The sequence below is a fragment of the Leucopleurus acutus genome (assembly GCF_964270905.1).
Source record: "Leucopleurus acutus genome assembly, chromosome: 4".
NCBI lineage: Eukaryota > Metazoa > Chordata > Mammalia > Artiodactyla > Delphinidae > Leucopleurus > Leucopleurus acutus.
In genome coordinates, this window is record NC_139146.1 from 35,412,115 (window position 1) to 35,556,293 (window position 144,179).

The 144,179-nt window shown below is 36.1% G+C and overlaps 1 protein-coding gene across 1 annotated transcript; it reads left to right on the forward strand.

The window, feature by feature from the left end:
• Positions 1-43,700: 43,700 nt before the first annotated feature.
• Positions 43,701-103,713, forward strand: TACR3 (tachykinin receptor 3; the record flags this gene model as incomplete). Its single annotated transcript, XM_082838609.1, has 5 exons — positions 43,701-44,245; positions 67,236-67,424; positions 69,175-69,325; positions 101,775-101,971; positions 103,401-103,713. The coding sequence occupies 5 exons, from the start codon at positions 43,701-43,703 to the stop codon at positions 103,711-103,713; spliced, it is 1,395 nt and encodes a 464-aa protein (XP_082694735.1).
• Between the last annotated feature and the right edge of the window lie 40,466 nt (positions 103,714-144,179).

Below are 144,179 nucleotides of genomic sequence, written 5' to 3' on the forward strand. Positions count from 1 at the left end.
TATCAGAAAATTAAATTTATTAATTCATAAATTCATACTTACAGTCAATTTCCTTAAAAAAAAAACCAAAACCTAAGTTTGGGGGAAAAAAACAATGATTCCTTGGAACACAGAGTCCTAAAATCCATTTTATAAATGTTACTTGAAAATATGTTAGCATGAATTTTAGCCTTTTTAAGAAATGAGATGCCAGCCTTGATTTTACTTCTCTAAAATATGTCCATTTACAGCAATAAATTACAATATATTCTCTCCATTAACCTCATAAGCATTAGGAATGTTGAAAAGAAACAAGCCCAAAATGGAGTAATTTGTGTTAAGCCCCACCACGACTTAATAACTAACCTAACTGCAGTTTCAGCCTCTCCCAGGAGGGGAATTTTAAACCAATTGGTCTGGAATTTCCTGATCAACACTAGTGAGGTAATCTACCTGATAAAACCCTCTGCCTTCCCCGAAGGGAAGGTAGCCTTGCCTGAAATAATCCACACATTTAATTTCTTTGTCCCAACCTCCTGCCTATAAAGTCTTTTTTTAAAATAAATTTATTTATTTATTTATTTATTTTTGGTTGCGTTGGGTCTTTGTTGCTGCGAGGCTTCCTCTAGTTGCTTTCTCTAGTTGCAGCGAGCAGGGGCTACTGTTTGTTGTGGTGCGCGGTCTTCTCATTGTGGTGGCTTCTCTTGTTGCGGAGCATGGGCTCTAGGCGTGCAGGCTTCAGTAGTTGTGGCACGTGGGCTCAGCAGTTGTGGCTCCTGGGCTCTAGAGTGCAGGCTCAGTAGCTGTGGTGCACAGGCTTAGTTGCTCTGTGGCACGTGGTATCCTCCCGGACCAGGGCTCAAGCCCGTGGCCCCTGCATTGGCAGGCAGATTCTTAACCACTGCACCACCAGGGAAGCCCTAAAGCCTTTCATTTTGCACAGCTCCTGGGAGCTCCCTTCTACTTGTAGATGGGATGTTGCCTGATTCATGAATTGTTGAATAAAGCCAACTAGATCTTCAAATTTACTCAGTTGAATTTTGTTTTTTACCAGGAAAGACAATTGCTTTGCTCCATTTTTAAATTTCTCATTCAGTAAGATAAACAATAATAGTACAAACCAGAGGAAAGAAGTTTGAGAAAATGAGACTACTGCCTTCTGGGATGGCATATCAATTAATCAACTCTAGCTTCTTCCTTCTGCTCCTGGCATTGGTTCAACCACAGTTACTTACTTTTGTCTATTCTAACTTGCAGTGTCAGGTATAGGGTTGGCAGATGTGTGGTTCTCAGCTCTTTTCTTCTTGAACAGCACAAATGATATTACAAAGCATACAAGCCTGCTTGTATGCCTTTAGGGACAATCTGTCCTACTCCTCTACCCAATAATTCACTTCAAGTTGAAGTCTAGTGTTTGTTTATAGGTTCTTTTCTTCCACCTGACTTAGATGTGGCACACATTAATGTATTGGATAGATCTTTTTCTGCTGGACTGTGCTTTCTGATCTTTACATGAATTTAAGTTGTAATAATCATGTATGACTTAAATGCTAATTGAAGGTCAGAATACCACTTCAGAAAAAAAAAAAAGAACACATTATGCAAATGACCAGGCTCTGAAAAAAATTGGTCAAAAATATGATCTATTTCCAGCTCTGAAGATTAAATAAGCTACTAGCAATTTCCCTGAGTCTGTAGGTATAACATAGCTTGCTACATAAACTAAGAAGATTTGAGACAGCAATTTTTTTTCAATCCCTTCTTAGTCTGTGTCCTTTCTAGCGTTGACCTGAAATAGACTGCCAAATATTTCTCCAGCAAAGATGAGTTTATTTGGAATCAGCAGAAAATTGCAATTTAAGGTCTGCAATCATGGCAAGCCACCTGAAAATCCCTCCCAGTGGCAGGGGAAGGGGAATACTTTTATAGAGAGGAAAAGGAAGTTGGAAGGGCTATAGCAAACAGAGTCCATGGCTTTTCATTGGCTGAGCCCTTGCCAGGAAAGAAGAGTCATTCTTCTTCCTGTTGGGCTCTGCTATCATAGCAGGGAATGACAGCTCCCCTTTCTGGTCTCCCAACTCTATTTAATTAGAGTTTCTGTTTATTAATTTTTTACACTAGGAAGGGAAAACTATGCTAGGAAGGGAAAACTTCTAATAAAGAAAAACTACCTATCTGCTAGTAAGACACTGTGTCATTAGTAAGACTAGTGAAAATGGAGGTGAGGTGGATTTTTTAAAATCTCCTGTGCCTTTATTGGTGCAGGAAGAAAAACAATCCTTGAGTAGAGGCTATAGGCACTGAAGTGGAACAGACTTTGCCACCCCAAAATACACCTCTTTGCATAAGGATTATCTTAAGCTGGTTATTTCTAAGAAACGTCAGACATAGGAGAATCTCTGAAAACTGAGTAGAAGTTAACCTTTGGTAAGGGACATTTACCTTTATAAGGGAAATCTCCATTTGTAAGGGTGTCTTCCTCTCTGTACCAGGAAGAGGAGGATAACTAAATCTTTAGAAATTCATATCAGTGGAGACAGCAACTGACTTAAACCTGCAAAACAACCTTACCCTCGTTTACTGTGCTTTGCCTGATAACTTCACATAACTGGTTTCCCTCCCTTACCAAGATCTTTTTTTTTCCTTAGCTAGAGATGATATTTAAGGTGGTGGCTTGGGCCATTTTGGGGAGTTACTCAGTTTTCTTGGGTCTCTCTCATTGATACAGGAGGTATACATGTTATTAAATCTCTGTTTTTCTCCTGTTAATCTGTCTTTTTATTATTGGGGGGCATGTTTCAGCTAAGAACCTAGTAGGATAAAGGGAAAATTAGTGTTACTCCCCATAACATGAAATGAAAAATGTTAGTATGTCCCAGTGCACTCCTGGTTTAACAACGTGCTTTTTCAGTACAAAATAATTTGTTAAAATTGATGCTGCCAGGTAGTTGGCTGGCCATAGAATGTGCTAAAGTCATATATACATTTGCTTGCCCATAGAAGATCACTGAGTAAGCCACAAGTCTCAATATTTTAGGATTTTCTTCCCAGCCGTACTTGTCATTCAAATTACTCCAAAGTAGAGGAAAACTGCAAGTACTGTAAGAGAGTATGCTGAAGTTGTAAAGCCCTTTGTACTGAGTTCAAAATTTCACTTGGAGAATACATAGAACTTTTACTCAAATTTGCTGATAAAGAAGAATGTGTTTACTTTTGTCACGCTAATCTAATTTTGGTCTTAATAGTGGCCCTAGGAGGAGCAAAAGTCTCTGGCTGATAGCTAATTAAATCTCTGTGGTCTTTGGTGTTTAGTTGATTCTCATTTCTACTGCATATAAATCATCCGGATTTGACAGAAAGAGAAAAGATTTACTGGGAGTCCTATATCCCAAATGATTGCCCTGAAGAAAGAAGAAACCTTCATTCCATCAGAGTAGGCAATTAACTGATCTAAATAAAATACCATTGACCTGGGAGCTCAGCTGTTTTTAATTACTGCTTCAAAGCATATTGAAGTATAATTTGTTAATGAGTTTAAGTAGTTAGAATGAATGGTCAAAGTCTTTATCTTTGGTCTTGCATATGAATTTTTCTGCAGTTATAATATATGAGCGATAAAATGGCAAACAACCCTATTTTGGGGTTGCTGGAAAGTAAGAAATTTTCCTCTATCCTAGGTTCTTCTGGATGGTCTAATTATATTGACATAGATTAACAGGAGAAACTCAGATAAAACTTTAATAACATGTATACCTGAGAGAGACTCAGGAAAACTAAGTAGCTCTCCAAAGTGAATAAAATCCTTACCTTAAATGTCAGCTTCAGACAAAAGAGGATGCTGGGGGTAGTGGTTTGGGATTTCAAAGGGGAGGAAGGCAATTTACATAGAGAAGGAAAAGCAAATGTTTGGTACACAGTCGTTTGCTGGGCCCTGCAGAGACGATTCAACACAGAGTGGACTCTGATCTCTCGGCCCTGCTGAGTTGCCTCCACCACAGCCGGCCCATATTCTTTTCAGATTTCTCTGGTGGTAGCTCTATTCTGGGATCATCCCCTTTATCTAAATTCTTTTAGGCAGTTAAGGGAGAGGCAACAAGAAAATCTTCCTGAGTCTTCTGTTTCTTAAAATTCATCAGTCTAAATTAATCCTTATGTCAAAGAGACACATTTTGGGGTCACAAATTTTGCTTCCCTACAGTGTATTCTTTGATCAGTCACATTGCAAAATGGGTTGTAGTAGGAATCTGGACAATTATTGTCCCTGTTTTTAGCAAACTTCCAAATCTAATGGGATAAACACTCTTGGTAGTTAAATAATTTTCCTTCAGAAGTTTAATATTTGCTCTGATTCTATTCAGTTCAAATATATTTGAAACAAATGTTGAACACCTACTATGTGCTTTCATTTTTTTATTAATTTGTAATTTCCCATTTCCTAAAAAGGATTTAAGGCAGTAAGTCAATTGAGTTAATCCATCACTAACTTAATCAAAGGGATATTGCTAACTGTGTTTTCCCCACAAATATTCCTTAAGTAATTAACAAATCATGCCATAAAACTGGTGGTTTTAGAGGTAAAAATATTCCTGCAGCACCATGTTTAATAAGTGCTTTTCTTTTGCATCATTCATATTTTTTACAAAGCTACATAATTAAATGATATCTATGCTGACATTTTTTCATTAAAGTAATATAAATGGGTTATACCTGATTGTTGAGAATAGCTATAGGATAATTAATAATTGTATCCTTTTGCCTTGAAAGTATACATCTGCTACACACATTTTTTTAACCTGAAATTTCAAAGCTTTTGCTTAAAGAGGTTAGTAATTGAAGCCAAAAATAAACAAACAGAAATTATGCACTGAGAAATCAAACAAGAACAGTTCCAAAGAGGTCTATAAAACTGCACAAGTAGAGAATCATTTTAGCAATGAAATTGCTGTATAGAACAATACTGTAAATATTGAGAATGGTTTATTATTTTCATTACTTCTTAGTCTTTGTCTTCTCTCTTCGCATTAAATCACAAGTCCCTTAAGACTGTCTTTTACTTTTATTTTAGCTCTTAGTCTGGAGCGCTAGAACTCTATTTCACAGCGATAGTGTTCAAATTGCTGATCATCAAAAACCCCTGGGAATTTATAAAATACAAGTGAGACTCAGGATCCCAGAGACATCCTCAGAGATTTTGAATAAACCAGTCTGCAGGAGATCACAGGAAGATGTCACAGAAGTTCCATAAAGGAATTTGATGGTCAGCCATAGGACTACAAAGCCACAAACTATGCTGCTGTTGGGGCCCAGGGCAGACCACCCCAAAATATGTCTCAATGGCATATTGATTATTTTGGATTAAAGTTACTTAAGAAACAGCCAATGCAAGAGGGACACTCTGACCCACCTCCGTGTCTCCCTGAAAGCAGGAAATAAACCTCTCAGGTGAAAGGTGTACTGCCTGCCTCTGGAGACAGAAGGACACTCTTATTGCCAGAGACAGAGAATTTGGGGCCAAGAAGCCTGTATAAGCAAACCTTGTTACTTCTTTAATTTACTATCCCAAGCCCAAACTCTTATTAGATTCTTCACTAATTGAGCACCCCAAACCTAAGTTTCTTAGTCCTGTCAATTCCTCAAAAATTGTTTTTTTGTCTGAAAAGTATAAAAGCTGCCTGCTTTGGCCACTTCTTGGGTCCTATTTCTATGAGACTTCTGTGCACACAAATTTTTTTCTCTTTTTTTTCTGTTATTCTGTATTGTGTCAATTTTGTTATTAGTCCAGCCAAAAGACTGCAAAAGGGATAGAGGAGGAAATTCCTCTTCCCCAACACTGCCTTGTCATTTTCATATTAAGTATAATACATTAATGTTTGCTATGTATAAAGTGACATAATTTGACTTGATTTAAAACCTAAGCATTTTCACTAAGAATGACCTTAATTTCCTGACTATTAATAATAACTTCTATTATGCTACTTTAAGTAGATATAACCTAAGAAATGTGGTAACATCTGTCTTGGATATCTGGGACATGTTAACATATTTTCACTTAAGGTTAAAAGAAAAGTTTTCCCCATATTTTATACTTCTGTTCTGATCCCTTTCTGTATTGAAACTATTTTCTTTTTTTAAATACATAAAAGTTAAAATGCACTACTCATTTAATCTTAAATTTCTGTATTAGGATTCTGGCATATTTATCTAAAGCTACCTCTACTCTTCAAAACAACATACAGCAACTATATAAGATTAAAAATAAGGTTATTAACGAGTCATTTTATTTATGATAGAGGTTCGGCTGCTACAACAGACAACCACAACAACAGAAAATTCTTCCAAGTAGGAGTTAATTTTGCTTTCACCTAGCAGTCTGGGCATAAGAAGTCAAAGCTGGTTTGCTAACTGCCTGAGATCAGACACGCAGCGTCTTTCTATCTTGCTCCCATTAACCCTTGGTATTGCTCCTATCGAAAAAAAGGAATCACTAGTCAATCTAAGAAAGAAATGGAAAATTTTATTAGAGCCAACCTGAGGATGATCACCTGGAAAACAGTCTTTCAGAAAGCTCTGAGGACTGTTCTGAAGAGGCAAGGAGGGGAGGCAAGCATGTATGTGACTTTGGCAAAGGGGTACGTGCAATCAAACACATGCCTTGGTAGAAGGTTTCTGCTATTCCCAAGGGACAAATATCTTAGTTAATGGTTTTAGTGCTTTTATAAGTATGGGAAGATACAAGAAACTGGGTTCATGAAATTTTCTCCTGAAAATATCTAACAGGCCAGTTCTGCCAGTTTTCCCAGAGCACAGCGCCGCATCCCGATCTTTGCCCTGAATTCCTTTCAGAGTGTATTATAGGTCAGTGACTGCAGCGACTAATGACTTAATTCTTACAGAATCAGATGGTGGGCAACATTCTTTATTTTATAATCCCCTCCCTTCCGGTCTTATTTTCCACCAAGGGTTGGGAGGAATTTTGTGACCAATTTATCTTATGGTACTAGGGATTCTCATTCCCGGATCAGGCAAGGATTTCATTGATAGACCACTAGAGTGCTGTTACTGGACCAGGCCCTGTTAACAGTAGCCAAAATCCTCTGGACTGCCTGTTTTACTAGTCTGTTATGATCCAGAAACTGGTTCCCTCTTCCCATATCTAGAGTTACACTATTACAATCGTCGATATTATAGAACTATATATTTGGTCAATTGTTTCAAGTCACCTAGTCATCATTATTTTTATAGGATGCTCAGTCACACATTTGGTAATTCAAAAAACAATAATCTTATAAAATAGGCAGAATACAAGTAATATAGCTAGTAACATTAATAAGGTTATAAGTAAGTATTTAAGCTAAGAACTTCCATTAGGTGTGGCCCAGTATATCCTCAGGTCATCTGGCCCAGTCTGTTCTGTACCAATCACTATCTTTAAGGGAAATGATATATCGGAATTGTGCTTTATTTGGTGAATAAAATTCACTTTATTTGATGAATAAAGTTCACCAAAGATATCTGCACATACAAGGCAAGTGGTGGGTCACTGTGACCCCTTACAGGATTGAGAAAGGAATGTTACCTTCTAAGGAGTTACATGGCTGGCGTCAGAAGAAAAATTGATCTTTATGGTTGCGCAGGTATCCTGCAATTGGGAAGGTCTGGTTAATGCATAATGCAGATGTATAATGCACACTACTGGGGAGAGGAGACCCAAATGGGCAGAGGAAAATTTTATGTTTAAATTTTTCTTGTCTTGACTTAAAATATGCATTTTATTTCATCACTCCCATCTACATGCTCCCAGGAGGCTTCAGCACAACCACATTTCAACCAGTGAAAAAGGAGCAGGGACAAGGGACAGTGCCCACTTTCTCTTGCACTGGAAGTCATACACATCACTTTTGTTCACACCTCTTTAGCCTGAATGCAGTTATAGCAGCACACCTAGCAACAAGGGAGACTGAGAAATCTAGCCTTTAGTTGGACAGTCATGTACTCAGCTAGAAATTATGTTATTGAGGAAGAAAAGAAGAATGGATATTAGTTGGCAAGTAGTGGTCTTTACCATCCATCAAGAATAGGATACTTTACGTGGGGCAAGTGAAATGAACTAGCACCAACCACACCAAAGGCTGGTCTTCATCCAAAGAAGGTGATGTTGTGTATATGGTGGTGGGACTGGAAGGGAGTCCTCTATTATGAGCTCCTTCCAGAAAAGCAAATGATTAATTCCAACAAGTACTGCTCCCAACTAGACCAACTGAAAGCAGCACTCAACGAAAAGCATCCAGAATTAGTCAACAGAAAATGCATAATCTTCCATCAGGTTAATGCAAGACCCCATGTTTCTTTGATGACCAGGCAAAAACTGTTACAGCTTGGCTGGGAAGTTCTGATTCATCCGCTGTATTCAACAGACATTGAACCTTCGGATTTCCATTTATTTTGGTCTTTACAAAATTCTCTTAATGGAAAAAATTTCAATTCCCTGGAAGACTGTAAAAGTCACCTGGGAAAGTTCTTTGCTCAAAAAGATAAAAAGTTTTGGGAAGATGTAATTATGAAGTTGCCTGAAAAATGGCAGAAGGTAGTGAAACAAAAGGGTTAATAAGTTGTTCAATAAACTTCTTGGTGAAAATGAAAATAAAAAAAAGAATAGGATACTTTATGTAGGAAGAAAATTACCCCTTTTTTTCCATAGGCGCATATCAAAAGAGAGAAATATTTGCTTTTAATATGATGTTAATGCAGTAACTGAATGTATTTGTTTTTATGCAAATGATGAAGTACTATCCTATTATATGTACATTTGTACAATCATTTTGTTAGGTGCTGAAACGCAAAATATAAAAGGTACAGTTATAGCTCTCGAGTTTATAATAATGGCTGATGTGAGTTGGAAGGCAGAAAACAAATACTAGTATTTACATAATTAAGTCAGAAGACTAAGTAAGGCAAGTGCCATCAGAAATGTGCAGTGATGCTGTGGGGGGTATGGTTTCAGAGAAATGAAAGTTTGTATTTAGTTACAGGGTTCAATAAAGGATAAAATAGTACTTGAAGAATGGTTGTAGATCTTAAGGCAGAGATGAAAGAGCACATGAAAAGCAGATACTTTAAAGATGGGAAAGCTTTAAGGTCATTTGAGGTATAAGTAACTCAATTTTATTGTCCAGAGGAGCAGTGGTAAAAGATGAGGTCAAATTGTCAGTTAATAGGCATATAGTGGATAGCCTTAAATACGAGACCTTTAGAATCGGTTTCGAAGGCAATTAGGGGTTAGTGAAAGTTTCTTAAAATGAGGGATATATTGTAATCCACTCAACAGAAGAATTCTATCTTATTCATTTCTGTGTTCCCAGCATCTAGAGCAATGACTCATGAAGTGCCTGTGAGATAAAACATTTGTGAATCACTGAATGGGTGACAGAACATGTACCAAAGGAAAATTAATCTACGAGTGGTGTGTTGAATAAATTGGAAGGAGATTATCATACTACTTGCATCATTATGATTACTGTTAACATAACATGCTATTAACATTTAGTGCCCAGTTTTTGTCAAGCACTTTACAAGCCTATCTCACTATTGACATCAATCGTATAAGGTAAAATACAATTTTAATCTCATTTTATAGAAAAGGAAACTGAAATTCAGAGGGTTAGTAATCTATCTAAAGTGTCCAAACCCAGGACACTGATCTCCTGTCCCCAAACACTTAACACTACAACTGTGCTTCATCTTTCTGAAAAGACTTTGCTGTCTTCTCAAATAAAAAGAGTTCAAGTAAGGCAAAGCCAGTCTTCTCAGGTAAAGCAAGGGATTAAGTCACAGGCTAGGAATGGGGGAAGTACATGTGGAATTAAATTTCTGGAGAGGAGGTTTTAAAAAGACTTGATTTGATTCTATGAGCAAATTAAAGTACTGTTGTATCTTTGGTCCAAATGATGTAAAAAAGTGTGGAATCTAACTAACCCAACTAATCTAGGAGAGGAAAAATACCCAACTCTTGCCACCTCCAGCCTTCTACATGGGAGAAAGAAAACTCTCAACTCCAGCTTATTTTAGCCCTCCTGTTCCTCTTAAGGGGGAGAAAAATAAGAGGAGGAAAAACTTGTGAAGTTCACAGTCAAGAGGTATAGGCTCAATAAAGGACTAAGACCTAATCATAGCAATAGAGAAAGCTTCCCCTCCCCAACACTTCACCACCACATCACTAACAGCCTAACTACAGCAGTTTGGTTTACCCAGTACATCATGTCTGGCTATCAAGAAAAATTACAAGGCATACCAAAAGGCAAAAAAAAAAAAATCAATTTGAAGGTATAGAAGAGGCATAAGAAGCAGACATGGCAGGGATGTTGAAAATATCAGTTTGGGAATTCAAAACAACTATGATTAATATGCTAAGGGCTCTAATGGATAAATAGACAGCATGCAAGAACATATGGGCAACGTAAGCAGAGAGGTGGAAAACCTTAAAAAAGAACCAAAAATAAATGCTAGAAATTCAAAATACTATATCAGAAATGAAGAATGACTTTGATGGACTTATTAATAAACTACACACAGCTAAGGAAAGAACCTCTGAGCTGGAGGATATATCAATAGAATCCTCAAAAGCTGAGAAGCAAAGAGAACAAATATTTTAAAAACACAGCAGACTATCCAAGGACTGCAAGACAACTTCCAAACAGGTTATATACACATATGGGAATACCAGAGGAGAGGAAGTAGCAGAAGAATCGTTTGAAATAATAATGACTGAGAATTTCCCCAAATTAATGTCAGACACCAAACCATAGGTCCAGGAAGCTCAGAGAACACCAAGCAGATAAATGTCACAATTAAACCTAGGCTTGGGAATTCCATGGCAGACCAGTGGTTAGGACTCCATGCTTCCACTGCAGGGGATATGGGTTGGGGAACAAAGATCCTGCAAGTCGCATGGCCTAATATATAAATAAATAAATAAATAATAAGTATAAAGTGAGGTCACTTAGATGAGTATTCTCTTTTGGCATCAAGTGCTTCATACGAATGTTGTTTAAGGCTTAAATAGATTTAGAAGTATGAACAGGGCTTCACACTTCCCTTAAAAAAAAAAACAACTATGTAGTCTTATCATTTTCAAACTACAGAAAATCAGACACAAAGAAACAATCTTGAAAGAAGCTAGAGGGGAAAAGCTCCTTGCCTATAAAGGAACAAAGATAAGAATTACATCCCACTTCTCAGAAATGATGCAAGCAGCAAGAGAATGGAATGAAAAAATATCAGTGTTGAGGGCGGAAAAAAATGTACCAATTTAGAATTTTGTACCCTGGAAAGTTATCCTTCAAGATTGAAGAAGAAATAGACTTTCTCAAACAAGTAAAAATTGAGGAAATTTGTTACCAGTAGACCTGCCTTGCAAGAAATGTTAAAAGAAGTTCTTTAGAGAGTAGGAAAATAATATAGGTGAGAAACTTGGATTTATATAAAGAAAGGAAGAGGTTGAAGAAGAATTAAGTAAAAGTAAAATAAAAACTTTTTTCTTATTCTTAATTAATCTAAAAGACAACAATTTGGGGCTTCCCTGGTGGCGCAGTGGTTGAGAGTCCGCCTGCTGATGCAGGGGACACGGGTTTGTGCCCCAGTCCGGGAGGATCCTGCATGCCGTGGAGCAGCTAGGCCGGTGAGCCATGGCCACTGAGCCTGCGCGTCCAGAGCCTGTGCTCCGCAACGGGAGAGGCCACAACAGTGAGAGGTCCGCGTACCGCAAAAAAAAAAAAAAGACAACAATTTGTTCAAAATAATGATACCACTAATGTATTCAATTTGTATGCATATATGCATACATATACATAGTGTGTGTGTGTGTGTGTGTGTGTGTGTGTATAAATGAAATGGATGACATTAAGGATACAAGGTATAAGAGGGAGGAATTGGGACTATTTTGTTATTATAAGGTACTCAAACTACCTGTGAAGTGTTTAGTGTTATTCAAAATTGGGCATGGATTAGCTGTAAATATATATTGCAAATTCAAGGCCAACCACAAAAAAAAAGGTAAAAAAGGAAGTACAACTGATATGCTAAGCAAGGAGAGAAAATGGAATCATATAAAATGCTCAACTAAAACTAAGAAAAGCAGAAAAGACATGAAAGACAAAAATAGAACCAAAGAACAAGGGCAACAAATAGAAAACAGAAATAAATACAGATTATTAACATAGCTGTCAATGATCTAAGTACACCAATTAAAGACAGAGATTGTCAGAATTGAATTAAAAAACAAGAACCAACTATAAGAAACTCACTTTAAATATATAGACACATACAGATCTCAAGTAAATGGATGGAGGAAAATACACCTAATGCTAATCAAAACAAAGTAGGTAGAGCAATATTAATTTCAAATAGAGCAGACTTCAATGCAGGGAAAGGTATCAGGGATAAAAATGGGCGTTACATAATAAAAAATGATAAATGGGGCTTCCCTGGTGGCGCAGTGGTTGAGAGTCTGCCTGCCGATGCAGGGGACACGGGTTCGTGCCCCAGTCCGGGAAGATCCCACATGCCTCAGAGCGGCTGGGCCCATGAGCCATGGCCACTGAGCCTGCACATCCGGAGCCTGTGCTCCACAACGGGAGAGGCCACAAGAGTGAGAGGCCCGCATACCGCAAAAAAAAAAAAAGATAAATGGATCAGTCCTCCAAAGGACATAACAATCTTAGCATGTATGCACCTAACAAAAGAGTATCAAACTATGTGAGGCCAAAACTAATAAAAATACAAAGAGAAATAGATATAGCTACTATCATAGCTGGAGACTTCAACACCTCTCTCTCTCTCTCTGAAATGCACAGCTCCAGCAGGCACAAAATAGTAAAGATGTAGTTGAATTCAATAACATCATCAATCAACTAGATAAAATTGACATCTATAAACTACTTCATCCAACAATAGCAGAATACATAGAGACAATATCAAGAGAAGTAGAAGACAAACCACAGACTGTGAAAAAATATTTGCAAAAGTCACATCTGATAAAGAACTGTTATCCAAAATATACAAAAAAAAAATTAAAACTCAAAAATAAGAAACAACCCAGTAAAAAAATGGGCCAAGACATTAACAGACACCTTACCAAAGAAGATATATGAATGGCAAATAAGCATATTAAAAGATGCTCCACATCATATGTCATCAGGGAAATGCAAATTAAAACAGCAATGAGATACCACACAACTATAAGGATGGTCAAAATCTGGAACACTGACAGCACCAAATGCTGGTGAGGATGTAGAGCAACAGAAAGTCTCACACGTTGCTGGTGGAAATGCAAAACAGTACAGCCACCTTGGAAGACAGTTTGACTATTTCAAACAAAACTAAACATAGTCTTACAGTATGCTCCAGCAATTGTACTCCTTAGTACTTCCCCCAAAAGAGTTGAAAACTTATGTCTACACTGCACTCAGATGTTTATAGCAGTTTTATTCATAATTGCCAAAAAACCTGGAAGCCACTAAGATGCCTTTCAGTGGGCGAATGGATAAATAAACTGTGGTCCATCCAGCCAATGGAATATTATTCAGTGCTAAAAAGAAATGAGCTAATAAGTCATGAAAAGACATGGACTAACCTTAAATGCATATTACTAAGTGAAAGAAGCCAATGTGAAAAGGCTACATACTGTCTGATTCCAACTATATGATATTTTGGAAAAGGCAAAACAGTAAAACAAACAAACAAAAATCTGTGGTTGTCTGGGGGTAGGGTGTGGGAAAGGGATGAATAGGTAGAGCACAGAGGATTTTTAGGGCAGTGAAATTACTCAGTATGATACCATAATAATGGATACATGTCATTATACATATATGCAAACCCATAGAATGTATAACACCAAGAGTGAACCCTAATGTAAACTACTGACTTCGGGTAATTAGGATGTGTCACTGTAGGTTCATCAATTCTAACAAATGTACCACTCTGGTGGAGGGTAATGATAATGGGGGAGGCTATACAAGTGTAGGGGTAAGGGATATAGGTAAATCTCTATACCTTCCCCTCAATTTTGTTGCTTACCTAAAACTGCTTGTAAAAAATAAATTAATTCAAAAAAATATATATTTTCAGGAAGGATATAGGCTTTCCAAACTTTCAGCGGTCCATAGCACAAGAAAAGTTTAAAAATCTGATATAGACTATGTAAATGTAACAAAAGATTATTTTCTTGATAAGACATAAAAAATTTTCCTTTCATGAGCAACAGCGTGAAGAGTAGTGAAAACATAAAGTGTTATCAAGGAGGTAGAAACCTAAAGAGGAGAGGTAAATCTGATTTGCAGGGAGTCAGTGCAGAGATTTTTGTATGGCAGTGACAAGGATAAGAGATTATTTTAATAGGTGGCATGTTAGATGAAATTGGAAGGTAAAGTAATCGAAGAGAGTTTTATGAAAAACAAGATTGGCGCACATCACAGGAAAGAGAAAATATCTATTTTGGTTTAATTTTCAGTTTAGACATCAATTATATTTCTTCATAAAGTTTGGTTTATGTGATGATGTCATTTATTTTTGAAGAAGAGTCATCATAAAAATTTTGGACTGCTTTCACAGAAAATTGAAATTAAAGTACTGTAATGCTCGGAAGGGCAGTAACTTGTTCAAAGATCTGAGATGAAGAAAACAGTTCCTATCCATACATTCTCTAGGCCTTTCCAATCCTTCCTTTTATTAGTCCAAATTCTTGCCATGGAAATAACTATATAACTAATCAAGTTATTGATAGAGCACATGGAACCAAGTGGGTAATTATTTCACTAAGGACGCTTGAATACTTCCTAAGGCTTAGTAGGCACTAAAATCGAGTTCTTATGGTGTCACTAATTTAATTTAATTAAGTTCATTAGAATTTGCTATATTTCTAGAGTAAAAGTAATCTCAAAGGAAGTTATTTTTTCAGAAATATAAGTTTAATGATAAAGAGCATTTAATAAACAACAGGAGTGAGAATGGAGTTCATATTCTTAAAAGCTTTGATATCTTTGGCTACAGAATATGAATGAATCAGTCAACTTCTGTGGGCAAATGGCCTTCCAAAGTAATTGAGTCCTAAATGCCAAACTAAAATAGTTTGCCATAGACTCAATGAAAATGTTCTGTTCTAAGAATGTTCCAACTGATAGTAAATTTAATAAAGTTTAGAAATGTCAAGTTGAGTTTTAATTCCAAGTTCATAGCTCCTAGAATGTAATGTGTTACAAATTCAATATACTGAGACCATCCTTCTCCAGCTTTTTAGATTGTAGCAATAAGAACTTCAGAGAGCAAACATAATCAAGACTCTATTTTGCTTATGTCATTCAGAAGTTCAAATAGCTGATCTGAAATACAAACCTATAGGGAGCTATTTTAAAATAAAAATAATAATAATTGTTAGGTTCAGAGTCTCCAAATCAGGCTGCTTTTTTTTTTCTTTTTGATAACTAACATTTATTTGGCATTTACTATGTTCTGTATACTTTTTTAAAAATTGTAGTTGATTTACTACATCGTGTTAGTTTCAGGTGTATAGCAAAGTGATTCTGTTTTATATATATATACACACATATATATGTTCTTTTCAGATTCTTTTCCCTTATAGGTTATTATAAATTATTGAATATAGTTCCCTGTGCTATACAGTAAATCGTTGTTTATCTCTTTTATATATAGTAGTGTGTATCTGTTAATCCCAAACTCCTAATTTATCCTTCCCCCCTCCTTTCCCCTTTGGTAACCGTAAGTTTGTTTTCTACATCCCTGAGTCTATTTCTGCTTTGCAGATAAGTTCATTTGCAGCATTTTCTTAGATTCCACATATAAGTGATATCATATGATATTTGTCTTTCTCTGTCTGACTTCACTTAGTATGGTAATCTCTAGGTCCATCCATGTTGCTGCAAATAGCATTATTCAAATTAGGCTGCTTTTTATGATATCAAATAATTTGGCTTAATTTTCAGTGTCTAGCTAGACTAACCATGGAATAAAAAAAGTTTTAAATGGTAAAACTGCAATATATCAGTTAAACATCTACCTGTTTTATAAAAGATATTATTTTTCAGTAAATATTTAACTATCTTGCTTGAGGACAAAATAGGTATCTATGTGGCTAATACAAGTGAAATAATAACTTGATGTTTAAGTATCTTAGCTACCTAAAACAATTATTATATCAACAAATATGAGTCACAGCTTATATAAACAAAACAACTGATTTGGTTAATAATTTTTAAATTTTAAACAATTATTTTGTCATTTATGTAAATATAATTTAGCCTTACTAATAATATCTTACATTCAAGCTTGTGTAGTCATACCCTATAAAAGATAAGGATAAAATCTGAAATTATCTTTTAGGAAGGCATCCTATTACACGTAAGTTAATATCTTATTGAAAGGCACTGTTTCACTCATTTATGAATGCTCCCGTTATGTATTCTGTAATCCCAGAGTCTTCAGCAACATAACAAAATGTCTTGACATTCCCTTCCCCCTCCCTGCCATTCCCAAAGAAGATAGAAAGGTTCTTTATGAAATTCAGTCATTTTTCTTGAATAAATGGTCCTTGCATTTTGTAAGCCTTTAATTAATTTCCAGAGCTCTAAAAAAGTTGATTTTAACAAATTTGCCAGTTATCATTGCTTTTTTTTGAAGAGAGGATTTTCAGAAGTCCTTACTTTGATATTCTGGAAGCGTTTCTATACTTGATTCTATTTCAACATTTTTAATCTTGAGTTCTGATTTTTGATTACTAGTATATAGATATGTCATTGTTTTATATATTTATTTTGTATATAGTTTCCTTGCAAAACTTGTTTAATTCTAGTAGCTTTTAAAAAATATATTTCACTAAATTTCCTGTATAGGCCATCATGTCTTTTCGCTTTCCAATTTCAATGCCTTTTATTTCTTTTCCTTGTGTTGGAACCTCCAGCATAACATCAAATAGAAGCAATAAAAGTGGATCTGTGTGCTTTGATTCTGATTTTAAAAGAAGAGTGTTCAGGTTTTTACCATTAAGTATGAGGTAATCTGTATATTTTTTGTAGATTCCCTTTGTCAAATTGGGGAAGTGGCTAAGATATTTATATGAGGAGTGGATATAGGGTGTTGTCAAATGTTTTTTATGTATCTATTAAGATGATCATCTGGTTTTTCTTCTTCAGTTGGTTAATATGGTTAACTACATTTATTGATTTATGAATGTCGAACCAATCTTGAACTTCTGTGATAACTACCATTTGGCAATTAATGTTTTAGCCTTTTGATGTACTGTTGGATTCCATTTGCTCAAATTTTGCTACAAAATACCTCACTTACTTTCTTGAGGGTTATTGGTCTATAGTTTATTTTCTTGTAATGTTATTGTATGGCTTTGGTAACAGCGTAACACAGGCCTCATAAAATAAATTGGAGTGTATTTGTTTCCCTTCAATATTCTAGAATAATTTGCATAAAATTGGTAATATTTATTCCTTAACTGTTAAGTAGAATTCACCAGTAAAGTCATTTGGACCTGGAGTTTTCTTTGTGGGAATCCAATTCATTTAATATAGTGCTATTCTGATAATCTGTTTCATATTGAGTGAGATTTAGTAGCTTGTGTTTTTCAAGGATTTGCCCACCTCAGTTGAGTAGTAGAATATTTTGGCATAAGGTTGTCTATAATATTCACTTATTTTCCTTTTTAATATCTGCACATATTGTAGTGTTGATACCTCCTTAATTCCTAACATGGATAACTTTTGTCATGTCACTTTTTCCCAAGTCATTTAGGCTGGAGGTTTACCAATTTTACTGATATTCTCAAAGAGCCAGCTTTTGGTTATTTGGGCTTTCTCTACTAGATTTTTCTTTTTATTTCACTGGTTTTTCAGTCTAACATTTCTCATGCTTAGTTTGGGGTTTTTGTTCTTGTTCTTCTAAAAATGTTTTATGGTGGAAGCTGAGTTCATGTATTTGGGAACTTACTTTCTAGTAACGACATTCTGTGATACCAATTTCTAAGTGTTCTTTTAGCTGCATCCCAAATAATTTTATATGCTGTATCTTCGTTTCTATTTAGTTGAAAATATTTTCTAATTTCTTGTTTGATTCATTTATGGAATCATGAATTATTTAATGGTCTTATTTAATTATAAATATATTAGGATTTTTCAGATATCTTTCAGTTACTGACTTCTATTTTAATCCCATTTGAGCAGAGAACAACTCTATATGACTTGAATTCTTTTAAATTTATTGAAACTTGTGTTATGGTTTCAAATATAGTCTATCATCTTAAAAAAGATTCTGTACACACTTTAAAAGAATATGTATTCTATTGTTATTGGTGGAGTGAACACTAAAAACACTTTACTGGGGTAAAATATAAATAACTAAATTTTAGTGTAATATAAACTCAGTACTGGTTGCTAATGTAGAGGAAGGTAATGAATTTGTGTTCAGGTTTATCTGACTAATATTTGATCCTTTCCAAATTCTATGTTATCATCTAAGTCACTTTTAATCCTAAGCCTCATTTTTTTTTCCTTAAAAAAAGAGGGGAGGCTTCCCTGGTGGCGCAGTGGTTGAGAGTCCGCCTGCCGATGCAGGGGTCACGGGTTTGTGCCCCAGTCTGGGAAGATCCCACATGCCGCGGAGCAGCTAGGCCTGTGAGCCATGGCCGCTGAGCCTGCGCGTCCGGAGCCTGTGCTCTGCAACAGGAGAGGCCACAACAGTGAGAGGCCCGCGTACCGCAAAAAAAAAAAAAAAAAAAAAAAAAAAAAAAGAGGGGGATTAATAATGCTTACATTACAATTTGGTCTTGATTATTTATCATGGGTGTACATTTCTAAAACCGAGCTACTCACCTATTTGTTCTATTGAATAATAAGCTATAGAGGAGCAGGGAGCATGTCTCTACTGCTAAAGAGTTTATCCACTGTGCCTAGGATACTGCCTGTCAAATAAAATCTATTTATGTTAAATAAATTTATGTCAAATAAATTTATGTCAAATAAAATCTATTTATGTGTGTGCTTTTTATTTCATCCTTCATATAATTCAGTTTACTCTTAATAGATAAAAAATATTTCCCAGCTTCAATGATGAGTCATACCTGAGAGAAGAACAAATTATGGAAATTGTGTACTAATATGTGATTCGTGATGGCCCATGTTGCCTCTACCTTTTAAAAAAGTTTTATTTATCTGTGATTCTTTGAAAAATGTCATAAAGCTCTCTGTGAGTAGTCACTTGACCTACTAAGAATAAGGGTACATTTAAAATAATGAAAATAAATATCATTTGTAATAATAAATCATAAGTCAATGAACATCTTATTTTTATAGCTCATTTCCTCTCAGATTTACTTGGCTGGAAACGTAGAGTCGTTGATCAAAACCACATTATGAGACCCTTTAAACCTCTTTATCATTGCCTGTCTCTACCATGAGGCTGGCAAAGCTCAATCTCATTTTTTAGTCTCCTTTCAAACTAAGGGTTGTCTATGTGACATAGCCTTGCACAAGGAAGGATTCCAGTGAGAAGGCTGTTACTTTCCTGAGAAACGCATATAGATGCTACTTGACTTTTTGCTTGATTTATTTGGGGAGGTTGCACTTTTTTTTTTTGCCTTTAATGAGAACACAAAGTCTATAGATCTAATGGTCATGAATAGAGATCATCATATAAGAATGGTAGAGCATAAAGATGGAGATGATCTAGGACTTCTTATGGAATTATCTGGTAGAGAGTTCAACATTAGCAAGTACTCAGCCTAAATTTCTTCCATGTGAGAAAAATATAACAGGAATTATTGTTTGTGTCTTTCTGTTAGTTCAGGCCATATTTCTAACCGATAAAGTTGACTTTCCTGACAAGCAAATAGTATAAATTCACACTTACTATTTATTTTAGGGTTAACATAATATTTAGAACTTTTGGACTCCTAGTTATTATCTTTAATACAGGAAATGAAGACAGAAATAATTAAAAGTCAGATAGAATCTGTCCTTCAGAGAAGTTTGGACAATCAAAATTAAAGTGATACATATCATATAAATTAATTTACATTGCATGTATTAATATATATACTACCAAGTGCTTAACATTTCCATACATCCAAAGTCTAGTCCTGGTCCTTCAAACCCTCATAGTTAAATCACCTTATACTTACTTAATCTTTCAGGTAGGTAAAAGTGTTTTCATATATCATCTCAATCATTTAAAAGTCCTGTGAAGGTGAATATTTTTACCCCATTTTTTTAACAGATAAATATATATAATAGTCTTTCTGATTCAAGCTAGTTAACTAAAACAGAAAGTTTTCCTTTTGTCTTTCTGAATCCATAAAAATAAAATTATAGAAATATAAGTAATAAACTTACTAAATGTGTTAAGATCAAATAACATTCCCCCCAAAATAAAACCATGAAGTTTTATTTAAAGATATAAAAGAAGTCACAAATAAATGTAGAGATTTCTCATGTTTCTCTATGGACAAATTTGATATTGTAAATATATTATTTCCTCCAAACATATTCTATGAATTCAAAAGAATTCCAAACAAACCTCAAAGGACTCCTCATGGAACTTGAAAATGAATTCTAAAGTTAGTTTGAAAAAGAGAGAATTGTTCAAGAACAGCTAATTTAGAAAGTTAAAAATAATAGGGCAGTAAAGTAATTACCAGGTTATTAAAAACATATACATATGGTTTTGGTATAGGAATACTTATGGGATCAATGGACCAGAATGGTGAATACAGATACTGATTTCTGTTAATGTGAGAATTTAACATAAGAGAAATAGGGCATTTATTTTTTTGTAGATGAAATTTGACACTATTTTACAAATGGTTGTGGAAAAAATGGCTGTCCGTTTGGAAAAAAAAAATATTAGATTCCTATCTCAAAGCATTTATCACATTCTAGACAAACTACAAATGCACGTTAAATACACACACACACACACACACACACACACACACACAATCTATAAAAACATTCAAGGAAAATACCTTAAGGCAGAAAACTTCTTCCCAGGACAAAATTCAATATCATCAGAGGAAAGATTGTCAAATTTGACTACCAAAACACTAAAACCTTCTTTACAACAAAGATAGCAAAAAATTAATGGACAAATGAACACGTGGGAAAATATTTGCCACATAAATTAATATTCATATCTACAAAAAGCTCCTACAAATATAAACTAAAAGATAAATGCCTCAATAGATAAATGCATAAAGATCAATAGATAAATACATAAGGGTTATGAGCCAGGTAATTAATAGTAGAAGTACAACTGGTTAATAAAAATAAGAATTTCAACTTTAGTATTTATCAGGAAGACACAAATTAAAAACAAGGATATAATATTATTCACCTATCAGACTTTTTAAATTTCTATTTCTTGTCTGATTACTGTGGCTGGACTTCCAATATTATGTTAACTAGAAGTGGTGAGAGTGGGTATCCTTGTCTTGTTCCTGATTTTAGAGCAAAGTCTTTCAGCTTTTCACCATTGAGTATGATGTTCTTTGTGAGTTTGTCATAAATGGACTTGATTTTATTGAGATATGTTCCCTTTATGCCAAATTTGTTGACAGTTATCATTAATGAGTGTTGAATTTTGCTAAATGCTTTTTCTGCATCTATTGAGATGATCATGCGATTTTTATTCATTGCGTTAATGTAGTAAATAAACAAACAAACAAATATCCTTACTCAGGGAGTATTAATTCCTGTACTCCTGATTGTCTTCACATATATCAATTAAAAGTTGTTCAAAATATTAGAAGTGTTGGAAATTAAATCATTTTTAAATTATTAAAATTTCAGAAAAATATAGTAAAATAATAGTGGTGATCATAAATACCTTTGTCTTTCAGTACATAGTATAACCTTGATAACTTTTGTTAAATAAATGAGTGAATTTATTATAAACAACATATCTAATAGGAATTCTGAAGATGAAGAGACCTCTGTTAGCTGAGGTGACCTGTGAAGATTTCAAGAGCCCAGAAAACACAGTGCAGCAATTTTCAATGTATCTAAGGTCTTTGTCTTTTACTAACATATTCTTAGTTGGAAGCAGTTGGGAACATTGCTTTAACAATGATAATACTACTCTCTCCAGTAGCCAGCACTTGGCTACAATGCAATACATATTATCTTGCAAAAACCAGAAAAACTGAAAATATGTCCCTTATTTTTCTTATATTGAAGAATATTGACTACATATGCTTCTCCTTGATTTCAATCTTCCAAGTAGTTTATTCCAAAAGCACCTATACCTAGCGGCATTATCTTCATCAAAATAGATGTCATTTTCCTATTGCAGGAAGCATTGGTATAACTCTGTATAAATAAGGTTGAATATTCTGTATAATCATTTTCTCTGCTGTGTTCTATTTTACTTACAAAAATCAATATTATAGTTGGCCTCTGCATTGATAATCCACTCATAGGAAACATAGGCCTATTATTTAATGTTTAATTTAAATCAATACAACTTATTTTTCTTAGTTTTTAAACTAATATTTTCAGATGTAAATGAGGCCCCTGAGAACATAGAATTTACTATGCCCCTTTGCTCATTTAATAACTTCTCATTTAATAACTGCTCTTACAAGTAAAATATTGAAATAATGGCACAGAGGTAGTACTCATATTAACCTAGTTGAAACCATTTGGAATTTGGTGAAAAAAAATCAAATGAATAATCTGAATTCAGCCACCATTTACCATATCACAGACTTCAAAGACACCACAAGCATATCATGGATTATAGACACATCATAAACTGAAGGTGAATATTTTAATACCCTCTCTTCATTTCAAGGATACTTAAGGAAGGAAAACTCAAAAAATCTTCAGTGGATGAAACCACAAATGTGACAGACCATTTTTCTTCACCAGTTTTAAAGAATTCATGGTTTCCTTTAAGTGTTCCATTCCATAATATTTTTTTAAATTTTTATTGGAGGATAGTTGATTTACAATGTTGTGTTAGTTTCAGGTGTACAGCAAAGTGAATCAGTTATATATATACACATAGCCATTTTTTTTAGATTCTTTTCCATATAGGCCATTACAGAGTATTGAGTAGAGTTCCCTGTGCTATATATAACATTTTATATGGATTATAAAAATATTATTTTTCTTATTTTTCTTCTTGACACACCCCTGTGATCTCACTGTTTGTTCATTAGGATTTGTAGAATCCAAATTAACTGATAATATTATTTGTATGTGTTAAATAGATGATTTGAAGAAAATTTCCCAACTACTTTTTCTCCCTCCAACTTCCTTCTAGCACTCCCTACAGCTCAGCCACCTCTACTTCAACTATTACCTACCTAAAATTATGAAAAACATACATTTAATAGCATCACTCCACCTCTTAAGTTCCTCCTCAATGGTTTCCCAATGCTTTTAGTATAAAGGGCAAAGTTCTTAGTATGAGATACAAAGCCCTTCGTGGATCTAACCCTAGTTTACATAATCTCAGATCAAACTATCCAGCTCATACTTCATGCTCCAATAATATTCTCTTGTGTCTGTGGTTTTGCACTCATTGTGTTTATTATGCTGGGAATAACATTTTTTTTTTCATTATTTATCCAGCTAAATTCTAGTCACTTTCAAACTTCAGCTCCAGTTTTACCTTTCTAAGAAGACCTTCGCCAAGAGTTAGTAATTTCCCATCTTCTTTGCTCCTTAACTACCTAGTGCACACTCCCATTACAGTATTTCTCCTGGTGACTTGCAATTTTTATTGGGTCTATGTGTCCCAATAAAGTCTGAGTGCAGTATTTTACTATCCATATTATAGGTACAACACACAGAGTTGTATATATACAAGAGTTTTATATATACAAAATTTATACATATATATATATATATACAATCAGTTAATGTACATTGAATTAATTACTCAACCACCACTTCTTATTGGTAAAAAAAAAAAAATTCCCTTTTGTCTGATTCTTCCTTGAGGTTAATAGCAGTAAAGTTCTTTCTTGAGAACTATACTAAAACTGTTCACTCTCAGTAGCTAATATTTCTAACCCATCATATTTGAATTTAATTTTTTACTTAGTTAACCTTAATATTTTAAGCACAGCATAACACAATAGTAATAAAAGTTCTGTGTATTATTATACAATGATTTTCCTAGAGATGATACAGTATGGTAGAAAGAAAATGGAAATTTAAATTTAAAAAAAATCACGATAATGTCATAATATTACAAATTGGTTTCACTGTTATCTACTGAAACACTAATAATTATTCTGTGAATTAAAGAATTCTTTGGCCAATAAACTTTCTGAGAACTACCAGAACTTAACATAGACTTTATACTAATAAAACTCTTTGCTTATTTGGTCCTTGCATGAGTTCAGCTGCATTTAAAAGAGACTCAACTACAGCGGCTTTAGGCAATATGTTTCACAAACAAGAAATCCCATGTATAGTGGCTTTAGTGGGTTTACAAAGCATCACTGTCTTAGATTTGTTCTAACTTCTGCTCCACCATTCTCATAATTACCTCATATTACCAAGATGGCAGTCAGCACTCACCCTCTCATCTGAATTTCAGGCAGGAAGAAGAAGGAAATGCCAAAGGGCTTTCAGAAGTCACCAGAAAGATTCCCACTGAAATTGCATTGACCAGAACTGACAACTTATCCTAGCTGAAGGGAGGCTGAAATATGATTTCTGGCTCTTCTTGTTGCAATCAAAACTGGGCTTCTGTGAGTAAAGAATATAGGCATATTGGATATTGGATAAGCAGCTATCAGTGACTTCCATTATCATAAAACCATTTTTTGTTCACAAATGTCAAGGGACATTAATACACCATGAGGCAATTCTTAGAATAATGGTGCTTTAAAAACAAATTAGAAACTAAATCTATGTACCTATCTTCTCCCACACAACACTTCCCCCCAAAATTATCATATGTAAAATATAAAGCATAATTTATGAATTTCATCATATTAAATCAAAGTAAAATTCTTGGAATGAAACACAAATTGAAACTTTTCTTGTAGAAAACAGCCTTTGCAATAGGAACAATTATAAAATCAACTGAAAACGGTTTATAAAACTTATGAAATATCTTTTAGAAACAATTTCTTCCTTTGTGCATTATAACGTTATGCTAAGTATATGGTAATGTCAATTCATGTTTTATTTGTAATTCTATCACTGCTTTGTAGCATTTACATAACTTAAAGTTTAAAATATCCTGCTTTTTGTTTAAAAGTTTTAGAAAAAAATTTTCCTAGAATCTTTGCCAAGAGTTGTGACATCATGAAATTTGTTTTAGGCCCTCTGTAGAAGTCATAGACTATTCCCCAACTCAACCTTACATGTAACCCTGTGATAATCCTCCCAATTGTGACTGCCTGCTGGATGTTCATCATTCTTGTTTCAAGAGGGTAGGCATTGCTATGTTATGCACTGCATCTCTACCACACCACATGAGACATCTAATGAATACTAGCTGAATGGATGCAATGCTTCAATAAACTAATACATTGTGAGACTCACACCAGATTAAACAAACCTGATTTCCTCATCATTACCTTTAGAATATTCTGGCTATTCTGGGAACAATAAAAACTTGCTGCCTGTTTCGACAATCAGAAAGACAGATCAGAAAGACTTGGAGAACTACTGCTGTCAGAACACTGTGGTTATTTAAATTGTATTCAACATCTGTAAGAAAAGAGTAATTATGCCAATAACGTCATATTAATTGGAGATAAGGAAAAAAAATCCTAAATTAGCAGCATCAAATAAAGCATTAACTGGAATTCATTAAAATTTTAAGTTCTTCAAATTTTGATTTACTATAATCAGTATACTAACTTATTATTTTGCTTATTCACTATTATCAATAGACCAATATTGTGTTACTCCAGAGAGCCAAATACAATCTACAATTCAATATCCTTTCACTTCCCTGAGCTTCTTTTTTATCCCCACCAGCTATCTCTAACAATTAATAGCAATGCTTTGTGTTCATGCTATTATTCCATATTCAATACTAAAGAATAATTATTTTCTCTTTTTATAGTAGTACGTATAAAATAATGCTTGAATTGTTTTATTATAATGAATTATTTTCAAAGATAAAGATGTATATAATGAGGACAAGTGGAGTGAATAAACAGAGAAGAGAAAAAGAATAATGCAAGTGGAGAGAAAATGAGAGTTCAGAGAGCAGTAAAGAAGTACAGTAAATCTGCGTCATTGGAGGAGGAAAGACTGGGGAAGACTGACACGAAACGCTTTTCTAGTCTAACTTTCCAAATGGAGCTGGAATAAAGCTTCCCACTTTAAAAGTAAGACAGTTCTCACACGCAACAAGGGGTGCAATCATTTCTGTCTCATCTCTTACTTTAAACTTAAAGTGCAAATAATAGCCCTATTATGAGTTCTAGAGAAAATGGGAGCAGAGAAGCCAATTTAAAATTGGTTATTCAGGCAAATGTTCTTGTTGAAACTTCACAACTGTTGATCACCAGTCTCTTCACTTATTACATCTCTGGTAGGTACTTAACTTAACAATATCTTTCAGTTTATGAATTGTACAAAATCTCTTACATATGTAGAGCCTTTAAAATGAAGTAAATGTAAGACAATTTATCACTCTATCAAAAATATACAATTGTACACCCTGGTTTTTATTACGAAAAAGTAGTATATCAATATCATTATTTTGAAATTTTGCCTTTGAACATTTTTACATGTAATTTCAAATTTTTATTTCTTTAGGTATCTATTAAGTCCTTGAATTAATGTTATTTATAATCAAAGCATTCTACTAATAACAGTTCTCCTTTTAATTGTATATGCAGTAATCATTTCTCAAATTTTCCTCAAAACCATGTTATGCATTAACAAATAAGTCTACTAGGACTACAAATAGTCAAAAAAATACAGAGAAAACCTGCAAGTATTTCCATGTAGTACAGAAAAAACAGTCTCTCAAAGTCTCTGACATGACATTACTTAATGCTCAGTGACAATTTTAAATTAGTTTGTGGGACAAATGACAAAAAGCAGCCTCTATGATCAGTGGTCAATATATTGTGGCATGCAGCAATATTTACAGTTGAAAAAAGAACCGGAATATATAATCTTTTTTTTTTTTTTTTTCCGGTACATGGGCCTCTCACTGTTGTGGCCTCTCCCGTTGCGGAGCACAGGCTCCGGGAGGCCATGGCTCACGGGCCTAGCCGCTCTGCGGCATGTGGGATCTTCCCGGACCAGGGCACGAACCCATGTCCCCTGCATTGGCAGGCGGACTCTCAACCACTGTGCCACCAGGGAAGCCCCAGAATATATAATCTTGTGATATCTTTTTATTTGGCATCTCAGCTTAATCGATAAGATAGTTAATCAGGGCTAACTAGTTTATTGCGGTGGATGAGTATGTATTTTATATAGTTATCTCTTGCCTCCAAGTAACTCCATTCTATGTTCTGTGTCTAAATTTGCTCAACTCTATAGTTGGAATATATGAATAAATATTATCTTCATGCTGAGCTTGACAAAAATCCTTTTGCTAGGTCAATCAAAGGTACTAACACCTGTGAAGTGAAACGTCACAGACCAAAAGATATAAACTAAAGGATCAAAAAATTGGACTTACACTAAACAAAATGGTTTTATGTTTATGTCTGGGTAAACTCCTTTATTCAGTAAAGTCCTTTATACTAAAGGACTTTATATGCTTTATATTAAAAATTTTTAAATCTGAGTTTTCAATAATGAAAACACTTCATAAATGAAAGTATTTTCTTACTCTCAAATTGAGTCTTCCAATAGGATAAGACTCTAGTAACCATGAATGTCTTAAATATATGAATAATCCTTGACAACAACAAAAATCCAACCTTCCCAAGCAATTTACTTCCAGTTTCAGCAAAATGTAGGTTGAGGAAGTAATTTCTTCCAGTCAGATACCTGGGTTTATTCTGGAGCCATTGCTTACTAGCTGTGTGACCTAGAACAAATTATTGCTCCTTAGCTTTCTCATGTCCGAGATAGAAATATGCCCTCTGAAATATTATCTAATATCTACCTCACAAGTGTGACAGAACTATTAAAAGATAGAACACAGGCAGAGGGTTTAGAAAGGGGCCAGCACATATAAAATTCTGAATAAATTCCAGATGCTATTATTTTTGTCATTCCTATTATTATTACCAATTGTTTTCCAAGTAATACACTTTGGTAGCTGATGTTCAACTAATTAACCAGTAGTTTGTGAGTTCTCTTAGAAGTTAATGGACCATCTCTGCCTACTCTAGAAAATTAGAATTAGTAAGTAATATTGGACGAATGGACCCACAAAGGCCAGTTAAATTCTGGCACTCATACTCCTTCCCTCAAGAGAGGGAAGGATTCAGGAGAGTTGAAAGCACAGGAAAATGAATGACAAAAGAAAACAAAACACAGTCTAGTCCACTTGGATTTGAGTATCAAACTCTGATTTTAGGAATAATGTAGAGATGAGCTAGCATAATGGCTTAAGTAAGGGATTTAAGGAACTTCTCTCCCTTCTGAATCTTTAAAATTTACCAGAATCTCCTTAGTAACTTTGAAGAAGAGAGTAAAAGGTAAGTAAGATGGCTGGGTGTTATCCTGTGTGGGAACAGTCTGGGCTCTTCACCACAAAAGGAAGGCGCGCTCCACACCTTTGTGCATAACCTTCTAATTCAGCAGCTCCAACAACTTGCAATCATGGCTCAATCACACTTCAAATCTGACAATCTGTAGCAACAGCCTGAGGCTGGAATCAACTAAAAGTTTATTTACTCATATGTCTGGCAGTGGATTCTGGCTGTCTTGTGGGACCTCAGCTGAGACTTCCCCATGACCTCTTCATAAGGCCTCATAATATGGCTGCTTCAGAGTAATCCAACTTCTTAAATAGCATTTCAGGGCTCCAAAAGCGAATGTCCCAGTGACAAGTTCATCACCTCTTCTGACATAGCCTTTGTAGTCGTGCAGTATTACTTCCACTGCATTCTACTCATTATAATTGACTCAAAAGCCCACTTAGAATTCAAGGGAAGAGGATGAGAAGGGTGTCAAGATCAAATTGTCAAAGAACACACAGGATGGGAAATATTAGTGTAGCCATCTTTGTAAAATGTCATCTGTCACAAAGATATAGCATTACAATATATAAATAATATAGATCATATTAAAGAGCAAATAAATTAATTGCCAAATTTTGGAAATACATTATGAGTCTGAATGAATTTTAGTAAGTGTAGGTATCAGTGAAAACTACTCTAGGAGCAAATAACCTTATGGAAGAGACTGGCCCTGAATGGGACCTTGAAATATATGTGGTATCCTTTAACAACTCCTATAAACTTCAGAAAAAAAGTACATATTAATGCCCAGCTGGTCTCCATTTTCCATTTAGAACCAGTTATAGTTCGTGATTTCTTATTAGAGCTAGTATTTAAAAGAGGAAGGAAACTTTAGTATTACTGACAATGACAAATATGAGAGTAAGAACTTCTAAAATAGGCTAAAACATAGCTATTAATATAATAACAATTTTCCTAATATAGCTAATAAAAATTTTGTTTAATTATGGAAAAGAACAAAATCCTCAGGTTGTCACAAAATCCCAGGTTAAAGAAATAAAGATAGCAACTATAAAGACTCCTCACTGAAAGAATCTCAATGAATGGATTGTTCCATTTCATGTTAAATACCTTTTGAACAATACTTTTTGAGTATGTTTAAATAACTTGGAAGGTAAGAGAAAAAAAAATCCTGCCAGCCAGTCTGATTCAAAACAAAGGATTCACTTTACATAAGATATTTTCTGAACATCAGTTGCTAGAAATAGCATTCTTTCTCTGAAAAACTAGAAAAGATGAATTTACTTTCAAAAAATCAATTTATAATACAGAAAATTGTTGCCTGAAATATTCTGAATATACTAAATCTAGTGGCTAAGGATATTATTAATTACTAGATAGTAGTAAAGTTTCAAATATAAAAATGAAACTGAAATTATATCAAATTTAAAAAATCAAAATGCCTTACATTACAAAATGATATTTCTTTATTGAACAGATATGTCTGCTTGTGAAACACATCTAAGAATTATAAAGCGCACTGAGCCACAGATAAGATGGCTTAGCCAATAGGCCATTTTTTTTTTGTTTTTAAATTTTTATTGGAGTATAGTTACTTTACAGTGTTGTGTTAGTTTCTACTGTACAGCAAAGTGAATCACCTATATGTATACATATATCCCCTCTTTTTAGGATTTCCTTCCCATTTAGGTCACCACAGAGCATTGAGTAGGGTTCCCTGTGCTATACAGCAGGTTCTCATTAGTTATCTATTTTATGCATAATATCAATAGTGTATAGATGTCAATCCCCATCTCCCAAACCACCTTGGTATCCATACATTTTTTCTCTGCAACTGTGTCTCTATTTTTGATTTGTAAATAAGATCATCTATCTACACCATTTTTCTAGATTCCACATATATGCATTATTATATATTTGTTTTTCTCTTTCTGACTTACTTCACTCTGCATGACAGTCTCTAGGTCCATCCACATCTCTACAAATGACCCAATTTCTTTCTTTTTATGGCTGAGTAATAGTTCATTTTATATATGTACCACATCTTCTTTATCCATTCCTCTGTTGATGAACATTTAGGTTGCTTCCATGTCCTGGCTAGTGTAAATAGTGCTTCAATGAACATTGCAGTGCAGGTGTCTATTTGAATTATGGTTTTCTCTGAGTATACGTGCAGTAGTGGGATTGATGGGTCATATGGTAGTTCTATTTTTAGTTTTTTAAGGAATCTCCATACTGTTCTCCATAGTGGCTGTATCAATTTACATTCCCACCAACAGTGCAAGAGGGTTCCCTTTTCTCCAGCATTTAGTATTTGTAGATTTTTTGATAATGGCCATTCTGACCGGTGTGAGGTGATACCTCATTGTAGTTTTTATTTGCATTTCTCTAATGATTAGTGATGTTGAGCATCCTTACATGTGTTTGTTGGCAATCTGAATATCTTCTTTGGAGAAATGTCTATTTAGGTCTTCTGCCCAGTTTTGTATTGGAATCTTTGTTTTTTGATTTTGAGCTGCATGAGCTGCTTGTATACTTTGGAGATTAGTCCTTTGTCAGTTGCTTCGTTTGCATATATTTTCTCCCATTTTGAGGGTTGTCTTTTCATCTTGTTTACAGTTTCCTTTGCTGTGCCAGAGCTTTTAAGTTTCATTAGGTCCCATTTGTTTATTTTTGTTTTTATTTCCATTTCTCTAGGAGGTGGGTCAAAAAGGATCTTGCTGTGATTTACGTCATAGAGTGTTCTGCCTGTTTTCCTCTAAGAGTTTTATAGTGTCTGGCCTTACATTTCGGTCTTAAATCCATTTTGAGTTTATTTTTGTGTACAGTTTTAGGGAGTGCTCTAATTTCATTCTTTTCCATGTAGCTGTCCAGTTTTCCCAGCACCACTTATTGAAGAGGCTGTCTTTTCTCCATTGTATATTCTTGCCTCCTTTATCAAAGATAAGGTGACCATATATGTGTAGGTTTACCTCTGGACTTTCTATCCTGTTCCATTGATCTATATTTCTGTTTTTGAGCCAGTACCATACTGTCTTTTTTGGCTGCGTTGGGTCTTTGTTGCTGCACACAGGCTTTCTCTAGTTGTGGTGAGTGGGGGCTACTCTTCGTTGAAGTGCATGGGCTTCTTATTGCAGTGTCTTCTCTTGTTGTGGAGCATGGGCTCTAGGCGTGCAGGCTTCAGTAGTTGTGGTACATGGGCTTAGTTGCTCTGCGGCATGTGGGATCTTCCCAGACCAGGGATCGAACCTGTGTCCCCTGCATTGGCAGGTGGATTCTTAACCACTGCACCACCAGGGAAGTTCTACCATACTGTCTTGATTACTGTAGCTTTGTAGTATAGTCTGAGGTCAGGGAGCCTGATTCCTTCAGCTCTTTTTCTTTCTCAAAATTGCTTTGGCTAATCATGGTCTTTTGTGTTTCCATACAAATTACAAATTTTTTTGTTCTAGTTCTGCGAAAAGTGCCATTGGTAATTTGATAGGGATTGCATTGAATCTGTAGATTTCTTTGGGTAGTATAGTCATTTTCATAATATTGATTCTTCCAATCCAAGAACATGGTATATCTCTCCATCTATTTGTGTCATCTTTGATTTCTTTCATCAGTGTCTTATAGTTTTTCGTATACAGGTCTTTTGCCTCCTTAGGTAGGTTTATTCTTAGGTATTTTATTCTTTTTGTTGCAGTGGTGAATGGGATTGTTTTCTAATTTCTCTTTCTGATATTCTGTTGTTAGTGTATAGGAATGCAAGAGATTTCTGTTTATAAATTTTGTATCCTGCAACTTTACTAAATTTATTGATTAGTTCTAGTAGTTTTCTGGTGCCATCTTTAGGATTTTCAATGTGTAGTATCATGTCATCTGCCAACAATGACACTTTTACTTCTTTTCCAATTTGATTCCTTTTATTTCTTTTTTTCTCTGATTGCTGTGGCTAGGACTTCCAAAACTATGTTGAATAATAGTGGCAAGAGTGGGCACCCTCAATAGACCATTTTTGGAGCAGTGGATCTTCAGCAGGCTGGGCTTTATCCACCAAGATTTGGTATCATTTTCCCTTGACCATTACAATTTTTGTTTATATGGTGAGTCCTGCATTGCTCTTAACCTTCTTGCTACTGTGTGCAATTACATCTTGCAGTCTTCCATCTGGCATAGTATTGTCAAAATGCTATCCAAATAAAAAAACTGCATTTGCTCCCTTTGGACTACCCACATTTGAAAACTCTAGTTATATTTCTCACCAAGCAACCCTGTCCATTCCTTTTCCTGCCTTGCAAGTATAACAAAGTACTAAAACACACAGTGCCTTTTTTGTTTCTATTTCAAGTTTACACAATTCAACATAAACTTTCTAGAAGACACTTCTAGATTTTTAATAATCCTGTATAAAATATGATCTATTTTAATTTCACTTAGTCATTTTAAAGCATGACAATGTTTATTGAATACACTATGAAATACTTTAATATTGCTAGATATGCATTCCTTTAAAAATAATACATAGCAAGAATCATTAGTTTGACAGTACACAAAAGCATGGCAGAAATATATGAAATAGATGTTCTAAAAATTTATTAGTAGACTTCAAGTTTCAGCTCTGACATGCAAAGGTCTTGGAAGTCTTCACTCCCATCCTTATAATGAGAAATAGTTGGACAAGCAGAAATTTGATAACTTTGTTTAGACCTATCAGAGAATTGAGGTCATAAGGCAAATGCCACCCTGAAATGTGGAAAGAGATGTGTATACAGAGAGATACAACAACCAAGATTTGCTTATCTGGAGCAGAAGCATACAGAGCTATAACGCTGAAGATACGTATGGTAAGAATTGTTGGAGACTGAGGATGGACTAGCATAAGAGTAGGGCTATAGTTTTAGAGGAACTCGCACTTTCATGGGCTTCCCCTCCAAGAATCCTACCAGGTATTCATTGCGCGGCTACAAGAAAGATCCTGTTGTGGTTCTGTCAGAGTGAGGAGAAGAGTGACCACTGTGAAACACTCCCCAAACCTTCTCCAGACAGAAGCTGTCTCTCCCGGTGAAAGAACTTTGAAGCACAATTCTGAAATCCTATTTCAGCTCAATAAAGGGAATCCTGCCTGCTCCAGCCCTTCCTACCTTCCTGTCTCAACTACAGGGAAAAACTATCATTGACAGGGGACAGGGCTTTAAGGATATAAATTAGGAATTCTTTAGACAGGAAGTGAATAGGTGACAAAGTTTAAAAAAAAAGAAACTATAAACTGGAAGAGGATCAAGAACACTGTGAAGACCACAGCTGGAGGCAAAGTCCCACTAAAAGACTGAGAAATAATCAAAGGATTATAGAAAGTTTTCCCTCCCCGACACCTTACCATCCCTGTAAAAGGGCTCCACTATAATAATAGTAATTACAACTGAAAGAGCTGCAAAGCTGACTCTCTCTGAGGAGCAATACATAGAGAAGCCTCTAGGACAGGAGAGAAGACAAAAATGAGGACATTAGAGGAATTTGAAGACTGTGGTACCTATAGCTACAACAAACATTAAACACAGTCTGACTACAAGACAGATGAGCATAAATCCTCACACTAAAGGCCTATTTATTTTATTTCCTATTACTCAATACAACATGTACAGCTCTGAAAAAAAAATCATAAGGCATGCAAAAAGGTGAAAACACACAATCAGAAAAGACAACACAATCATCTGAACTAGACTCAAATATTACACATATGTTGAAGTTATCAGAAAAGAAATCAAAATATTACGATTAATGCTAAGGGCTTGTGAAAGAGTCCTCATGACGACCCTCAAGCTCCATGATTCCCTACAAGGACTCTCAGGACTCAGGAAAAGCTGTTATACTCACAGTAAGTTTATTACAGTGAAAGAATACAGATAAAAATCAGCAAATGAAAAGATACATGGAGCAAAGCCCTGAAGAAAAGAGGCACATGCTTCCAGGTGTCCTCCCCCAGGGATTCATGCAGGGCTGCACTTAATTCTCCCAGAAATATGTGAGAACACATGAGGAGTGATGCCAACAAGGGAATCTCATTCAAGCCTTGATGTCTTGAGTTCTTTTTGGAGATCGGTCACACAGGCATGCACCAACCACGTGACTTAGCTACTCAGATTCCAGATCCCCCCCGCCAAAAATAAAGCATTACATAAATGTTAGAATAACTACAATACGAAAAGTTAAAAATAGTTGGCAAGGATGCAGAGCAATAAGAACTTTCATTCCTTGCTGGTGGGAATGTGAAATGGTACAGCCATTTTGAGAGACAGTTTGGGAATTTTTTACAATGCTAAACATACTCTTACCATGATCCAGCAATGGCAATCCTAGGTACTTCCACAGCTGATCTGAAAACTCATATCCACATGAAAGCCAGAACATAAATGTTTATAGCAGCTTTACTCATAATCACCAAATACTGGAAGAAATCAAGATGTCCTTCCACAGGAAAATGGATAAACAAACTGTGAGACATCCACACAATGGAATATTATTCAATGATAAAAAGGAATAGGTGATATATCATGCCTCACAAAAACATGGATGAATTTAAATATATGTTGCTAAGTGAAGGAATTCAGTCTGTAAGTGCCATGGGATTTCATTTTTATGATATTCTGGAAAAGGTAAACTACAAATTTGATAAACAGATCAGTGGTTGCAGTGGTTTTCAGGGTTTTGTGGAAGAAGGATATTTAGAGTGGTTAAGCTATTATACGTAATACTGTAATACTGGATAACGTTACTCTTTGCATTTGTCTAAACCCATGATTATGTACAACCACAGAATAAATCTTAATGTATGCAAATTAAATTTTAAAATCATTTACAAGTTTGGGAGAATCCCACAATGGAATGCAGACTGTGACAAAATAATCTAACTGTATTAAAAAATGTATTAAATAACCTCATTTATGAGGGTGGAAGAGAAAGCTCTGCGCTAAGCAACTTTGGAAATGACCGGAAATTGTTTAAAGGTAAAAGAAAGTACACATAGCACCTGTACTCTAATTGTTTTCTCACAGACAAGTTAAAAATTCTGAAATCACTATACAAATATAATGGAATTGAACAAGTAAGTAAATTAATGTCTGATGGTGAATTCCAGGTTTATCACAGTTGGAATGGAACATTATAGACAAGCAAAGAGAAGGCTAGAAAGATCCATGCAGTACTAGATTAGAGTTAGAGACATTAACACTAATACATATTTAGACTAATAGGGAGAAAGATGGATACACATAGAAATATTTGTCGAAGTGGGTATATACAAAGGCTAGTATTTACACATATACTTGCTTCCTCTGTCCTCTAAGAGGGTCTAGAAGCAAGAATAGCCCAGTAGCAATAAACACATTCAGAGCCCAGATTTCAGTTTCTAATACCATTCCCCAATCAAAAGAAACAGGGCTCCTCAGATAAATGTCTGATTCTTAAGGTGGGGCAGGAAATATACCTGATGACGCTAGACCATCTTATAGTGCCAGAAAGTAAGAAAACGCTGAAAAATAATAATAATAACACAACAATGGTAATTCAAAGGGACAGAGAAGCCAACTAAAAGAGCTCAATGGCCAAAGCTGGAATAATTTGAGCAAAAAATAAAGATGAAGTGGTACTAAATTATAGCCCAAAGTATAAAATAAATATCCATGACTCAATACTGATATAAATAAATAATTTAATAAATAAATACATGGGTGATAAGAAAAATACCCCATGGAGAAGAATTCCGAATAATTTATGTAGCTACTCTGCCCTCAAGGAGGTGAAGCATAACTCCAATTCATAATTATGGGCTGCACATAGTGAGAACTGCCAAAGAATACAATATGGAAAGGAAGAAAAATATGAGAGGGACCTTCAAGATGGCGGAGGAGTAAGATGTGGAGATCACCTTCCTCCCCACAAATACATCAAAAAATACATCTAACATGTGGAACAATTCCTACAGAACACCTACTGAACACTGGCAGAAGACCTCAGACTTCCCAAAAGGGAAGAAACTCCCCACGTACCTGGGTAGGGTAAAAGAAAAAAGGAAAAACAGAGATAAAAGAATAGGGACAGGACCCGCACCTCTTGGAGGGAGCTGTGAAGGAGGAAAAGTTTCCACACACTAGGAAAACCCTTCACTGGCGGAGACAGGGGGGGTGGCGTGGGAGGGAAGCTTTGGAGCCATGGAGGAGAACGCAGCAACAGGGGTGCAGAGGGCAAAGCGGAGAGATTCCTGCACAGAGGATCAGCGCTGACCAGCACTCACCAGCCTGAGAGGCTTGTCTGCTCATGCGCCAGCGTCAGAGGGTGGCTGGGAGCTGAGATTTAGGCTGCGGAGATCAGACCCCAGGGGGAGGACTGGGGTTGGCTGAGTGAACACAGCCTGAAGGGGGCCAGCGCGCCACAGCTAGCCGGGAGGGAGTCCGGGAAAAAGTTTGGAACTGCCTAAGAGTCAAGAGACCATTGTTTCGGGGATGCGAGGAGAGGGGACTCAAGAACACTGACTAAATGAGCTCCAGAAATGGGCGCGAGCCGTGGCTATCAGCGTGGACAGCAGAGACAGGCATGGGACGCTAAGGCTGCTGCTGCAGCCACAAAGAAGCCTGTGTGCAAGCACAGGTCACTATCCACACCTCACCTCCCAGGAGCCTGTGCAGCCCGCCACTGCCAGGGTCCCGGGATCCAGGGATAACTTCCCCGGGAGAACACACGGAGTGCCTCAGGCTGTTGCAACGTCACATCGTTCTCTGCAGCCGCAGGCTCGCCCTGAATTCCATACCCCTCCGTCCCCCACGCCTGAGTGAGCCAGAGCCCCCGAACCAGCTGCTCCTTTAACCCCATGCTGTCTGAGCGAAGAACAGACGCCCCCAAGTGACCTACACGCAGAGGCGGGGCCAAATCTAAAGCTGAAACCCAGGAGCTGTGCGAACAAAGAGAAAGGGAAATTTCTCTCAGGAGCAGCGGATTAAATCTCCACAGTCAACTCGATGTTACCTGCATCTGTGGAATACCTGAGTAGACAACGAATCATCCCAAAATTGAGGCGGTGGACTTTGGGAGCATCTGTACACTTGAGGTTTATTTTCTGCATCTAATTTGTTCCTGGCTTTATGTTTATATTAGTTTAGTATTTAGAGCTTATTCTCACTGGTAGATTTGTTTATTGATTTGCTTGCTCCCTTCCTTTCTTTATATATATATATTTTTTTTTCTTCCTTTTTCTTTTTGTGCGTGTATATGTATGCTTCTTTGAGTGACGTTTTCTGTATAGGTTAGCTTTTACCATTTGTCTTAGGGTCCTGTCTCTCCATTTTTTTTAGTATACTTTTCAGTGCTTGTTATCATTGGTGGATTTGTTTATTGGTTTGGTTGCTCTCTCCTTTTTCTATTACTCTTTTTAAAATTAATAATATTTTCAATTTTTTATTTTAATAACTTTATTTTATTTTATTTCGTTCTTCCTTTCCCCCCCCACTTCTCTTCTGAGCCATGTGGCTAACAGGGTCTTGCTGCTCCAGGCAGGGGTCAGGCCTGAGACTCTGAGGTGGGAAAGCCGAGTTGAGGACATTGGTCCACCAGAGACCTCCGGGCCCCTCATAATATCAATTGCTGAGAGCTCTCCCAGAGATCTCTGTCTCAATGCTAAGACCCAGCTCCACTCAACGACCAGCAAGCTCCAGTGTTGGAAACCCCATGGCAAACAACTAGCAAGACAGGAACACAAACCCACCCATTAACAGAGAAGCAGCCTAAAATCATAATAAGGTCACAGACACCCCAAAACACACTACCGGACTTGGTCCTGCCCACCAGAAAAACAAGATCCAGCCTCATCCACCAGAACACAGGCACCAGTCCCCTCCACCAGGAAGCCTACACAACCAATGAACCAACCATACCCACTGGGGGCAGACACCAAAAACAATGGGAACTACGAACCTGCAGCCTATGAAAAGGAGACCCCAAACACAGTAAGTTAAGCAAAATGAGAAGACAGAGAAACACACAGCAGATGAAGGAGCAAGATAAAATCCCACCAGATCAAACAAATGAAGAGGAAACAGGCAGCCTACCTGAAAAAGAATTCAGAGTAATAATAGTAAAGATGATCCAAAATCCTGAAAATAGAATGGAGAAAATACAGGAAACATTTAACAAGGACCTAGAAGAACTAGAGAGCAAACAAACAACGATGAACACCACAATAAATGAAAGTAAAAATTCTCTAGAAGGAATCAATAGCAGAATAACAGAGGCAGAAGAAAGGATAAGTGACCTGGAAGATGAAATAGTGGCAATAACTACCGCAGAGCAGAATAAAGAAAAAGGATTGAAAAGAATTGAAAACTGTCTCAGAGACCTCTGGGACAACATTAAATGCAGCAACATTCGAATTATAGGGGTTTCAGAAGAAGAAGAGAAAAAGAAAGGGTCTGAGAAAATATATGAAGAGATTACAGTTGGAAACTTCTCTAATATGGAAAAGGAAATAGTCAATCAAGTTCAGGAAGCGCAGAGTCCCATACAGGATAAATTGAAGGAGAAACATGCCAAGACACACATTATTCAAACGATCAAAAATTAAATACAAAGAAAAACTATTAAAAGCAGCAAGGGAAAAGCAACAAATAACATACAAGGGAATCCCCATAAGGTTAACAGCTGATCTTTCAGCAGAAACTCTGCAAGCCAGAAGGGAGTGGCAGGATAATTAAAGTGATGAAATGGAAAAGCCTACAACCGATATTACTGTACCCAGCAAGGATCTTTCACAGAGATAATAATAAATGACTTGAAGATGGATCAAATGCACAGAAATGTGAAGTTCTTGGCTGGTGGTCTTACTTTTATCAGATAAACTGTAAATAACATCATTTGCTGAGCATAGAGAGGAAGATGGAGAAGAAAGAGAATTGCAGAACAGCTGAGAACCGATCACAGGCCCACATGGAAAGAGGGTCTGGTAGACAGCGAGAACTGCTAAGTAGCTGTCTACACAATTAAGTGGAGATGATCGATTGTTGATCGTCAGCAATACTCAGCAGCCTGATTGTTGGAGTCCATAACTCAGAGGGTGGAAATGACCCAGTGTAACTGCAAAGCAGGTACGATGAAATAATAAAGGTAAAAAATAAAGCAAGCAGCAAAGAGTGGACTATCAGGATCTAACACTGGTAAAAAGAAAAAATATCTCAACATAGTGGGAAACAATGAACATACTGAAGCTAAAAGTGTGGGAGAACTGTCACATGGAAGATTATTGTCAGAGACAGAAATCTGGAAATTTGACTTTTTCTTTCTGAAAATAACTCTTTCACTAGCCAGCAACACTACCTGAAATTCTACCCTGATATGTTTATTTTTAGGAGGCCTGTTAAAATAAAAATACAAGCATGAAATATGCCATATCGTTTCCTTCAGTTGTAAAAGAGGAAAAATAATTAATATATGACCAGCATCCAATCTATTAATGTAAATTGTAGTAAATTACTGGGGCACATCACCAGTATGCATTCTAAGCAAAAATATGGAGAGTAAATAACATTTGGAAGAAATGTAATCTATTATGCATAATAAAATAGGCAAACATTTCTTGGTCATTAGGAATAAACTGCAAGCACTCACATAAGTGATCATAATTTGTATTACAATTATTCAGTCAAACCAAGATTTACACACTATTATCTAAAACCTATTAATGTCTCCTAGGATACCATGCTTGGCTTATTTTCCAGGATCCTCACACATTTGCATAGGTGCATACTCACACACACTCCCAGGTTTTAAATGTGGGAGTATAGGATTCTCTCTAAGTTACCTTCTAGTGGGTTAACATTTTCTCAGCCTCCCCGCTCCTTTCCTCAGTGGTCCAAGGCTAAGGCTTTTGGAGTTCTTACGGTAAGTGAAAGAGGATGAGAAAGAATTAGGAAAAAAGAAGAGTAGGCTCAGATAAGAGCAAGATTCAGATTCTGGAGCTACTATGGTCAGATTATTCGCCAGATTCTCTTAGTTGGGAAACTTCCTCCTTAACCACTATCTCCTAAACCTTCCCGTTTTTCAAGGCATAAGTTTCTGCTGAGTCTATCTTTCTTTTTGGCACTTCATTTTATGTTTTAAGCGAAGTTAAAAGAATCCAGTAGACACACATCCTCCTACTTAGTTACGTACTCCCATTTTTCTCTGCATCTTCCTATTCTACTACCCTTAACTCTTGCTTTAATGTCAAAAACACTACTGGACTACAGGCTCCATGAGGACAGGGTTTGTATCTGGTTGTCTCATTGCTACATCCCTAGTATTTGGTACAGATTTGGAAGGAAGTACACTCAATACACATTGAAGGAATGACTGAAGCAACGCATGAACAGTAACTACTCTACTGGGACACAGGGAAAGTCTCTCTACGTAAGGCAGATCTAAAAGGAAAGCCATGAGCTGGATCCCTCTCTTCCTCTGAAAGAAAACAACTCTTTAAACGCCTTTCATTGTAACTTCTTCTAATTCTATCACCAATCAATTTTTGTCATATCTTCTACTCATATTTAAGTCCAATGAGGACAAAACCACAACTTATAATGCTCTGTATGGATAAGTAAAACAGCAGTGTAAACTGAATAGATTTCCACACCACTAAGTTTACAACTGTAAATATTTGATCAAAATATGCATAATTACCAAACCACATCATGACCCATTTCCTAATCTTGATAAATGGTGTGTTTCATACAAAGGAATTTTTTTTAACAATTATCCATTGATTTCATTAGGGAAGAAAGAGGCTTTCACTTGTAACTCAAGTAATTCCCCAAGATGGTGAATTAACAGAAAGAAGTAATTTGCCTTTCAAAAGAAAATGATTTAATTTAGAATTAATAAGCAGGAAGTGTGGAGTCTGTTAACTTATGATTTATCACATGTTTTTGCAGGTCTTTCTGGGAGGAAATAGCAAATAATAACCTCTGATAATTATCATTTTCAGCATGCATTTATTTTGAAGTAGGGTTGTGTCCACAGAATTATTATCAGGTTGCCTCAAACTTATTTATGTACACTACCTTTTTGTCATAAGAACTATAAGAAGGAAACTATTATTCATTACCAATCCCCCTAAGTCCACTTATGCAATAATCCGGGTTTTTAAAGAATAGGTACTTAACTGGGAAACTAAAGAATACAGTGTTCAGAAATCACAAGCTACTTTCTCTTGAAGTAAATAAAACTTGCTCTCCAATACATCTTACCTGAAAATGCTTAGATGAAATGCACATTGTAACAAGAGAGAAGGGCACTAACATTTATTGAGGTCTCCCTCCTGTCTGGTATTGTCGAAAGGCTGTTGAAACTACTCATTCCCATCATTACCCTGAAAATTAGATTTTTAAAAAAATCTTCATTTTCAAGTGAGGAAATCAAAGCTCAAAGAGTTCGAGTGGTGGGGGGGAAGAGTTCAAGTGTTTTGGGGGGGGTTGCTAAAATACGTGTAACCCTAAATCTCTTCTCACCTGCCCCTCAAGAGACTAATAAAAGACAGTCTGGCCCCAGAACATCTTTTTTGTGTGTGTGTGGTACGCGGGCCTCTCATTGTTGTGGCCTCTCCGGATGCGGAGCACAGGCTCCGGACGCGCAGGCTCAGCGGCCATGGCTCACAGGCCCAGCCGCTCCGCAGCATGTGGGATCTTCCCGGACCGGGGCACGAATTCGTGTCCCCTGCATCGGCAGGCGGACTCTCAACCACTGTGCCACCAGGGAAGCCCCCCAGAACATCTTGATAAATTGTCTGTGAGATCCACCTAAGCACAGGCTCCAGCTTGCACTCCACAGAACACTCCAGCTCACCTGCTCTCACCCAAAGCTCAGAAGTCAGGCCTGCCTGTCTGCCCAGGAAATTAAGGTTATTCTTGCATCCTCATGAGTGTGTCCTCATGGTCAGGCCCTGAAAACTAAGGCTCCAAATGTCCAAAACCGTATAGCCACGTGTATGTATTTAGATTGCTTACAGGATACTTTCATCCCAGAGCAATGAAGAAATTCAAGTCTTGTCCTTGTGTTTCAAGAAAATCTACATCTTGGAATCTCTGGTTTACCCTCATTGTTTTATGGCATTCCAACCTGAGCAGAATCCTCCAGGAAAACCAAAGTCTCTCTCTGCCTGGGGGAGAGGAGGGGTCGGATTTCTGGTGATAGAGATTAGAAGAAGAGGGGAAATGGGTGGATTTGGGAAGATGGAACGAGAAGAAACGGGATCTGAGAAGGGGGAATAGAAACACACGAGCAGAAAGTTGAGTGAAATTCCAAAAACCAGTGGCACCTCACAAAGCGCGCGGCTCTCGGTGCCCACAGTCCGCAGCAGGCTGCACCCACACATGCTCTAGCCGTAGCTGAAAAATCTCCGGGGACCGTGCCTTTGCTTTACGGGTGAATGGTTAAACTGTTTTAGAAAACAATAGTCCACAGTAAATGTCTGAAAGCAGGGACCTCAGCAAACTATCTTGAAGTTAAAAGACGAAAAACAATCTTGTAATGATTTTACGTATGAGAAAGTGCAGCCCTTCCTTCAGTGTATCAACCCGCCGAGTAGCGAATGAATGAAACCCAAAGGGCGGGGGTGGAGGAAAGGAGGGCAATCTTATTCCAAGAAGGGGCTCGTCAGTTCCGCACAACGTCACGGAAGCAGGGCACTATAACAAACTATAAAGCTCGCAGCAGCCCCCGATTCTCAGCGCTCCAGCCGGTGCCCGGGAACTCGCGCAGGGGCGACCCCGGAGTTCTCCGCGGGCGACAGCCCTTAGCATCTCTTTTTCTGACTGTCTCATCCTGCCTGCCTGCTGGGTTCGCAGACTCCTCGGGGAAAGTGCCTCCCTTCTCCCCATCACCTGCAGGTTCAAAGCATCCCTTAACCAGAAAGGGCTGTGGGTACCTTTCTACCCCGCTTTCGGGCGGGGCTGAGGTCCACTGAGCAGCAAAGCTACCGGGAAGCAGAGAAGAACTTCGAGGGAGACTGCCCGGGCGGGTGGTTGAGTGAGGGGAACCGGGTTGCCGACCCATCGCTATGGCCTCGCTCCCCGTAGCCGCGAACTGGACGGACGGGGGAACAGCGGGTGCGGACGCCGGGAACCCGAGTGCCGCGCTCGAGGCTGGGGCAGCCGCGGGAGAGGCTGACCCCGAGTGGCTGCAACTGCTAGCCCAAGCCGGCAATCTTTCCGCTTCCTCCTCCACGCTGGGACTGGCCGCGGCCTCCGCGGCGCCTTCGCAGTTCCGGGCCAACCTCACCAACCAGTTCGTGCAGCCGTCTTGGCGCATTGCGCTCTGGTCCCTAGCGTACGGCGTGGTGGTGGCCGTGGCGGTCTTCGGGAATCTCATCGTCATCTGGATCATCCTGGCCCACAAGCGCATGCGGACCGTCACCAACTACTTCCTCGTGAACTTGGCTTTCTCCGACGCCTCCATGGCCGCCTTCAACACCTTGGTCAACTTCATCTATGCGCTTCACAGCGAGTGGTACTTCGGCGCCAACTACTGTCGCTTCCAGAACTTCTTTCCTATCACAGCGGTGTTCGCCAGCATCTACTCTATGACGGCCATTGCAGTGGACAGGTGAGGAGAAGACCGGGAGGGAGGAAGAGGGGGAGGGAGAGAGGAGCTGGGCGGTGGGATAAGGTTACAAAGGAAATGGTGACAAAATGGGTTTGATAAAAGGAAAGGGACCAGTTAAAAGTTCTTGAAGAGAGGAGGTCACTAACCCATTTGTAGTCTTCTAATGGCTGAACTGGTTTCTGCTTCTATGGCCTCCCCACTCCCACCCTAATCCCCCTGATCCCCATTAAGGGCATCTAGAAGGACTGAAGAAGGTGAATGAGAGAGATGGGGAAAATCTGTCATTCCAAGTAGGACAAACTCAGCTAGAAACGCTTAGTACTCGCACATTTTCTCAGATGGCTTCAAGCAATTGCCACAAAAATTATGTTATCTGTAAAATGTACTTTTTGGCTTTCCTTCTGTCAGTCGTTATTCTGTCAGAGAAATGTATGATAAGTTACCCTTCTCCTCCCTCTGGTTTGCTGGTCCATCCCCTTACCCATCCTTGCCCCAAGGCCAACACTGGTTTGGTCTCCCAGTTATGGAGGATCCATCAGAGGCAATAAGCTCCCTCCAAATGATTGCCGTCAGCTAGTAGTTTCCACAGTGTTTCAGGTAGATTTCACTTTCAGTAATCTGTGAAGGCCATGAGATGGGTAAACCCTGTGTCTGGAAGATGGCATCCAAGTCATTCAGATGATGGACAACAAAAAGCCCAAAGAATAAGTGGTTAAGAAATGAGGCACAACGGGCTTCCCTGGTGGCGCAGTGGTTGAGAGTCCGCCTGCCGATGTAGGGGACACGGGTTCGTGCCCCGGTCCGGGAAGATCCCGCATGCCGCGGAGCGGCTGGGCCCGTGAGCCATGGCCGCTGAGCCTGAGCGTCCGGAACCTGTGCTCCGCAACAGGAAAGGCCACAACAGTGAGAGGCCCGCGTACCGCAAAAAAAAAAAAAAGAAGAAGAAGAAGAAATGAGGCACACCACTTTATAACTGTTGAAGATAATCTTTTATAATGTCCCCCCATCTACAGTGGGGATTCTGAGATTCTCAAGCAATTTTAAGAAGCTGGAGAGACCTCCAACAGTTGTCCTCGGGTTCCAGTTTATGAAATTTCTGTGTGTTTTTTTTCTTTCTCATATTGAACATTATGGACTATGCATACTGTGTTAACACAATGGTAAACCTCTACCTGTCAGTGATAGTTACATTTTAATTCAATGTTATGCTAAAAAAGAAACACACCAGTTGATTTTAGTCTTCATTTTATGATCGGCAGCTTGTAAGGGGGATGCATGGAGGCCGGGGGAGGGGGTTGAAGTCACTTTAACTTCAAGTAACAATGTCCTCATCTGTGAAAATAAAAACACTTTTTTTCTATATTAACGAACTTGTTCAAAGTAAAATGAGGCTTAATATTAATTCTTACTACATTAAGCCACCATTATGAGAAAAAATAAGAAAAAACTACTTTTTTTCCCCTTAAGTCCATCCTCTGTGTTTACTATTTTGAAATAGTGATCATAGAGGTCTTGATGACATATTGCTTTAGAAACAATTTTCAAATGCCATGCCCAGGAGGTTAAATTGAAGGAGCAGTGGTTAGTTGCCACTAACTAGGATAAGTAAGCATAAAACCACATTTTAAAAGCCTCTGAGGGCTTCCCTGGTGGCGCAGTGGTTGAGAGTCCGCCTGCCGATGCAGGGGATACGAGTTTGTGCCCCGGTCCGGGAAGATCCCACATGCCGCGGAGCGGCTAGACCCGTGAGCCATGGCCGCTGAACCTGCGCGTTAGGAGCCTGTGCTCCGCAACAGGAGAGGCCACAACAGTGAGAGGCCCGCGTATCGGAAAAAAAAAAAAAAAAAAGCCTCTGAAACTGCCAATCTTCCTTTCCCCTTTATCTCTGATTTTCCACAAGTATCTCACCCCTTCATTTTTGTAGGGACAGAGGTGAGTACAAAAAGAAATAAAATTAACCCCAAGTTGGAGAACAAGTGAAATTGCCTCTAATCTTGCTCTACTTTATATATAAAACATCTTACATATATATTACCTATGTTTTCATTGAGAATGCAGGTGTTAGAAAATTAATAGAACAGTTAATAATAGAAATATTATCTTTTTAAAAATGTATGGCATATCCCACTTGACATACAGGGATATTAGAAAATAGAAAATATTTTCTTCCATTTTCTAAGCACATTTTTGAAGTTAAGTTAGAAACTCTAGGAAGGTTTATTAACATATGGTAAGGGACAATTTCAGGGCATAGGGTCCAGTATTGATGAAAATATTTAAAGAATTTTTTAAGTGACAGTCACTGTTTTTTACCTGGAAACCTTAAGGAAGTAATTTAATATGTTTTATTTAATAATTCAAAAGCATTAACAAACACAGCAAAAAATACTTTATATTCTTCAAACCCAGGGACACCTGACATAAATAATTTGTAAAATAAATATTTAATCTAACTGAAGTAAGTTATATTTTTAGCCAAATAGATAAAAAGTTATCTTATATGCTATACTTTAAAAAATTTGCTTCTCATAAAGCTGTTATGCAAAGTATTCATAGAACCTCTATTTCTTTTGAAGCTTATTATGGACAGATAAAAATATATAGTCATAAAAAATCATAAGGCCTGAATGTGGTAACAAATTATCTAAATGTATTGTGGTAAATTTTACCATTGCTTTAAATATTATGGTTATAAATACTTCGGTAAATTTTTTTTAAAAACATCTTTATCAGTCTTTAATTCTAGTGCCTGAGCCAATCTCCTCATTCCTCTCTACTTTAGGGAGAGCCACTGCCCATGCAGTTATATTCTTTATTACAATAAGACTTGACTCATTATTTAGCCCAGATGATAAACGGCATGAGCTTAGCCCAAGATAAACTGGTTTACATTTGCATTCTTTGCAAAACAGTAACTAAAACTATGCTTTGGAAAAGATTACTTTTAGAAAATTTTTTATGAATCTTTAGCTCCTTTTACAATTTGTAGTTATTATTCAAGGATTTTAAAATATCCCATTTGCAGTCACTAAAATTACTGCTGTAGTGTGCTGTGAAAGTTCGATTAAAACTATCAAACAAATTCAAGTGAAAATTCTTATAAAATTAATCCTGAGTATATAATGAAAGCAATAAATGTGTATTAATTGAATGAATGAAACATAAAATTATCACAAAGTAAGGTGAAATCAGAAGTGTCTCTTAGATAACTAGCAGAACTCCAGTTGATATCAATGTTACATTAACAACACTGGGAGAAAAAGGAGTTTATATCATATTTAACAGACACAGTATAAAAAATGCTGAATATATAACATATTCTTACACACTAATAAAAATATATATCTCTAATATAAAAAGAACAAAAGTAACAAACAATTCACAAAAGAAGAAATAAAAGTGTCTAACAAACATTAAATTATGGATTGCTTATATTCTGTATCTCCATTTTTCACCTGTTATTTGCTTCTCAAGACATTCAAATCTGAACTCTTTTCCCAACACTCTACCCAAAGAGCCTTATTGAGAAATCCAGTGAGCATTTTAATCCTCGACTTCCTTGACCTTTTAGTAGTATTCCTCACAGGTGGCTATTGCCTCTTGGCTTCCAACTGTCCTGATCACCTCCTACCCCCTCAGCCTCTCTTCCATGGCATTATTAATTCTCAATAATTCGAATTATTTCTAATTCTCTGCCTCTATGTAGTAATTGAATGCATAGGTTCCGCAATACCAAATCCTGGACCTGATTTTGTCCTTACTTTATTCTCTATTTCTAAGTGATCTCATTCAAACCCACAGCTTCATTTTTCACTTTTGAATGAACAGTTTCCACTTTTTCTATTATCTAATTGGTTTTCTTTTGAATTACAGAAGACACATAACAATCCATACAATAAAGTAGACAAATATAAATGAATGAAAAATTAAAAGTGGAAAAAATAGAAAGGGAGAAAATAGAAACAAGATGGGAGTGAAGTTATAACATGGACATTCAGGTCAAAGAGTCCCAATCATTTATGAAAGTTAAGCTTCAAATATGTCTCTGAGCCTCTTAGTGAACAAACAAAAAAGGAAATAAAATCAGTAAATTTGTTTACACTGTCCGTATAAACAATATATACACATTCCTTAAGGGCTTAGGAATTTCTGATATTTGAGTTTCAAGAAATTCTTTGTATGGGTAATTAAGAGGACAGTGTCCTCAACCACAGTGTCATAAATGCAAAAGGAGATTTCCCATAGGTGTTTGCTTAGCATTCCTCTGAGTAGGCCAAAGACATATGCCAAAGCAGAACTCAGTGAATGATATTCTCAGGGTAAAACCTCTATCTGAGCACAGTTTCCAGATGGTCTGGTTTGTTGCATTGAAAAAACTACAAAAAAGGATAAAATGTATTTCCTCCAAAAGTATTTTTTTCCACCTGAACTTTGGATATAGCTTGAGAATCAGATAATTCAAAGTTGTAACATATGGCAAAAGCTCTACAAATCATTCTCATTCCAGTCCCCAGTCTCTGATCCTGATCCATCCTCTATACCAGTCTCTTATTGAAACTTATTTTCCCCTCATGCATTATAAGGATCATACATGCACAGTGAAAACAATTAAAAATAGAAATATTAGAAAGTTAAATTTACCTGTAATTGTCCTACACCCCAAATATAGCCTATCTATGATCTTCACGTTCACATTTCAACTCTCCCCTCATTTTTTGTGATATGTATAGCTCACATATTACATTATGTACATGCATAAATAAAGATATATTTTGTAATTACTAAAATAGTGCCACATTATCATGTCATTTTAAATTTACCATACAGGGTTATTAAAATTTATTGAACAAATTATAAATCTTGGACATTATATGTTATGAAGATATAGATGTTTATCTTACTCTATAACATTTTTACTTTAATTGTTTAAATTACAGTAAGTACATATAAGATAGAAATAATACATACATATGTTTTAAAACTCAAAAAGTAAATGGATCACCAGCTTAAAATCCTCTAAACCGTCTTTGAGCTCTGCTCGTGTACCTGACATTTCCACTTGGGGTCTGAAAAGCTCCTCAAACTCCTCCAAACCCATTATCTTACCTCCAAACCTCTTCCTCTTCCAGTGTTCCCCATTTCAATAAACAGTACAAGCATCCATTCAGTTGTTCAAATAGCTCCCAATCTATTACCTTCTTTCTGACTCTACCCCCACTTCCCTAGTCCAAGCTACTATCATATCTTTCTTGGACTACTAAAAACACCTCTTAATTGGTCTCCTCACATCCAATCTTAATCCACCTTAGTATATATAAGAAGATGTTTCTGCACTCCTACTTAATGCTACAATGTTTTCCCATTGCTGTTATGAGAAGAAGAATATTCTTAATCCAGATAATAATACCTTGGATAGCCTGGTTCCTTGACCTGTCCAACTTCAACTCATACTATACCTCAACTTCCTAATCTTTGTTCTAGCCACTCTGATCCTCTTTCAAGTCCCTAAATGTGTGATGCTATCTTTTTGCCACAAAGCCCTTAAACACAGTTTTCCTTCTGTCTCAAATTCCCTTCTGCCCATTCCTCATTAGTTGAACATACTCCTCATTTAGATAACAGCTTGAATCTCATTTCACAGGGAAACCTCCCAATTTAAATTAAATGTCACTTTGTAGATTCTCTTAGCACATGTTAGACATAGCATTTTTATATATTAAATTAAGAATACTTGATTAATAATTTCCTCTAATAAACTTATAAGCATCATAAAGACAAGTTCCCTCTGTTCTTAGTCTTTATTGTATCCTTATGCCTATCATACTGTTTTGCACATGGTAAACACACAATCTGGATTCCTGAATAAAAGAATCATAAAAGTAATCAAATAAAAATTAAAGTGATGAGATATAACTTTTTTCCATTAAAATCGGCAGAGATTGCTAAGTTGTAGTAAACATGGCATTTTAACACATGACTTTAGATTGAACCATATGTAATTGCCAGTTTTTAATAGTTTAAAATGTCAATTAATATTTCATATGGTTTAATCTAACAGTTGGGTATATATTGTCAAAAATCTTTCAGGGTGCAATTTTCCAACATGTTCAAAGATATTTTTCAAATCAAAATTCAAAGAACTGAAAACAACTAAAAAGCTCAACAAAAAGAAATGAATGATGAGGCATCTAAAAATGAAATTCTATGTAGAAATTTTAAAATTACATTTGAATATAACATCAGTTCTTTCAAGTCTCTAGGCACATGTATATAAATGTGCTAACATTAACATGCATATCCAAAATTTTTTAATCTTTTTATAACCTTTGCTTATAAACCATTTCTTGCTAGTCTCCAATTATTTCTTGCTAGTCTCCAATTAGGAAAGTCTGATGAGAGTTCATCAGTAGTCCTCCTTAGGACTACTCCTACTTCCATTCTCCTCACCATACCCTGGCCAGAGAGAGAGACAGAAAGAAAGAAACAGCAATGTCAGCACTTTGGTACAGAACATAATAGTGTCTCTGGAAGAAGCCATGCCTTTCTCCAGTTGTTTTGGGCATATTGCATCCAAATCTGCAGAAGTCATAAATTACAAACTGCCCTCTGCCTGAAGTTTTTGTGATGTCTATTTGTGTTCCAAATAGAATTTGGAGGAATTATCTTGTCCCTAATCTTTGCTCCATTAACAAATTCTTAAAGATCAGTGTTCCTTCATCTTCTACTTGCAATTCTCTCTCCCTGGGGCTCAGCTCTAAACCACAGGTCCAGGATGAGGAGCTGTTTCCCTACTTCCCTATGCCTCATTGCTTTGAGAATATACCATTCTTACTGAGAGTTGCTCACTGGTATGTTGGATAAACGGTGCAAAATACACAACTGGGGTTTGAAGCCCCATCACTTCATTAGACACAGTCAGAGTCTGAATCCCACTTTAGACTCAGCAGGATCTCTAACACACGATGAATTTTTAGACTATGGATTTAACAGTCTGATATAATTCTATATGTGCAATAAGGTAGATATAGATTTGATTTTCTCTGAATGCTGAGATTTTGGGTAATTTTGTTTTCCTTTATACTTTTCCTTTTCTAATTATCTACAACAAAATGTACTTCTTTTACATGAAACAAAATACATTGCTAATTAATTAAAGTTCTGAAGATGGATGGTGGTGATGGTTGCACAATAATGTGAATGTACCACTGAAATGTACACTTAAAAATAGTTACAATGGTAAATTTTATGTTTGGTATATTTTATCACTATAAAAATTTTTAAATATTAATTAAATAAATAAATACTGTTTAAGGACCTAATAATGACTCTGAGATACACGCTAAAGAGTTTAGACTCAAGGAGAGAACAACTTGATTCAACTTTGTATAGATTTTTAGTGATAGATGTTTTATGGAAACATTTTTAATACACTTTCTAGGCTAATTTAGAAATCATGAAGACATCTCTGGCAAAAGAGTACCTTAACATTACAATGGATTATTTTGTAAACTGTGAAATCTTTTCCCCAGGAATTATGTAAAGATATCACACCTATGTGGAGTAATTTAGAAGACTGCCTAAAGATACAGGGATAAATTAGCTCAGTATTTCTATTATTTAGTCTGGTATATGACAAAAGTTTTTAAATATTTGCTTAAGAAGTCCCTCATTTTGAGTTTGTATTATTATCTATGACTTTTTTTACCTTCAAATCTGCCCAAGTATCAAGGTTATTTAAATTTTTCTTTTACGCATACCTGTAAGTAAGGAAAATGTGTATCTGATTTTATCACTAAGCAACAAAGGGCTCAATTGTGCTCTGGAGCTGATTTATACTTGTTAGAGGGAATCAATTGTGCACATTTCTTCTCAACTCTGCATTTAGTGATGTTACTTTGGTAACTTGAAATCATGGTAGGAGTATTTACACCACAGAAATTTGCAAATGCTAGAAGTCATGAGTTTTGTTTTGTTTCTGTGGTTTTTTTTCCTTAGAGTGCTTGTGGTTAAACATTTACCAGCACACAAATCACTATATTTGTAGTCATTCACTCAATAGCTATTTCTTAAGTACCTTCTAAGTATTAACATTGTATAGATATGGGGCACACTGGAATAAACAAGACAAACATGTCCCATATCCTAATGAAACTGTAATTAATATCTTCACTTGAATCCCTCAGTTGTAGTCCACCAGAGTCCTAAATCCAATAATCTATTGAACTTCAACATCTGAAAGTTTAATAAGCATCTCAGAATTTACATGCTCCAAACTAAGTTCCTGATTTTCCTCTGAAACTTACTCCTCCTACAATCTTCTGAGGTCAAAAATCTGAACCCTAGGTCAGAACTCTTGGAAGTATTCTCACTCATCTCTTCTTTCATACTCTATGTCCAACCAATCAGAAAATCTAATCACTTTTACTTTCAAAATATATGTAGAATCTAATCACTCCTTAAGATGTCTATCGTTGCCTCCCTAGTCCAAGTCAATATCATTTCTCACCTAACTGGTTTCCCTACCCCTGCTTTTGTTCCCCTTTGGTTTGTTCTCAGTGCAACAATCAGAGAGATCCTGTAATGTGTCAGATAATATATCCCCTCTACAAATCCTCCAATGGCACCTCAGTTCTCTCAGGGTAGAAATCAAAGTTCCTACAACGGTCTATAAGAATTTATAGTAACTGGTTCTTTGTTACTCTCCAACCTTATCTCCTACTACTTACACTCCACTGCTCTGCTCCACCATCACTGCATTCCTCTGTTACATCAATATACTAAGCGTGTTTCCACCTCAGGATCTTACACTCTGTGTGAAACACTCTTACTCCAGACATATTGTTCATTACCTGTACTACTTCTGGACCCTGACTACTCTATTTGAAATTGCTTTAAATTTTTCTTTACCACATGTATCACCTTCTAATATACTATATAATTAGCTCACCTGCAATGTTTATTGTTTTTTGTATGTCTGCCCTACTGGATTCTAAGTTCCATGAGGACAAGGCTAGACCTGTGTCTCAACTGAGTAAATGAAGAATAGATAGAGTCTTTGGTAACTGGGAACACATGGCAGGGGAAAGCACATTTATAGTGTTAGAGCAGTAAAACACAGAAATGTAGAAGCATTTTTTAAGTTCCTTATTTTATAGAAGTATAGAAAATATCTCCTAATAAATTGGCTATGAGTAGTTACTACTTAAATAAAAACATTTAAAATATTCTATACAACCTAATATGTGATTATCATACTAAACTGTATCATCTATAAAGAAAATGATTAGGAGATTTTCAAATGAGCATAGGAAACAATTTTGAAGAAATTAAAAACTCACAAATTGAGTGTTTATGTTGAATAAGTACTATTAATCACAATTCAGAATTCTTATATGAATAAACTTACTGAATTTAAAAGACGTCACAGTGCCATATGTATTGATTTTTATACCTTCAAATTAAATAAATATATGAAGGCCGTTTTCCCCATTAAGTTAACTACGTGGTATAAAATAAATTCAACTCTTAAACTTACATCATGTTTTCATTAACTTAAAATGTTTTACTCCTAAAATAAAAATATTTTCAGTATCTCTTCAACAAAGATTTACATAAGCTAAATTTCATGTTGAAGGCTGTGATATTTCACAAACAAACTAGTGTAATAATTTTTTTTAAATAATAGATTACAATGCTTTCCTATGTAAGAAATTACTGACAATTCCCATTGACCAGTCACAAAACCATTGATGAGACTATCTTTAATAAACAAGAATGAAACTGAATAAGGTCTCCTTAGAAACATATAAAAGGACACCATTTTAAAGTTTTAGCAGCTCAAAAATAGAACACATATGCCAAAGAACACACACACACATAACCAATTCTATGCATGCACAATTCAATACACGCAATCCTTGCTTTGCACAAATTTCAGTTACCAAGATGATTTATTTATATAACACCAGTCCCCTCAACAGCATGGCTCAAGTTTTTCTTACCATGTCACATTAACTGTGAGTACTTGCATAATGTAAAAAATTATCTGCTAGCTCTTAAGCTCTCATGAATCACTCCACAAATAACAGATGTACTTCATAATCAGTGACCAATCATATTCCTATTTTTCAAAATCTGTTACTGATTGGTCACTGATTATCTTAGTCAGTTCATGCACAGACAGCAAAGCACATAGTTGCATTGCCTCATTGTCTTTCAATGATAAACTCAAATGACACCTTAGAAAAATGGCTAATCAAGAGAAGGACTTGCCAACAAAGAGGAAGAAATAAAAAGTGATAACACTGAAAGTGAAATTCAAATCCAGTATAGGTGAAGATGAAGAAGAATAGCTGAATAAGAGAATGTTGACAGTCACTTTACAAGAGACTCTAAATATGCAGCCAGAGGAAATTAGTGAAGGTGAATTTATCAACATGAATGAGGAAAATGATAGTGACAAATGATGAAGATGTCCCAGAGGAAGAGAACTGGCAAAAATCTTCATATGAAAAAAAAAAAATCTCAGATACTTCACCACTTTCAAAGTTCAAGGATAAAATGTTGGAAGCTGATTCAAACTCACAAAGGAGTACAACACTCTTCCAAGGTATAGAAAACATGTTGGCTCTGTATATGTTATATGAAAGAATAAAGTAAACACTATTCAAACTACTCATGATACCTTTATATTTTTTTCTAAGACTTTATCTTTAGAGCAATTTTTGGTTAACAGCAAAATTGAGGGAAGGTACAGAGATTTCCTATATATCCTCTGCCCCCCACACTTGCATAGCCTCGCCATTATCAACATCTCCCACCAGAGTGGTACATTTTTTACCACTGATGAACCTAACTGACTCATCATAATCACCCAAAGTCCATAGTTTACATTAGGCTTCACTCTTGGTGTTGTACATTCGATGCATTTAGGCAAATGTGTAATGACATGTAACCATTATTATTGTCTCCTCCAGAGTATTTTCACTGCCCTGAAAATTCTCTGTGCTTTGCCTATTCAACCCTATTCCCTTGAACCCCTAGCAAATACTGATCTTTTTATTGTGTCCATAGTTTTGTCTTTTCCATAATCACATAGTTAGAATCAAACAGTATGTAGCCTTTTCAGATTGACTTCTTTCACTTAGTAATATGGATTTAAGATTTGTTAATGTTTTTTCATGGCTTGATACTAGATTTCTTTTTAGCAGTGGATAATATTTCATCATCTGATGTATTGGGTTGGCCAAAAGGTTCATTTGGTTAATGAATACGTTGTTCAATAAAGTTACTCGTGAAAATGGAAAATGTGTCTTTTATTTTAACTTTAAACCAAACGAACTTTTTGGCCAAACCAATACCATAGTTTATTTATTCATTCATCTAATGAAGGACATCCTGGTTGCTTTCAAGTTTTTGGTAATTATGAATGAAGCTGCAGTAAACATCCATGTGCAGGGTTTTGTTTGATTTTTGTTGTTGTTTTGGTTTTTTGTGGGGCTTTGTTTTGTTTATTTTGTTTTGTTTTGTTTTGTGGACATGAATCTTCAACTCTATTTGGTAAATACCAAGGAGCACAACTGCTGCTGGATCATATGGTGATAGTATGTTTAGTTTTTTAAGAAGCAGCCAAACTGTCTTCCAAAGTGGCTGAACAATTTTGCATTCCCACTAGCAATGTATGAGAGTTTCTGTTGCTTCACATCCTTTCCAGCATCTGGTGTTATGGATTTTCACCATTCTATAGGTGTGTAGTGGTATCTCATTGTTGTTTTAATTTGCATTTACCTGGTGATGTATGATGTGGAGCATCTTTTTGTATGCTTATTTACTATCTGCATATCTTCTTTGGTGAGGTGTCTGTTAAGGTTTTTGGAACCTTTTGGGAACCTTATGCATATGTTAAATCTTTTGTAGTTGTCCCACAGTCCTTGGATATTCTCTTCCGTTTTTTCAGTCTTTGTTTTCTTTGCTTTTCAGTTTTTATGAATTCTACTTATATATACTCTAGCTCAGAGGTTCTTTCTTCAGCCATGCTCAGTCTACTAATAAACCCATCAAAGGCATTCTTCATTTCTGTTGCAGTGTTTTTCAACTCTAGCACTTCTTTTGGTTCTTTCTTTCTTAGGATTTCCATCTCTCTGCATACATCGCCCAGCTATTCTTACATGCTGTCTGCTTTATCAGTTAGAACCCTTATGATATTAATTCAGTTGTTTTAAATTCCCAGTATGATAATTCCAACATCCCTTCTATGCCTGGTTCTCATGCTTGCTTCATCTCTTCAGGTTTTGTTTTTTGGGTTTTTCTTGTCTTTTGATAGCTGGACATGATGCTCTGGATAAAAGGAACTGCTCTAAATAGACTATTAGTAATGTGGTGGTGAGGTATGGAGGAAGGGGAAGCATTCTAGAGTCCTATAATTAGGTCTCAGTCATTTAGTGAAACTATGCCTCTGTTCTGTGAACTTCACAAGTGTTTCTCATTTTTTTCCCTCCCTTTATATTTTTTTAAAATTTTTATTGGAGTAAAGTTGATTTACAATGTTGTATTAGTTTCTGCTGTGCAGCAAAGTGAATCAGTTATACATATACATATATCCACTCTTTTTTAGATTCTTTTTCTATATAGGTCATTACAGAGTATTGAGTAGAGTTCCCTGTGCTATACAGTAGGTCCTTATTAGTTATCTGTTTTACATATAGTATAGTGTATGTATATCAATCCCAATCTCCCAATTTATCCCTCCCCTGCTCTTTCCCCCCTGATAACCATAAGTTTGTTTTTTACTTCTTCTTAACAAGGACTGCCCTCAGAGGAAACTAGTTGGCCAGAGTTTAATCTGCTGGGGTATTATTGGAGTCTAACTGTCCTGAGGGGAGGATATACTCCAGTCCAGCTGCATCAGCCTTCCACTTGGGAGAAGGGAAATAGCCAACTCTAACCTACTCTAAACATCTGTCCCATCTAAAGGGAGAGAAACATCTGTGTTAAGAAGAATAGTCTCTGATGTGTTTAAAAAGTCCTTTTCCCCTTCATCCTGCTAGAAGCATGAGGGGGTGTTTCTCTGATATATACAGTGGGATCATGGTCCAGTTCCTGGAAGTAACTCACAGGATTGTGAGGGGCCTCTGCTATATTTCCAAAATGTGTATTTAATAATCTAAGGGGAAAATATAACATTCTATAAAGCAGGACAAAATTATTCTACCACAATTTTACTTTGTAGAAAGATCTAAATGTTCATATGCTTCCTCATTACTCTTTTATTCTGTTATTAATTTACTTGTAGAAACCTGGACAATCGTTCTGCCTTTGCTGTAACCTGTTCCATACAACTCATCCTGAGTTTCATTACCTTTGCGTAGTAATTTCCATTCATCTTCTATTTGGATATGTTTAATTTGTTAATTTTTCCATTTGTTAATTTTTAGCAGGGAACATTCTAAAGGGTTCATTCAGTAAAAACAAAAAAAAATGAAAAACTACAAGCAACATATACGTTTCAAAAAAAATGGAAAGAATTGTTGACATAATGAATGATCCTTTATAATTACATCACATTTGTTATGTTCAAATCTTTTTTTGTCTTTACTAGTTGTTTTTGTTGTTGTTTTGTCTTCTTCTATCAGTTATTGAGAAAAGTGTGATAGTCCAACTATGATTGGGAATGTATCTCTCATTTTAGTTTTGTCCATTTTGCTTTGTATATCTTGAAGCAATATTTATACAAATCTAGGACTGTTATGCCTTCCTATGAATTTAACCCTTTTGTCATTATGAAATGTCCTTCTTTACATTTAGTAACACCTCATGCCTTAAAGCCTAATTTTTGTGATGTTTTTTGAATTTTATTTTTATACAGCAGGTTCTTATTAGTTATCTATTTTATACATATTAGTATATATATATGTCAATCCCAATCTCCCAATTCAACCCATCACCCACCCCCAGCTTTCCACTCTTGGTGTCCATATATTTGTTCTCTACATCTGTGTCTCTATTTCTGCCTTGCAAACCAGTTCATCTGTACCATTTTTCTAGATTCCACATATATGCGTTAATATACAATAGTTGTTTTTCTCTTTCTGACTTACTTCACTCTATACGACAGTCTCTAGACAATCTTTTCTTTGGTTAGTGTTTACATGGTAACCCCTTTCACACAAACATTTTACCACCAAGAATGTCTAATATGATTAGAAGTCACAAATTTGATCCCATGATGTGTGGAAATGTAAATTTTAATTACATAACTTTATTTAATTTTTAAATTAGCATGTACTAAAATTGACTTTAATTGATGTATAGATTTAGGATTTTTAATGCATGAATCTATTCATGCAACAGTCACCACCATCAGGACACAAAACAATTTCATTACTACAAACAAACACCCTCATGCTATACCTTTGTATTCATACCTGCTCTCTGCCCTAAAACCTGGGAAGCACTGATTTATCTTGCTCCACTGTAGTCTGGTCTTTTGGGGAAAATATCATATTAATATAATCATACAATATGTGAACTTTGAGACTGGCTATTTTCACTCACCATAACATCTCTGAGATCTAAGTTGCTGAGTGTATCAAAAGTTTGCTCGTTTTTTATTGCTGAGGGTATTCTTTGTATGGAGGCACCAAAGTTTATTTGTTCATCCACCCTTTGCAGGGTATTTAGGTTGTTTCTAGTTTTGAACAATTATGATCTATTCATAGATCATAAACAACCATTAAAGATTTTTGTGTGAAAACAAGTTTTCATTTCTCTAGAGTAAATAAGTAGGAGTGGGATTACTGGGTCATTTGGTAAATGTATATTTAACTTTATAAGAAATTGTGGAACTGCTTTCCACAGTGGCTATACCATGTTGTATTCATACCAACAGTGTATGAATGTTCTACTTGTTCCAGATCTTCATCAGCAATTGGTATTGTCAGTATTTTTGTTTTAATTTTAGCCATTTTAATGTGCATCTTGATGTGCTTTTAATTCACATTTCATTAATGGATATTTATATTAGACAAGTTTCATGTGCATATTTGTCATTAATGCATCTTCTTTGATGAAGTGCCTATTCAAGCCATTTGCCCATTTTTAAATTGGATTGTTTGTTTTCTTACTATTAAGATTTTATTTTTAACAGTTTTATTGAGTTATAATTTACATACCATAAAATATACTCATTTTAGGTATATGATTTAATGATTTTTAGTAAGTTTTTAGTTATGTAAACATCAACACAATTTAATTTTAGAATATTTCCATTACCTCAAAAAGAAATCTAACTTCCAATTTTGTAGTCACTCCCCATTCTACGTGCAGCCCTAGACAACCACTAAGCTATTTTCTCCTGCTACAGATTTGACTTTTCAGGAATTTGATATAAATGGAATCATTTTATATCACATATAGTCTTTTGCATAGACTTGAAATTGTTTTCTCTGTTTTTAATTGGGTTATATGTCTTCTTACTAAATAGTGAGAGTTATTGTGTATTTTGAACACAATTCCTTTACTGGACATATTATTTGCAAATATTTCCTCCTTGTCTGTGGTTTGTCATTTTACTTTCTTCCTTGCATATTTGAAAAGCAAAAAGTTTTAATTTTCATGAAGTACAGCATATCATTTTTCTCTTTTATTGTTTGTGCTTTTGTAGTCAGTTCTAAAAATTCATTAGCTATCCCAAGGTTGTGAAAATTCATTTTTATGTTTTTTTTATGATAGTTTTATAGTTTTAGATCTCACATTTATATGTGATACATTTGGAGATTATTTTTATGTGTGGTGTGAGATAACCATATAATTTATCTTTTTGTATGTGGATATCTAATTGTCCTAGCACTGTTTGTTGAAAACATACAATTTACCCCCATTAAATTGCCTTGGCACAGTTGTCAAAAATCAATTGAACATAAATGTAAGTGTTTATTTCCAGACTCTTGATATTTTTGCTTCACTGATCTACATGTCTATTTTTATGCCAGTACTACACTGTCTCGATTACTGTAGCCCTGTAATAAATTTTGAAATATGGAAAGTATAAGTCCTTCAACTTTGTTTTTATTATTCAAATTTTTGACTATTCTAGAAGGTCTGTACTTCCAAATTATTTTTAAGATCAGTTTTTTAAATTCTGGAATTAGAATAGGAAGTTTTATAAGGATTCTGTTGAATTTTTCAGTCAATTTGGAAAGCATTGTCAGCTTAGCAATATTGAGTCTTCCAATCCATGATCATGGACTGTCTCTCCATTTATTGAGGTCTTCTTTAATTTGTTTCAACAATGCACTGTAGTTTTCAATGTATGTCTCAATTCTTTTATTAAATTTCTTCCTATGTTTATTAAATTATTCTTTTTGGTGCTACGGAATAGACTTTTTTGAAGTTCATTTTTAGATTGTTCATAACTAGTATATAGAAATATAATTCATTGAACTTGTATTCTGTGACCTTGCTGAACTTATTAATTCTAATGGGTTTGGGGTTTTGTGGATTCCTTAGGAAGATCATTTCATCTGCTAATAAAAACAGTATTACTTCTGTCAGTAATAAAGACAGTATTCCTGTTGAATCTGGATGTCTTTTATTTCTTTTCTTTCTTTCTTTTTTTTGTAGTTGTTATTGTTGCTGTTGTTTGCTGTTTTGTTCATATCTGATTTTTCTCTTTAATTATATTTTCATGATACCTTATTAAGGTAATTTGAGCACAAATTATTCAATGATAGAAAATGACAGAAAAACAATTTTAAAAATCACCTCCATTCATTCATTAATTTAGTCATACAATAAATATGTATCAGGTGCCAAATATGTGCAGTCATTATCCTAGATGCTATGAATATATTTATTATCTAAGTATATATCCAATAATGTATTATTATCCCAGTTTAGAGGTTATCTATACCTTCTTTCTTCCATTTGCACAGTTAAATAAGCATTTACATCATCACAACTTAAATACCTGTAGATTGGGTACTCCTTTTGCTTGATGGACAACATCATCTTTCTGAGTTTAAGGATAACAGAGTGGAACTGCCACAGGCCACTTCAAAAAGGAGTTTAATATGGTATAGGCCATATTAAACAAAATTGAAGGAAATTAATTCCTAGTGCACCCAAAGAACTTACAGAGTCTCCAAGTATAACATGCAACATTTCTATTTAATCATTGAACCACTGAGCACTAGTTGCCCTGACTGATGTTACATAGAAGACCTTAGTACTCTCCACACAAGAAATTCTTCTAAAAGGAGAGATTTGAAAGAGAAATAACCCATAATGCACTACCCTGATGGAACAGTTTCTCTTGAAAAGTTATAACAATATTAAAAAAAGTTTTGTTATTTTTTAATCCTTAGATCAGAATTTTGGTGTGAACTTATTTTTCTTTCTACTCTGATCACAACTAGCTAAGAACCACATTAAATAAGTTATCTTTGTTTATTTTTGTCTCGAGCTTACCACAGCAACATTTTTTAAATTCTCAAGTGTTAATTTCATTTTATTCAATATAGTTTTAGAGTGATTTAGGTTGAGTGTCTACTGTGCCTGATATTGCCTAAGTCTCCTTGAATACATTGTGTTATGTAATGTCATTTTAACCTCATAATCATACTCTACGCCATGTTTATTCCCATTTAGCAAAGTTAAGAAAACTATTCCTTTTAAAAATTGTGTACACGCTTAAGTTTTTATTTGTAAACAATTATTCTCCCATCCATCTGTCCAAATACTCAACAACTATTTGCAGTCACTATTCAACAATGATGTTGACTACTATAGATACTTTGTTAGGTACTACAGAACACAGAGAAGAATAAATCATACCTCCAATGAGCTAAAATCATTATGAGCATAATGCTGTTGCAGCACTGAGGAGGTAAAAACTAACTCTGCACAGAGAGAGGGAAAGAATCTACAGTGATCAGTCTGTAATCTGAGTGGAAATTAAAGGATGGTTAGAAGTTTTCTAGTCATACAACTTTAGAATAACATATGAAGCAAAAGAAAAATCACTTCAGCAAGGAAACTAGCATGTGAAAAACATGAAATTATTATCTGAGCTGGATAATGTCCATTTTTCAATTCATATCTATTCCACTCTTTTTTCTGCCCCTCCCCACCAGGCTGACTACTTCTGTAGACTGACTGTATCAATAGGGTCCCTCACTCTTGGGTCTCTTCCTGGCTTTTTCTAATGCGAGACCTCTGGAGGGAATGGGAAGAAGGAGAGTGCCTTTGGGATATATCTACCACTCTTGCCTTTCAGGATTGCTGCAAATTGGCTAAGTCTCCAGCTGTATACATATCTCTTACCAAGTGCTCCTTCCTAGGGCTTCATCTCCTCACTTCAGATTATAGGATCCTGAATTTACAGACTAAAACAATGTCTACTATGGCCAGAAGCAAACTGGAAAACAGTAAAATCTATATTATTTCAGGCAAATATTACTTAATATAATCAAATAAACATCTGACTACTGTACTCTCTCTTTATACCAAAAATTTAAAATGTATATAAGCATGTAAAGATCCAGAAACGGAGCTTAATAAAAATGCTACCAAAAGGAAAAATTATACCATATACCAAGAACAATTACAAAATGGAAAGGCTTACTTACTGAGAGCAGTAAAGTTATGTCAAAAAATTCTGTTTTGCAAAAGACATCATCTTTTTGATGAAAAAGACCCCTTCAATTATGTCAGGAAAAGAAGTACATGGTAAAGGACATTGGTCCTGTATTAGAGTGAAAAGGAAAACTAATAAAAGATGGCATTATAATGTGAGCTTCTGATGGATATTTCTGAGAATTTCTTCCTCTATGAAAGACAACAAAAAGTGACTTTAAAACTTGTTTAGGTGTTATGCTAATTGGAAGAGTAAAGAATCCAATCTTAGCTATTCTTTGTGAAACAGTCAGAGTAAGGAGACTCTAACGTATTTGAGAACCTATTTGGTGGGGAAAAATGGTAATGAGAAGCTCAGACAAACACCTAGGAAAATCGAGTGTGATCATATCAAAGATATATATTTCTTTAAAGGAAGAATAAAGTACTGACACTCATTTGAGAGAGATTGTATCCTGGGTTTGATAATTTCTTCTCAAGGTCCAGAGGGTATTTATTTGACCCTAAGGATCCATTTTTTTCATGCTTACTGTTGAGAAAATTATTATTCCAGGAGAGAGTCACAGAGTAGGAAACGTTGATGCCACAGTGAATTCCTAATCACCAATTTCAAATTGGTCTTCAGCAGTGCCTGGAAGTTCTACCTACCTCTTTGGTCAACTGGCTCTCCCTTTCTACAATATTTCAACATTTCTTTATTTTCCTCAATCAATAATGTAATTCAATCTCCAGTGGTAATACTCTATTCCAAGCAGCAATCATCTCTCATCCAAACCAAAACAATAATGAGGTAACTTATCTTCTTCCTTCCATTCTTTCCCTCCTTCAATCCATTCTCCAGACTAAAATCTGATTACTCTCCCCTCCTGATTGAATCACCTCAATTACTTTCCAGAGGACAAAATTCTATAACCTGAACTACAACTTCGTTTCAAATCACTTTCCCCCTTCACTTTCAGCATTTCAATTACATTAGCCCTTAGTTCCTCAAGTGCACAATGCACCCACCCTTACCCATCAAATTGGTTTCCTAGGGCTACTGTAACAAACTGGCACAAACTGAGTAACAACAGAAATTTATGTCTCACATTTCTAGAAGCTAGAAGTCTGAAATCAAGGTGTTGGCAAGGGCCATGCTCCCTCTGAAACCTATGAGGAAATTCTGCCTTGCCCCTTCCTAACTTCTCGTGGATTGCTGGCAGTCTTTGACATTCCGTGGCTTGTAGATACATCACTCAATCCTCCATCTTCATGTGGCAATCTCTGTGTGGTTCTCTGTTTCCAAAGTTCTCCTTTACACCTTATATTGAATTAGGGCCCATCATAATGACCTCATTTTAACTTGATTACCTATATAAAACTCTATTTCCACATAAGGTCACCTTCTGTGATATTGGGTGTTAGGACTTCAATGTACCTTTTTTAGGGGGACACAATTCAACCCATAAAAACCCACCATTAACACAGGAGTTTTTCACATGTTGTTTGTTCCCCCAGAAATCTTTGCAACGCTCACCCTTCTGCTACCTTGCCTAGTCACCCTTTCAAGTTTCAACCCAGAATGCTTTTCTTAGGGAAGACTGATTCACAATCTAAATGTTTTCCCCAGTAAATGCACTCACACAGCCATAAACATTGCCTTTGTAACACTTATCATATTTGTAATTTTATGTTTATTGGTGAGATTATTTGATTAGTATCTATCTACTTCACTAGACTGTAAGTTCTGTGAAGGTCATTTTTTCTCATTGTTGTATTATTACTACAGTATCTGGGATACTACAGTAGACATCCAAGAAATGTTGGCTGATGAATGAATAATAGATCAGACCAGAAATGACAAAAATGTCAGCTTGAAGTTTCAAAATGTCTACTTTCACTAAAGTGTTAGTTAGTGAGAACATAAATTGACTGTTTCCATACAATCCAACTAAAACAATATTCTACCTGTCAGGAAATAATTTCTCTAACATTAAACTAATTGACAAAAAAATCAATAAGAAATTTGTAGTTTATTTTGAATTGTCCATGCTGTAGTAGCTGTACAAGACTCTAAACCTGCTCACATCACTCAACTTCTCATTACAGTCTCAAAAAATCAGCTGTCTAAATATTCAAATAGCATTCATAAATTTCCAGGCAAGCGAAAAAGCAAAGATTATGATAAGATTGAGAAATAGTTCAGTACAACAAAATTTATTGGTAAGTACTGTGCCTGACTCTGGAAACACCATAAAGCAACAGTTCAATGTAATGAGAGAAATGCTATGGTGATTTATAGTCCATCGCAATGGGAACAGAAATGACCAATCACAATTATTGCCTTTATATATTTGACTTTCGTCTTTAATATTACATATAAATGCTTTTGAATTTAGAGACAAGATGCGACTTCTGATTCTCTTCAAGTCATCTACCTTATATATTTTTCTTTCTCTCCCACAATTCCTTAAACGAGTGGTTATATTCAAAGCCATAATCTGTACCTACGCAGACTTTGAGGATTGGCAGAACTGGTTTAGAATTCCAATTCCTACCATTTGGGACATTTTTAAATACTTTACTTAATCTTTAAGCCTCAGCTTTCTTTTCTGTAAAATAGGATAATATTAGTTGATTTACTGAATTTTTCTGGATACTAAATGTATATATATGTATATATTGTGTGCAATAAGTTGTCTAGTCATGCTTAGCAATCAATATATGTTGCTATTATTATCTTTACCAACATAAGCATGAGAGGTGAATTTTAAACAGTTTTCAGTTTCAAACATGTGTATTTTATTTTCTTTGTATGATTCTCTTTATTTCCCTAAACCAAGGTACCATTTTATGATTACTTTTTTCATATCTAACATTCACTTTTGCCTAATAGCTGTCATACATAATAAATTAAGAGTACTTTCTTTAAGTAAATTACAACTAAAGTTAACATTATGAATAGTAGGTAGATAAGTTCCAATATATCTACTGAAGATCTAATTCTGCCTAATAGTTACAAAAGCAAAGAGCAGTAAGCAAGTTAATGAATTACCCTTATTTTGAAATAGTTACATTCATAAGATTAAATGTTTTTGGTTTAAGTAATACTCATTCTTTGATAAAAATATTACCTTTGAAAAATTTTCATACATAAAAATATATTTGAGAAACACAAAATGGCCGATAGTAAAAATAATACAATTAAATAAGAATGTGTTTTATTGATAGAAATGCCAAAATATAATTCATTTGGTGTATGTTATTTTCTACTCTGAGTATTAGCCATAATTTGGCAATTAGCCATTTTATCCAATTTAAAACTGGAATTTAATTCTCCCAGACATATTCTTACTATTTTACCAAGTGCATAAAGCTTGACTTCTGTTACCATATTCAAACAGTTTCTAATTTCTCAAAAAGTTGCACTCTAGGGCTTCCCTGGTGGCGCAGTGGTTGAGAGTCCACCTTCCGATGCAGGGGACACGGGTTCGTGCCGTGATATGGGAGGATCCCACCGCAGCTGGGCCCGTGAGCCATGGCCGTTGAGCCTGCGCGTCCGGAGCCTGTGCTCCGCAACGGGAGAGGCCCCAACAGTGAGAGGCCCGCGTACGGCAAAAAAAAAAAAAAAAAGTTGCACTCTAAAAATCATATGTAAATATTTTAGAGCCTTAAATATATTTTCCTATAACAATTATATATAGTTACATAGATAAATACTATGGAGATTTATATGATACAGTATGAATTCAATTTTAGAGGTAATAGGAAAGCATAGCCTCAGTCAAACTTGATTTATTCATCCTTATCTAAACCCTGAACTTGTCTCTGGATGCTTTTAAATGGCTATGTTGACAATATCCTTCTGAGGGATTCCTCATTTTGTTAATCATGTAGACATTATCCATATTAGTTGTCTTGAATTTTCTTTTTAAAAAGTTAAACATACATAAAAATGGAGGTCTTGGGGTACAGAATTCATATCTTTAAGCACTTAATACGCATCTTTTCAATTCCATCCAGCAGACATATGAGTTCTGATAATGTGTTAGGCACAGCAGCAAATAATCAATACCTTTCACTTACATTATTTCTATTGATCGTTACTTCACCACTAAGAGAGGGGGGTTCTTATTTCTATTTTAAAAATAATGGAGTTCAAAAAGTTAAATAAGTGACAGGATAGGGTTTGAACCTTGATCTGCCTGATTCCTAACACTATGCCATAATTATTCTATGCTGCCTTTATACAAGCAAAATCTTTTTCAGTTTGTTTACCAGAAGAGAGATAACCCTGGCCCTAGAAACTCCTCTGAAACTCATTTTAAACTCCATTAACAAGATAGCCAACAAAATGGTTTTGCTTGTTTTTATATAGGTATATGGCCATTATTGATCCCTTGAAGCCCAGACTGTCTGCCACTGCAACCAAGATTGTCATTGGAGGCATTTGGATTCTAGCATTTCTACTTGCCTTCCCTCAGTGTCTTTACTCCAAAACCAAAGTCATGCCGGGCCGTACTCTTTGCTATGTGCAATGGCCAGAAGGTCCCAAACAACATTTCACGTAAGTTAACACTCTATTACAATTTTCAACTAAATGTGTTGAACACGTAATGAACTACAGGTTGGGAGCAACTATTACATAGATAAGCCATAGACATTTCCCTCAAGGGCTCACACATTACTTGGGAAAGAGACACGTAAAAATACTATACTACAATATGATATAGTCAATTCGTTTGTATAAGTTACAAAGGTTTCTAACTGGAAAAATGTGAAGACCTCTATGTGGGGTAGCTCTGGAGAGTTTCTGGAGGAAGTGATAAGATCACTGGAAATGAAAGTGCAAAGGAAAGCCAGGTTGTTATCCACTGAGGAATGAGCCAGAAGGGAGGAACTGAAACCCAAAGGTGCAGATTGCTCTTTTAAGAAGCCTGGCTGAAGGGAAAGGAAGTCTTAGTAGGTTCTTGGTTGTGTTCCTTTGTTTTAGCATTAAAGAAACTTAAGCACTAGGTTAGAAAGGAAATAGGAATGCTATATGATAGAATTTGATATTTCATAATTTGAACCCACCTTAAGAAAAGCAAATAAAAAAACATAATTGTTCAATTGTTTGCATTTTGGTTTTTATGCTGACCATTTAAATTTTATTTCAAAAAATTCTTATTTAGTGAACTATTTTTTCCTTTAAAAATAACAAATGATGCAAATACAGTGATCATCTTTTAAAGCAGCCATTTTATCAAACTCTGCTCTACTCAGAGTGCAGATTTTTAAAGAAAAACATTAAGAAGTACTTATTAAAGGAAAAGAAGGCAGCAGTTATTAAACTGAGGACTGCATCTATCCATTATATACTATTAATAATTCTTAGGTTGTATGATAACAAAATTAATTTAATCAAAATAATAAAATTAAATTATTCGTTGACTTAATTCCCCATTGACTTAGTTAATACTTAATAAGCTATCAGGGTACAGAAATCAAAAAGATTTAAGATTCCCTTTACCAAAAAAAAAAACCAAAAAAACCTGGGATTGAGAAGACTAGCATGCCAAGCTCTTTAATTACTTTAAAGCCTTCATAAGATAGTAGAAGCCACCCAAAAGTTTATACAAATTCTAATTTGGCTATTATGTTATTGGTTGCCCTTCTAGTCCTCCCTAATTGCATCCTGATAATTTTTATTGAAAGCTATGAAATCCCAAAATTTAGTTATAATTTATAGTATAATAATTTTGATGTGACTAACACACCTGTATATTATTTACCAAATTTAATGATGCAATCAAATGTACCATGACTTTGGAAAAATGCCAGTGTGACTCAGAGCATCTAGTCACATTTTCTTCATTTGGTTGAAGAATGATTTATTTCAAATATGACTGATGTTGTAGGATATATGTAATAGTTTTACATAGGAGAAAATATGTCAATTCATCAGTTTAATATGTCCCATCTCTTTTCCTCTGATTATACATTTAATTAGGTTAGCTCAATGACTACCAAGCAGAGAAAAGGCATTCATCCTGAGCTTCTATGCAAGGGAGAACGTGTGTAGTTTAAATGAGCACCACAGTTCAGCTATAGTTTTCATACACGAAGTAAAGATTGACAAAGATCAACTGGTAGCATCTGGATGATTGTAAGTGACAATAGCATAGTATTGTGATGGGTTTGTGAAATGAGGACTTAGAGAAAATGTGGGAATAATCTTTGGCATGTTCAATTATGACTTAAAATGGAATGAATTCAAAGTCTTACTATTTCATTCCAATACACTCTTCAGTATATATTTTTCTTATTTCTTACAGTTACCATATTATTGTTATTATACTGGTGTACTGTTTCCCTTTGCTCATCATGGGTATCACATACACCATTGTTGGAATCACTCTCTGGGGAGGAGAGATCCCAGGAGACACCTGTGACAAGTATCATGAGCAGCTAAAGGCTAAAAGGAAGGTACTGTTTCATATAATTTATCCAGCATTTGTGTGAAGAGAAGGGAAAAAACCTAGTTATGGCATTTTAATATAATATGATTTGATGCTTGACTCCTACTTTTTTCCTGTTTTTTTTAATCAACTTTTAATTTTACTTTCCTTTTATCTTCTATAAGCCACTGGCCATGTACAATATCAGTCTGGGATATTGTTACTTCCTTACAGAAAGACTTTTTATTAGCTTTTGCAGAGTATTCTTAATTACACCACGTGAAACTTCTGAAATTTCACTGTAGGAGTCCCAGTGGATTGTATTTCTGCAGCTCTAGCTATCTTTGTCCTTTATTGAACAGAATGCCTCTGATGTACTATATAGTCTTTCAGAAGTTTCATTTATCCCACATGCCGCGGAGCAACTAAGCCTGTGTGCCACAACTACTGAGCCTGTGCTCTAGAGCCCATGAGCCACAGCTACTGAGCCCGTGTGCCACAACTACTGAAGCCCATGCACCTTGAGCCTGTGCTCCACAACAAGAGAAGCCACCGCAATGAGAAGCCCGCACACCACAATAAAGAGTAGCCCCCACTCGCCGCAACTATAGAAAGCCTGCACATGGCAATGAAGACTCAACACAGCCAAAAATAAATAAATAAATAAATAAATGTGTTTTAAAAAATGTATATTATCATCCAGGTATAAAACCAACATTTTAGTGGTAGATTTTCTAGGGAAATTAAAGTCAAAAACTATGAAATTATCTTTTTAAGTTTCTGTCATGTATAACACAATATTTCCCCAATAAAGAAAAATAAATATGGTAAGCACTTTTATATAGAAGTTCCTAATTTTTTACCAAGTATTTTTCATTAAGATATTTTGAGAAAAGTTTGTATTTTTGGCTGATAAATCAAAGAACACCATTAGAACACACATGCTTTTTATACTTCTGAAATTATATAAATAGTTTAATTCATCAGTATATAATGAAAATTTATCCACCTGGGTATTTCAAAACCCCATTGTCTTAAAGGAAAATAACTAAAATCAAAACAAAGTCAAAAAACACCTAAAATTTATAACAGATATGAAAAATATTATCATGAAATACTTCTAATTGAAGCAGTGAAGTGTAAAGAAAACTAATAGCTGTTCGTTCCCTCTCTCTTAACTTCTACCCCACCGGGGATACAACTTGCAATCAGGTGTACCGCCTACCTCTAAGCTTTGCATTGATCGCAAATGTCACTTGCTTTGATTAAATCTTCTTCCTAAGTGGCAGTGGATAGGAATTATTTTGAAAAGCCTAGGAAAGTTTCTGTGTATTCCTTTCTAGTTTGCTACAGTACTTGAGAAGTGGAAATGTTTATTCCTTTCGAAAAATAAGAAAAGATAGCACTTTAGGAGGAAATATCTGCAGCCCTTTAGTGCATGGCAATCACTTGAAAAGATTCCTCTACGGATTACCCATTAATATTTCTCATGCTGCAATTACAGGTGCAGGGAAGATTGCAACCAAGTTTACACAATGTGGATTTCTCAAAGGAAAATTAAGTTTAGCATATGAAATCAATAATAAGTGCTACACCATCAACATAGAGAAATTTGTTGCATTTCTATACACTAATAGCAAACTATCAGAAAGAGAAATTAAGAAAACAATAACACTTACAATTGCATCAAAAAGAATAAAATATCTAGGAATAAGCTTAACCAAGGAGGTGAAACACCCGTACACTGAAGACAATGAGACAGTGATGAAAGAAATTGAAGAAGACACAAATAAATGGAAAGATGTTTTGTGTTCATGGATTGGAAGAATTAATATTGTTAAAATGCTCATAGTATCTAAAGACATCTATAGATTCAATGCAATTCCTATCAAAATTCTAATAGCATTTTTCACAGAAATAGAACAAATAATTATAAAATTTGTATGGAACCACATACAAACACTGAATAGCCAAACCAATCTTGAGAAAGAAAAATCAAGCTGAAGTCAGAATGCTTCCTGATTTCAAACTATATTACAGAGCTATAGTAATTAAAACAGTATGGTATTGGCATAAAAACAAACACATTTATCAATGGAACAGAATAGAACCCAGAAAAGAACCCATACATATATGCTCAAGAAATTTACAACAAAGGAGCCAAGAATATACAATGGGGAAAGGACAGTCTCTTCAATAAATGGTGTTGGGAAAACTGGACAGCAACACATAAAAGAATGAACCTGGACCACTATCTTAAAATTCTCAATACTTCAGAACATGCTCTTGTGAGAATAGTATCAATTATTGTCGATTTTATAAAATCACTCTTTATATGGATAGATTAGATTAAATCAAACTCTTCTAGTGGTTTCATAATATGTTTGTTGTGTAAAATTTAGATGTAGCTGAAGTTTATTTATGTAAGTTGTGGAATGAGACTCCAGTATTATTTTCTAGATGTTTTCCTGTTATATCTACCTCCATTTATTGAGTAACCCATCTTTTTCAACACTAACTTAAAATGATACAATTATCATATTCTAAGTTCTCCAATGTCTTTGAGACTCAGTCTCCTTTCTACTCTGTTTTATCTGGCTGTTCATGCATTATCACCATACTGGTTAAATTAATGAAGCTTTATATGTACTTTAATATCTGATAGGGCAACTCTTCACCTCTATTTACTCTTTTTTTCCCAGAATTTTCTCAGTGATTCTTGTTTATTTTTACATATAAAAATTCATAAAATCATTTTGTTTAGTTAAAAATGTTTTTTGTTTATGGAATTAGATCATATTTAAACTTTGAGAGAATTGGAAAATACATATTCAGAGAAATATAGAATGGGTTGATGAATGGATAAACAAATGGCATTCTTTTATGTTACTCTTAGACAATTTAATGTAATGACTGGGAACAGAGACTCTTATTCAGTGTGCCAAGTTCAAATGCTGACTCTGGCACATACCTTGGGGAATATAGCCTAGCTGAGCCTCAGAGGGGTTACAATCCCTATAAGCTGAAATAAAAATAATAATAATGCATATACTATGTGGTTGTATAGGGATTAAATGAGGCAATACTTGTTAAGTACTTCAAAAAGTGCCTGGCACATAGAACTGTTCTCAGTAAATGGCACCCATTACTTTAGGCACTTTACTGTGAATATATATGCCAGTACTGTGAAGATAAGAAAACATCATGTGGTAGAATAGTAAAGAGGTATAAAACTAGCCATTTATCTTTTTAAACATAATATTGACCTACATTTTACAGTGAGTCACAGTTTCTAAATAACTCTCACATGAATATTATTTAATTCTCACAGTATCTATGTGATTTTTTCTTGTTTTACATAAAAATGAAATTGAATCTCAAACTCACAAAATTAATATGTAGCAGAACTTGGACTTGAATCCTGGACAAGTTTTTAGAGTTGAGTTCTTTTAGAGAACTTGCTCAAAGGACCAGGTTTCAGAAGGATACTTTATGTCTGAGTATTTATATTATATATATATATATATATATATATATATATGTATATATACATATACATGTATATACATGTATACATATATATGTATGTGTGTATATATATATATATATATATGTATATTCTCATACATAGACTGTACTAATCTTCACAATATCCCCAGGAGATAAGCCTAGTGGAAACTATTTTCTTCCATTTTTAACAAATCAGGAAACTCAAGCTCTTTTACCTTGCTTAAGTAGTTCTTAATGTAGACTTAAATAGTCTTAACTAGACTGTTTGAATAATTGAAATTTCACTTATCTCAACAATATATCATTTAATATCCATTTACAATTCTTCAGTTTATAATTAAACCTCATTTAAAAATAAGTTCAAGTACTGTTAGAGTATACAAAAAAATAGAGGAGGAAAGAATAAGGTACTTTAAAATTAGGTTAGGTTAAATTAAAATGATGGCTGGTAACGTCCCTAAGAAATGTGGGGCATTTTATCACAGGTAAATTCCCAAATCTGTTGTAGACTACTGAACAAGAGAAGTGCTGTACTCACTATTGTCTCCTCAGTGCGTAGCATAATGATTTCTGGATGGTGAATTAATAAATAATTGAAAGAATAAAGTTTTGTGAATCAGCTGCATTCTCATTTTATACATAAGAAAATGCAGTCATGTGATGTGACTTGCTAAAGGTCAAATATCGTTAAACGGTGAACTAGTTCTGGAAATTAGGCTTCCTGAGTTCCAACCTGATACTCTGCCCCTAGACCCAGTACAGAGAGGAAAGATTTTAGTCTGAATCTTCAGGACAAAGTTCATGTCTTCAGGATTATATTATATCCTCAGGACCAAAAATGAGGTCTACTTATCTATTGCTGAATAAATGAAACTGTTCTTGAAAGTTTTCCATATTTTGTTAAATAAAAATATTTCTTAGCCCTGCCACTAGTAAAATAATATAGGACTCTCCCCATTATAGATTATTGATATAGTATTCCAATAAACAAAAATTTCATGTTAGTAAAAAGAATTTACACCATGCATATACTTTTGTTTTTACAAGGGTTTTCTATATCAGTTTGCTAGATGTCAACACATGTATTTTGTGATCAATAAATGGGTGTTAATTATTGGTGATAATGATTATATTAATTAAAAAAAATTTTATTGGAGTATAGCTGCTTTACAATGTTGTGTTAGTTTCTGCTGTACAGCAAAGTGAATCAGTTATATATATACATATATCCACTATTTTTCAGATTCCCTTCCCATTTAGGTCACCACAGAGCACTGAGTAGAGTTTCCTGTGCTATACAGTAGGTTATCATTAGAGCAGGTTGTCCATTTTATATATAGTAGTGTATGTCAATCCCAATCTCACAATTCATCCCACTCCCCTCACCCCCCTTGGTAACCATAAGTTTGATTTCTACATCTGTGACTCTATTTCTGCTCTGCAAATAAGTTTATCCGTACCATTTTTTTAGATTCCACATATAAGCCATATTATGCGACATTTGTCTTTCTCTTTCTGACTTACTTCACTCTGTATGACAATCTCTAGGTCAATCCATGTCACTGAAAATGGCATTATTTCATTCCTTTTTATGGCTGAGTAATATTCCATTGTATATATGTACCACATCTTCTTTATCCATTCCTCTGTTGATGGACATTCAGGTTGTTCCATATCATGGCTATTGTAAATAGTGCTGCAATAAACATTGGGGTGCATGTTTCTTTTTGAATTATGGTTTTCTCTGGGTATATGCCCAGGAGTGGGATTGCTGGGTCATATGGTAGTTCTATTTTTAGTTTTTTGAGGAACCTCCATACTATTCTCCATAGTGGCGGTACCAATTTACATTCCCACCAACAGTGCAAGAGGGTTCCCTTTTCTCTACACCCTCTCCGTCATTCATTATTTGTAGATTTTTTGATGAAGGCCATTCTGACAGGTGTGAGGTGATACCTCATCATAGTTGTGATTTGTATTTCTCTAGTAATGAGTGATCTTGAGCATCTTTTCATACATTTTTTGACCATCTGTATGTCTTCTTTGGAGAAATGTCTATTTAGATTTTCTGCCCATTGTTTGATTGGGTTGTTTGTTTTTGTGATATTGAGCTTCATGAGCTGTTTGTATATTTTGGAGATTAATCCCTTGTCGGTTACTTCATTTGCAAATATTTTCTCCCATTCTGAGGGTTGTCTTTTCATCTTGTTTATGGTTTCCTTTCTTGTTTATGGTTTCCTTTGTTGTGTAAAAATTTGAAGTTTAATTAGGCCCCATATTTTATTTTTGTTTTTAGTTTCACTACTTAGGAGGTGGATCAAAAAAGATCTTGCTGTGATTTATGTCAAAGAGTGTTCTGGCTATGTTTTCCTCTAAGCGTTTTATAGTATCCAGCCTTACATTTAGGTTTTTAATCCATTTTTAGTTTATTTTTGCATATGGTGTTAGGGAGTGTTCTAATTTCATTCTTTTGCACCTAGCTGTCCTGTTTTCCCAGCACCACTTATTGAAGAGACTGTCTTTTCTCAATTGTATATTCTTGCCTCCTTTGTCGTGGATTAGGTATTCATAGGTGCGTGGGTTTATCTCTGGACTTTCTATCCTGTTCCATTGATCTATATTTCTGTTTTTGTGCAAGTATCATACTGTTTTAATTACTGTAGCTTTGTAGTGTAGTCTGAAGTCAGGGAGCCTGATTCCTCCAGCTCCATTCTTCTTTTTCAAGATTGCTTTGGCTATTCAGGGTCTTTTGTGTTTCCAAACAAATTGTAATTTTTTTTGTTCTAATTCTGTGAAAAATGCCGTTGGTAATTTGATACGGATTGTGTGGAATCTGTAGATTGCTTTGGGTAATATAGTCATTTCCACATTATTGATTCTTCCTATCCAAGAACATGGCATATCTCTCCGTTTGTATCATCTTTGATTTCTTTCATCAGTATCTAATAGTTTTCTGAGTACAGTTCTTTTGCCTCCTCAGGTAGGTTTATTTCTAGGTATTTTATTCTTATTGATGTGATGGTAAATGGGATTGTTTCCTTAATTTCTCTTTCTGATCTTTTGTTGTTAGTATATAGTAATGCAAGAGATTTCTGTGTATAAATTTTGTATCCTGCAACTTTACCAAATTCCTTGATGAGCTATAGTATTTTTCTGGTAGCATCTTTAAGATTTTCTATGTATAGTATCATGTCATCTGCAAACAGTGACAGTTTTAGTTCTTATTTTCTAGTTTGGATTCCTTTTATTTCTTTCTCTTCTCTGATAGCCATGGCTAGGACTTACAAAACTATGCCAAATAAAAGTGGTGAGTGGACATCCTTGTCTTGTTCCTGATCTTAGAGGAAATCTTTCAGCTTTTCACCATTGGGTATGATGTTAACTGTAGGGTTGTCACATATGGCCTTTATTATGTTGATGCAGGTTCCCTCTATGCCCACTTTCTGGAGAGTTTTAATCATAAATTATATGGTTGATTATATGGTTTTTATTCTTCAGTTTGTTAATGTGGTGTATCACATTGATTTGCTTATATTGAAGAATCCTTGCATCCCTGGGATAAATCCCACTTGATCATGGTGTATGATCCTTTAAATGTGTTGTTGGATTCTGTTTGCTAGTATTTTGTTGAGGATTTTTGCATCTATGTTCATCCATGATATCAGCCTGTTATTTTCTTTTTTTGTGATATCTTTGTCTGTTTTTGGTATCAGGGTGATGGTGGCCTTGTAGAATGAGCTTGGGAGTGTTCCTGCCTCTGCAATATTTGGAAGAGTTTCAGAAGGGTAGGTGTTAACTCTTCTCTAAATGTTTGATAGAATTTGCCTGTGCAGCCATCTGGTTCTGGGCTTTTGTTTGTTGGACGTTTTTAAATCATACTTTCAATTTGAGTACTTGTGACTTGTCTGTTCATATTTTCTATTTCTTTCTGGTTCAGTCTTGGAAGGTTGTGCCTTTCTAGGAATTTGTCCATTTCTCCATTTATTGGTGTATAGTTGCTTATAATAGTCTCTTATGATCTTTGTATTTCTGTGGTATCCATTGTAATTTCTCCTTTTTCATTTCTAATTTTGATTTGAGACCACTCCCTTCTTTTCTTGATGAGTCTGGCTAAAGATTTATCAATTTTGTTTATCTTCTCAAAAAACCAGCTTTCAGTTTCACTGATCTTTGCTACTGTTTTCTTTGTCTCTATTTCATTTATTTCTGCTCTGATCTTTATGATTTCTTTCCTTCTACTAACTTTGGGTTCTCTCCATTCTTCTTTCTCTAGTAGCTTTAGGTATAAGGTTAGGTCGTTTGTTTGAGATTTTTCTTGTTTCTTAAGGTAAGATTGTATTGCTATAAACTTCCCTCTTAGAACTGTTTTTGCTGTGTCGCATAGATCTAGGATCGATGTTTTCATTGTCATTTGTCTCTAGGTATTTTTTGATTTACTCTTTGATTTCCTCAGTGACCCATTGGTTATTTAATAACATATTGGTTAGCCTTCATGTATGTGTGTTTTTTATAGATTATTTCCTGTAATTGAGTTCTAACCTCAGAGCGTTGTGGTCAGACAAGGTGCTTGATATGATTTCAATTTTCTTAAATTTATCAAGGCTTGATCTGTGACCCAAGATGTGATCTATCCTGGAGAATATTCCATGTGCACTTGAGAAGAAAGTGTATTCTGCTGCTTTCAAATGGAATGCCCTGTAAATATCATTTAAGTCTATTTGGTCTAATGTGTCATTTAAGGCTATGTTTCCTTATTAATTTTCTGTCTGGATGATCTGTCCATTGGTGTAAGCGGGGTGTTAAAGTCCCCCACTATTATTGTGTTACTGTTGATTTCCCCTTTTATGGCTGTTACCATTTGCCTTATATATTGAGGTGCTCCTATGCTGCATACACAAATATTTACAATTTCGTATCTTCTTCTTGGATTGATCCCTTGATCATTATGTAGTGACCTTCCTTGTCTCTTGTATCAGTCTTTATTTTCAAGTCTATTTTGTCTGATATGAATATTGCTACTCTGGCTTTCTTTTGATTTCCATTTGCATGGAATATCTTTTTCCATCTCTTCACTTTCAGTCTGTATGTATCCCTAGGTCTGAAGTGGGTTTCTTGTAGACAGCCTATATATGGCCTTGTTTTTGTATCCATTCAGTCAAAGTCTTTTGGTTTGAGCATTTAATCCATTTACATTTAAGGTAATTATTGATATGTAGTTCTATTGCTAATTTCTTAATTGTTTTGGGTTTGTTTTTGTAGGTGTTTTTTCTTCCTTTCCTCTTTTGTTCTCTTCGCTTGTGATCTGATGACCATCTTTAGCGGTGTGTTTGGGCTGCTTTTTCTTTTTTGTGTGTGTATCTATTGTAGTTTTTTGGTTTGTGTTTTCCATGATGTTTTGATAAAGCAGTCTATATATATACAAGGTTGTTTTAAGTTGCTGGTCTCTTCGTTTCAAATGCAATTCCCATTTCCAACTTCTCTTCTCACTGTTGCTGATTTTAATATTATATTTTTTATGGATGATTTCCTGCCTTTACTGTATGTTTGCCTTTACCAGTTAGCCTTCCCATTTGTGATTTTCTTGTTTCTAGTTGTGGTCTCTTTGAAGTTTTTTTTTTCCCTGCCTAGAGAACTTCCTTTGGCATTTGTTGTAGGGCTGGTTTGGTGGTGCTGAATTCTCTTAGCTTTTGCTTGTCTGTAAAGCTTTTGATTTCTCCATTGAATCTGAATGACAGCCTTGCTGTGTAGAGTGTTCTTGGTTGTATGTTTTTCCCTTTCATTACATTAAACATATCATGACACTCCCTCCCGGCTTGCAGAGTCTGTGCTGAAAAGTCATCTGATAACCTTATGGGGATTCCCTTGTATGTGATTTGTTGCTTTCCCTTGTTGTTTTTAATATTTTTTCTTTGCATTTAATTTTTGTTAGTTTGATGAATATGTATCTCGGCATGTTCCTTCTTGGGTTTATCCTGTATGGGACTCTGTGCCTCCTGGACTTGGGTGACTATTTCCTTTTCCACATTAGGGAAGTTTTTGACTATAATCTCTTCAAATATTTTCCCAGGCCCTTTCTCTTTCTCTTCTTCTTCTGGGACTGCTGTAATTCAAATGTTCTTGTGTTTGATGTTGTCGCATAGGTCTCTGAGACTGTCCTTTTTTCTTTATTCTGTTCCATGGCAGTGATTTCCACCATTTTGTCTTCCAGCTCACTTATCCATTCTTCTGCCTCAGTTATTCTGCTATTGATTCCTTCTAGAGTATTTTTCATTTCAGTTATTGCATTGTTCATCTCTGTTTGTTTGTTCTTTAGTTCTTCTAGGTCTTCATTAAACATTTGTTGCATCTTCTCAATCCATGCCTCCATTCTTTTTTCGAGATCTTGGATCATCTTTACTATCATTATTCTGAATTCTTTTTCAGGTTGATTGACTATCTCCTCTTCGTTTAGTTGTTCTGTAGGTTTTTATCTTGCTCCTTCATCTGCAACTGATTTCTCTGTCAACTCATTTTGTCTAACTTTTTGTGGTTTTGGTATCCTTTCCACAGCCTGCAGGATCACAGTTCCTCTTGCTTCTGGTTTCTGCCCCCTGGTGGGTAAGCTGGCTATTGAGCTGGGCCTCCCCTTTGCTCTGTGGTTGTCACTGCCCTGTCAGGGGTATGGTGTGCTCCCTAGCTGTTGAAGTAGAGGCCCTGAGATATGCTTCTTAGCTGTGTTTCTGATCGGTGATGCAAGGTAGGCAGGATTGAAGTACTCCCACTGGGAGAGAATCCTCTGAGTATTCCTCCTCTGGGGTTGTTCACCTGTGAGTGTGATCTGTTGTGTCCCCTTTCATGCTTTGTGCAGGCTCATAAAGTACACTGTTGTTGGCACTGCTGTCAGTCCCACCTTAACCTTGGGTATGCTGGCAGATGGTCCTGGTGACTCACAGGTGTTGTTTTCACCAGGCCACCAGTGCAGATCTACTGAGGTCAGGTTCCAGGACTGCAGTAGTCATGCACCTGGACCTGCTGTGGGAGCTATTGAGGCAGCTCAGACTCTGGCCTGGCACAACACCTGCATGTACATGCCCACAAAGCCCACAGCTACTAAAGCCAGACCTGTCTCAGTTGCAGGAACACTTGTTGTCTATTCAGATGTTCCACAGGCACTGAATTTAGGAAGTCACCAGTGGAGGTGTAACTCTGCGGTTTGCATAGCCATGAAGAGAGATTTCAGCTCTTCTTCCTTAGTTGTACAGCCCCTCCATGTATATACTTCTCACTGTAAAATTCCAAATTCCCTTAACATCAAACTGTGCTGAAAAAAAATGGCTCCTTTCTTTCATAGAGGAAAATAACACTTCAGTGTTTTGCAAAACTAACTTTATCAACATCAAATATAAACTGCCTGGTCAAGAAAATAATTAATAGAGAGGTTAAGTTAAGAGAATGATGGATAGCAGGGAGTATACTCTTAGGCTTAAGTGGTGCATATCTCCAAAACCGATTTACTAGCCCAGCAAATATTTCCACGAGCCTCCCATTCTACCCCAGGCCCTCAGCTGGTAACATCAGCTAAAAATATTTTTCCTAAAAACAAAAATCCTTTCTAAAATGCAAAGAATACATGAATAATCTCTTTCTTGACAGCCAGGACACAGGGGTTGATACAGTCAAGGGCTTCCTGGCACCAAGGAGGATTTCTGCTCTGCTATAAAGATGCAAGTTTCCTGGCAAGTGAGACAGCTCTTTAATGAGGGTACTGTTCCTCTCCACTTTATTCTAACAGGCTTAACCTTAAACAGAAAGAAAACCGAGGAAACTGTTTTTCTGTTTGTTCGACTTGAACATTTTACTCCTTTATCTCATCCCCAGTTGGCTGTTTGCTTTTGAGAGCCCTTCTATTTCCCCTTTCCCCTTTACTCCTCTTTCTTCATTCCTGCCTTAAAGGAGACAGTTCCTTTTGAAATTATTTTCCTGTTCCATCTTTACATAGTCTTTGCAACAAGGGACAGTGCAGTCCTTAAAAGTGCCTAGAATGACACCTGTCTGCCCCCCACATAGTGCTCTATAAGTGATTCTGACTCTTGATTTTGTATGATAGCTAGTTCCCGATAACCTACTGTTTTCATTTACCATTATTCATATGACCCAGATTTTAAGTAACTTCATATATATCACTTTTTTTCATTTTCATGTATCCTGAATGACAAATGTAAATTTTGCTGAGGATTTTGTACATTAGCCCAAAGGGAGAATTTGCCTCTCAGAACATAAATATCTTTTGGCATTTCTTTACAAGTCAGCTTCCAGGCAATTGTATGTGTCTCTCTCTTCCTCTTCACATTTCCTTCTTGCAGCCTCTACTTGATCCATTTCTCTGCCTCAGAAAGCCTATTCACCCATTATTTTTCAAGACAAATACAGCACAGTTCCTATAATCCAAACTGTAGCAAAGATCCTATGATTCAAATAATTCCAAACTTGCAATCCCCACCTACATCCGTTACCCTTCTCAGCAAACACAATATTCTCCATAGACCCAATTTCACTCTCCTTCAAGTCAGAAGAGGATTATAAATAGAAAACTAATGTTGTTGTTGTTGTTATTGTTGTTTCTGTCACACCAGGTTGCACATGAACCCTTTATGCATGTGATTCTAATTACTTGCTCCAAGTCTTTTCAGATGTCTTTCTGCTACTGTTTTCATTTTTATTTCACTTCTGAAAAGATTTCAGAGAGACTTTCACCTCTACTACTTTGCTTAAGTAGTAGATTCCCCAAAGGACTATGATTCTCTGTACTTCTATGTGCTTCACACAGTGTATTTCCAAACTTATGGATTTTTAAAATTATTTGTGTTTCTCCCAAATCTGTTTTTAACCTGTTTTTATTTGGAAATATTCAGATCAGTGAAATAATATACTGTAAATATTTCTTACCTTTGGACTCTCAGATATTAGCGTCAGATTATTTCTGCCTTATTATTTCGTCATTCTCCAACATGATCTGAAATGAAAATTATAAAAAGTCTCTGAAATAGAAATTCCTAAAGCCTTTTTCCATGGCCACCTAAGCCCAGATGAAAAGAATGATTTTCACTGACACCTTAAAGGAACACATACATGCCTCACATATTAAATCTGTAAAGGAAAAAAGCATCCTAAAAGAACTGAAAACAATGGACAGAATAGTAGTTGCAAAACCAAGGGAATAGGAACTCCAGTAATAATTAGAATAAACAACAGGTCCTTCAAATGCTACCCATGCTGATTAAAAAGCAGAAGATCAAGTATTAGATAATAGTTCCCTTCATACACAGTGCCTCAAGGAAATTGAAAACTAATGACTGGTGACAATAAGTTTGTATGCCACATTTAATCCAGTTTGAACAAGAGAGAGTGTTCAATTTTAGATAAGCCTTCATGGAGAACTAGAAGACACTTTTTCTTTCACTTGACTGAGAATACAAGCCAGATCTCCATCATTACAATACCTGGAACATTACAATCTAACTTCTAGACATAAGATTTCATGAGGCATCTCCTGGAACATTTCATTATCAGACCACATATTTTCACTAGGAAGTATTCAGTACAGTGAGCACGAACTCCAGTGTTTTGAAGCAATAAATAAATCAGCTTACATTTACTTAAGGATCATCTGTAATACAATGAATGGGAGATCCTAGGCCTCACAATTCCATTTCTATTGCTCTCGTATCTTTTTCCTATAAGATATCTGAGAATTTAGGCAGCTTTGAGCACATGATTCAAAGGTAAAGGTGTATCCCCATACCTTCTTCAAGTCTCATAGCCTGAGATGGGAGGCATAGTTCAGGGACATTTTGCTGTCATGATCTAATTTCTTAATGTATATAAGGCATATCAATGGCTACCCTGTTATATTCTGTGATAACAAACCAAAAAATTTTGTTATAAGCAAAAGGGATTATTTTCCAGACATGAATTTATTAATGGTACTTTAAAATTTTAGAGGAAAGTCACAGAATCTCTGTCTTTGGGTGATTTAACAGTACAGATCAGATTCTCATTTCTCTGAAATGGATCAGTTTTTTCATACAACTAAAGTACCAAGTTATATTAGTTGAGCGGGAAAAAGCTTATAGCTTTATTTACATTAACTTTAAAGTAGTAGGAGAGAGAATTAATCTATTCATTTTGAATCCTTTATCCAAGAAAATTGTAGGTATATTCCAATTTGAGAGCAGGTAGATCTGGCAAATGACCTCACAATATTCCCAACGATCATTTTTCCCTACGATTCATTTTGATTAAAACTTTAGTATGCACTTCATTTTATTTTTGTAAGTGTGATTCCCTAAAGCTGATGAATATCCTTCCCCAGTCACGTTGATACTGGTCTCTTCCAGGTCTGATTGTTCCTTACAACTGAGCTCCACGTTTTCACAACAACACAGCTCTTCTGCAGTATTATATTTGGATTCACTTCAATGCAGGGATGGGGGTTCAAGTGGCCAAAGACTGCTGACTAGGCTCACTGTCTGCACACCTCATCCAGCTACTGCTATCTTCCTCTGATCACTGTCTTCTTATGTTTTTCATCAATACATTACCTGTGTTCTAGATCCTGGGCACCTCCTTCTCAAAAGTAGTCATTCCTCAATTAAACCATCTCTCGTCTGAACCATGACCTCTTTCACTTCACTATAATTCTCTTCCAAAATACAAGCACATTCATATCTCTTCCATCTTGTGTTGTTTACATTTGCTTTCTCCTCTTGGTTACCAATCTTTTGCTCCTCTTGTTAATGCTTTGTGACTTCCAACGTACCATTCTGCTGAAACTACCCTTGACAAAGATACCTGTGCCTTCTTTGTTGTAAATTCATTGGATATATTCAGTCCTTGATCAGATTGACACAGTAGATACCTTTTCATCACTCACCACTTGAGAAGCCTCTCCTTCCATGGAATTTGCCTCCTTTCTCTCTGCAGGATATTCCTCTTTAGTATCCTTTTCTGGCTTTTCTTCCTATACCACTTCAATGCTACTCTTTACCTTGCAGGCCCATTCTTCATATCTTTATAGCTTTCATATACAGTCTTATTTGGATAATTTCATCCACTCCCACGACATCAACATCTTTGAAAATTACTCCCAAATCGACATTAACATTATGCCCATATCTAGACTCCTCTTCTGAGGTTCAGGCTCTGAGCTCCAGATTAAAGTTCTATTAACCATCTCTCGTCCCAACCCTATGTATAACAGACAGTTCAAAATAAGCGTGTCAAAATGAAATAACGGTCTTTGTCGAGACTTTGAAAGTCTTCTTTCCATTTCATAGAATATTACTAATATCCACAGAGTGACCAGACAAAAGAAACTGGAAATAATCTGTAACATCTCTCTTTCCTCAACTGAAACTCAATGAGAAAGTCCTTCAAATTAACTCTAAAAGCACTCAAATATAAATGTATATTTTTCTTTCCTAAGCTCCTGCTCTACTTTTGTTTAGACTACATAATTTCTTACCTAGATTAATATACTCATCAACTAATGATCCTCCTGCCTCCATTAAATCTAATTCAAGTAAAATCGATTCTACACTGCTTTCAAAGTAATCTCTCTAAAATCTAAATTTATTAATACTCTCCTTAAAATCCTTTAATGGTTTCTCTGTAATAATCCTTTAATGGTTAATCTCACTTCAATCCATCTCTCTTACTTTCTTCATCAGCATATCTTATATTATGCACTACATCCCCAGTCAGTCAAACTATTTGTAGTACTAGAGTGAGGTATGAGCTTTGCATATTTTATTTATGTGACTAGGACACTCTTCCCCCCACTCTCCCACTCCTTTTCTGCTCCTCTCACCTGCATATTTCCTATTTGTCTTCAAAGCTGTATCACAGGCACTTCTTCCTCTAGAAAGCCTCTTTGAAACTTCCACCCCCAATCTGCACTCAGTGTTTGTCCATGTGCTCCCATTACATCACACAGCAAACTCTAGCATGCAACTTACAACTTTACATAAGAAACATCCATTTGCTTAACTATCTCTTTCAACAAACTTTGCAAAGTTGAAGGGCTCAAGTGAATCATTACTTTAAAAATAATTATTATTACACATGAAAGCTTATACTTATTATGAAAGGCAGAATATTTCAAAATTAATGAAAGTTTTCTATTTCTTTGTTTGCTTATTTGTCTTAAACCATGACTCAAATGACTCACAGTCTTCTAATATTTATGACTCAAATAAAATATTAATATTAAAAGATCATGACTCATTTTGGCTCTCCAAATCTGGTTTTCATTTTTGATAAGGCATTGTACACCAATTCTCATGTTTTGTGAGTTGCTAGCAAAAACAGACTCTAGCCAGAAACAGAAGCAATTAATGTGGACTCAGCACTTCAATGATTTTGCTAGTTTAATGGTCCTAAAAAAGTATTTTTCTCTTCTAGTAGTAATAGAAACAAAAGAAATGTCTTATTCTAGGAGTATAATCTTGGAAAGTGATAAGAGATACTGACAAAATGAATCAAGCATTATCAAGTACTTATCAAATATTTATATAGTCAGAATTGAAATGAAACATCTAATACTTTATTAAATTACTTCAGATATTGTTCTAAGATTTCCATCTGAATATTTTACAGTTTTACAATTTTCATATACCTCCTGAAATTCTCCATCTTTTAAGCCATCTGTTTCTGTAAATACTTTAACACATTTTTCATAGTTATATAAAAACCTTACCTATTAATTGCAAAACGTACTGACTCATTTTTTCTTGATTATGGGTCACATTTTTACATTTCTTTGCATGTACAACAATTTGGAGTTGTATACTGGGTATTGTGAGATATGATGTTAAGACTCAGGGTGCCATTCATCTGAAAAATGCTGTGCTTTCTCTGAGCAGGCAGTTAAGTTGCTGGTAGATCATTCAAATTTGCAGAGGTTTGGTACTTCATTAGGATGAATCTATTTTAGTTTTGCCCTTGGTTTTAAGGTTAATTTCTTAATCCTAGGCATAGTATTTAATCTTAAGGCCTAGACCTTGTGGGAAAACCCAAGTTGTCTACTGAGACTCTAGTTTGAAGAGACTCAAACTTTAAACTCTGTCTCTCTTATATGAGGAGTAGCTGCTAAAATCTCTCCCCTCTTACAGCCTTTCAGCTGTTTTTCACCTCCTAAGATGCTAGTAGCCTTGTCTTGTGCATTGCAGGGGAAGCCAAGGAATTCGGAGAAGTTTATATATGTATGAATCTCACCCAGGTTATGTAGTCTCCAGTTTCAGCATAATTTTGACCACTCTCCAGTGCCATAAAACAGTTTTGTAGTTGTTATTGTAATTTATACTTTTTCCAGACCTTATAGTTGTTCTTAGGGAAAAAGACAGATGGATAGATAGATAGATAGATAGATAGATAGATAGATAGATAGATAGATAGATATAGATATACATATACACACTCAAGTTACTCTGTATATATTATACACAATATACACTCTATATACTCTATACAGTATATACAAACTATACAATATGTTGATGTTTCTGATATTACAAAGATCTTTATAATATATCCTGTCCTTTTTCTTTGGTTGTGTCTTTCATGTGTTGTAGTGACCCACAAATTTATACTAATGTTTCACTTAAAATTCAGTAGTCTCCCAATAAACTCTCTAGGAGTTTCCTCTAGCACAAGTCACTAATTTCTGACATTACTGGTCTAACTGAACCCATAAAACTTAATTTTCCGGAACACCACCAATTTTCCTGACATATCATGAGGAGGACTTAAATTTGATGTTTTAAAATATATTTCTGGAATTGTTAGAGTAAAGGATATTTCTCTTTCCCAGAAATTATTCATGCATCTAAAGGAGTAAATATATAGACAGGTTATTTTTATTTTTCTCAGATGAACTTTGCAAGCAAATTGAGATCTTAAATACCAATAAAAAAGATACTGAGATTATATGCCTTGGATTAATTTTATGCTCTAAATATTATAGTTAACAGTTAAATGGGCATTAGAAGCTAGGTAGTTTTTAACTTTGTAAAAATATTTATGGTCTTTTTATTGTTCAATTAATATTTTATTAAATGCATTTCAAGTTCTTAATTCTCCAGTTATAAAACTAAAATATAAATTAAGAACAAAACATTTATTATTCTTTTTCTTCCTCTGGTAATGATCTTATTCATTTTTTCCTATAGGAAAGATTTTCAAGGAACATCTGTTATGTTGTTATCTTATAGAAATATGCTGTGTTGAAGACGTGACAAAGCCATTGTGACTATAAAATGATTGGGCTTGTTATGTTTTAAGCTGTAATGGAAAACATGGAGTGATGCCATATCTCTCTATCTCTATCTCTATTTCTGTTCACAATCACACAAACACACAAACTCAGATTAGCAAGAATTATGATTTTAAAAGAGCTGTTTTTAAAACTCCTATTGTTTGCATACCTTCTCCCACAAAATTTGATAGAAGACCTTAGCTCTCCAGTACCCAATTTTCATTTTACCCACTGTCCCCAAGCCCACCACCGTAGCCCTCCATTGCCTTTATAAAAGCACATTCATAACCAACTTAGGCCTCAGTACCAATAATTTAAAATATGCTTATAAGTTAGTCAGATCTTGGGAATGAAGTAAAAATGAATATCTCAGTGTGCCCTGAGTATTTTATGAGCCTGGCATTCTCATTTCCATTTAATCCTCACAATCCCTTGTATGATGAGTGTTCTTATCTCTACTAATAAGGCTACTGATGTTCAGAAAGATTTAATTTACCCAATGTTACATAGCTATTTACAGTCAGGGCCTAGATTTAAATCAAAGTCTTTGAGTCCAGTGCTCTTGACACTGCTGTACACTACTGTGTAATGAACTTCAAAGTTCGCTTCTAACTGTTCCATAAAGTTATGTGCTTAAATGTACACCACTGATCAGCTACTTGATAAGCCATTTAAATTCTTTGCCTCAATACTAAATAGAAACAAGTTTAAAACTTATACTTTAAAATATCAGAGAAAAAATTTCTCTCAACAACTCCATAAATAAGTTGTGTGCCTCTTCCAATTTGGGAATTATTCTTCCCAGGCCAAACAATGAATTATGGTATATTAATAGAAATATTAAAACTAATATCAAAAGAAAAATGTTACTTTCTGGAAAATATCAATAGGTAATTACCAACTCAAAGGGAAACTCTAGAAAATAATAGACCTAAACACATTGACAAATAAGAACTTGATATTATAATGTCTTACATTTAGTATTACTAAAGACTGAATTGTGTCTCTGCTAAATTCATATGTTGAAGCTCTAACCTCTAATATGACTGTATTTGAAGATAGGGTCTATACAGTGATAATTAGTTAAATGTGGTCATCAGGATGGGGCCCTGATCCAATAGGATTAGTGTTCTTGTAAGAGGACACACCAGAGAGGTCACTCACTCTCCCTCTCTCCTTAAATACATATGGTGGCCACCTACACACCAGGAAGCAGAACTTCACCAGAAATCAATCATGCCAGTACCCTGAACTCAAACTTCCAGTCTCCAGAACTGTGAGAAAATGCATGTGTGTTATTGAAGCCACTCAGTCGATGGCATTTTGTTATAGCAGCCTGAGCTAATTAAGACAATTATTATTTTATTATTAGCTATTAAAATATAACAATAGCTTTGGTAGCAAAGTCCAATTAGGTGGTTATTGCATTAGTCCAGGAGAAAGATAGTGATGCTTTCTCAGAGATTATAGTAATAGAGATGACAATACAAAAAGATTTAGACATATTTTGGTGACTTGGCCAACAGGATTTGCCAAGGTATTGAATGGGGCAGTGAAAATGAGGGGATGCAAAGAAATAAGCATGACTTCTAAATGTCTAGATGGGTGGTGGTGCCACTTACAGAGATAGGGAAATTCACAGAAAGAACAGCCTTGGAAGGGGGGGTGGAGAGGGGGAGTGGAGAATGGAGGGAAATTTTTTAATACATAAATTTTGAGATGTCTTTGAGATATTCAGACAGGTTACCTATCAGGGGAAGATGGTGGCCTGAGTTCTACCTTCTCATTTGCCACATGCTAAGTCTTCTGAGAGAAGCAGTAACTGTGATAGGAGAGTGGGCAGAGCTCAGCAGGGTGTGTGAAGCCAGAAGGTGGTACAATCAAGGAGAGAAAAGCACAGGGTTTTATGCATCAACCTCATTATTCTGGAGACTGTGAAAGTGCTAATACGCCCACTACAGCCACACGGGGCAGACTAGACTGTCTTTCTCCATCTTCCGAGGACACAGCTGACTAATAGGAGAGAAGACTGTGCTCTCTCTGTCATGTCAGATTTGCAGTCCTGAAAAGAATACTCAGTTTATCTTTACAGGCAAAGACAGACAGGGCCTAGACTTGGCAAAAGGAAGTAAAAACAAACCTTAGGGAACCCAGCTGCTAGAAACAAGACAGAGAAGCAGAGCACTTCTATCTGTACTTCATGGACTAAAACACAAAAGATAAGATCTCTTAATTATGGCATGAAAATCATGAGACTAAATGTATCATTTTTAAATTTAAAACTCCAATTGTTGAAAAAGAAGATGTCACCATTGAAAAGTGAAGAAATATATCAAAACACAAAACAGATATGCAAAACACCTAAGGATCACAAGGGAAAAAAATAACAGAAGGTTAGAGGAGAGGTCTAGCTTAGCAATATGGAGTCATTCACTTGAATAGAATTTAATGTACAGAGAGATATTCTATTTACCTTTACCTCCAGAATCAGCCTCTTCTACTTCTGGACAACACTCCCTGTTAGAAAATAAATTCTTACCTACTAGACCTTTCACTTTAATTAAAACACAGTTAGCTGGGCACCTCCAATACATACCAATAGTATTAATTAAAATGAGCATAAAATGCATACAATGCAAGCACAGTACCTTGCACATAACAGGGCCTCAACAAATTTTAGTTTCCCTTCTGTCTTAGGAGGCAACTGTTTGTCCCTTACTTTTACTCTTTGAGATTTTATTTATTATTTATTAACTTACTTATCTATCTATTTTTTATCCTCTTTCTTAAACAGTCTTATAAAACTAAATGTACCTACATATTGTTATCTATTCTGAGTTATTCCTTTCTATAAAAAGCAAATTCTTTCTTTTTACCATTACTGAAATTAACGGGAGAAAGCACAAGCTTCTAGAATATGTGTTTTGACTTATATTTACCTTAGGGTATAAATAAATCTACACTGACATAATATCACACATCATAAAAATAAGTTTGTATATGAAAGTAGTTTCTTTAGCCACCATTGAAATAGAATGCAATGAATATGCAATGAACAATCCAGACATGTATCTATCTTTCTCTATTAGTAACATACTAAAATTCAATTCAATGGCATAATGAAGCCTATGCTATTGTAATGATTAATTTTATGTGTCAACTTGACTGGGCCATCAGATACCCAGATAGCTGGTTAAATATTATGTCTGGGCGTGTCTGTGAGGATATTTCCAGAAGAGATTAGCATTTGAATTGGTGGAATAAGTAAAGCAGATGGTCCTCCCCAATGTAGGTGGACGTCATCACATCTGTTGAGAGCCTAAATACAACAAAAAAAGCAGAAGGTTGAATTTGCTCTCTGCCTGACTGCTTAAGTTGTGACATAAATTTTCTCCACCAGCCTTCCTGGGTCTCCATCTTGCAGATGGCAAATTGTGGAAGTTCTCGGCCTCGATAATTGTTTGAGCCAGTACCATATATATGCATATATATACAAAATGCTCAATAAATATTTGCAGAATCAATGAATTAACAATGTATGAAGCAATGCCATAATGCCATTAGCTAAACTGATGAGGAATAGATTAGATGATCAGAAAAAAATGTATTCTCCCCTAGATCAAATATATTTTTATATAAAAATGAACATGCTCAGAAATTGGACTACTTCTAGGAAGGTCAAAAATATGGAGTATACAATAGGGAGCTGTGCAGTATAATTGATATCATAGCAGTATTAGTCAGGGTTCTTCAGTGAAACAGAACCAATAGTACAGAATATATTCATTCCTATCTTTCTGTATTCATTCTTATATTCATTCATTTCCATGACATTAAGTATCATCTATAGATCTCTGACTCTGAAATATATATTCCAAAGCAATACTTCCTCTATGAGCTCTAAGTTTATGCAATAATCAGCTGCATACTTGTTGTCCTTGTTTTGACTACTTCTGAGGTGTTCTTAGATTATAATATACAAAACTGATCTTTAAGTCTCCATGTCTGTCATAAAAGCAGACTCTTCTACAGTCATCCAAATATTAGTAGTTGGCACTTCTATTCACCCAGATATTAAATTCTGAAAAGAGTCAGTTTTAAACTTCCCTTTCCCTCTCACTATCATCTAATTCATCACTAAATCCTAATGAGTCCCTCCCGAAAAATATCTCCCATTTCTGTACTTCTCTTCACTTCCATTGAAATAATTCTCCAAGATACTATCATTACAACAGTCATTAGGTCCACTACCACCGCCTCTCCAACTCATTTCCCCAGATCTACACTTGTTCTCTTCAAATTTATTCTCCATTCAGCATCCAAGATTTTTTATTGAGATATAATTTTAAATATAACATTATATTAGTTTTAGGTATACAACATAATGATTTAATATTTGTATATATTGCTATATGATCACCACAGTAAGTCTGGTTAACATCCATCAGCACACATAGTTATAATTTTTTCTTATTATGGGAACTTTTAAGATCTACTCTCCTAGCAACTTTTAAATATACAGTACAGTATTATTAACAATAGTCACCATGCTGTACAAGATGATGTTTTTAAATTCTAAATCAACTCATGCAATCTACCTAGTTTTTCAGTGGTTCCCTGATATAGTTAAGAAAATATATCAAAGCAATTGCAAACCCCCCAAATAACCTACGAGATCCTGCAGAATCTTGCTACCACTTAGTCTGCCAATCTAATTCTATGAAACTTCACTCTTCCTATACTATGTTCCAGTGACACTTGCTCTCAGCTGCTCTAGCACATCAAAGTTTCTCCCACTTCTCAGTCTTCACTCACACTATTATCAGGACATAGAATGATGTGCCCTTCATTCTTCTCTCTGTACATCCTCTAGGTTCCAGCTTTTGTATTTGGAAAGAATAGCTATTCTTTCCAAATATCCTGCTAAATACAAAAGCCAAGGGCAATAATAATGATTTTAATTTTGGTTTAAAATATACAAAGGTGTTTTTGTTTTATTCACTGAAATAATATTTTTGAAATCCTATTATGTACATGATAGGGCAAAAAACTGGTAAGACAAAGATAAATGATATTTTTTGCAATTAAAGTGTTCATAAAGTGGTTGGTAAAATTAAAATATCCTCAGTCAATAGGTATTTATTGAATGTCAAGAACTATGCTAAGTTTTGGAGACACAAAGATGAATAATGCATGTCCCCATATCCAGACAGAAGAAAACAGAAACATGCTCGACTGTAACATGTATCTGTGTTATAAGTATAGTATGCTAAATCTAATTAGGAAGTATTTAACCCTACCTGCATGAAGAAATGAGGGAAGCTACTCCAAGAGGTGAACTTGAGGTACTCTCCCAAAGGATGGAGAGAAAATTTTATGGGGAAAGAAACTGGATTAGGGCATTCCAGCGGTAAACACGTGCAAATCATGTAGATTTATTTCAAGGTAACTACAAATAAGGACAACATTTATTAATAAACCATGTTTTCTTAGTTTGTCATATACTATAGAGAAAAAAATTAATTTTCAGTGACTGATCTTATTTTCTATAGAAATATAGAAAAGAGTAATCTTAAATATTCTAGATTTATGCTGTTTCAAAAAACAAAGTATGCACACCTTTAAGATAAAAGCCAATTGCAAAAGACACTGGCTGGCTCAACCTTTCAGACCACAATTCATTAACAACACTGTGTTTCTAAAAGGACAAGATATATAAACACATATCAAGGCATAAAATCTGCTGTTCTGGCAAATGATGTCAGCCTAGCCCTTCACCTGGCCAGGCGCATTCTCAAGATACCAGATCCCTCCTTGCAACTTCTAGAACAGAGAAGGATGAGATGACCTGGCAGTTGATTGCAGCTCTTTCCTCTTTTACACCCTCTTCCCCAGAAGGGTAACTGAGACAGAAATCTTCTTGACTCTCTCCCCCACTTCTGTCTGTCAAAAGATCCTAAACCCTAACAGTACCTATTTATTTGAGACTAAAACAGTCCTTTCAGCAGACTTGCTTTATGGTTTCCAGGTATAATGAATATATGATATTGTCAAAGATTTACGCTTTTTTTCCATTTGTCTTTAACTGTGTTTGACATAAATAAATAACGTGGAAGTAAGTGGTACCATATGAGCACATAAAATATTTGAAGTATTGAGTCCCTATTTCATAGTTTTAGTACAGATAAATCTGTCCTTATTCATGTAGTGTTAGATCAGCCAGGTTCCAACCTCAAATTCTCGGGCCCACTCCACCATTCCAACTTATTTTCTCACTCTTTTCCCTTCCAGATTTAGAAAAATATCTCATATCACATAAATCTCATTTGAGCTGTCCCTTAGTGGAATAAGATTCTTTGACTACCCTTCACTTAAGCATCCCCTGAGAATGCTACGTGAGGAAAGAAGCAAAAGCTATTTTTCAGGGTCTTGAGAAGCAGAATGTATACAAAATGATCCCTAGCTAATGAAGAAGGAAGAGGTCCAGTAATCCTAGCTCTGAACTTGCCTTTGGGATCTTAAGAAATCATCTCCCTCCTTGGTTTTAAATCCCTCATCCATAAAATGGAGAAACTATATGGTCAAAAGTTTTTCATGGAGTTTAAATAAATTCATATATTTGAAAGTTTTAAAATGAATATAAAAAGCACTAAGCCTTTTACTAAAATCAAAGAGGGACACAACTCCACTGACTCATACACCACTTCTGCCCTCAAATGTATCCACTGGCCATACGTCTCTCAAACGACAATGTAACTATCAGCTTGACTTTCCTTTCGTGATTCTCAAAATGACTGTTAGAACTACCTGGCTGAGTGCGTCACTCCAGCAAGCTGAGCATTGTTTCTGTAGCACAGAAACTGTGTCATCACAAACTAGCTCAGAACGGTAGTAAAGGGAAAGATAAGGAAATAGAAGTTTTGAAGGACAAGATAAGAAAGTCCTTAAGTAGAGCACAGAATGAGAAATTGTAAAACACTGCTATACCTTCCAGAATTTAAGAGAGAGAAATTTGAAATGTAAAGTCAGGAGTGGGCTCTCTATTGCTGTCCAGTTACAGTGTAACAACCCAGGCCATCTCAATAAGTAAGATCAGAAGATATTGATCAAACAATTTCAAATTCCAGTCCCATTACCAAACTATCACCTTGTAGTTCATTATGAATGATACATTTATATATTTTGTCCATATGTTCTGAGTACTATAATTTTATTACATTTTTGTGTTATTAGCTAATGTATACCTTTAAAGTAAACCACATTTTTAAACCATATTTTGACATTCTTCCCTATTCTACTATAAAAGAAGCCTCAAAAACATGACTTGGCCCCAATATTCATAATATGTGACAATTTGTTTTTTGTTGATTCTTGTTGAAGTTGGTCTTATTTATTTGAATAGCTGAAATACTGGTAGATAAATTTGCTTCTATTGTTTTATAAACCATAGAAATTTTTTCTGGCTATTTTCTGTTTTAATTATCTTCCTCTAAATACTAACAAGCCAGATCTGCTCCTTCAGAAGTGAATACCTAAGTTTGATAACAAAGAAGCCTTTTGCCTTAATCAAAGGAACCACTCTTCAGTCTAAGCTCAAGTGACAGATTCAATTGGATCTTTGACTTGTATAACAACCACAAAGAATCTATCACCTTGCCCAGCAAGTAAGCTTTCTCTGTGCTTGTCATTTCTGTTACAAAGGAATTATCATGGAAAACAGTGCTTGTGAGGAGGGCCATATATAACCTAAGAGAGGCTCAAATGATGGAAATAGAGATCCTGGTCTATCCTTTACTTCCCCGAAAGCAATTTCCAGGCAATCAAAACCTCTCTGGAAGTCTCCATTTTCACTGGGAACTTGTATAGTATTTTGCCTCCTACTTTGCTGGAATTAAGCCGTATGTAATATACTCTCCTTAGCATTTCAAACACTGTATTAATCTATTCAGGCTGCATAACAAAATACCATAGACTTGTAAACAACAGAAATATTTTCTCACAATTCTGGAAGCTAGAAGTCTGAGTTCAAGGTGTCATCAAGGGTTGGGTTCTTCTAAGATCACTCTGCTATGTTGCAGATGGCTGTAACCCTCTATCTTCACATGGTCTTCCTTCTGTGTATCTGTATTCTAATCACCTCTTCTTTTTTTTTTTTTTTTTTTTTTTTTTTGCGGTATGTGGGCCTCTCACTGTTGTGGCCTCTCCCATTGCGGAGCACAGGCTCCGGACACGCAGGCTCAACGGCCATGGCTCACGGGCCTAGCCGCTCCGTGGCATGTGGGATCTTCCCGGACCGGGGCACGAACCCGTGTCCCCTGCATCGGCAGGTGGACTCTCAACCACTGCGCCACCAGGGAAGCCCCACCTCTTCTTTTAAGAACACCAGTCATATTGGTTTAGGTCCCACACTAATGACCTTATTTTAACTTAATTACTTCTTTAAAGACTCTGTCTCCACATACAGTCACATGCTGAGGTGCTGAGGTACTGAGGGTTAGGACTTCAATCTATTAATCTGGGGGAGTGACATCAGCAAGATGGCCAAATAAGATGTCCTTCATCATAGCCCCACTCAACAACAATTTGGCATCTATCCACGGGCAAGAGTGCCTTTGTAGAAACTGGGAGATCCAGGTAGGAGACTGTGAAACTGCAGTGCAGTCCAAGAATGAGGAGAGTCACTTTGAAGAATGGCCTGCACCCTGGCGGCTGACTCACCTACCACGGTCTCAGCTACAGATCCAGAAACAGCTTCATACCTCTGAGGACTTGGCTACAGCCCCGTCTGGCTTTGGTTCCGTCACCAGCACCATAGCTGGAAGAGTCTTGCCCACAGGAAGACAGATAATAGACGTACAGACCTCTGTTTGGCTGTGAACCCCTGAGTGGCCCATGAACCAGCTCTGCCCCCGCTTAGCTGTGAACCAGGAGTCCCTTGAAATAAGTGATTTAGACAGTCACCCACGGATCAGAGAGCCTTTGTGGAAGTCCAGGAGTCCAGCAGAGAAGTTCCAGCACAAAAAAGTCTGAGACTGGATGCAGTGGAAAGAGTAAGAGGAACAAACTGACTTTACACACATCACCTCTTCCCCAAGGTGACACAGCTCAGTGCCAAGAGGGCCTTCTCAGCTGTGATTTCTCCCTGGGGGGGGCAATAAGAGCATGTGACGGGGGAGTGTCAGGCTTCCTCGGATGTGTGCGGCCCTGCCAAAGATACCCATCTCTGTCTCCCTCCATCCAGAGGACTGTGGAGATCTGCACAACTAGGGGACAGAGAGCAGCTGGGAGAACGGCAGGCAGGGCTCCAAACTGAACGTATCAAAGGGACTTGGATCCTACTAACCCATCATGGCCTCCATCAGGAAGCCAGCTCACAAGCCACTGGGGATGCCTCACAGATGTTAAGAGAGTAGATCTTAAATGTTCTCAACACACACACACACACAAAGGGTAATTATGTGATGTAATGAAGGTGTTAACTAACCCACCTGGGATAATCATCTCACAATAGATACATGTATCAAATCATTATTTTGTACACCTTAAACTTGCACAATGTTACATGCCAATTATATCTCAATAAATCTAGAAAAAACTTCTAATAAATAAAAAGGCATGTAAACTTTAAATAATGTGGTAGTGAGGACATAATTGAGTCCATAATAAGCCTCTGTAAGTTTTTATCTTTAACCATGATCCCATAACATCAAACTTTATTTCCTCTTGCCTTAATGGACTTCTTATTCTAATGTCCTCCTGTCTTCCTTTTTGTGGCTGCTGGCTGCATTCCTTTTTATGCCTTCAGATCATCATAAACCTGAAATCTTACAATACTTTAAAATTCTAAGTTTCCAGTGGAAAAGTGAAATTACATTAAAAATGAAGCATGACCAATGAAGTGTAAAGAAGTAGAATCCAAACACAATACTGCACACACACACACACACTCACACAGAAATATTTTCCACATTCCATGTATATACACATAGGGTTTTCTCATTCGTTTCACCTTGACATAATTCCTTACAGGCACTGCTCTAAGCTAATGTTAATTGAATAGTCATGCTAGTTGGAGTTGGCAACAGTGTCAAATTTCTTGGATGACACTAACAAAATACACCTATAATCACATCTAATTCTGAAATTACTGTCAAAATTCAACTCGTCTTCTGGACTATCCTGAACTTTTTTCACAAGTGTTACTACTTAGTTCTCTTTTTCTCCCTTGGGACTGAAATTTTTAAGCATGTTCTTTTAAACTGAAGCAGCAAAAGCCCAACCTAAATAGTCCAAGAAGTAGTACTTTAGATTTTGATGCTTGTCATTAATTTTTTTCCATACCTTACTCTTGAGAATATTATTTTAATTTGCTAGTATGAAGTTAGAATAAGCAGGCCTGTAATTTTGACCTAAGGATATATAATGGTTATTTAAGAACATTTGTGCAGATAAAAGGTACAGAGAAGTGGTAGGGTATATAGTCCATGGGATGGTTCTTCAAAACATGCTCTGAGGTTTTAATCAAAACAAGAAGTTCCTTCTCACATACAGTTGACCATTTCCAATTCAGACATTTAAAAAGAATAAATTCCCCCTTGAAGAATATAATTCCTAGATTTTTTTAAGGTTGGCAATATTTCCTAGACTGGCAAATTAATTTCCTAGACTGATTCTTTTTTCTCTTACAACTTAAAACCTCAAAATCATCCATCCTGCATTAATTTAATATGATAGATAAGAACAGCTGCAGGCATTCCAGTCTAACCTGTACAGGATAGAAAGTCAAAGATTTTTTTTCCCAATACCTGAAGAAAAGGTGCCTAAAGCTTATTCTCACTAACTTATGACGTGCATTTCCATCCTGTCTATGTACGAGTAAAGTGGATTCTAAACTATTAAGAAGAGGCAATGTTGCTATAAGAGCTACCTCCCTTGTCCCACCTCCCTTCTTTCTCAACTGGTAAGTCCCTGTGCCAAGGACAATGGATGGCCACAGCTATCCATGTTGCCATGGAGAGTAAATCCAATCGCCTCAGAAGCTGGATATGTCTTTCAGCTTCAAGAAATACCCAACATCGATCAATCTTTGTATCAAGTTACAATAAAATTTGTTAAGGCACGGTGAAAGATTTGAGTCATCTCTATCCCAGTCTCTTATCTTGCCTAAAACATTATCAGGAGTTTCAGAAAGTCCACCAACTTTCCTGCTTAGCATATGTAGCCTGTCTGAGCTAGTACCATTGTCCAGCCATGAGACACAGGGGAACTGAGCAGTTGCACATCTATCATTGCTCAAGGTTTGTGCTTCAAAGTGCTCTTTCCCTTGCCTTTTTATGAGGAAGATGATTACAATTTCTTGATTTCAGCATTTCACAAAGCAAGGCAATTTTGTCCACCCAGGAGCCTACTTTTGCATTTACATCAAACCTGGGGGCCTGAAAGTTTGATATATGAAATCATTCCAGAAGATTTTATGAGCAGAGACCCAAGGTAATGGTTAAAATGTATTTGAGAGCAATAAATCAATAAAATATAGCTGTTGTTTCACGATAAAAGATCCTTTCTTGTAGGTTCTTTTAGATTTTTCCTAAAACTCTTCAAATAGGTTTCTAAATGTTTTGCAACAGGGTCCTTAAGGCCATATATATGTGAATTATAAGTTATCTGATACTCTGTTTCTACACATGCACTTTAATTTTCCCATATTCCAGACTTCTTCCACATTGATGGTAGGAAGTCACATTACAAGACTCTGATAGCCTTTGCAGCTCTTCAGCTATTGTTGAAAAACAGTTTCATGCAAAGGGAAATTGGTTAGTCTGTATAAAAGCAATTAAATAAGCTTTTATGTACATTTGCTGATTCTGTATTTAACACAGTAGTTTGTACCATGTTCACATTGTCATAAATATTTTTCTTACCCTTAACATTTATTCAGAACGAAATGCAATGCTTTCACGCATTCAAAATAATATATCAGTAATACTGTTTGTGCACTAATATGCTTTACCTGAATTTGTTTGCCTAGAAAAGGGAAATAGTTTTATATACACATGTTCATTTTAAAGTTGGAGGACAAATGATACCAGTGATTCATGACACAGTAAAACTGTGAACATCACTTAGCCAACTAAAAGTCTTTTAGCTTTTGTATTCAGTTTCATTTACTTATTTTTCAAAACTCTGAACAGCAATTATGTGTGAAATCCAGTCTACATGCCTGAAATACATAGGTAAAGAAAACAAGCAGAACATTCTTGCTTTTTGTGTGTTCTAGCATAAGGAGACACAAAGTAAAGAATAAACACAACCAACTGAAAGTAAAGAGCAAGCTAAGGGGTTTGGGGTGCTGGAAAGACAGATTGAGATTTTAAATAGGCTGGTCAGAAAATGATTCACAGAAAAAGTGACAACTGTGCAAAGGTTTGAGAGATGAGGTTGCTAGCTAGTGAGAATAACTGGGGGAAGAAGGAGAGGGAGAAGCCAGGGAGAATAATCTTGGACAGGAGCTTGTGTACAATGTTCAAGGAACAATAGGATGTTCACATATTGAAGAATGAAAAAAATCAACCAAATCCATGTCATTCAGTCTAAACTTCCCTGAGTCTACAGGTAGCATGCATTGAGTCATTCCTGCTTATAATAAACTAGTAAGTTTCATTCCTGCTTATAATAAACTAGTAAGTTCTCATAAATATTTTCAATTTATTTACACGTTTGCATCCCCATTCTTATGCAGTTTTGATTTACATTTTTGCATTTTTCATTATATTATAATCTTCTTCAGGATAAGGAATTGGTTCTCTACTCATTATTTTTCTCTATTATGTTTTTTAGACCCAATAGACATTCAATAAATCTTATTAATTGTAAGCAGAAAAAACAGACTTAAGAGGCTGAGTTTTAAAAATTTTAACTTGGATTCCATGAATCACAGTCATCAAATCTTTTGGCCTTTGCCTCAGTTTCCTAAAGTGCAATTGAAAACCAATTAATAAGTTGTTAGATGTGTGAAACATTGTATAAATGTAAAATTATAATAAAAGAGACTCCTTACTTGTATTCTACAAATATATGAATAAAAAATAGGAGGGATAAAACGCAGAATTCTGAACACAGTTATTCAGAAAAAAATGCAATTGACAGAACATTGAGAAAATCAAAACACTGCATGGTGGGGCCAGTGATGACATTCTGTGAGCTACTGACCTGGATTTTCAGCTCTGATGGCCAATTACCATCAGCTAATACTAAATACCTGGATGCTAAAAACGATTAGGCCCTTGGGAAAGCTTTGCCTTCCACATTGATCCATTTCATGCCTTGTCTATTTCTAGAATCATGTCTCTCATGATTTTTAATCTTGTCAACTTTCATCTGAATCCCAACTTGCAATCATATAATGAGTCCAGTACTTAAATAATGTACTTTCATAGTTTCAAGATGCTACATAGGCTGTTTACATCAGGACTTTCTCTGATTGGTGTTCTGCGACTGTGGTTAAGCCTCAAAATTATTTTATTTATTATTCTAAACTTTTTACAAATTCCCAAAAGAAGTATGAACAAATTTACTCGACAGATTGGTAATGAGAAATATTAAATGAGGTTATCCGAGGATATTGTTATTATTATTTCCTTCCACATAGAATGCGAAGCTGCTCACGGTGTTCAATAACTTTCTCTACCTTTCTTACAGACACAATGGAACAGATTTTATCTTATTTACAGACACACAAAACATCCTCCCATTCAACTTCCTGTTACAAACTGTACATTGCCGTTCATTATTCATTCATTTTATATCTAATTATCTATCTCCAGCAATACACTAGAGACTGTGCTAGATGCTGGGGACGTTAATATAATTAAGACATTCTCTATGTCTTTTAGGAATTTAAAGACTAGTGGAGGAGAAATAGAGATTGACATTCTACTTTGACTAGAGCTTTCCAGCATATTGTGGTTCAAAAGTTAGAACAGAGGAAATGACCCATGCTTACCAAACTCAAAGAAATTGGTATATAAACCAGTTGTATAAGCCAATTGCCTACTTACAAATTTAAAAGTAGTGATATTTTCTCAAACTAATGTGAATATCCTTTTTCACTATCCAGAGAAACCTTTACCAATATCAGATTAGAAAAGAAACCAAGGTAACATTCAGACGGTTTCCCAGTGAGAATGGTATTAGAGTAAAGAAATCTAAATAGTCATAACCTATACTCAGGCTATAATAAACACTGCAGAACACACTCAGCCACTACAGCCTGATATACCTCCACTGTGACTCAACAGTCAGTTCTCTAGATATAAAGTCTTCACTATTTTACAGTTCAGCCTAGCACAGCCAAATCCTAGCTCTTGCTTCTTTCTCCCCCAGGCTTTTTGATGTTTTATAAACACGTATTTTCTTCAAGCCAATTAAAATATATTTGGTTCTGTTTGAGTGATTGCCACCCATTCACTGGGTGACACAAGCACGCTTTCTTGAAACTTACCTTAGGTAACTATCCTTATATTATCTTGCCATTTTTTAATATATTGACTATTTCTTAGGCATGCTATGTATTTAACTGTATTGGCAGAAGAATATGATTTGCAGTAGGCTATTAGAACTAATAAATATAATGACTTTTATATTTGCCAAAAATGACCTCTTTCTGTCTTCCCAGGTTGTAAAAATGATGATTATTGTCGTGGTGACATTTGCCATCTGCTGGCTGCCCTATCATATTTACTTCATCCTCACTGCAATCTATCAACAACTAAATAGGTGGAAATATATTCAGCAGGTCTACCTGGCTAGCTTTTGGCTGGCAATGAGCTCAACCATGTACAACCCCATCATCTACTGCTGTCTGAATAAGAGGTAAACACAAGATTACCAAATGCAAGCTCCTTTTCACTTCTGACTTCAGTGAAAGCATATAATGCTGTTCCAGCTCCCTGATGCACATTTAAAATTCAAAAGGAAGGGAAAATTGAAAAATTCACTGAGAGGAGCACAGAGCTAGATATTTTTCTAGACTCCTCCCTATTTAATGAAATAGCTCACCTTAACAATTACCTCTTCAAAACAATGCTTTTAGGGATTCTAACTGGGTGGGTTTTATATAGGCCAAATTCTCTCTCCAAACCCTTTAGAATTATACTTGCCAAAGAAAAAGAAATGCCCTGTTATTAATTAAAGGAGGAGAGTTGAAAATGTGCTCAAGTCCTCGAAGAAATGAAGGCACATCGTAGAAATGCACAGACGGAGAGATGATGGCATATGTGAGTGGACTCTATTAAAAAGGATGTCTTGTAAATAGACTTCAAAATAGAAGGTGTTGTGAGAGCAACAGAAGCAACACTAAGGAAAAGAATGACAATCCTCCTTCCAGCATAATGAGGTCAGCGAGTTAGACAGGGTGCAGCCTCTGGTGGAGGGGGCGCTATTTTTTAAAGTGAAGTTGGAAAGAAAAGTAGAAATATTCACAGTTCAATTTAAGACTGGGAAAAAAAAAAAGGTAAACTGTGGTTTCCAGATAAAAAACACCTTAGTTGTAAGGTCAGCACATGGAGGAGAAGGGTTAAGTTTCATAGGGTCAATAATTTCCTTAATAAACCTATATGGTTTAGCACAAGCAGAAACTGAATTTCATGGAAGTAACTACATGACCTAAATCCTAAGCTCGCTTTCCAGTTGGACCTCTACCACACTGTTCCTCAAGTTTCTTAAAAACTACTAAATTCTTACTTTTTTTCAGTAAGTGCTAAGCCATATATCAATTCAAACCTCCCCATAAGCAGTACATCTGTTTTTAATCAACTTCATGTAATGGTTTACAAAGCCAAGGATTTTGCACTTTCATATATGATTAGATAAAAACCATCCAGATAAGCAATTAATTTTAATATTAAATGAGACTTTATAAATGTGTAATTATTTCTGTAAGAAGCTATTTTGAAATATGTCATTTTTAAGTGCCTTACCCAGCAAACTTAATTCACTTATGTAAATGTATAAAATTATTGAAGAAACATACACTCTTTCTTTGGCATATTGATTAGTGATACTGGGTTTTTACTATATGATGACTTGCTTCTCATTGGTGGAAAATTAAGATTCAATTCAAACAAGAAGAACGTAGAAGACTAGTACCAATACTGTGGCATAAATTCTAAGAGTTTGACTAGAAAATTAAATTTAAAAACTGAGTTGGCTTAACTGCATTAAGTAGGGCTTTCTGCACCAGTTGAAGGAAATTTCCACTTGAAAACATGACTTTTTCTTCCCATGGCCTGCTTCTCCTCAGATTTCGAGCTGGCTTCAAGAGAGCATTCCGCTGGTGTCCTTTCATCAAAGTTTCTAGCTATGATGAGCTGGAGCTCAAGACCACCAGGTTTCACCCGACTCGGCAAAGCAGCCTGTACACTGTTACCAGGATGGAGTCCATGACAGTGGTGTTTGACCCCAATGATGTGGATAAGACCAAATCCAGTCGGAAGAAGAGAGTACCTCCAAGAGACCCAAGCTTCAACGGCTGCTCCCGCCGGAATTCCAAATCTGCCTCCACCACTTCAAGTTTCATAAGCTCACCCTTTACTTCTGTGGATGAATATTCCTAAATCCATTTCCACAGCTGAAAGAGTAGGGTGAGGCCATCATGGTGCCACCATAGGCCCACACCCTCCTGATTGTCGGTCAGCCCTGTCCTACATACTCTCTGAAAATAGAAGGGCAATTTTTAGGCAACTATGTTTCAACTGAGAAAGATAGCATATAAGTGTAACAAAGACACTATTCAGATATTTGCCCCCTCAAAAGTAAAATGGCCTTTGAATTTATTCTTTGAAAACTGAATTATTATATGTAACAGAAAAATATACTGAAAAATACTTGTAGAATGTTCCATTTTTCTCACTGAAAAACTGCAATATACATTTGTGACCCTAAGGTGACATATGATTTTCCCAAAAGATTAAAGAACCTTTAAAATATAATTATGTGAATGAATTAAAACAAAACCTATATAAAGTGTTTTCATCTATAGCTATAAAACAGAAAAAAAGTTATATGACTAATTTTACCACTAGAATGATGGAAAATTAACCTCCAGGAGTAAAAGTTAATGAAAATCTTTGCAAAAGAGAACTAATTCTGTGGAATAAAATTTTTTTGAGATTTACTCCAAGAAATGTAACTGAAAAAGAAATCTAATCAAATTATTAGGCATCTGTACATATTATTTTCTTTACATTTTTATCTGGGAAAGTGGCTTCAAAAGAAAAAAAAATAATTATTTACTTTTTGACCATTACATATATTAAAGCGCCAAGAGCTAAGAAACAAAGTTAGGGCCTTAAAATGACAAAGCAAATCCTTCTGATCCTCCCTATTTTATTTTTCACAAATATTTTTAAAAATTTTTAAAAGATAGGTAGATTACAAAACACTAAAGATGCTTTCTAATGGAGAAGGGAAGAATCTCTGACTACCAATTTTTCTTTTTCTTTTTTTTTTGTGGTACGCGGGCCTCTCACTGTTGTGGCCTCTCCCATTGTGGAGCACAGGCTCCGGACGCGCAGGCTCAGCGGCCATGGATCACGGGCCCAGCCGCTCCGCGGCATGTGGGGTCTTCACGGACCGGGGCACGAACCCGTGTCCCCTGCATCGGCAGGCGGACTCTTAACCACTGCGCCACCAGGGAAGCCCCTGACTACCAATTTTTAGGCAAGAATTAAAGATAGTAATTCATAGTTATGACAGCGGACAAGAACATCTACTAGCTCCAAAGGGAAACGTGTTTCTCCTCCATAACCCCAGGAAAAAGTTTAAGGTGGATGTCAACTTAATACTTGTACAGTGCCCTTATTCTCTCCCCTTTCCCCACTGAAAAAAGAGTAAGGACTAGGGGAAAGTATCAGAAAATATATTCAGATGCAAAGCCTTAGGACAAAAAGTTTATGTACTGCCTATATGTATATTAGTGCCTATAGGTAAATCAAGTAAGATGTAGAAAGCTGAATCAACTGTTAGAGTAGAAAGCTGGACCAGACTTGGATAGATGTGAAACAATACCAGGTGAACGAGAATAATATACACCTTTCCACAGAGAGAGCCTTCCTTTTGTCTGCTTAGATAATTCAGAAATTCCTCCAGAAAGAAATGAGCTAATGGTCCTAAAGAAGCATCTGTTTTACTACAAGCAAAAATATACTGACACATTTCTGAAATCCATAACAAAACAAGGTACACCATTAAGCGTAGAATTTATCTTCCAGACCTCAGTGCTTATAAACCATCTTTTCTTGAATTAGGGATACTGTCACTCCTGCTCAAGAAAGCAGAAACCTCCTGAGAATGTGGTTGTATAGTACAGACTTCTCCTTTAAAATAGTCAGATTTTTAAAGCTATCCAGCTAGAATAATTAGCTATAACACTTTACTGGATTTTTATGCCTCCATCAATACAGAACCTCCTATTTTTTTTTAAGAACAAGATAAAAGCAATTATTTCAAGAGAATATCACAGTCTATTGCTCCTACAACATCAAATTTTCCAATCCTACCCCCTGTTTTGGACCTGAAGTCAGAAATATTTAAATTGTTACAAGGTGTTATAAAAGTCTACACACCCCTCATCATATGGGTTTAAGCTGAATTTCTTCTGATTACACCAACAAACAAGTAGATGCACATACATACATATACACACATGCAAGTGTGCAGACACATACAGTCTGTTTAATGTATGTAAGAACTTCAAAGAATTAAATTCAAAATTGAATGCTGAAATAGTAGTGGCCTTTACAGAGTTGCCACAAACAGTTCAATAAAGCCTGTGAAGCTTGTATGCATGCTTTAGATAAGCAAATGTATTATCATTTACTACCTAATCGTTGAGTATGTTTTTAAGTGTTCATTCCAAAATATGTAAATGCTTATCATATAATGTGAAAGTGTCAAGAAAAAGCCTAATATTTTAAAGCAAACATTTCTTCTTCTTAAATTTATAAATGATTGTGGGACTAGCATTAATGAATATTCTAGATACATGGGACCATATTCAGCTGTAGAATAGGAATGTGAAGTCTGGCCCCCAAAATCAATGTAATCATCCCTCACCAAAATACATTAATACTGGGTCGTATGGTAGTTCTATTTTTAGTTTTTTAAGGAACCTCCATACTGTTCTCCATAGTGGCTGTATCAATTTACATTCCCACCAACAGTGCAAGAGGGTTCCCTTTTCTCTACACCCTCTCCAGCATTTATTGTTTGTAGATTTTTTGACATGGCCATTCTGATTGGTGTGAGGTTATAACCTCATTGTAGTTTTGATTTGCATTTCTCTAATGATTAGTGATGTTGAGCATTCTCACATGTGTTTGTTGGCAATCTATATATCTTCGTTGGAGAAATGTCTATTTAGGTCTTCTGCCCATTTTTGGATTGGGTTGTTTGTTTTTTTTTTGATATTGAGCTGCATGAGCTGCTTGTAAAATTTGGAGATTAATCCTTTGTCAGTTGCTTCATTTGTAAATATTTTCTCCCATTCTGAGGGTTGTCTTTTAGGACAGGAATAAAGACGCAGACGTCGAGAATGGACTTGAGGACACAGGCAGGGGGAAGGGTAAGCTGGGATGAAGTGAGAGAGTAGCATTGACATATATACACTACCAAATGTAAAACAGATAGCTAGTGGGAAGCAGCTGCATAGCACAGGGAGATCAGCTCGGTGGTTTGTGACCACCTAGAGGGGTGGGATAGGGAGGGTGGGAGGGAGACGCAAGAGGGAGGAGATATGGGGATATATGTATGCATATAGCCGATTCACCTTGTTATACAGCAGAAACTAACACACCATTGTAAAGCAATTATACTCCAATAACGATGTTAAAAAAATACTTTAATACACCTGAAAAACATAACTCCTGCCTTCACACATTACGGAAACTCAGTATAATTTAGCAGGACATCTAAGGAAAAATATTGCTCCAATCAGCTGTTTTGTTTGTATTCTTTTTGTTGTTGTTGCTTTGCTTGCCAAGTATCATCCTTCTGGCATGATGCAAATACCTGAGTTCCAGAGAGTATCTTTAATACTTTTTATGGAAAACTGACATCATTTAGTTAATACTCATGACTCTTAAACCAAGACCTTATGAAGCAGAATATTTTAGGTTCAAAAATTTGAAAAGTAGTAATAATAAAATGAATGAATACAATATGAAAAAATGAAAGAGATAAGATTTTAGTCCTTTTGTCTGAATTTTGACACTGAGAACTGTAGAATAATACACATGGAAACCAGCTTTAGTAGGAGTCATGTTAAATAAAGCTATGCCAGTATTTTCATATTTGTCAGGGTTTGGAAGAATTTGCCTCCAAAATTCACTCTACCCTCTGATGTTCAAGTTCACTGTGAATCTTTTTCACTGTTTGTAGGCAAACAGTGGCTGGAAATACCAGGCAGATGGTCAAAACATCCTAGGTGTTTTTGTACTTAGATCAACAGCAGAAAAATACAAACTATTTTGAGAGAATTCTAAAAGACTCAAAAAACCTTGCATCATTTTAAATACTGTTTTTAAATACAAAAATAATAAACATTGTATTTTCATTATTTTGCATCTGGACAAAGTGTTTTTGAAATTCCCTGCATGGGAAAAAATTAAAGCAAACATGATTACTATAGAATCCAATCAAACATCTTTTATTTTTTTTAGCAAGCTCAGTATGCTGCTGCATTTTTTTTATCTCCCAACTTCATGACAATGACATTTCTGACCCAGCAGCCAAATTCATGTTCTTTTCCAGATCCTGCCAGTCTCTTATAAACAGAGATCCTATGCATTTCAAAGTGAACTCCACCCCTACAATGCACACAGAAGAATGCCAAGAAGCTTAGTATCATACCTCAGAAGAACAAAATAAATGTGAAAAATCAATGCTGCCTAGCTCAGAATTTGAATTTGATTTTTTTTAGTGCAGAATTTCATCAGAAAACTTCTGATTAGTGTCTGGTAATTTACTCCATCAAATACAAAGGCAGGAAAATTATAACAATTTCTCACATTTACCAGTAACAATTTGAGTTCCCACTTATTTTTGTCCGTGTGCCAAAAGTTAAGAAAATTCAAGCATGACACTGGCCAGGTTGTAATATTTTCCTTCGGGCCAAGCAGGAATGGAGAATAATGTCCAATAGTTCTGAACAAGTTCAGTAACTGTGTGTTGTAAAACAGCTTGGCAAAAATTCTGTGTACATAAGAAATAAATGTATATAATGTTTGTAGCTAGTGAATAAAGTATTTTCAAGTTGTGATAATTATACTGAGTAGATTTAATACATTCATTACCCTTTGTATATGTGGTAATATGTAACAGATTTGATTTCTTTTTTATTTTCCTTTAAAAGCATTAAAAATAGTATTAAAAATAAAAGCAGTCAATATTTTCCTACTGGAACATATGTTCCAAAACATATGTTATGGAACATCCTACCTTGTCTAAACACACTCACCTAACCATCCCTCAAAACTATATTGTGCTTCCTCCTTTATTTTTCTTCATAAAAATGTCTAGCTTTCCTAAATTACCTTGATTCGGAAAAAGCATCTATGGGGAGCAAAGGTAACGAACTGCAGAAGAATATTCTGAGTAGTTAGCAGCAGCAGGTTAATTGGAACACAGACTGAAAAGTGCATGTAGCTGAGTATAGAGCAGAGCATCTTAGAGCCATGGCATCAGAGCTATAACAACTGACAGACTCCAGTTTAAATCCAAGCCCCACCATCTGCTAGGTGGGGGACCTGGGGCAAGTGATTCTCTGCACTGAGCTTCATTTAACTCATCAATAAAAAAAGAGAAAATAATAATTTCTTCAAAGTGCTAATGTGAGGATTGAATAAACTACTGCATGAATAAGGCAGAGGCAAACATTACATAAATGTTCAAAAACATCATTAGTATCATTGTGTGCATGGGGGGATTAAAGAAACCCTTGTTGCCCATATGATTCTGCCCCCATCCAAAGCTCTTTGAGGGGCATAAGGAGCCTATAGTCTCCTATCCCTGAGCCCTGGGCTGTTTTCAGAGTCCCCGCAAGATCTCAGGGATTACATAAGTGTTCTGGAAATTTGCCATCTGGCCATGGGCCCTGAGCAGGGAAAGCTATATGGGTGAACGGTTAGAAATGGCCAATTAAGAGAAGGAGTAGCTTCAGACATGTGAAACTAAACTCACTTCTTAGGAAAGGTGCAGCCATTTTAGGTTGAAGAATAAAAATGTTGAACTTCGGAAGATAATAGATGACGGAGGAAAAGCAGAAATTTTTCTTTCTGGTTTCCTTGGCAGCATCACTGACTGCTCTCTCAGGGCCTCCTCCCCCATGCTCTGAGGAAGAGTGCTCAGGGACAATTCCAGGTCAGGTGGCAGCAATGACCCACACTGACTCTCCATTTCCACCAGCTGCAAGGACATCTTATTTGATTCAGTCCCTCAACCCCATTTAGATACAAGCATTCCCTAACCTAATCTACCAACTCACTGAAGAAGCAGGAAGGAGAGAAAAGAGCAAGGGATCTTCAGCAGCTCACCACCCATCTAAAGCATTGGGAAATCCTCTAAGCTCTTAAAAGATATCCAATGTTCTACTGGCTCACACTGTATCAACTGCTACAAACATGGTCCAAGTTGCCATCATTTCCTGCCTGGATTGCAGGCAGGCTATTGCAATAGCCTCCACCCCATGCTCTCCTTAAAGTTTATTCTCAAGAAAGCAACCAGAGAGATTCTTTTAAAACTGCATCACATCATCTCTCACCTCTGCTTAAAACCCTCTCATGGCTTCCCATTTCACTCAGAATAAAAGCCAAAATCCTTACAACGGCCTAGTGATGTGGCCCTTCTTAGTTTTTCTGCTTTTCTCTTCCATGCTCACTGAGATCCATGGATCCATCTACATCGACTTCTTTCTTAGCATATGCCAAGCATGCTACAACCTCAGGACTCTGGAACTCGCTATCTCTTTTGTCTAGAATGTTGTCCACCGAGATAACTGCATGACAAACTCCATCATTTTCTTCAAATCTTTGCCCAGTGAGGCTAATACTGATTACTTTATTTAAAACAGCAAATCCTTACCCCCACCCCAAACTATTCCTCCCAATTTTCCATCTTGCCCTTTATTTTTTCACAGCATTAATCATTTTTTAGAATACCATATAACTTATTCATTATATTTAGTATCTACTCCCCTGAATAGATGTACAAGTTCTACTAGGGAATGGGCTCATTAAATAATCATTAAATGAATGAGTGAATAAAAAAGTTTTGATGCAAGGTATAGTGGAGATTGAAGTTCTTCATAAAGCCATCATTTCTCAATGCCAGAGTATGTCAGATGACATTTTCCTACTGTCTCATACCATCACGCCCCCTGTGTACACTCTTCACTGTGATGCCAGGGCTGGTATTTTGTAAAATACACTCTCCAGACTCCCTTATTGCCTGATTTTCTGTTAGGTTCTGTAATGGGAGTCATTAGAAGGAACTCAGAGTGTAGAAGGAGAGAAATTCTGGTCAGTGGTATTCCAGCAGCAGCAAATCTCTACCTTCTTCAACACCCCCAGCACTAGCTTTCCATGCACCCTCCAAGATAACAGTAGCAACTGTACTGTGCCCCTTTAATGATCAGATACCAACCACACCACATTCCCTCACCAGAAGGTCTATGACATTTTCACAGAGTCCCAAGCACCAGCCCACTGAGGTCACTCTTCTGAGTTCTCAGAGTCTAGCAATATCTCCTCTTACTTTTTTGTATCCCAAGATTCCACAGCAAGTATGTATTTCTGCATTGTATCAAGACCTGATTTTTGCTCTTTCAGACTTCTAACATCTATGGAACTAAAACCTCTGCTTGAAATACCTAATGTGATTTACCTTTTCCTTACTGGACTTCTTGGATTCTGCCTTAGTTTAATTATGTCTTTGATCTCGAATACCATCTGAACCCCCAATCAATGGAAAATTGGGCATTAATAATCAATGGCATGCAATGTCATTGTGATTAAATTATCACCTTTGGTTACTTGGGATGAAAGGCCTACTGAAGGCAAGACTTTGGGAAGTTGAATGGCAGCTGTACTTATTTATTGTGGGATTATTAACTACAATGACTGAGGAGGGGAGGTAGTAGTATTTCTAATAATATATATACTAGAAAACATACACAGAGAAAATGATGAGCTTAGGCCTTTAAACTTTTATCACAAGTAATTATTGGAAGACCATCAGTTTTATAAGAGGGCCCTAAAATAACCTCTTATTTTAGGCAACCACAGAGCAGATACGACTAAAAATTACTCCTAAAATTTAACTGTGTGGGTTGCAGAATTACAACATCGGTTATGTTCATAGTTCATTGAAAGAGGAAGACAGTTTCCCTTGAGGAAGAACCTTGCAACACAACCACAAGTATACATTATAAGTATCCCTTCAAGGCTTTCCCCAGAGGACCTGTGGCCTTTCACTAGAAAGAATGTGCACTGTCAAAAGAGATAAATATATATGTATAGAAAAATATGTATAGAATATGTATAGTGGGCAGACACAGATGACCCATCTGACCACTAAATGTCTATGAGCACTATTTGTGCTCAACACAGAATGTCCTCCCCACACACCCCATTGCAGACCTCACGAAGTGGCACCCAGTTACTGCATCCAGCTCAAAGATCAGGATATCCAGGTGGTGTGTAGCCCTCTTCATCTGACCTGCATGGGGTTATTCCCGGTACTGTGATCTACAATCTAAAATGACAAGCCATTTGTCCCACCCCACATCCAACACACAGTGGTGGAGAAGGGACAGAATAAATATAACTACAAACTTAAATTCAAACAAGGGAAGAATAGAAGCACACAGCAGGCACTGGTTCTTGCAATGATGGATTTCTAGAGGAAACGTATTGTGTGTTCCTGGCAGTGGAGTATTTCAGTATCTGATTTTAATGGCTGTCATCTGAAAACACATGCATCACAAACATATGTATAGAATCAAATGGAAAAATGAGATGTTGTTAGCTTCCTTTACTATTGACTATGGATGTTAAAACACAAAATAAGTAAAAATACTCCTTAAGAGTATAAGCATACGAAATAATTAATAATTATACTTATTTTTCACCAACTGTGCAGAAGTTTTCCTTTAATATTCTGTTCTGCAATTCGATCACTTACACGCACATACTGAAAGGTACTGTACTTTCTTAGGTTATTAACAAATGTTTTAACATCTTGTCTAACTGTTGAAGAACAAAACCTTTAATATAGAAGATTTAAATATTTCAGAAAGTTTTGTTTTTAGGTTTTGTAAGTATGAATACAAGAAGGATTTTATAGGAAGTATCCTTCTTTGGATTATGGGAAACCTCCTTTCAGACTTGGAGCCCCAGATTCATAGTGAGCCAAAATCAAGCAACAGCTTTGAACGTTCTTTTGACCCTGAGTATGACAACTAACGTACACATGCTAGCTGTTCTCTTCAGGCTGAAAAACCTCTCACCCCATCTCAAGTTCAAAGAGATAGCTGCTTCCTCTCTATGGCTTAACTTCTCTTAGATTTCACCTCGTGGTTTCTCTCAGGAATCAAAGGAACTCCAGCAAACATGAATCAACCATTTCACTTTTATGCCTGTCAGAGTCCATGAAGATCACGGTCAAGTATAAAATGTAGTCCACCTACCTCATATGATAACAGAAGAGCAGACTATTAAGGATAGCCCTGTATGGATAGAGGTGAAAGCAGCTAAAAATTATCTAAACATTATATAATTGCTTTGCTAATACCCCTCCCTCAGTGATCATATGAAGTTTCATTGTTCAGATTAGAGTTGAGACAACCGTAATCTTTCATTTTATCATTTTGATCATCCTCAGAAAATGTGAGTGTATACAGACTATTAGGGCATAGAACATTCACAATAGCCCATAATATTATACCAAGGACATAAGGATTTCCTTGCCATGTAGACTTAGAAGTTACTCAGTTTATTTTGTCTGTTTTCAACAGAAAACATTTGTGTGAAGGCAAGAGAAAATCGTGTTCAATTTAGGAAAAAATGTTTTAAAGTTAACATTTATTTCAGCAGATAATATTCATCATCATCTTCAACCAGCTTCACCCTCTATTACTAAATACTTAGACTGTATTTTTAAATCATGCATAGCTTATTAATTTTTTACACAGCCTTATGAAGTAGAATATTATCCCCATATTTATTTATTAATTTAGTAAAGAAATTAAAACACAGATATTTAAGCAATCTTCCCCAAATTACACAGCTTGCTGTTGGTGAAAGTAAGCTTTGAGCCAGGGAATCTGACTCCAGAAGTTACCTACACCTTTGACTAGTAGTTTGTGAGATCCAGCCACATAAACCTGGTACAGTAAAGGCTATGTATGTCTGTCTCTGATGCTGATACAATCTTAGGAAACAAAAAATCCTGACACATTCTGATATTGTAATCTTTAAAGTGTGGGTAGTATACATTGCATTTGGTGGTTTCGAAGTAGATGAACTACTACCACCAAACACCAAAACATGTAGTATTTTCAGAGAAGATCATGACCAGTTAGATGGAGAGACATCTTCTGAGGTCTAGTTATTCCAAGGAATAAATGTCAGTCCTGGTTCTTATTCTAAGCCTGTGGTGTCCCAGAGTTGACTCTAAATCAGACTAGTTAAGTAATATTAGTAAATCTCACAGGCAACTGGAGAAGATATCATAATATTGACTAACTAGCATATTAGCTTCCTACATGGAGAAACAATTATTCAGGAAATTGATTGAGCATGGAATCTGGACAAGGGTTATAATATAGTCATTTTCTTTTACTAGTTTTCTCTATATGTTTTTCCTTGGACAATTCTCATCTATGACTAAGGCACTGTTGATGAATATAGCATCTATTCCTTTGAATCTATCTTGTTGAATCCTCAAAATGCTGAGCCCCAGTTACATTTGTGAACAAATAATTTCACTACAATATAGCAAATGATTAAAGAATATATGTATAAGGTGCCTTGGGAACAGACTGGGGAGAGCACCTCTGTCTGCCAGGGAAAATTGGGAGGAAAAAAGAAATGTATAGAGAATAACTTTCACAGGAGAAGTGGGGCTTGAACTGAATCCCAAAGGATAAATCTCTTTTCCAAAGAGAAGAAAAAGTCATGCATAGAGAACAGAGTGTAAGGGCCAAGGAGACTAAAAAATCCACATTTTTCCCCACTAACTGCTAAATTATTGTCAAAGTTAAAAGTAAAAAAAGCTAATGGTACATCATTAGGCAACACTAAAATTATCTTGAGGCTTGACAATGTCAAATAATAAATTACTTCTGCCAGGCAGAGCCAGTTACCTTTTATAACATCAATTTAGATTCACACAAAGCACCCTCCTCGCATCCTCCTTAGGTTCTTCCAACCATGCATCAAAGCCATAAGAACGGACACCAATCTGATTACAAATGATCAAGGCATTTCCTGTCTGTAACGTTTCAGATCAAACTCAGTGTACAGTGTATTTCCTAAATCAATACAAGTAATGAAAAAAGTTTTAATTATTTTACACTATTTGTACAAGTTGTTGGAGCTATTGGATACATAACATTTTATTTTAACCCAACAACATTAACACAATCATTTTTGTTTCAGGAAGACTTTAATATAAAATATTCAGCTTTCTTTTTATTGCCATTTAATATCTAAAACAGATGTGCTTACTCCATGTCTGAGACTAACTACTTAAGGTCAGGGATGAAATGAAGGAAAAGATGAGAGTCAGGTATGAATAAAGAGATAAAGGGCTTAAGGTGGAGGCAATAAAGGTACAGAGATCAAGAATGGAATGACATCAAGCTCAGAATGAGTTAAATTTGGAGTAAGGACCATGTATGGAGTAAAGGTAATGGACCCAGGGTCAAAGTGCCTTTCCTCAGAACCTTTTCTACTGCTCAAGAGTAGCTTACTAATACTCATGTCCATGGAATAACAAAAAAAATAATTCTGAGACACTATTCCATCACCAATAAAATTTCCCTATATTTGTCAGTTATTAATATTTAGCAGATAGATGCAATATAAAAATAGCTACAAAGATAGAGAGATGGGAGATAGATAGATAGATAAAATAACTGTGATAAAGGACTATATTAACTAGGGTAGTCTTCCTTGGAATTATTATTTTTTAATTCAATATTACAGTTCAAACTTTAAATAGATTTTTTAAAGGGTGAAGTTCAACATGGAAGTTCAGCAGTACATATTAATATTTTCAATAAAATTATTCCAGTAAACTATCCTAAAATTAGGAGTTTGGGATTAACATATATACACTACTATATATAAAGTAGATAAACAACAAGGACCTACTGTATAGCACAGGGAACTATACTCAATGTCTTATAATAACATATAATGGAATAGAATCTGAAAAAGAATAGATGTATACATACAACTGAATCACTTTGCTGTATACTTGAAACTAACACAGTGTTGTAAATTATACTTCAATTTTTTAAAAAGCTATTCTAGGCATAAGGTGAAATGAAAAAAATATTTAGAATGGGTTTTGTCCTTATCCTTACTGTTGAATGAATCTCTTCCATTTCCACTTAAGACTGAGAAGACAATAATCAAAATACTTATTTTTCATTCACATTATACCAGCACTTGTGCCAAGCACTTGAAATATCATTAAGAACAAAACAGAAACTAGGACATCATAGAACTTAGAGTCAAGTGGAGGAGATAGTACTCAAATAATTACATGGATATGCAATTTAATTATTACCATGGAAGAGTTGTGAAGGAAAAATTCACAGTGAGAATGCATAGCAGAGAAACCTTATTTGAGAGGGGTGGGAGGATTCCTGAAAAGGAGACATTTAAACAGAAACCTAAGGTGATCCTGTTGAGATTATCCAGAAGAAATGGGAGATTCTTTTTTCAAGCAGAGAAAAAAGTGTATACAAACACTCTGAAGCAGGAACTTGTCTTGCTTGTGAAACTAAAAGAAGGTTATCAAGGCTCCAGAGTAAACATTGAGGGAGTATGACATGAAAGGAAAGCAAGACCATGTGCTGGCTGCTATACCTCTGCCTGTTGTGACTTCTCAGGTGATAAATACTTACCTTATAAGATAAGACCCAACCCACAAATTCGTACATCCATCTCTGAAAGAGAGATGAGACTAACTTCCTATGGAAGGAAACTCCATGCTTATTTACTGTATCTGTGTGCCTTAGATTCCACAGGGAATTTGTTGCTGTTGTCAACATTAAACAATAACTAGAGGCTAGAGAACAGTAGATACTACCAGTTTCACTAAACTCTAAATGAGGACCAACAAAGAATATCCAATGTCCTCTCCATTTCCCACAACTCCACAGAGACCCTCGTCATATTCCAAGAAGGAACGGATCTCTGTGACAAACGCCCCTGAGTTGTCTTGTACGATAAGTAATCACTGGATTTAAAACATGATAACCTCACTACAAACAAGACAACTCAGGAGCGTTTGTCACAGAGATCTCTTCCTTCTTGGAAGGCTTCTCTTGGATCAAGAAACGTCAGCCTCCTGGTTTTCTTTCTATCTCACCAGCTACTCTTCCTAGTCTACTTGACGCTCCTTCTCTCAGTGTGGAAATGTATCCAAAACTAAGTCCTGGGCCCCCTTCTCTTCCCCATCAATATACTCTCCCATCCAGACCCATCACTTTAAATACCCGTATCTCCTAAATCATTACTTCCAACTTTGACCTCTCATAGTTCTAGATGTGTATATACAATTTGACATCTACACTTTGACGGAATCTTCACACAAGCATCTTAAAAATAATATGACCACGGGCTTCCCTGGTGGCGCATTGGTTGAGAGTCCACCTGCTGATGCAGGGGACACGGGTTCATGCCCTGGTCCAGGAAGATCCCACATACTGCGGAGCAGCTGGGCCCATGAGCCATGGCCACTGAACCTGCGCGTCCAGAGCCTGTGCTCCACAACGGGAGAGGCCACAACAGTGAGAGGCCCGCGTACCGCAAAGAAAAGAAATATGACCAAAGGGAACTTGACTTCCCTGCTGTATTTTAAGATCTAACATTTCAAGTGCTGCCTTGACATCTTTGAGTTTCACAGGGCCAAAAGGTCTAGCTGTGAGTTCCCTGCTCTTGCCAGAAATGCTCCTACCCAGTGGAAAATGTTACCCACCTGACTAGTTCCCTATCAGCTGAACTAGCTGCCGCAACCTGGTCCCCTCAAGCTAACAAATTCACCTGGCTGCCAACCCATGAAATTATTTAGGCAAGCAATCATATCCTCCTGCAGGAACCAGGGGGCAATTGACCCTCCTGTTACTACAAGACCTGCCTTCCACAGCCCCTTCTGGTTCACTGTGCCCCTGACTGAAACACCTGTTAGGCCTGGCATGGCATGTGCTATCCTCTTCCCCTGGGCTGTGAGAATATATGACTAAGAAATTGTCGATGTCATCTGTCTAGTGTCAGTGTTGAATATTTGACCACCTTCTATGATTTAGGGCATAGGATCTCTCCTTCAGCCATGGGATGAATAGGCAGTCATCATAGTACCCCCGAAACTAACCCCTTCTGATCTACATTTCAATACATAGTGCTACCATCCAGCAAGTTGCTTAAGTCAGTAAGCTATCTTTTACTCTTTTCTTTCCCTCTTACCCACATTTAATCAGTTTGAAAGTCCTGTCAACTCTGCCTCAAAAATGTAACCCAAAACTGTCTGTTTCTTTCCACCTGCATTACCTCTTATATTTAGCTAATATTATCTCTCCCCTGTATCACCACAGTGACCCCCTATCTGGACTCCTAGCCTTTACTCTTACTATGAAAAATTCATTATTCACACAATAGCCAGTTTAAAAAAGTTCTAGTAGTTTTCCATCACACTTAAAACAAAATATAAATTCTTTCCTGGCTTAACAAAGTCTTAAATTATTTGATTCTGCTCGCCTCCTTGATTCATCTTGTCTTATACTATGCATCACCCACTCTCGTTCAACCACAGAACTAAATTCTTCATCTCTCCCTAGAATTCTTACTTTGGGGCTTTTAAATTAGTTATTCTGGGCTCCCCTGGTGGCACAGTGGTTAAGAATCCGCCTGCCAATGCAGGGGACACGGGTTCCAGCCCTGGTCCAGGAAGATCCCACATGCTGCGGAGCAACTAAGCCCGTGCGCCACAACTACTGAGCCTGTGCCCTAGAACCTGTGAGCCACAACTACTGAGCCCAGATGCCGCAACTACTGAAGCCAGTGTGCCTACAGCCCCTGCTCCACAACAATAGAAGTCACCACAATGAGAAGCCCGCACACCACAATGAAGAGTAGACCCCGCTCGCCGCAACTAGAGAAAGCCCACGTGCAGCAACGAAGACCGAACGCAGCCTAAATAAATAAATAAATAAAATTAGTTGTTCTTTCTGCCTGGAAAGAGTTTCCTTCTGATCTTGTCATGGCTGGCTAATTATTGTCAATCAGATCTCAGTTAAAACATTTCTTCTTATATTCCCTGATCTCTCAGTCTCCACCATATCACCTTATTTTAATTTTCTTCATACATCTACTATCTGATATCTTTCTTGTTTATTTATTTGCTCATTTACTTGATATCTGTCTCCTGAACCAGACTGGAAGCTGATGAGAGCAAGTACCTTGACTGGCTTATTTACCACCATAATCTCAGTATCCAGGGCCTTGCCTGATACATAATGGGAAATTAGTAGATAACGGTTAAAAGAACAAATAAATGAAGCAAAGGAAAGCAGTTGTTAAAGCATAAAGTTTGGCTTAATACAGGCCATTGTTCCAATCCCACTAGCTGTGTGATCCTTCTGAATCTTAGTTTTCTTCTGTAGAATGTGAATAATAACTGTTTCACAGGGGTTTCCTGGGAATTAAATTAGATATCAGGAGTTTTATGTTTCTAAACAATTCCTATTAATGTAGGACCTACATAATAATAAAAACCGTTATGAAACAGACATGGTCTGCTTCAGTCAGCTTCTAACAAATCTTGAGACAACACACAGAAGAAGGAAGTAAAATCAGAATTACAAAATTCTAATTCACTCAGATTACTCAATTACTAGACAGTTGTTTTTAGACAGTTTTTTTAAGAGGATTGAATAGAAACTGTATAACTTCTTTAGCTCCTAGTTAAAATCTATTCTTCAAATTATAGCAAAATAAGTAAGTTGTAAATAAGAAGCATGTAAGAGAGGCAGTGCTCCCTTTACACTTTATGTGACTGAACTGTAATCTTGTTTATTTTAAATCATGTCTCTCAAACTATGTTTAAGCCTCAGTACAATTGTGTAGAAATATACAAAAGTCATAGTGCTGTAGTGCCACACTGAAAATTTATATAGATGCTTGGGAACACAAGAGTGAAGCAAATTAACACACAGTTTTAAAAAGCTGAAAGACAATTTAACTTGCCTCACTCTTTTGAGCTGCAAATGCTATGTATTTCACATTATTGAGAAATGATCATAATATGTATTTAACAAAATTTGTTAATAAGGAAATTAATTTTAGCATGAAACATGGTTGTCTCTATGGTTTTATATATAACACTTAAACCGAACATGTGTCAGATGTTGAGCATTTTCCCCAAAATTATTCTCCTTCACACCATCTCCAACATATAACATATGATGTACTATATGATGACAGAAGGTGTTCTATTTTATGTTATAAGACTATCTCAAGTCCAATAGCTCACCACCAAAAATAAAACCCAACAGTGGATTCAAGACTTTAAGTAACACTTGAAAGCAACCACTGACCTTCTTTTGCTGCATGAGATTTGAAATTGGTTAATGCTGTATATGTAGTACTCCATTGTTCTACGGTTGAACATTGGGGTATTTCCAGTGTTGAGACATTACAAAGAGTAAGAATGTAAGAAATATTCTTATATTTGTCTCTAGGTACCTTGATCATAAAGTTGTAGGACATATGTAAGTTCAGCTTTAGTAGGTACTGCCAAACAGTTTTCAAAAGTGGTTGCAGTCATTTATATTCTCACTGGCAGTCTACAAAAGTCCCATTCGCTCCACATCCTCAACCACTTTGGGATTGTCTGTTTTTCACATTAGCTGTCCTTTATTGTTTTGTTGTTGTTGTTGTTGTTTGTTTGTTTTTTTGCGGTACGCGGGCCTATCACTGTTGTGGCCTCTCCCGTTGCGGAGCACAGGCTCCGGACGTGCAGGCTCAGCGGCCATGGCTCACGGGCCCAGCCGCTCCGCGGTATGTGGGATCTTCCCGCACCAGGGACGAACCCATGTCCCCTGCATCGGCAGGTGGACTCTCAACCACTGCACCACCAGGGAAGCCCTCCTTTATTGTTTTAATTTGTATGTTAGTAATGACCAATGAAGTTGAGTACCTTTTAAAAAATGTATTGGTCATACAGGTCTGTTCTTTTATGAAATGCTGGCTTGAGTCTTTTGTTCAAAACCCCTAAAGGAAAACATAGGCAGAACACTCTTTAACATAAATCATGGCAATATTCTTTTGGATCCGTCTCCTAAGACAAAAGGAAACAAAAGCAAAAATAAACAAGTGAAACCTAATTAAACTTAAAAGCTCTTGCACCACAAAGGAAACCCGACAAAATGAAAAGACAACCTAGAGAAAGGGAGAAAATCTTTGCAAATGATATGACTGATAAGGGGTTAATATGTGAACAGCTCATACATCTCAATATCAAAAACAAATCGTTAAAAAGTGGTCAGAAGACCTGAATAGACATTTTTTCGAAGAAGACATACAGATGGCCAAAAGGCACATGAAAAGATGCTCAACATCACTGATCATCAGAGAAAGGCAAATCAAAACCACAATGAGATATCTCCTCCCACCTGTCAGAATGGCTATCATCAAAAAGAACACAAATAACAAATGGTGGTGAGGATGTAGAGAAAAGGGAACCCTTGTATACTGTTGGTGGAGATGAAAATTGGTGCAGCTGCAATGGAAAACAGTATGGAGGGTCCTCAAAAACTAAAAATAGAACTACCATATGATCCAGTAATTCTACTCCTGGGAATATATCCAAAGAAAACAAAAACACTAATTCAAAAAGATACATGAATCCCAATGTTCATAGCAGCATTATTTACAATAGCCAAGACATGGAAGCAACCTGAGGGCTCATCAGCAGGTTGAGCACTGATGGATAAAGAAGATGTGGTATATATCTATACAATGAAATATTACTCAGTCTTTAAAAAAGAATGAAATTCTGCCATTAACAATGTGGATGGAGCTAGAGGGTATTATGCTTAGTGAAAATAAGTCACACAGAAAAAGACAAATACACCTTTGAACCAACCTTAGGACCATCTATGTATGAGCTTCTGATTAAAGAGACTTAAAATGATCCTTATGTTTTAAGACACTACTAATCAGGTTCTCTGTTATTTGAAGCCAAATGTTTCATAACTGATACACAACCATTCCTGTTTTTCTTTCCTGAGAGATCTGGGCATTAAATTTTGAAAACTCTGATAGAAATCTATGTCTAAAATAGGAAAAATGATAATATCAATCTCACATCTCAGTGCAAGGGAATGGTTTTATTGGAGAAAATAATATTCAAAGATTATCAACATATCAATTAATTTATCCTCCAGAAAAACATCTGAAATAAAAGTCAGAGTAAGTAGTTTCAGAGAAAATAGGTGTTTCAAAATTCACAAAATTATAGGCATGTAAAATTCAGAGCATTAAATTCCAGAACTCCTCACTCCAATGAGCTGATACTAATTAATCAAAGTCATCTAACTGAGGATGCCTCCAAACTGAATTAAGACTTTATGATCTTTGCAGATTAATTTATTGCATTTCACGAGGATCAGTATTATACTAAATATATACTAAAGCAATTTCTACTAAAAGAGAAAGAATTATATGACAGCCTCTTAAGCAGATTTGGTCAATTACAGTTTTACTACATGGAGATTAACATTTTAAAATTAAAATTTTAGTAACTGCAGACACAATTATTTCTTTGTATTTAATGAATTTAATTCAATAATTATTTCCTTCACAGAAAGCTAAAAGTTGTTACTTTAATTTAGGAAATTAAAACTTTTAGTAAAATTACTAATAAGCCTACATATTGATCTGAGCTGATACATATTACTTTGTGCTTCCCTGGATAATTTCATTCTGCAACAGTTGTAATTTTAAGATGAGAAGATAATTGCTAAGGAAAATAACTTTTTGTCATTTTTTAACTTAGTGTAAATCTAAAGAGACTGAGGGAAAGATGTATTCAATAGTTTACCAGCAGTCTTTGGCAGAGAGAAAAACTAGGCAGCCAAGGGGGCCATGGTAAACCTGAAGTTGGAATAAAGATTCAAATACTATCTCATTTCTAGTCAGTTCTTTTTCTAGACTAATCATAGATATTCAAAGATACAATAGGGATATTTATGAAGTATAATGAGTCAAATTATAGAAAGGTGTTAAACTTAAATACCCTTATCATTCACCAAAGCTTGAAAGTAGAAATAACATAGACCCTATCCCCAACCTTTTCTTTTGTTTTGTTGTTTGTTTGTTTGTTTTCTTGCAACTTGAAGTTGATGTTATTCAGCAAAGGAGGAAGGGCTGAAGACTGTCTTGGAAGTGGTATTTTTTCTTGAACTCAACGTACGTGTAATGACTAGCTATTTTGTACTCAGTACTACATAGAATCTTAATCTCACCAAGTAGAAATCAAAGTTAGACCACAATATGAATCAGCACATGGTCAGGTTGCAGAGGAGCTAAGGCTTCATCGTGAAGCTTAACTTGGGCTCTGCCATCAAACATGGTAAATAAGGAATTAGCCAGAGAGAAGAGGGGAAGGCAGCACCACAGTAAGAACAAGGTGATTTGAACCCCCAAATGAACATGGAGAATTTTAAGAAAATTGCAGTAAAAGCTTGCTTTCTTTGAGTAAAGTGTTTAAGCATGGGGATGGCCTTGATTTTGTGCCTTAGACCATAATCTGATGTCTTACATGGATGACCTTGGTTGGATCTAGCAGAAATCATTATCATCCTTTTCCCTTTAAAGATCAAATAAATGTGAGCACAATGTGAACTGACACTTTAGCTCTCATTTGTCAGGGCCTCCCTTTAGCCCTCCTTAGACCCCTGCAGCTAGACTTCCAAGCAGAAGTTACCTTGAGCCAAAATTTTACTTTTCCTACAAGAAGAGATAATAACAAAAATGACTATTTTGAAGGGTGAAACTGTTAAGCATTATGTAAATGTTCATTAATTCGAGTTAAAGGAGCTCCATGCAATGGAACTCTAGTATAGATGAAGCATACATATATAATTACGAATTTTGAGTACTTTGAGTTAATAAGTCCCAAGATAAACCCTCATTATGGCTAAATGCGTATTGCAGGATCTTGAACCAGGCCTCAAGATGTTAAGTTAAAAAATAATATAGTCTTCCACCACAAAAAATCCAATGTACATAACTTGATAATAATTCTTGTGCTACTTATTATTATAAAAGAAAATTTAGCAGAGTTCTTTTGGATGCCAAAAACCAGTGGCTATGTCTGTGCTTGAAGTCTGAACTAACCTGGAAATGAGGGGCATATATTTTCCACTGCTATACTGCTTGCAGCTCAAGGAACCCACCTCTGGAAAGCTGCTATCCCTTCTAATCCTATCCTGCAGACAGCATTGTCCTCATTATCATAATTCTCTTATTCTTGTGAGGTCCTCGTTATCAGCATATGATTGGTATAGAGAAAAAAATCCAAGTAAAGGAGAATATGCATGAGGCATAGTCACTCTGGAAAAGTTGGGAGTTTCTTATAAAGTTAAAACACACTGTATGACTCAAAAATTCCTCTCCTGGCTCTTTATGCAAGAGAAATAAACTTATGTTCACACACACACCCACACAGGTCAAAATCTCATTCTAAATGGAGGCAGAAATCAGTTTCATGAAGTCCTAATTGGGGTCCATTGCCCAGAGTTGTCAAGCTCACAGGACACTGGAAAGACCAGAATAGAAATATCATAAGCTTATTGGCAGTTAAAGAGAAAATAAATGTGGCTTTTCTAGTTTGTTTGAGTCTTAAGAGACTCAGAAAGCAGCTAATGTTCTCAAAGAGGGTTTTTTTTTTCTTTTTCTTTCTTAACATCTTTATTGGAGTGTAATTGCTTTACATTGTTGTGTTCTTATGTATAACAAAGTGAATCAGCTATCCGTATACATATATCCCCATATCCCCTCCCTCTTTCATCTCCCTCCCACCCTCCCTATCCCACCCCTCTAGGTGGTCATGAAGCACCTAGCTGGTCTCCCTGTGCTATGCAGTTGCTTCCCACTAGCTATCTATCTTACATTTGGTAGTGTATATATGTAAATGCCACTCTATTACTTTGTCCCAGCTTACCCTTACCCCTTCCCATGTCCTCAAGTCCATTCTCTACATCTGAATCTTTACTCCGGTCATGCCCCTAGGTTCTTCAGAAACATTATTATTTTTTTTTAGATTCCATATATATGAGCTAGCATACAGTATTTGTTTTTCTCTTTCTGACTTACTTCACTCTGTATGACAGACTCTAGGTCCATCCACCTCACTACAAATAACTCAATTTAGTTTCGTTTTAGAGCTGAGTAATATTCCATGGTATATACGAGGTGGAATGAACATTGTGGTACATGACTCTTTGAATTATGGTTTTCTCAGGGTATATGTCAAGTAGTGGGATTGCTGGGTCGTATGGCAGTTCTATTTCTAGTTTTTTAAGGAACCTCCATACTGTTCTCCATAGTGGCTGTATCAATTTACATTCCCACCAACAGTGTATGAGAGTTCCCTTTTCTCCACACCCTCTCCAGCATTTATTGTTTGTAGATTTTTTGATGATGGCCATTCTGACTGGTGTGAGATGATATCGCACTGTAGTTTTGATTTGCATTTCTCTAATGATTAATGATGTTGAGCATTCTTTCATGTGTTTGTTGGCAGTCTGTATATCTTCTTTGGAGAAATGTCTGTTTAGGTCTTCTGCCCATTTTTGGATTGGGTTGTTTGTTTTTTTGTTATTGAGCTGCATGAGCTGCTTGTAAATTTTGGAGATAAATCCTTTGTCAGTTGCTTCACTTGCAAATATTTTCTCCCATTCTGAGGATTGTCTTTTCATCTTGTTTATGGTTTCCTTTGCTGTTCAAAAGCTTTGAAGTTTCATTAGGTCCGATGTGTTTATTTTTGTTTTTATTTCTATTCTTCTAGGAGGTGGGTCAAAAAGGATTTTGCTGTGATTTATGTCATAGAGTGCTCTGCCTATGTTTTCCTCTAAGAGTTTTATAGTGTTTGGCCTTACATTTAGGTCTTTAATCCACTTTGAGTTTATTCTTGTGTATGGTGTTAGGGAGTGTTCTAATTTCATTCTTTTACATGTAGCAGTCCAGTTTTCCCAGCACCACTTATTGAAGAGGCTGTCTTTCTCCACTGTACATTCTCGCCTCCTTTATCAAGATAAGGTGACCATATGTGCATGGGTTTATCTCCGGGCTTTCTATCCTGTTCCATTGATCTATATTTCTCTTTTTGTGCCAGTACCACACTGTCTTGATTACTGTAACTTTGTAGTATAGTCTTAAGTCCAGGAGCCTGATTCCTCCAGCTCCATTTTTCTTTCTCAAGATTGCTTTGGCTAGTATTTTGTGTCTCAGGGTCTTTTGTGTTTCCACACAAATTGTGAAATTTTTTTCCTAGTTCTGTGAAAAATGCCAGTGGTACTTTGATAGGGATTGCATTGAATCTGTGGATTGCTTTGGGTAGTATAGTCATTTTCACAACGTTGATTCTTCCAATCCAAGAACATGGTATATCTCTCCAACTATTTGTATCACCTTTAATTTCTTTCATCAGTATCTTATAGTTTTCTGCATACAGGTCTTTACTCTCCTTAGGTAGGTCTATTCCTAGGTATTTTGTTCTTTTGTTGCAATGGTAAATGGGAGTGTTTTCTTAATTTCACTTTCAGATTTTTCATCACTAATGTACAGGAATGCAAGAGATTTCTGTGCATTAATTTTATATCCTCTACTTTACCAAATTCATTGATTAGCTCTAGTAGTTTTCTGGTAGTATCTTTAGGATTCTCTATGTATAGTATCATGTCATCTGCAAACAGTGACAGCTTTACTTCTTCTTTTCTGATTTGGATTCCTTTTATTTCTTTTTCTTCTCTGGTTGCTGTGGTTAAAACTTCCAAAACTATGTTGAATAATAGTGGTGAGAGTGGGCAACCTTGTCTTGTTCCTACTCTTAGTGGAAATGGTTTCAGTTTTTCACCATTGAGGACGATGGTGGCTGTGGGTTTGTCATATATGGCCTTTATTATGTTGAGGTAAGTTCCCTCTATGCCTACTTTCTTGAGGGTTTTTATCATAAATGGGTGTTGAATATTTCAAAAGCTTTCTCTGCTTCTATTGAGATGATGATATGGTTTTTCTCCTTCAATTTGTTAATATGGTTTATCACATTGATTGATTTGCCTATATTGAAGAATCCTTGCATTACTGGGATAAACCCCACTTGATCATGGTGTATGATCCTTTTAATGTGCTGTTGGATTCTGTTTGCTAGTATTTTGTTGAGGATTTTTGCATCTATGTTCATCAGTGATATTGGCCTGTAGTTTTCTTTTTTGGTGACATCTTTGCCTGGTTTTGGTATCAGGGTGATGGTGGCCTTGTAGAATCAGTTCGGGAGTGTTCCTCCCTCTGCTATGTTTTGGAAGAGTTTGAGAAGGATAGGTGTTAGCTCTTCTCTAAATGTTTGATAGAATTCACCTGTGAAGCCATCTGGTCATGGGATTTTGTTTGTTGTAACATTTTTGTTTTTTGTTTTTTTTGTTTTTTTGCGGTATGCGGGCCTCTCACTATTGCAGCCTCTCCCGTTGCGGAGCATAGGCTCCGGATGCGCAGGCTCAGCGGCCATGGCTCACGGGCCCAGCCGCTCTGTGGCAAGTGGGATCCTCCTGGACCGGGGCACGAACCCGTGTCTCCTGCATCGGCAGGCGGACTCTCAACCACTGCACCACCAGGGAAGCCCCTGTTGTAACATTTTTAATCACAGTTTCAATTTCAGTGCTTGTGATTGGTCTGTTTATATTTTCTATTTCTTCCTGGTTCAGTCTTGGAAGGTTGTGCTTTTCTAAGGATTTGTCCATTTCTTCCAGATTGTCCATTTTATTGGCATATAGTTGCTTGTAGTAGTCTCTTAGGATGCTTTTATTTCTGCAGTGTCAGTTGTTACTTCCCCTTTTTCATTTCTACTTCTATTGATCTGAGTCTTTTCCCTTTTTATCTTGATGAGTCTGGCTAATGGTTTATCAATTTTGTTTATCTTCTCAAAGAACCAGCTTTTAGTTTTATTGATCTTTTTATCATTTCCTTCATTTCTTTTTCATTTATTTCTGATCTGATCTTTATGATCTCTTTCCTTCTGCTAACTTTTGGGTTGTTTTGTTCTTCTTTGTCTAATTGCTTTAGGTGTAATGTTAGGTTGTTTCTTTGATATGTTTCTTGTTTCTTAAGGTAGGATTGTATTGCTATAAACTTCCCTCTTAGAAATGCTTTTGCTGCATCCCATAGGTTTTGGGTCGTCGTTTTTTCATTGTCATTTTTTTCTAGGTATTTTTTGATTTCCTCTTTGAATTCTTAAGTGATCTCTTGGTTATTTAGTAGTGTATTGTTTAGCCTCCATGTGTTTGTATTTTTTACAGATTTTGCCTGTAATTGATATCTCGTCTCATAGGGTTGTTGTCGGAAAAAATACTTGATACGATTTCAATTTTCTTAAATTTACCGAGGCTTGATTTGTGACCCAAGATATGATCTATCCTGGAGAATGCTCCATGAGCACTTGAGAAGAAAGTGTATTCTGTTGTTTTTGGATGGAATATCCTATAAATGTCAATTAAGTCCATCTTGTTTAATGTATCATTTAAAGATTGTGTTTCCTTATTAACTTTCATTTTGGATGATCTCTCCATTGGTGAAAGTGGGGTGTTAAATTCCCCTACTATTATTGTGTTATTGTCGATTTCCCCATTTATGGCTGTTAGCATTTGCCTTATGTATTGAGGTGCTCCTATGTTGGATGAATAAAAATTTACAATTGTTACATCTTCTTCTTGGATTGATCCCTTGATCATTATGTAGTGTCTTTCTTTTTCTCTTGTAATAGTCTTTATTTTAAAGTCTATTTCATCTGATATGAGAATTGCTACTCCAGCTTTCTTTTGATTTCCATTTGCATGGAATATCTTTTTCTATCCCCTCACTTTCAGTCTGTATGTGTCCCTACGTCTTAAGTGGGTCTCTTGTAGACAGCATATATACGGGTCTTGTTTGTGTATTCATTCAGCCAGTCTATGTCTTTTTTGAAGCATTTAATCCATTTACATTTAAGGTAATTATCGATATTTATGTTCCTATTACCATTTTCTTAATTGTTTGGGTTGCTTACTGTAGGTCTTTTCCTTCTCTACTGTTTCCTGCCTAGAGAGTTCCTTTAGCATTTGTTATAAGGCTGGTTTGGCGGTGTGAAATCTCTTAGCTTTTGCTTGTCTGTAAAGGTTTTAATTTCTCCATCAAATCAGAATGAGATCCTTGCTGGTTAGAGTAATCTTGGTTGTAAGTTTTTCTCTTTCATCACTTTAAATATGTCCTGCCACTCCCTTCTGGCTTGCAGAGTTTCTGCTGAAAGATTAGCTGCTAACCTTATGGGGATTCCCTCTTATGTTATTTGCTGCTTTTCCCTTGTTGCTTTTAATATTTTTTCTTTGTATTTAATTTTTAATAGTTGATTAATACGTGTCTTGTTGTGTTTCTCCTTGGATTTATGCTGTATGGGATTCTGCACTTCCAGGACTTGATTGACTATTTCCTTTCCCATATTAGGGAAGTTTTCAACTATAATCTCTTCAAATATTTTCTCAGTCCCTTTTTTTTCTCTTCTTCTTCTGGGACCCCTGTAATTTGAATTTTGGTGCATTTAATGTTGCCCCACAGGTCTCTGAGACAGTCCTCAATTCTTTTCATTCTTATTTTTTTATTCTGTTCTACAGTAGTTATTTCCACTGTTTTAACTTCCAGGTCACTTAAACGTTCTTCTGCCTCTGTTATTCTGCTATTGATTCCTTCTAGAGAATTTTTAACTTCATTTATTGTGGTGTTCATCATTGTTTCTTTGCTCTTTATTTCTTCTAGGTCCTTGTTAAATGTTTCTTGTATTTTCTCCATTCTATTTCCAAGATTTTGGATCATCTTTACTATCATTACTCTGAATTCCTTTTCAGGTAGACTGCCTATTTCCTCTTCATTTGTTTGGTCTGGTGGGTTTTTACTTTGCTCCTTCATCTGCTGCATATTTTTCTGTCTTCTCATTTTGCTTAACTTGCTGTGTTTGGGGTGTCCTTTTCACAGCCTGCAGGTTTGTAGTTCTTGTTGTTTTTTGGTGTCTGCCCCCAGTGGGTAAGGTTGGTTCAGTGGGGTGTATGCACTTCCTGGTGGAGGGGACTGGTGCCTGTGTTCTGGTGGGTGAGGCTGGATCTTGTTTTTCTGGTGGGCAGGACCACATCCGCTCGTGTGTTATAGGGTGTCTTTGAACTTAGTATGACTTTAGGCAGCCTTTCTCCTAATGGATGGGGTTGTGTTCCTGTCTTGCTCATTATTTGCCATGGGGTGTCCAGCACTGGAGCTTGCTGGTTGTTGAGTGGAGCTGGGTCTTAGCATTGAGACGGAGATCTCTGGGCGAGCTCTCGCTGATTGATATTACATGGGGCTGGGAGGTGATCCAATGTCCTGAACTTGGCTCTCCCACCTCAGAGGCTCAGGCCTGACACCTGGCTGGAGCACCAAGACCCTGTGAGCCACACGGTTGCTTAGTGTCATTCTCCCCCAACAGTGTTTTGCTCCTCTCAGCCTGGTGCTGATGGTGGTCTCATTCTGCTGTTGTCTCCCTATAGACAGGCCAAAGCCTGACACACAGTGGGCCCTGAAGAAATATCAACTCTCAAATAGGTTTTAAATCAGACTTGCTTTAGAAATTGACCCTAGTGATGTGTTTCCCTGAAAAACAAACTCTTAGTTAGGGCAGAACAGACCATTAACTTGCTCCAAATGGTGTCCTAGTGTGATCACACCCAGAGTTTGATTTTTTAGCTTCTCAGAGTACATTAACCTCTCTGATTTGTATAAGAATTCTATGAAACTCAACCCTTGTGAAATAAAGATTAAAAGGATTTAAAGGTAATTAAAATAATATTTGAATGCCTTTTAGAGATTATGTAACCTAATCCTTGATTCTTAAGACATTTATCCAGTTTTGTGACATTTTATTCAAGCAGAGCAGCAGACTATGTTTTAAATTTGTTTTTTTTTAAATAAATTTAATTATTTATTTATTCATTTTTGGCTGCTTTGGGTCTTTGTTGCTGAGCACAGGCTTTCTCTAGTTGTGGAAAGCAGGGGCTACTCTTCGTTGAGGTACACGGGCTTCTCATTGCAGTGGCTTCTCTTGCTGCAGAGCACAGGCTCTAGGCATGTGGGCTTCAGTAGTTGTGGCACGTGGGCTCAGCAGTTGTGGCCCATGGGCTCTAGAGTACAGGCTCAGTAGTTGTGGCACACGGGCTTAGTTGCTCTGCGGCATGTGGGATCTTCCTGGACCAGGGCTGGAATGCGTGTCCCCTGTATTGGCAGGCGGATTCTTAACCACCGTGCCACCAGGGAATTCCAAGTTTGTTTTGTTTTAATGTGAATTTGTCTTCTAGTTTCTCTTTTATCTTTTCCAATTTTTCCCTTTGTGAGTTATTTACACTTAAATGAAAATTAAGCATGTTTGTATATTTAGAAGATAAGGAGGAACAAATTTACAATCAAATTTGCAGTTGAAGAAAACAGAACATTTCCTGTTTTCTCAAAATTTCAGCTGATGCCTCAAAGCTGGAGAAAATGGGTGATACATTATGAGAAGCACATTGGGCTTAATAAGAGCTACCAAAATTGTGTTATTTTTCTCATTTTTCCCTCAAATTGCCACGCCCTTTTCGAAAGTATTCAACCTAGATAAACGTTAATCTCTATTTTTATCCTAGTTTTTTGTCACTCTAGTAGCCCTTCATATTATTTTGCAATTCGCCTCTTGTTCTTTAGCTGCCCCAGGATGCTTGGATCTGAATTTACAGTGGCAACAAAACAACTTGCCATCAAAGCCCCAGCTGGAACCCTGAGGCTAGTTAGCTACTTTCAATACAGAGGAATACTTCCTCTGTATTCCCTGCCTTTCTAGTGCCTTTGATCTATAATCCACATTGCAAACCCCTCCATCTAATTTATATCTTTTCCCTCCCAGAGCTATCCTTATCTTGCTGATTCTACTTCCACCTCTTTTTACTGGAACTACATGGAATCCCATCTTATTTTAAAGAAACTCCTCTATAATACACAACATCTTGACAATTCCCTCTGCCTCTTGCCCTAACTATAACCTGGCTCTCCTCTAATGATATAAAGGTCCTCCAGAGAAGCTGTTAATTCTCTTTGTATTTCACAGTGAGAAGATACATTCATCTTTCTCCTGTTTACCCACTGCAATTACATTCTTACTACATTTAATATTCATCCAAAAATCCCTCCTTATTTGAGCCCCTAAAAATTCAGCTATACCCTATGCTTCTCACTTTCATCCCAGCCATTAACTAGCCTCCACTTTCTTTTATCACCTTTAGTATCCTGATTATAGTCTTTTATTCCATCAATTCCTGTCATTATTCTGAAAGACAATGTCCATGTGGACAACCATCTAACAAACTTCACTCCCATTCCCCTCTGACAAAACATTATTAAGGTCTATATTTTGGGCCTTGTCATCTTCCCAAATTCATCTGAAGTTTGAAAATATAATCGGCACACCTATGTTTACACCTCTACCACTATCTCTTCCCACTAAGCATCCATGAGAACTTATACCTTCTTTACTCAAACTGACCCTAGGAACCAGCACTTCATGGACATCCTCAGAGCACTGTTGTTACTTTCCTGTGACAGTCACACCTCTGCCAGCCTGCTTTGTAAATCTCTATCCTGGAGGACTGATAGGTTTGAGTACAAATCAAACCTCTAATTGATAACTGCATGTGCTTAGGCCTTAAATTTCCTGATTTTCAGTGTTCTCATCTATAAAATAAGGAAAATGTTGAAAATACTACATGAAACATTACATATAAAGTGCTAAGCTCATACCTGAATCAATATATTGTAGCCATTATTAACCATATTGTCTTTAAAATGCATTGTCTCTGAAACTATACAGTGCTGGAGAAAATCATAATGGCTAGTTACCAATACAGAGCTGTGATTTTCAACCACAATTACTCAACATTATCGGCCAACTAGTTTTTGTTTTACTCATTAATCTTCCTTCATCATTTTTCTTTGTAACTACATAAAATTTTACCAGTCTTCTCAATTTTTCTTCCAGCAACCACCTACACTTCCTTGCAGTTATCATTCATAGGCAAAACCCAAAGATGTTGCACTGGAGTTGTATTAGCTTATTTCCCATTTATCCCTAAACTTATCTATGTTTGCACTGATCCATCCATCTATATTCATCCATCCATGTATGCATTCAAGAAATACTTATCAAGCAACTGCTATGCACCAGATGCTGGGGATTCAGTGGAGAACGAGACTGAGGGTTCTTTTACTCCTGAATCTGACACTCCACCATGGCAGACAGTCATTGAACAAGTTATTAAAGTTCTCCTAGTGTTACAAAGGAGAAAGCAACTTTCTGCAGGTACATAAAGTACTCTTAATTCTGAATATTTTTCAGCTTGTGAAGAAGAGGATGAAAGGTTTATGAAGCAGAAAGAATGGCATATGCTAAACCCTTAGGGAAGGAAAGAACAATCAAGGAACTAAAACAATGTCTCTGGACCACAAGGAATGAAGAAGGAGAGAACAACAAATGGAGCTGAGACTGCTAGTGATTCACCAAAGCCATTCTCCACCTTTTCCCCATAGTTTCTGGATATATGAATGCCCAACTGCATTAGATTTCCCATCTTCCCTCGGAATGAAGTGTGGTATGTAGCTACATTCTTTCTAATGGTGTCCCACTTCCATGCCTTACCCATAAAACACCCCATGCAAGCTTTTCTAAACTCTTTGTTCTCAGGAGTCATCATTGCCAGGCAATGTTCAGAACAACCTTGGAAGTCAAGCATTAGAGACTGATGAGTTCATCAGCATGGGTCCCAGTGTAGAGCAGAATTCACCTGGTATGCCAACCCTGGACTGTTGTAAGACTGAGAAATAAATTTCCACTGCCTTACTTTTGGAGGTCTACCTGTTATAGTGGTTTAGTTTACTCTAACGGGAAAAGTGAGAAAGGGATATTTTATGCAGAATCTTGTAGAGCATAATAAGAACTGGAAACAATTGATGGATGTAAAGAAGAGGGAACAGTCAGTGATACATCATAAGTTTCCAGTTGGAGCTACTGAATGGAAATGGTCATGCAATTTGCAAAATAGGGAACACTGAGGAGCAAATTTAAACATCAAGAACATTAGTTCCATTTTGCACAGATTAAGTTTAAGATGGCTGTGAATAATTCAAGTGAAGATGTTTAGTGGGTACATAGCTATACAGGTATGGAACTCAGAAAGGAGATTTCAGCTGGAAAGAAAAATATGAGTGTGGTAGATATAAAAGAAAATTGAAGCCACAGGGATACATGAGATGAGCTCTTACAGTTAAATGCTCTTTCACTGAGTGGTAAAAAGAAATTTATCTTTTCATTCTCAAACTATTTCTACTAATGGGTATAGCTGGAGCAATGTAAGTTGTAGTTAAAGTACCTGTATTGCCCCAATAACCCCTCAAAAATAGAAGCTGTGACAAACCAAGCCATTAGTACAACTATACAAATATCTACTACGAGTTTATTAATTAAATCATAGTATCCTTCTACTTTAACATATAAATAAAAACAGAAATTATACTTTACTTCTAACATAATTGAGCCACAGGAATCCCATGATTGTATCAAAATATTCTCCTCATATATTCAGTTGCTGCCTACAGCAAACGTCTTTCTTTGTATCTTTGCAGCTAAGCTTTTAGCACTTCTCGTATTTCCCACTGTACTCCTAAGCTTGATCTGAAATCTATTATGCCACTCTTTTCCATTTGAACAACTGCTCTTCAGATGTTTAGCACACATTGCTGCATGTATGGGGAAGGAGAGAGAACCAACCAGTTAGTATGAGCTTACCACGTGCTCTACACATGTTATCTCTTTATTCCTCAGAGCAAATCTCATGGGTTAAAAGAAGTGTAATCCAAAAGCACCAGACAAGTTTGACTGGGTATCCTTCCACTCTTGTCCCCTCACCAGCAGATGAAACAGCAAACCTTCAAAGATTTATGTCTCTGGGTTAAACCTGTCCCAGTATCTGGAAGGTTTGCTCTTATCCCATAGGTCTCATTAAGGTCAAATTTCACCAACTAGTCAATGCTTCTCTAGCACATACTAAGCACCAAAATAGGACTCAGATGGGAGAGACTCTAACTTATGCATACTTTATATAAGCAACAAAATTTTTGAAAACAGAAAGTTGGAACCTTGTCTCAATTACATTAGGAAGGAGAAGAGGTGAGGAAGAATGGAGTTCAAGCTGCTGGTTAAGGTATAAACCAGATTCCTGTACCTCCTGATATTAGGAATGGACATCTGAGAATGGACAACTAAGAACTAGACTCTTCTCTATGCAACTTCCTACTTGGCATAACCATATGTTTGTCAAACGGGGTCATATAACATGTACATACCTGATTCTGATCTCCAACCCCCAAACTGACTTTTCCCTCAGTCTTCCCCATCTTAGTACATGTTACCATTACATACCTAGTTGCCCAAGTCAAAAACTTGTAAGTCTACACTGTACACAAAAATTAACCCCAAATCAATCTTAGGTTTAAATGTTGAATGTGCAACTATAAAACTTCTAGAAGAAAACATAGAAGAAAATCTACATAACCCTGGGTTTGGTGATGAGTTTTGCATATACCAAAAACATGATCCATGAAAGCAAAAATTGACTTTAGATTTTATCAAGTTTAAAAGTCTACCCTGCAAAAAAAAAAAAAAAAAAAAAAAAGTCTACCCTGCAAAAGACACTGTAAGGAGAATGAGAAAATAAGCCACAGGCTGGAAGAAAATATTTTCAAAACACATATCTGATAAAGGAGTTATATGCAAAATTGCAAAGAACTCTTTTATCCAAAATATACAAAAAAACTCTTAAAACTCAACAATACAGAAACAACTGAATTTAAAAATAGGCAAAAGCTCTGAGCAGACACTTCATCAAAGAAGATACACATACAACAAACATATTAAAAGATGCTATTATTTGTCATTAGAAACTGCAAAGGAGAACAACAGTGAGATACAGCTACGCACACATCTATTAACATGGCTATACAGCAGAAACTAACACACCATTGTAAAGCAATTATACCCCAATAAAGATGTTAAAAAAATAATAATCTAATAGAAGATGAAGACCCTCCATGAAGTGATAGGGAAAGAGAAAAAAGGACTTCACATGATGGTGACTGTGAGGATTTAAACTGACATGTATCTATTAAATTACTACTAAGCATGAGGTCATATAAATTTCCTTAGCAGTGAAAAGACCAAAACCAATTTCGATTTGAAAAAATAATTCAGATGACAGAAATATAGAATTGTATAATACAATTTGATACTTAATAAATATTGTAATTGCTCTATAATCAAAATTAATTAATTAATAATAAAATGGCTATGATCCCCAAAACCGACAATATAATTACTGGTGAAGATACAGAGCAACAGGTCTCTCATTCATTGCTGGAGGAAATGCTTCTATGTTTTGGAAGAAAATTTGAATTCACTTCTCCTATACAGACTATTTTTAAGACTCTTTCTTAAGTGTAACCATAGCAACTCATATATTGGAAATCAGAATTTAAATTATTATGTACTTTACAAATGAACTTACCTACAAAACAAAAACAGAGTCACAGATGTAGAAAACAAGCCTATGGTACCAGAGGGGACAGCAGGGGTGGGGAGGGATGAATTGGGAGATTGGGATTGACATATACACACTACTGTATATAAGAAATAAAATAAAGTAAAATAGATGATTAATAAGGACCTATGCATAGCACAGGGAACTCTTCTCAATACTCTGTAATCACCTATATGGGAAAAGAATCTAAAAAAGAATGGATATATGTATAACTGATTCACTCTGCTGTACAGCAGACAATAACACAACATTGTAAATCAACTGCACTCCAATAAAAAATTTTAATAAATAAATTATTATGTACTTTAACATATCTGAGTTGGAACAATACTACCAAGTAACATTGAACTCCAGGAGCAGATATTCCAAAATATTTATTTTTCTAAGTATTTCTATAAGAAATCATGACCTACACTGAAACAGTCTTTTTGATTTTTCATAGTTATGCTTTTACACTTCAAGAAAAACAAGATTCAAATTTCATTGAGAACTCCTTAATTGTCCTTCCGCCTTTTCTCTTATACAAGTGAATTTAATATAGGTGATTTTTTTGCTCCGAAAACTGAGTTTGTTGAGAATTTCAGGTATACTTTCCAGTCCTGTACAATGCCCCATATCCCAGTACTTTTCCAGTTTTAGGAAAGAACATGGAGACTGTTAGATTCTACACTCCTTGGAGTGGCTCTGAGTCTTGAGTGATGAGAAAATCTGAATGGCTAGGAGAGCAGGGCACTGTCCCCCCAAGCAGGGCACTCTTCCCCCCACTTGTAAGAAAGAAGGCAAAGTTGTCAGTAATTTCCAACTTTCTTTTTTATATCATCTCCCCTTGCAGAGGTGCTTCCCTTGTGAATTCACAGTATTCTTTTGCTGTTCCTAGTCCCCATGAAAGAAGTCAGCAATATGCTAAAATCCAGCTAAAGATATTGTGATTTAATATGTTTATTTTAAAAAGTGTTCCACTCCCTCTCCCTGGAGAGAGCAAGCCTTCAATCCAAAAGGAGCAACTACACAACAGTGAAATGCTAAGAATTATAGGATCTGGGTGGTAGAGGTATTTTGGAGATGTCTTTCTGGCACCCTTCAATCGCCTTCCAAAAAATGCAAAGCCTGCTGCAAGCACATATGCCCAAAGATATAACAGAGAATTAAGCCTGTAATTACAGAAGGACATAGTTCAATTAATTCTCTTTTTATCATTAATTATTCCTAAGTGGATCATAAATTAGGACTGCCACTTATCTACATATTTGCTGGCTTGATAATTAATTACGTGACCCAGTATGCACTCCTATAGATCAAGATGTTTTCTTCTGCTGTTCACCAAATTCTATCTTTCTCCTTAAGTTTTGCTAAGTACAACAGAAAATGTTTTCCTACTCTGCTTTTTATATCCTCTGCTCTGCAGTTTAGTACATATTCGAACTTAGTTTTAATAAGAATTGCAAACTTCCAAGACTGTTCCTAAATTTCATTCTCTCCTCCCATGTGTGTGAAAGAAGGACTTTGTTCCTTAGTACTGCCCTCATTTGAAGTTATTTACTTTCTGTAGCGGATGCTTTGAATAGTCTAATCGTACATCTCACAAACCGAGAGAAAACGTTTCTTGAATCATAAAAAAGCATAATTATGAAATATAATAGATATGATAGCTTTAATATATTGCAATTTGCGAAGTCCCAGGCCTAACACTATCCTCTCCAACAAATATTCCCTGGAGAGGCTTGAACTTCCAGAGCTTGGCAGAGGAGCATGAAAATGCATAACTTCCACAAACCAAAAGGGATACCCTGGAATTTAGCCAGGCTTGGTCAGCCTTTAACGGACGTCCTTCCAGGATAATAGTCGGCTGTGGATAATAACCTGCAGAAAGAAGAAGCATGGCCTAGGCCACCTCAACAGCTGTTGAGCAAGAGCCATGAGAAGCTGGTAGACATCAATGCATCAGGAAGTAGAGTATCCAAGGTCCAAGCTGGGTAGATAGAGTTCTTCAAGAACCCACAAAAAGGCCCCACAAAAGCAAGCTAACCTTTATGCATCTGGCAGACAGAGGGCCTAAAGCCAAATAACAACAGTACCATTTCCTCTTAGGCCCCTCCCTGTCCCAACGCTGGAGGTGAAAGGATGTGGTGAGGTGAGGAGGGAGTGGAAGAACAGGTGGAAAGAGGGAAAGGACAGATCACACCCTCTTTCTCTGCAGGACTGCAAGGTCTGGCCTGAGCTGAGGTGGGGACACAGTGGGGGCTGGAAATGGAAGAGAGACTGAGGTTTCAATTTAGATAGGACTTGTCTTTTTATATAAAAAAATATGAACTATTAGTTAATACCTGAGAACAACTAGCGAAAACAATGTGCCCTACCCTAAAGTCTAATCTCAACACACAAGCGCTGTTAATGAGACCCACTTATAGTATATCATTTTTTAAAAACTAGACAATAAAATCACTACCTTTAAATTTCAGCATCCCTTCTGCTTATGTTCCTTTCTTCATTTCACTTTCCCTTTTGTTTTTATAGATCCTCTGTGGATTCTTTCCTGCTTATATTTCATCTTTTTTTTCTTTGAATATGTCCTGCTCCATCTAGACATCTGTTTGGCTATTTCCACAAATGTGGGATTGGCCCAGGAAGAGTGAGCTGCCTGGAAACATTTACAACTACATTTCTTTTTTGTAGTTCTATAGTCAGGAATGTCCTACTACCAAACTTCTTTCATCCTCGTCCTAGGGGAATGACTCACCTTGCTTTTCAGAATTTAGGAGGTTGACCTAACAGAAGCTCCTTAAATCACACTCTTTTCATATTGAATCTAGTGATGCTGTTTATCCTTCTTCAGTGGAAGGCTACATTAAAGATGATAGCAATTGTGTGTTGGTGACATGGTCCCTCCCTGTACATCCCCAACCATGTTGTGGTTTCTATGGTGTAGAGCTAAGTCTCTTTAGAGACATTACCATGTTTCCAGAGCCCCTTTACACTTCAGATCTTGTTGCTCTAAACTAAGAAAAGAAGTATTAAAGAAATCTTTCAGAACTGAAGCACTGTTATTTAAAAGATGTGATGTCACATGTTGGAATACAAAGAATGAAGTGTGGTCACTGCTTTTAAGAAGCCTGCTGTTAATTGAAGATAGTTACTTCAGCAGAGAAATTACCTTATGTGCCATAAAGAGATCTGAATATTGTGCCAAAAGAACCTGAAGGACATGAACCTCGTTTTAATATTACTGAAATGGTTAGAAAATGCTAACCTGAATGGGGATATCTGAACTGAGTTTTAACAGGTAAGAAGCAGTTTGACCTAAAAGGAAGAAGGAATTTTCCTTCTTCTCTGACATTTTCCATATCCAATCCATCAACAAGTCTTGATTTTTACCTCCTAAATATATTTGGAATATTCCACTTCTCACCATCTCCAGTCTGACCACTCTCTCAGGTTACCATGATCTCTCACCTAAACCAAAGCAACAGCACACCACTGTTTCTCATTGCATTCATTTACTCCTCCACTTCCAGTCTGTTCACAATACAGCCAAATCTGACCATATCACACATACTTCTGCCATGGTTAATACCCTTTCATGGCTTCCATTGATGTTAGAATTAAGACCAATAAGCTCAGCCTAGACACCTGGACCTGTATAGCCTGTCCCATACCTACCAGTCCAAGTTCAGTGCCAACCACTTGCCCTCTTTCTCTCTGTGTTCCTTCCACATAGCTCTTGTCTCAGTTTCTCAAACAGATCATGTTCATTCCCACTACACAAGGTCTTTGCTCATGCTATTCCCTTTATCAGGAATGTCCAATTACAAAGGCAAACTCTCTGGGATCCTGTCTAAGGCCAACTTCTCCACTTGGGCACTGGATCCCCCCTCCTCTCACCTACTCAAAGAACTTGCTTCTGAAGTTATACCCTCTCTCTCTCATCACCACTTTTTTCACACTCTCTACTGGCTTATTACAATCATCTTACAAACATGATATAATATTTCCCATTAAAAAACATCCTCCCTAGATTCTATATGTTGTTCTAACTACCACTCTATTTGTGACCCCCTTTGTAACAATATTCCTTGAAAGGGTTGTTCAAACTTGCAAACTCCACTTATCCACCTCCCATATCCTCTCAAACCTGTCCCAATTAGACTTGCCCCTGCAAAGATGTCCACATTGCCAAATCTAATGATCAATCTCTTCTTATCCAACTCTCCCAACAGTATTTGACACAGCTGATCGCTTCATTTTACTTGAAACACTGTCTTCACTTGACTTCTAGGATGCCCAAAACCCCTGATTTACTTCTTACTCAGCTCATTACCCTGTTAGGCTCCTTTGCTGCATCTTCTGTTTACATTCTAAATTTTGGTGTCCCTGACGACTCGGTCTTTGGACTATTTTCTAGCCATGTTTATTCCCTCACATGCCATTTGCACAGAAGTAACTGCCAACTTTTTACCATCACCACACATCTCCCACCCCACACTTTTTATCCAATCCTACACCTCCACCTGAATTTATAATAAGCGTCTCATAGTTAACAAGTTCATGTCAGAATTCTTGATCCCACTCACCTGAATGAAGCAGGTGACCATGGATTTAAAACAAGATCAGTCAGAATAATGTTCATGTTTTTCTCCAGATTTCAGCTAAAGCAATTCAGGCTTGAAGTAGACACAGATTTTTATTTAACTGAACTATGATTTTTCCAAACAATAACAAACAAACAAAAGAGAGGCAAGGCAGTTGAAAGTGCATATGTCTGTGTGATCCTGACCTAAAAGGCTTTTGATCAGCTTACCCCAGACTGCCTCTCTGACCTAATTTCCTACCACTTTCTCCCTGCCCATTCCCCTCGAGCCATCCTGGCCTCCTTGTACATTTTAATCTCTGAGTCTTTGGACTTTCTGTGCCTTCTTCCCTGAACACTCTCACCCTAAATATTCATCTACACCTCTCCTCTCCAGAAAAATTAGTTTCTGTCTCTAGGAACTAGTTAGGATTAGGTAAGGACAATGAAGGGTGGCTATAACTGTGATTTTAGTGTAGAAAGCTTAAAGTAACATGTGAGCACAATCTATTGGGTAAAGTAGTTATCTGGAAATACAGTGTTAGGAGTCAATCATCATGTAAAGTGATATTGATATCTGATAAGATTTCTGTGACAACATCAGGAGGAAATACAGCAACCTGGAACTTGAATGATAGCCTAAATACAGAATTCTCAAAAATAAAAATCCAACTCTCTGTCAAGTGTGCTGTGTACCGGTGAAGTTGAACGCAAATAAAAAATATTTTAAAACAACAGAACCACGATAATTAGTCCACAGATTAAAGTGCCAATTCTAACTTCTTTGGGTACTTTTAACAAATATGGATCTCCAAAAAGGAGTATGAAGAAGAATGAAAGGAGTATGTAGAAAGAAATTTTCTTTTAAGTAGTTCTGAAACCTCCAACATCCTCTGACAATATACTAAAGAAAAAGCATTGTACAAAGGTTTTGCTTCTGTTGATTTCCACTTTCATTTTTAACTCTTTAATTGGAATCATGAGAACTCCTTTTATAAGAATTTTTAATATTATTAATATTTATTTTAATAATAATTTAGTTTAATAAAATATATCAGAAGTTTCAGTAAACTGCTTAACATTGAATAATAGGTTAATTTCTAGTAGATTTGATAGAAAAAAATGTTTACTGACTATTCTTTTAGCTAAGACATGAAAAATCAAACTATAAAATTTAATATGTAATAAATATGGCTATTAACAGTAGCAACAAAAAATACAAATATGAAAATAAATATAATTGAAGATGTATAAGAACTTAATAAAATTGTGAAACTTTATTGAAAGACATTAAAGGAGTCCTAAATAAATACAGACATAATAAATTCATTGCTGGGAGACAGAAAACTGGAAAAATATCAATTTTCTCTAAAATGATTAATAGAATCAATACAATTCCCATTAAAATGCCTATTATTCTTTTTATATCATGACAAACAAATTTTAAAATTTATATGAAAGAGCAAGGGGCCAAAAATAGCAAGGATTTTCTTTCTAAACATTAAGACTTATAATAAAGCTTTAGTAATTAAGACAGCCTTGTACTGACACAGGAAAAGACAGTTGAGAATCTAGGGACATACTCAAATCTTTACGGAAACCCAATGTTCCACAGGCTTGGTACTGCAAATCTGATGATAGGGTACAGTCCATTAAATATCCAATGCTGGAACAACTGATATTCTAATGGGAAAATATACATGGACATAGTCTCTACCTCTACGGTATATACAGAAATCAATTTCAGGTGAATTAAAGACAAATATGAAAGCTAAACTTTTTTAAAAGTTTGAAAGAAAAATGCACATCTATTACTTTATTTTGAAGGGATCAAGAAAGATATCTTATATAAGGCATAAGAATACATAGATTTCTTCAACTTCACTAAACTTAACTTCCATGCTTCCAAAGGATACACAATGGAAGTGGGAAAAAAAAGAAGCCACAAACTGGGAGGAGACTATACAAATAAGCAAAATGGTAGTTTCTAAAATACATAAATAATTCTTTCACATTAATAAGAATAAAAAGACAAAGAATGTAGTAATTAGTAGGGCAACAACACTATTAAAATGAGAAGACTCAAATAGATACTTTAAATAAGGATATTTACATGGCCAAAATGCATGTGAAATGATGCTCTACATATTCAGTCACCAGGAAAATGCTAATTAAAGTTAACAAGGATACGTTACTACATACCCACCAGAATGTCTAAAATTAATATGATTGAAATACTTGGTGTTGTCAAGAGTGGCAATAGAAACTCATGAATTAGTGGGAGTGTAAATTGGTACAACCATTTTGAAATCTATGGCAATCTCTTTTTTGTTTAAATTTTATCATGGTAAGAACACTTAACATAAGAGCTATACTTAGCTAAGTATAGCTTAGCTATACTTAACATAAGAGCTATATAAATTTTTTTTATCATGGTAAGAACACTTAACATAAGAGCTATTTATACTATTTATAAATTATAACAAATTTTCAAGTGTATGATACAGTACACTGGCACAATGTTGTACAGCAGGTCTCTAGAACTTATTTATCTTGCATAACTGAAACTTTATGCCTATTGATTACTCTCCATTTCCCTCTGACCCCAACCCCTGACAACCACCATTCCACTCTCTGATTCTATGAATTTGACTATGTTAAATATCTCATACAAGTGGAATCATGCAGTATTTGACTTTCCTTGTCTGGCTTGTTTCACTTAGCACAATGTCCTCCAGGTTCATCCACATAATTACATATTGCAGAATTTCCTTCTTTTTCATGGCTGAATAATATTCCATTGTATGTATATAATACATTTTCTTTATCCATTCATTTATCTATGAACATTTAGGTTGTTTCCATATCTTGGCTATTGTGAATAGTGCTGTAATGAACAGCACTAACCCTAATATCTCTTTGAGATTCTGACTTCAATTCTTTTGGATAATACAAGAAATGGGATTGCTGGATTATACAGTAGTTCTATTTTTAATTTCTTGAGGAATCTCTGTATTGTTTTCAATAACAGCCACACCATTTTGCATTCCCACCAATAGTGCACAAGGCTTCCAATTTCTCCACATCCTCACCAACTTGTTGTCTCTTGTTTTTTTGTTCGTTTCTTTTTGATAACAGCCATCCTAACAGGTGTGAGGTGCTATCTCATGGTTTTGATTTGCATTTCTCTTAATATTAATGACATTGAGTATCTTTTCATATACCTGTTGCCCATTTGTGTGTCTTCTTTGGAGAAATGTCTATTCGAGTCTCTAGCCCATTTT